At 35.1% G+C, this 117605-nt stretch overlaps 6 protein-coding genes, 2 long non-coding RNA genes and 1 pseudogene across 35 annotated transcripts; 5 read left to right on the plus strand and 4 right to left on the minus strand.

The window, feature by feature from the left end:
• Positions 1 to 5142: 5142 nt before the first annotated feature.
• Positions 5143 to 6706, plus strand: LOC129307472 (protein LIGHT-DEPENDENT SHORT HYPOCOTYLS 1-like). The gene has a single exon (XM_054948452.1). The coding sequence runs from the start codon at positions 5673 to 5675 to the stop codon at positions 6201 to 6203; it is 531 nt and encodes a 176-aa protein (XP_054804427.1). The 5' UTR covers positions 5143 to 5672; the 3' UTR covers positions 6204 to 6706.
• Positions 6707 to 17924: 11218 nt separating this feature from the next.
• Positions 17925 to 21262, plus strand: LOC129304935 (uncharacterized). Of its 3 annotated transcripts, none has more exons than XR_008591812.1 (3): positions 17925 to 18464; positions 19171 to 19302; positions 20336 to 21262. It is a non-coding gene; the product is annotated as an uncharacterized LOC129304935 (long non-coding RNA). The 3 variants fall into 3 exon arrangements; XR_008591813.1 differs by having other exon boundaries at positions 17927 to 18441; positions 20371 to 21262; XR_008591811.1 differs by having other exon boundaries at positions 17928 to 18441.
• A 1890-nt stretch (positions 21263 to 23152) lies between these two features.
• On the minus strand, positions 23153 to 26430 carry LOC129305669 (uncharacterized; annotated as a pseudogene).
• A 6821-nt stretch (positions 26431 to 33251) lies between these two features.
• Positions 33252 to 37870, minus strand: LOC129304993 (uncharacterized). Its single transcript, XR_008591837.1, has 3 exons — positions 37729 to 37870; positions 37328 to 37518; positions 33252 to 33997 (listed from the first exon to the last, which is right to left on the minus strand). It is a non-coding gene; the product is annotated as an uncharacterized LOC129304993 (long non-coding RNA).
• LOC129304992 (uncharacterized) lies at positions 37750 to 46534 on the plus strand. Its single transcript, XM_054944882.1, has 6 exons — positions 37750 to 38216; positions 38534 to 38711; positions 39750 to 39847; positions 45160 to 45256; positions 46100 to 46185; positions 46274 to 46534. Exons 1-6 carry the CDS (start codon positions 37986 to 37988, stop codon positions 46325 to 46327), a joined length of 744 nt encoding a protein of 247 aa, XP_054800857.1. The 5' UTR covers positions 37750 to 37985; the 3' UTR covers positions 46328 to 46534.
• A 646-nt stretch (positions 46535 to 47180) lies between these two features.
• LOC129304991 (uncharacterized) lies at positions 47181 to 75444 on the minus strand. 23 transcript variants are annotated; one of them, XM_054944869.1, is made up of 33 exons: positions 75202 to 75439; positions 75009 to 75122; positions 74291 to 74378; positions 73508 to 73616; positions 72925 to 73023; positions 72808 to 72850; positions 61455 to 61526; positions 60490 to 60585; positions 60077 to 60313; positions 59727 to 59910; positions 59201 to 59312; positions 58986 to 59072; positions 58758 to 58896; positions 58355 to 58451; positions 58182 to 58244; positions 57826 to 57935; positions 55501 to 55605; positions 55296 to 55369; positions 54661 to 54736; positions 54023 to 54244; positions 52869 to 52940; positions 51973 to 52044; positions 51834 to 51895; positions 51648 to 51750; positions 51435 to 51566; positions 51046 to 51189; positions 49860 to 49967; positions 49705 to 49755; positions 49561 to 49638; positions 49368 to 49481; positions 48857 to 49053; positions 47874 to 47943; positions 47181 to 47624 (listed from the first exon to the last, which is right to left on the minus strand). In XM_054944869.1, the coding sequence occupies exons 2-33, from the start codon at positions 75099 to 75101 to the stop codon at positions 47436 to 47438; spliced, it is 3498 nt and encodes a 1165-aa protein (XP_054800844.1). In that variant the 5' UTR covers positions 75102 to 75122; positions 75202 to 75439; the 3' UTR covers positions 47181 to 47435. The 23 variants fall into 23 exon arrangements, 13 of the variants coding, with proteins under 13 accessions (XP_054800844.1, XP_054800845.1, XP_054800843.1 ...); XM_054944870.1 differs by having other exon boundaries at positions 51051 to 51182; positions 75009 to 75441; XM_054944868.1 differs by having other exon boundaries at positions 75009 to 75439.
• A 5705-nt stretch (positions 75445 to 81149) lies between these two features.
• LOC129304639 (probable serine/threonine protein phosphatase 2A regulatory subunit B''delta) lies at positions 81150 to 92299 on the plus strand. 3 transcript variants are annotated; one of them, XM_054944363.1, is made up of 14 exons: positions 81150 to 81268; positions 81493 to 81708; positions 82289 to 82528; positions 82690 to 82795; positions 82964 to 83063; positions 84870 to 84975; positions 85356 to 85446; positions 86357 to 86498; positions 86645 to 86792; positions 86880 to 86989; positions 90832 to 90988; positions 91215 to 91340; positions 91417 to 91567; positions 91845 to 92299. In XM_054944363.1, exons 2-13 carry the CDS (start codon positions 81559 to 81561, stop codon positions 91555 to 91557), a joined length of 1617 nt encoding a protein of 538 aa, XP_054800338.1. In that variant the 5' UTR covers positions 81150 to 81268; positions 81493 to 81558; the 3' UTR covers positions 91558 to 91567; positions 91845 to 92299. The 3 variants fall into 3 exon arrangements, with proteins under 3 accessions (XP_054800338.1, XP_054800339.1, XP_054800337.1); XM_054944362.1 differs by having other exon boundaries at positions 81165 to 81708; XM_054944364.1 differs by lacking the exon at positions 91215 to 91340 and having other exon boundaries at positions 81163 to 81708.
• An 8175-nt stretch (positions 92300 to 100474) lies between these two features.
• On the plus strand, positions 100475 to 102025 carry LOC129306508 (phosphoenolpyruvate carboxylase kinase 1-like). Its single transcript, XM_054947141.1, has 2 exons — positions 100475 to 101399; positions 101592 to 102025. The coding sequence occupies exons 1-2, from the start codon at positions 100622 to 100624 to the stop codon at positions 101636 to 101638; spliced, it is 825 nt and encodes a 274-aa protein (XP_054803116.1). The 5' UTR covers positions 100475 to 100621; the 3' UTR covers positions 101639 to 102025.
• Positions 102026 to 108703: 6678 nt separating this feature from the next.
• LOC129306234 (serine/threonine-protein phosphatase PP1 isozyme 3-like) lies at positions 108704 to 113762 on the minus strand. 2 transcript variants are annotated; one of them, XM_054946707.1, is made up of 4 exons: positions 113446 to 113762; positions 110341 to 110900; positions 109825 to 110046; positions 108704 to 109703 (listed from the first exon to the last, which is right to left on the minus strand). In XM_054946707.1, the coding sequence occupies exons 1-4, from the start codon at positions 113504 to 113506 to the stop codon at positions 109683 to 109685; spliced, it is 864 nt and encodes a 287-aa protein (XP_054802682.1). In that variant the 5' UTR covers positions 113507 to 113762; the 3' UTR covers positions 108704 to 109682. The 2 variants fall into 2 exon arrangements, with proteins under 2 accessions (XP_054802682.1, XP_054802681.1); XM_054946706.1 differs by having other exon boundaries at positions 113332 to 113759.
• Between the last annotated feature and the right edge of the window lie 3843 nt (positions 113763 to 117605).

Consider the following 117605-nt stretch of genomic DNA (forward strand, 5'->3'; position numbering starts at 1 on the left):
ATTTTGTCCTGTACACTATTATTCCACCACCAAGACTCCTTATCTCTCGGACCAGAACCTTTCGATTCTCCCAAAACTACTTTTGCAACCTCCCGTATCTTTTTAGCCATATCCTCCCATATGATGTTAGCACTTCCCTGAGAATCTCAAATTCCTTTATCCAAAAGATTTCGCTTGAAAATATCTTGCTTCTCACCTTTTAATTGCCACCACCTAATCTTTGGTGTTACTACTTGTCGACGTTTTTGGATTTTACTCATAATACACACATCAAGGACTAGGACCCTATGTTGTGTCGTTACAGCATCTCCAGGGATCACCTTACAATTTTTACAAAGTTTTCTATCTGTGTTCCTAACCAAAAGAAAATCAATCTGCGACCTTGAGGCTCCACTTTTGTAAGTGATGAGATGCTCATCTCTCTTCTTGAAACAAGTGTTGGCAATCTTAAAATCATACGCCAATGAGAAATCAAGAAGAGTTTGCCCTTCATTGTTTAGCTCTCCAAAACCAAAACCACCATGCACCCTCGCATACTGACCAGCTTCCCTCCCGACATGTCCATTAAAGTCTCCTCCAATAAAAATCTTTTCACTCTGTGGTATGTGTCGAATCAACCCCTCCAGATCCTCCCAAAATAATTCCTTAAGACTGGCTTCTGTCCTGACTTGCGGCGCATAAGCGCTAACAATATTAACAGTCTCACGTCCAATTATCATTTTTAAAGAAATAATTCTGTCTCCAATTCTGCTAACTTCTACAACGTTCTTCTTCCACTCCTTATCTATAATGATGCCTACTCCATTGCGTGCACTTACTTTTCCTGTATACCAAAGTTTGAAACCTTGAATATCCTTAGCTCCTTCTCCACGCCATTTTGTTTCTTGCAAGCAAATGATATTGATTTTCCTTTGAATCATAACCCCTACAACCTCTACAGATTTACAATTTAATGTCCCAACATTCCAAGTACCAAATCTAATTTTGCTCTTATGAACTAACTTCTTTAGCCGCGTGCGTCCAGAATGACGCGGTAGCCCTTGCTCATTTAACACTACATCCGGGTGCCGATGCAGCGGCTCTAACTCACTTATCACTGTACTCGAGCCATGCAGCGCGTTACTTACGGGCAACGACCTAGCATTAACATTATAACGTCTATTGTCCATGTTCATGATAGATTCAACAAATTTTTACATTGGCTGTTGATGGCCTAACACAACCCTCCTCCTTTACCCGGGCTTGGGACCGGCTATAAACATAGGCGGAGTTCGGTGAACCCATTAAAAAGGAAAAAAAAAAATCATTCTCGTTATTATAAGCTCTCCTTGTAAATTATTGAAAATATTGATTAATAATTAAACGCTTTGTTTCACTGTTGTTGTGAATGTTTCAGCTAGCTGTAAAGGATGTACAGGATGAGTAATAAGTAACGGTAGCAACTTGGAGAACATTGACTAAGGCACTTGGAGACATCTTTGATGTTGTGATTTACGATTATCTCCTGTAAGGATACAAAAATCTTAATAGTTTCTAATACGACTTGACTAAGGCACTGGTTTTTTTTGCATGATTTATCTATGGTCTTGTATTTAAAAAAGAAAAAAAAAACTTGGAGAAGATTGAGAAAGTGGTGTCACGTTGCTATTAAATTCGCTTTTCTGCTGCTGGTGCCGCAAACACGCGCATATCCAGTAAACTGCTTACGAACCCTGCAAATGCAGAGGCAGAAGATGGGGAATTTGCTTTGTTTGTTTCTTGGGTGAATAAGCAAATCACACAAACGAGTTCAGGTTCTATAAAAATACTACTAGGCTTAAATTTCAGAGGATAATTTACTCGATTATTTTAATTTGATGAAAATGAGATTTTATTAAATATATTTTTATAATACTATCCTTCTATCTTTATCATATTTTTCTCTATTATAGGGTTATTGAATGACAGATATTGTTAAAAATTTATATTTATATTTTAAAAAAAAATTAAAATTATAAATTATATTTAATGAATTTATTTAATAGATGTGATTTTATTTAAAATTGTCTTACAAACTGGGATGGGAGGGTAACTTTAGTTATTAAGTACTTTCTTTGAAAAATGTTTAATCGCACCATCAAGCATTATGAATAGTAACTTGTTAGAAGAGCAAGAATGAATAAGGAAAGGCACGCCTTTATTTGACCAGCTTTTATGAGGCCATTGGGAAATTGGAAGCGGAAGATTTTGTGGCCAATCAATGCAGAGTCAATGGTCATCTTTTTCCCTCTTATTGGGGTTATATGAGCCATCCAACCACAGTTCAAGATTAAAGCAAACAAGGGATCTAGCTGGGGTCAATACTATTAATTAAAACGTGTTTAAAAGAATTATTTTAAATATACGTGATCGAAATTTTGTTAAATTAATATATTCGGAAATCCGATATTTAATAGTATTGTTTAGTTATATTCAAGCATTATCACATTGAATTGATGCAGTTTTTTCAGCTAGTTTTTTAATTAACAAAACTTGAATGCAAAACCTTTTAATGCCTTACTATTTAAGATGAAAACTTAATTACCGTTGGCTACCTTCTAATTTAGTAATCATATTCAATGACTAATATCCATAATTTCTAGGAAGTTTGCCCTTATTGTTTTGAAAATGGGAAGAAGTATTATTCGCATGTTTTACTTATTAATATGATATTGATTGTAACGTTATTATTAAGATTAAAATAAGGAAATTCGTGTGATTTTATATACTTTTAACCAAGTAATAAATTATTTTTATTGATACATGAGACTTTACTGAAAATATCTAATGGAGGGATGGATAGAGTACAGCCTTGGAAGGAATCAACAGCTCAGGAAAAAAAAAAAAATTGCACTTATGGATTTGGGGTTTCGTTGTTTTCTGATAAAATGCTGGCTGCTTAGGGTGTTGAGAATCAACGACTCTCTCTGTGACACGGCTTATTTTGATAACTACGCATATCGGTGCTATCATTTCAAGTTGAAATATTTTTGTCTTTGCCTAAGAAGGCGTGCATGCTTGCTCATATTATATGTAAGTGTGGGCGGATAACGCGTGAGGCCAAGAGGGTAACGAGTACCACCGCTTTTAACCAAATTTCAGGAATTAGGTTGAAGCCATTTCCCGGGAAAGCACTGATGTAACAACCTGCAAGACTCACGCTTGGCTTTCTGATATTCTTTCTGTGGTTATATATTTCTAAAGTGAGCCATGATTCCATCTTTGCTGCTTGGCTTACAAAGCATGAACAAATCGAATTATGAAGTCATTGTGTAATGCATGCACGCATCAACAAACATGCATGCGGCCAAAGAAGGAAGGCTTGGGCAGGGCAGGGCAGGGGGTGGGGGGGGGTGTTCCACCTAATTAGCGGCATTTGATAAATTCGGAGATGGACAAAGCGTGTGAACGAAAGCAGGGCAGTGGGAGGCATTCATTAATTTAAGATTAATAAATAAAAAAAAAAAGGGAATAATTAAGCATATGGGTCGGAATTTGGGAGTCCTCCTGGTCCGGTCCTCCCCGCACCCCCACGCGCTGCGTGCCCACGTATCCCACATTGCTTTCCTAAGCAAAGCATGTCTGGAAATGCGAACGGAACAGGGAGGGACCAGCGGAGTGGTCTTCGATTCATGATAGGGCTTCTCTCTTTCCATTTTTGGCAACCCCCGACCTTGCCTTCATTGGCTCCTAATACTCACAGTTTAATTAATTACGCACAGACACATGTATGCCATATTTGGGGAGGCAGGGCTGTCCCTATTCGTGGGGGGTTTAATTCACATTCCGAAGGCACTCTCTCTGCTTACTGCCATCTGCCATCTCATGTCCTCTCGGATTGCTCTTCCTTTCCTTCCCTCCCTTTTCAATCAATTTCCCTTGCCGCCGCCGCTCGCTCTCTATCGCTACAAACACCACAACACTTCCTGCCTGCCAACGTTATTCATGCAACTACCCTCATCAGTGTAAGTGAAACCCTGCCATTTTCACCTTGGCATATATGCTCCCATTGTTTGCTTCCCCTGCATGCCTTCTTCTCTCCCCTGTATTTCATTCCCACTTCTCCATCCCCCCCCCAAAAAAAAAAAAACACCTGTTTAGCTTCCCATCTCGTCTGTTCTACCAAATACGCGCGCCCCACAATATATATATATATATATATATATATTCTCTTGAATATGATCCATATTTTAACTCTTTGAAAATTATTACTATAATCGCGTGTCATGTTTTCTAAATCTAAAAAATATGTATATATATCAAACATTCCTGGAGGTAATAATTATTGTCTTGAAAATGCTGTATATTTATAAGCAACCAGACACGGGCAGTCTATTTTAAGTCACGCTTCATGTTTACCAGACGCGTTGGTTCACTACGGTTGAGTTGATCAAAGCATGCCTGACGCTTGTGTGACTAGTTTATAATCCTCTGGTTTAATCATATAATCATGAATAGTTTATGGCGCGAAAGTTATGCGCACACTACGCACGGTTTCAACTTTAATTAGTGTCAGTTCGAACCAGAAGGTAAAAGAATTTTCTATGTATTTCTGTCCGCCGCCATGGTGATTTTCCCTTTGTTTTAATTTCAATTAACTAAACTGAATAAATAACGCCAATAGAATACTAAAAAGGCTGCAGTGGTTCATTTGCAAAGAATCTTCTTCGACTTAGATTGAGGATATTCAATTGATTGATCATGAGCCCTCAAAAAAAAAAATAATAATAATAACTCGACGCAACATAACGTGCATGATTCATCATTCTTTTCTAATTCTAAAACCCAAACGACGTCGCTCTAGCATATTTTGAAGAAGAAAAAAAATAGAAAAAGGTTGAATTGGCGAAGGCATGCATGTCTCTGACACTTTGTCATCCCCAAGTGGCAAACAATATTCCTAAGTTTTTTCACAGCTAAAAAACTCCTCTCTCGTTATTTTGAAAAGTGATTTCTAATTTCTACTTCCAATGATTACTGGTGTGTGTTTCCATTCCTGAGAGCATGTAAATCACGCGCTGAAAAGCGGGGCGAGGAAGCCCCATATCAGCATTTGCCTTTGGTCACCATCATGAATGCAGACTGCCAAACTTTGTCCTGTTATAGCATAATGCTTCTCTTCGTTTAAACTATTTTCGTTCCTAGCGCAGTCCGCTCCTCAAGCTGTAAACAAAACCTGCCCTCCCTCTCTAACCAGAAAATGCGCTGTCTCTCTTCCTTCTCTCTCTTTCTTCTTCCCCCTCCTAACTCAGAGTTTCGCCTTCTTCTCTGCAATTGCTCTCTCTCTCAAACTTCACCTTAATTCAATCCCAACATAACCCATCACTTTCCTTCTCTTTCTTCTTCGGTCCCATTTACACTTTTGCCTACTTCTTCGTCTCTAGCTCCCCGATACCTAGAAATTAATTATCAGCAATACTATCTAGCCAGGGGAAATTTAACCATGCACCATTTCTGCTCTCATCTCTCCTGCTCTTCTTAGTATAGCGCCTTTCCTTCTCCAAGCCTTGCAGATTCACGTGTCCTTGTGGATCATTTTCAGCTTTTCGTTTGTTACATAGTTACGAGGGAAACCCTAGCTAGCATCACAAATCTCAGCCTCCGCGAGGTCTGAATCTAATCCCGAAAAGCTCAAGATCTGCTTCGTTTCCCGCATGGATTTGGTTTCGGAAACCACGGAGGCAGTGATCAGCAACCCCAACACTCCATCGTCGGCGTCAACAACTCCAAGCCGTTACGAGAACCAAAAGCGTCGCGACTGGAACACTTTCTGCCAGTACCTCAGAAATCACCGTCCTCCACTGTCCCTGTCCATGTGTAGCGGGGCTCATGTGCTGGAATTCCTTCGCTATCTGGATCAGTTTGGGAAGACCAAGGTTCATTACCCAAGCTGCCCCTTCTTCGGCATCCCCAATCCTCCGGCTCCTTGCCCTTGCCCTCTACGGCAGGCCTGGGGTAGCCTCGACGCCCTCATCGGCCGCCTCCGTGCCGCTTACGAGGAGCACGGTGGTGCTCCGGAGTCCAACCCCTTCGGTGCTCGTGCCGTCCGACTCTACTTGCGCGAAGTTCGTGACTTCCAGGCCAAGGCCAGGGGAGTTAGCTACGAGAAGAAGAGGAAGAGACCTAAGCCGAAGATGCTGCCTTCCCCAAGTAACATTGATTCCACTACGGCTACTCCGTTTTAGTGGAGATCGATGGAGAATCAGGAATAAATATCCTTGATTATATCCACAATATATATATATATGGTCCCCCCCCCCCCCCCAAAACACAAATTTCTTTCTTCGTGATCTTTCCAAGTCGCTGAAGTAACTAGCAAGAGCCCAAGTAATTAGGTACTTTTCGTTTTCCGAAGACGTGTCTTTGTTTTAGATCGTCGAGAATTCAGAGGCCCGTGTCCCTCGAAATTGTCATGAGTTGGCGAAATAGGAATAGAGGTCGAATTACCACAGGAGCTCTCTTCCGAATAATCAATTGTTGTGCAGAAGAGGCGACTACTGTTTGTGCTGAAATATCATGATACATAGTGTATCTGTGAGCCGTGTATACTTAATCTGTACTTTATCTAATATAAATTGCTGTTCTTATTGTAAATGATTATATTTCGCAATGGATGATATTTTACTTGCATCGGTACTCTACCGGTGTATTTGCATATATAGCTGCTGGTTGCTGGATGTGTTTTCGACATATGGCTTCCGTGTTCGAGTGGTGTACCGTAGCTCGGCCCTATTATAATTTCTTTGATCAATTAATTTTTGTCTAAATAAATTGACTCGCGGCTGTTTCACTTCATGATTGTTCACGCAGATGCAGAGAGATCTTCAGCAGGAAACATCTCTTGAGAACGTTATACTGAAGAGGTGCATTTAGATTGGCTTGAAATATACACGATGCTCGCAGGAAAAACTGCCGATGAAGAAGGGCGTTTGGCAGTGTTGTATCGACTGGAAGAACTCCCATCATTTGATTGAATATTCCTCCTGAAAATGCATGCTAAAATGTCCTGCGAGGTAATGGAGCGAGAAAAATCACCTCGATTCGGCTCGTTCTAGTCGGATTTTGATGACTTCCGAGGAAACTTGGTGAGAAATTGCTTCAGCATAGTGATGAGTAGCTAAAATCTATACAAGCTTGAACCCCTGAAGAATTAATCTAACCCTTGGGACAAAAGCGGGATTAGAAACCCTAAATCATAGAACAAATTTAATAATTAATTAGAAAAAAAGATCTGTGGCCAAAACAAATTTCTTTACAAAGATCAATATGATATTTAATATATTTCAAAGATAGGTCCACTCCCTTGTGGAACGGATCCACCTTCTGCAACTCCACGGCCATGTCATCTTTCACGGCAGCAACGAGAAGATCGCCCACAGCGTTGTTGATATCTTTCACCAAACTTGGGCTGGGGATTGCATCTTCCATTATTCAACAGAGATGGTGACGATCACAGAAGTTGGAGACGGTAACGGTGATGGATGACGGAGATGGTGACGACGATGCATGCCGGAAATGGTGACGGAGAAAGAGATGTAGAGGGCGACGGGTGAAAGACATTGCAGGTTGCATTGATGAAAAATCAAAGCTCTAAAGCTAGGTGCTCTAACAATGAATGAAAAATAACTTAAAATGCATCGTAAACCACAATCTTGCACTCTCTCTCTGTCAATGAAACCTGGCGATGCCAGCGCCAGTTATCGCAGCAAGGCAATGCTTGACGGAGCCGCTCGTGGCTTTGGACTTCCAGAAGCTTGATTGCCACTTGGGGTGACAGGTGAATAATTTTTAGAGGTTAAAAATTTTCCATCAGTCAACGTTAGTTGAAGAATGACATTGCTTTATTTTTTACGCTTTTAAGGCAATATTATCCTTCTAAAAAGTAAGGATATTGAGTACTTCTTGATTAATTCTCAGCAAACTTCCTCGGAAGTCATCAAAATCCAACTCAAATGAGCCAAATTGTGGCAATTCTTCTCATTCCAGTCCATCGCTGGACATTTTAGCATGCATTATTTTGGAGGAATAATCGATCAAACGGTGGAATTTCTTCCAGTCGATACAACACTGCCAAATGCACTTATTCATCAACAGTTTTTCCGGCGAGAATCATGTCTGGAATCGAGTGTCGGTAGTTCTTATGCAATTGTCCTCACTTCCATCTTCCTTTCCCGAGTGTCGGTATCTCTCTGTTAGTCAACCGTTAGTAAAATGTTGGTCAAAGATTAAAAAATAATGACATTATTGTACTGTTAACAGTTCCTAATAAATATTACTTATTTTAAAACGTAAAAGTGTGACATTTTTTTATCGGGAAAATAACATCAAATTTTTTTCCACTTATCTAAATGATATTTTAATCTTTTTATCTTTTAAAATAATATAATTTTTTTGAGGTCTTTAAAAATTTTTTTATCATTAAAGAATTAATGTAAAAAAACTGAATTATTTTTAAAATCTCAAGCTTCAAAGCAGATACTTGCAAATTTATAAATTGTTATTGAATTCTTGCATTTTTTTAAAAAAAGTTATGAGTATTAAAACAAAATTTATAAATAATAATTGATATTTACAACATTTAAAAAATATTAGAATTTTAAATGTAAATTTATGAATTACTATTGAATTCTTACAAATGTAAAAAGAAAAATTATAAATCTTAAAAAAAACTTATTAATAGCAAGTGATATTTGCAACACTTAAAAAATATTAAGATTTTAAATATAAACTTACGAATTACTATTGAATTCTTCTAAATTTAAAAAGAAAATTTACAAATTTTAGAATAAAATTTGTGAATAGCAATTGATATTTACAACATTTAAAGAATATCATAATTTTGAATGCAAACTTGCGAATTGTTATTAAATTTTTGTGATTTTTTAAAAAAATTATGAATATTAGAACAAAACTTGTGAATTACGAGTGCAAAGTATCTATTTTGAGGCTTGAGATTTTTATTTTAATCAAGGACAATTTAATCTTTTATATTAATTCTTTAATGATATAAAAGTTTCTAGAAGTTTCAGAAAAATTATGACATTTTGAGAGATTAAAAAGTCATTTACATAATTTAAAAAAATTTTATCATCATTTTTTTATTTTTATGATTAACCTAAGAATTAAAATAAGGGGCTAGGTATATACTCCCTCCATTTCTATTTGTAGGAAAAATTACTACTTTTTACTTATTTTTTATATAAGTAAATTCACATATTTCAATAAATATTTATTACACATTTTTTAAATTATCTCTCATAATTTATATTAATAAAAAATAATTAATGCATACTTATATTAATGAATATAAAGAATTTATTTTAATTTTTTATTTTTAAATATAATTATTATGATTAATTAATTTTCTTAAATTATGTGATATATATATATATATATGTATGTATGTATGTATGTGTGTATGTATAAATATACATATATATAAACGGAGGGAGCAGTAGTTGAAACTTGAAAGGAGATGCAGCGAAACCTGCGGTGTGGGACAGCAAGACGAAACATGGATAGATACTACCCAGGCGGATAACGAGTCAGCTTAAAAGACCGGACCTGTCTTTGAAGGATCCCCGATCAAAGGGCAAGGAAGCTATTTGCCCAACACCAAAAACATGATGAAAAGTGGCTCCTCATGGTATACAGCTGGGTTAGCTGACGATGGACTGTCTCCTCTCGTGGATTATCTGGGTCAGGTCATTTCAGTTAAAAGAGACTCTTTATGTTCAATTTCTCGAAAGCTTTTTCTAATTTATAATATCATATTCAATTCTCTCGAGAGCTGGGCTTTCCTGCCTGCCTTGTATATAGGAAAACTCGAATCTTGAAATTAAGCTTTACGTACTATGGAAAGGGACTGGCCAATCATTATGCTTATTCAAAGATTAAGGTTTTTAATTTCCTCAAGTGGCTCAGTATCATGATTTTCATGATCCTAAACAACCAAATTTACTTTTATACGGTTGACGCTGGCGTTTACTGGAAGTTGATGTTGTTCTGCATAGTAGATTAGTAGATGTGTTAATCAATGGAGAAATTAAGCTGATATTGAAGAAAAAGTGGAAGCGAAAGGACATGCAGTGACGCTAACACGTACGCGATTGAATAAACACCTACTTGTCCAGGAGATTTCTCAATAATTGCTTCGTTGTGACTAAATGTGCATGCTGTGTCTATTTGAAACAAAATAGGGTTTTCGAGATGCCAATTGATCGAATGAGGGAGAAAAAAGTGGTGCCATCGGCGCATGGGAAGGAAGCATTGATCGTTTCGGATACAGGATCCAATGCCCTGGCCCCGGGATGATACAAGGCTGCATTGGCCATCTCACTCTAAGCTAGCTAGCATGAATATTAATTTGATCTGGGAAAAAAAGGGTTTGGGGAGGGGGGGGGGAGCAAGCAATTACAGACAACTAATGGCAATCCTCGTGAAACTGACGCGAATATAAGATACACAGGGATAGGGCAGGGAATCCTTAAATTTATATATTGATGCACTAGCCGTTCCAGCAACTAGATTTGTAAATTCAGCCAATCTAGCTCGGAAATTCTTTATATCATTTGTACTATCTGTCATTCCTGTTTGCGATAGTACAATTATATGGAAATGCTATTCTTTAATGTATTGCCTTCTGTTGCTGCTCGTTTTAGTGGAAACCTGAAAGGATTATTGCCATCAATTTATTCAAATGCTATCTAAAAAAGATAATGAATTCATGAATGGCGTGGATTCAGAGAAATTTTCTCGTGGGACCAGCACACATACAATTGTAAAGCATTAACATATATTACTACATTGAGTACATTTTGCATAGTGCACTATCTTAATTGTCGTCTACGATTTTTCATACATTAGAAACATTGATTTTTTAATATTATCACAAATTTGCCTCTTTCCATATACAGCTCTAGCCAAAATATCATTCAAACATCCATCTCTTGTGTGATTTTGCATTTAATTATCAATAACGAGGAAAGCAATTTCAACTATGATTTTTTTTTCATTGACAATATCTGATGTCAAATTATATAGCGCCGGGGTTTTTTTGGGGGGGGGGGGGGTTGTAACGGCAAGTGAAAATTCAGACACGGGGGGCATTATTTATTGTTACAAATACTATAGATATATGCTACTGCTGATTGAGTTGAGGAAAAATCCGCCGCCCATGATGATGACGAGGATTTGATTGTAACTCTATCAATTCAGATATAACAAAAATGATTGCGTGAACTATTCTTGCCCAAAGCAGTACAACGTCTGTAATCATGTTAATGCGGATGCGAGAAGTTAACACAAATTCAAAATTTCAACAGTGTCATGTACAGATGTCAATGATGATTTGCGCGCTCTTTCAGAGCTCTCACACAAATTACGCAATGATATTTTGAATCCCATTTCAATATCAATAATTAGTCAAATATTGTTGCCAATTATACTTTGCTTTTTACAAGCTTGTCAGCATTTTCTACGATTGTATTCTTAACCCTTTTGTATCCCATACCTTGTGTTCTCTCCTTTTTCTCCCGGTTTCCAATAATCGATGTTTCTCTATCTATCATTAACAACTAGTTTGCACGGTCACTTCTGTTTTTAATTCCGTTTAAATTTCAGTTAGGTATAATAAATTATAAAAATAATTAATTAAATAGTAAATTTTAATTATAATTAATTATGTTATGACGCAATCTATTTAGATATTATATTTTTAAAATTAATTTTAACAGAATAAAAATGTTTGGATAATTTAATCAGAATTAATTTTAATTATATAAATTATTATATAATTTAATTTTTAAATATAAACAATTAATTTTTTGATGATATAAAATTTGAATTTTATTAAGGAAAAAAAAAAGAGAGAAGAGAAAAGAGTTTAATTTTATTTTTATTAAATTATGTGTTTTATTTATAATTTTCTTGTGGGCTTTCTTTTGTAATTTTTTTAATATTTTTTGATTAACTTTTGATAAAAGCTGATTTCATTAACTTATGAAAAAAACGCGCGTAACATGCGAGAATCGATTTGTATCATATTTTGACTGTTTGGACAATTTGTTGAAAAAATTAATTTTGGAGGGAAAAAATCGATTTTTCCCTTATTCGAAAGACACTGTTCGTTTTGTTTGGGCGTGGGGATAAACGTCCTTGCGCGACTTCATTTAATAGATAAGTAACGGCTTTGAAGTGAAACCGGAGGCAGGATAATCATTTCAACGAGCGGCCTCCTACAGTAGAAGAGGGAATTCCCGAGAGAGAGAGAGAGAGAGAAGCAGCATCCAAATATCACACAGTTAAAGGATGGGCTTGGAAGAAGGAATCCCTCTTTACTTGCCGACGCTGCTCCCTGCCGCACTCTCTGACTCTATCACACTGGTGCTCCACACCCACCTCTCCCCCAAACCCCCCCCCCCCCAAAAAAAAAAGATTTTACTACACAAACAAACCCTACTAAAATGCACTCCCTTTCCTTCAGTAGTTAAATAACTAATTTACAAAAATGAGAAACGTTAATTATTTATAAAAAAATGTGTGTTCATTTTTTAAAAAAATATTTCATTTTGATATGTATCGAATCAATAAAAATAAATTGGGAAAAATATAAATTTTAAAAAAAAGTAAATGGAAATCTTATATTTAAGATTAAAAATAAACCCATCAATTAACCCCATATTTAGAACTAAAGTAAACGTACGTTGGGATTTATGGTGCTATAGATGTGAAAAAAAAAAACTATTTTCAACAAATGAGGAGGTGGGGGATAAACAAAATCTATATATTATTTAAAGGGTGCAGAATGATATGGAGTTGCTAAGATCATCATCCAACATGTATCATGGTGCTAGAAGAGAGGATATGAAGCGATATAAACCGGAAGATATTCACGTGAGGAATTGGGATTGATATCGATGGCTCGTGCAGAGAAAGCATTTCTACATCTGGTGGCGTGGTGGGCAACAATGAAATTCATTGGCTTATTGGTTTCAATTCAAATGTGAAAAACTTTCCCCTACTCTTACCAAAACTGTTGCAATTATTCAGGGTCTGGAACTTTGCTCTGGAGTTCCAACGTATTAGTGTGTTTACCGGTTGTACAAAGGCAATCAATCTTCTCACACGCTCTATCGGATTTAGTAACACATCATTTTAGATACAATTGACTATGCTAGACTTCTTTTGTTCGGGACCAGTTGTGTTTCTTTTTCCTTTATATTTAGGGAGGTAGAGCTGTCAACTAGAGCCGGCTCTTGAAGGATCAGGGCCTAAACGAGTTGGCCCTAATAAGCCCGATTGCATGTCAGGGTTTCATTTTCTAAAGCCCGGCCCTAACCCTCAGGGCTAAAGGGCCGGCCCTCAGGGCCTCGGCCCTATTTTTTTAAAATTATTTTTTAATTAAAAATTATAAAATATATATTTATAATTATAAAAAAAGTTATTATTCATAAAATTAAGTTTAAGAAAGTAAATTTAAATCAATTTACACCACAACAATAAAAAAAACTAAAATATTTAGGTCTAATATCAAATAGCAACATCAAAGTGAATACTAATAAAAATTAAACTTAACTAATATTATCAGCTAAATCTTAATAAATAAATGAGGGATGAATGAATGCATTTAATATGTTTATTTCTTTAAATTATGTATTTAATCTTTTATTTTTTTTATATTATATTTTTTAAAAAAATTATAAACGGGCCTAAAAGGGCCGGCCCTTTTATTTTCGGACCTAAAAGGGCAGGTCCGATTTATTTTTTACAGGTAAAATAGAAGTCCGATCCTTAATTTTTTCAAGTCTAAAAGGGTCAGCCTTACGAGTTTGATTCTAATTGACGGCTCTATAGGGGCAACTGTTAATTTGTATCCATTTATTAGCCACCAATGATCCTGATTTACCAGGGTCTTTTACTTCCTCTGAACAACCTTCACTTTATTGTTGGAAGTGATGAATGATAATTAAAGGCGATGTACTCCTTTGTACTGTTCTAAACTTTGATAGATTATTGTTATCACTTTGATGTGTTTTTTTTTTTAATAAAAAAAGTAGACCTATCAATTAACTATGCCTGAGACAGGAAGGATTATCCTCTCCGTTGCAATCAACCTACTCGTTAAATTTTCTCCTGGATCAAATTTCTTTTGGTTGTGCATCTCAATTATAGTAATTAAATTTTATTAATGCTCTGCAAATTAGTAAGATGTATTTCTCTTCAAAAATTTAAAGCAACCATTACAAGTAGAACACTCTTTACATATATATTGCTCATATATATATAAAAATTGGGAGTGAGTATATATTTTTTAATTATTATATGACAATATCCTTGACAACTGTTTAATTAAATGTATAGTTGAGGCATTCATTGGATCACTGTATCCATATTTTCTCCTGTGAGTCACTCCTCGAGGCTTCGCCCATTGATCCTCGCTGTGCTCATTCATCCTCGCAAAGTTGTATTCAATTGAATATTCATTCCTGTGAATAACTGTCTCTATTGAAAACAAGTAATTAATTAATTAGCCATAAAAATGTGATTAAAAAAAAGCCTCGGGCAACTGGACTAGGATATATTGTAATGTAATCGTAAATTAGCAAATACTAGTATTGTACAATTTGTAAGGGCATGGCAAGGAACGACATGAATAATTTCCCCGGAAAAAAGAGAGCAAGAGGGAGGAATTCCGCTTAATTAGAATCATAAGCATTAGTAGTTGTGCTAATACTAATACTAATAATAAAATGATGAAAGTCGGGCGCCCTAGGAGAAGACCGTACAAAGATCCTGCAATCCACGGTCCACCTAGGCAGATGATTCTCAGTTGCAATTTCTGTGGTCCCCACCAACCGCGTGCTCCCACGTGTGCATCTGTACTGCCTGTCGGCCTTGCATCCATTTCCCCTCGATTCTCGAGCCCTATGCCACGTGTTCCAATTTCCGTCGTCGATCCCTCCCCCTAGATCCCAAAATACATTGAACTGGGCTTTGATTTGACATCCCTCCGCTCTTTCTTTTTTTTTTTTTGGGGGGGGCATTTAGGGGATCCGCACGTTACATTTGGTCTCCTTGTGGGGACCACTTTCTACTTCGTCATTTAAAATGACAGCTCCTTGTTTTGTTAGCGTTGGTGCCACAGGCTACTAAACGGCTGAACCCATTATTGCTCTGGTTTCGTTCACTTGGATATGTAATTTTTCTCCCGTAGATTTTAAACCAGTAGATCAGGTGTGTGTTTAAATTTCAGTTGAATATAATAAATTATAAAAATAATTAATTAAATAATAAATCTTGATTATAATTAATTGTACTATAACACAATTTATTTAAATATTATTTTTTAAAAATTAATTTTAATAAAATTAAAGACATTTAAATAATTTATTTAAAATTAATTTTAATTGTATAAATTATAATAAAAGTTATTAATTTTTAAAATTAAATTATTAATAAATTTATATCTAATATTATTAAATTTTTTTTTGAAATGAATTTTTTATTAAATTTTGTGTTTTTTTATAATTTTTTCTTGAGTCTTTATTTATAATTTCTCCAATATTTTTGATCAGCTTTTCCCTAGACGCTTAGACGCTTGCAAATACAGCTTTCAAAAAAAAATTAATTTTAATACTAATAATCGATTAATGATAAAAGATTGTGTTTGGATATATTTTTAGTTAAGCGATTTTTTTCAACTAAAAAATTGATTATTTGCCTAACCAAACAAGCACTAACTTTTCAAAATAAATCAATTATGGATATTCTATTTTGCATGAACGTATGATCTACTCACATTTAAAAAATTCTTGATTCATTTATGCTATTTTGAATATGTATAGATTTAAATTTAAATTTTAATTTGAGTCAAATCCATTGTTTGGATAACTGAAAATATATGAATTTAGATTTGATCCAAATTCAAGTTCTCCCTTAATTTCTTTATAATTTGAAATCCTTTCTAATTAAACTTCTATTATTTCAAATCCTAACTTAAGCTCTTTTGTATTTTGACCCAAATGTATGCAAGCTTGATTCAATTTGCCAACGATAGTTGTACTGAACCACTAAAGTTGATGGAAATAAGTTTCCACCATTGACCAAGATTGGACTGACAGGGACAAGATGGTTAAGTTCCACTGGAATCAAATCGACAGTGACAACAAGGATAGGATGGCTGACTTCCATCGGACCAGACCAACGCCAACGATGGGAACCAAACAATTAACTTCCAACGAGATTGGACCAATAGTGACTGCAGGGATCGAACGGCAGACTTCCACTAGGACTAGACCAACAAGGACTGAACGATAGCCTTCCATTAAGGACTAGACTGACGACAACAATGAGGACCAAATTGTCAACTTTTACTTGGGCCAAATCGACGACCATGACAGGGATCGGACGGTTGACTTCTACTGGGACCGAACCGATGACCATAACGGGGACCAAACGATCAACTTCCACTAGATTGATGGCAACAACGAGGGCATGATGGACGACTTTCACGGGCGCCGGACTAATGATGACGACAAGAACTAGACGACCAACTTCCATCGGTAAAGGATCGATGATAACAACGAGAATCGAACAACTGACTTCCACTGGCACCAAACTGATGATGATGACGGGAATTGGACGGTTGATTTCCACCAAAATCGAACCTATGGCGATGATGAAGACTGAAAGCTCAACTTCCACCGGGCAAGGACTAGACAGTTGCCTTCCATCACCGTCACCGTCAGTTCAGTCCCTATCGTTGGCATCGGTCTAATCTTGGTGGAAGTTGACCGTGCTATCCTTGTCATCGTTGTCGGTTCGACCTTGGTGGAAGTCAACCACCGGTCCTAGTGAAAGTCGGCTGTCTGGTCCTTGTTGTTGTGGTCTGTCTTCATTGGTGTCGGGCCAGTCTTGATAGATGTCAACTCGTTTGATGCCTGTCGTCATCTTCATTCTGGTCTTGACGGAAGTCTTCCATCTGGTTCTAGTTGTAGCCATTGGTTCGATCCCAATGAAAGTCAGCCATCCGGTGCTAGTTGTAACCGTCGGTCCAATCTTAATGAAAGTCAACCATTCGGTCTCCATTATCGTAGGTCTAGCCCTTGTGGAAGCTGGCTGTCCGGTCCTCGCTGTCACTGTCATTTCAGTCCCAGTGCAAGTCTATTGTCTAGTCCCCATTATCATTATCGGTCATGTCCCGATGGAAGTCGGCCTTTCAGTCCTTATTGTCCTCGTCAATCCGATCTCAGTGGAAGTTAGCTGTTTGGTCCCCATCGTCCCCTTTTATCTGGTCTTGATGGAAGTCGACTGTTCGATCCCTATCATCGCTGTCGGTCTGATCCTAGTGAAAGTTGGTCGTCCCTTCCCCCCATCGCCGTTGGCCCTATCTCGATGGAAATCAATCGTTCCATCCTTGCTGTCATGATGATTCAGTCTCAGTGGAAGTCGAAGGTCCCATCACGGTCATCATTGGTGCCACAATCTCAATCGGCTTTGTTTGTCTAATCCCGTTAAAAGTTGGCCATTCGAATCATTGAGTTTGACTATTTTTTTAATTTTTTTAAATTTAAATATAAAATATAAAATTTAAAATTATACTTTAAATCCAAATAAAAGATTTTAATATTTTAATTTAAAATTTTTTATATTATCCAAATAAAAAATTTAAAATTTATAAATTTTAAATAAAAAAATTTATATCTAAATTTTTAACTTAAATTTATCCATCCAAACATAACCTTCAGTTTTTTTAGAAGTTAAAAATCTTGTTTATCAATTTTCTATCTAAACTTTAGAAAACCATTTACAGTACTGATCATCCTTTAGTTCCCATGTGGTGTTTACACTGTCATTTGATTCCTTCGTGCCTTGTAGTGGGGTTTCGTGCAAGGAAATTGTTTGCACTTTGTAGTGACCCCAGTGTTGCCTCGCCTTGTAAATGCAAGTGTGGCATCTTGTGCTCTAAGTTTTCTCATATCAATTTTTGGGCTCCAAGTTTCTCTTTGCAATTTCCACCGTTTTTCCCATAACCTACGCCACTGTGAAGTTTTCCTCTTGCGTTTTCCATTTATGCTGAATATCATCCTCAACCCTCATTTACTTCCCCTACTCATTGGAACACTAAATTTGCTGCCATCACTAAAGACCAAAGATGACCAAACCCTATTGGCTATCGCGAAGACGTAAACCCCAAACAGTCTCTTTCCCTCAAACTCGCAGTGCAGATAGCGGTTTGTAGACAGAAGTACCTCTAATCCTCCCTTTGCATTAAGCCATTGACTTACTTCTTCCTTTATTTGTCTTCAACTTCAAAACTCGACACGAAAGCACCTCCATCGTTAGAGCCAGAAAGGAGATGATTCCTTTACAGTTACTTATTTTGTGAACTTTTAGGGCTTGTCCATCAAAGATGCTACTAAGGTATCAAAAAAGGTTAAATTCAAGTGAGTATATATATTTTGAGTATATATATTTTGTGGTCTTGGTGTTTGGTAAATGTGTGCTTATCGTTAGAAAACTATTAAGGGACATTTGTGTATGTTTATAGAATTAAGGCATAATTTTGAGAGAAGTCACGTTCGTGTTTTCATTTAATTCATGAGTAGGTATTGATTAAAAAAAATTCACAAGTGGAGTATTGGAACCTGCTTCTTCCTACATTTTTCTTAGTTCTTAGCCAAAAGTCTAATGTTGTATCATGTGTCAGCTATTTCTTCTTCCTTATTGCATTGTCTAGATTTCATTAGAATACAACAAATTGCCCTCTTTTTTTGTTAAATTCTATTTTATCTGAATCATGTTTCATCTCTTCCTTGCATTATTGTCAAGCAAACTAAAGGACGCCTAAGGAAGACTTTATTTTGAGATCATAGTCAAAAGTCTCTGGTTTGAATCCGTTCGTTGAAAGCAATTGGAAATTTCGCCCTTCTCCCCCTTTCATGGTTTTAACTTTTAATGTAGTTATTGTTGAGATTAGTTATTAGAAGTTTGTCCAAGCACTATGAGTAAATATTTGATTAATGTTTTATTTATTCCTTGATTAACATACGTATATGTAGAAATCAATTGGTAAAAAGCATGTGCACAAGAGCCTCAAGGTAGTTAACTGGGCTAATGGATGTACTTATTTAACTGTTGTTCTACGTGCAGTAAACCATTGTGTGCATTCTTTTTTGTCCGCACACGCTACAAGATAATGGCCAATGATCTTCAAATCAAAGGAGATCAAAGCATTACCCCTGTTTAGATGCTAGAGATGGGATGATGATGATAGGGTAAATGGTGAGTAGTATATTCAATCATCTATCACCCTTCCTTTTGTATAGAATTAGCATCTTATCTCAGCATGAAGGAAATAACCTTAACTGAGTTTTTTGGAAGACTTTGTTGCATTCATGTGCTAAAGAATGCACTATTGTTTCATTAGATAATCATATCTGAATGGTGATTGGTCATAATTAAATAGTGACTTGTAAATGGATTTTTATAATCAATTATGTATATTATCTTATTTTTAGTTTTTTTTCAGCTCATCTTTGATATTGAAGTTAGTAATTGACAACACTAAGATAAGTTCGATGTTTGTCTTAAGTTGCTTTGAAGTTTGATTCCACAATTAATCTGTCTTGGAGTTCAAATATGTTCACAGCAATTTATTGGATAAGAAATAGACATTTATGATGAACATGCTTCGGTCCTTTCTACTGCTAATTATATGCCATCTTTTGACATGATTGAGATTGTTAAATCAGGTTTTTGTCTCACGTTCAAATGGTGAAAAATATTCAAGTTTATTGTATCCAGGAAAGCCAAATAATTTGAATTAAGCCTTTGCCATCTCCCTTTTGATCTTGCAATTTATATTTCTTAATAACCGTGTTGATTTAATGAGTTGGATCTTTTATGAATGTCTTGAAATGAATTTAAAAAGAGACACAACCAACGGGACAAATTGACTAAATTTTATGTGCCTAAGTAGAGAAAATCCAGTTTTAGGAACTGGATTGTGGGATTAGAATCTGAATAGACAGGATTCTATATATCATGCGTTGTATCCAAGAGCTTGGACAATATATGAGGGTAACCTAGAAAACATAGCACACTTCTAAGTCAATCATGTTATTTTCATGAAAGATAATGAGTCTGACACTAATCATTCATGCTTTCAAACATACAACAAGACCCATCACTAAAAATAGTTTGTCATCATATTTAATCTATCACGCCCCATATTTATAAGGAGAGTAGCTATTCTTTATCAGTTTTTACTTTCATGGTTAGCTATTATCTCCTTAAAATTTTCTTTTGCATTCAGATTTAATTATAAGCAGTTGATTGTGTTCCGTTCAGCTGAATAAATTGGGCAAAACATCAGCAGATGTCACCTTACTTTTCACATGGGTTGTAAGTGATGTTTTTTGTTTGCTGTTATGGTTATTAGAATTTTTGTTAAAGGTAAACCATGTAATGATGAAAGAAAGTGAAGCAAGTAGATATTTTCAATAGCTTATAAATGCTATTAATTATTGCCACAGCAGGGATGTCTACTATCGAGACCTAAAGGTAAGACTTATTCTCCTGTCTTATCAGCAAAATTTCACTTTGATATCAAAAGAAACAAACTCTTATATGGTTTTCATTTTTTATTTAATAAAAATTTTACAGCTAGAAAAGTTGCTATTAGATGCTTCTGAAATTTCTAAAGTTTCTGATTTTAGGTTAAGTGCTCTGTCCCAACAAGTCAAGGTAGTTGTGTTTCATTGCCTTCTAAGATTTACTTTTCTTTGTTATTTATCTTTATTCAATATATTGATAATCCTATTGTCAAGTTTGCTGCTAATCATCCTTTGAGAAAAAGAAAATGAAAGAAAGCAAAACAATTGTTTTTTTAATTTATTTTAACATATCTGTAAATTGGCTAAATGCTTGCTTTTAACACACCTTACATGTGCTTATTTATATGCATGAATCTTGTATTGGCTTTTCAGGATGGGTAATATAGGATTTGAAAAAAGAGAGGGGATATACTAGCTCGCATCACAAGCCTTGTGATTGTTAAACTAGCGCCTACAGTTGAGAATAGAATAAGTAAATGGTGGTATTAAATTGATTAATATTTTTAATAGTATACTTTTAAAGGTCCCATTTTGTTGCTTTGTTCTTTGATTTTTTTTTTAATTGAAAGGCATTAACTATCAATGACTCCATATGATGTTGCAATTAGTATTTTTGGAGAAGATAGCATAATGTCACGGGGCTAGTCTTTCGACCCGTGCGGCACTTAGACAACCTTCACTGGAAGTTGCTAAGTAAGCCTAACTCGTATGAAAGGAGGATGCTTGGCTAAGAAGAGGAAAGGGAAAGCTTGAAGGCAAAGGAGAGTAGAGAGAGTTTGGAGAATGTGAGAGTTCTATAGCTTTGGGAACTCAAGGATGATTTACAAATGAGGAGGGGTGAGGTATTTATAGACCTCCCCTTGGATCTAGAATGTTCCCACCTCCTTAATGGACGGTGGAGATTAAATCTATCCTACGGTTACAATTGATTCTCTAGAATTCTCTTAACAAATATCTAGATATTTTAATGGAAGAATCTAGAGACAATATTAAAATATTGAGGTTAGAGTTGTGTAGGCTTCTCTAGAATGTTCTTGCACTATCTAGCACTCTTAAGGTTAGCTGGGAGGCTTCTGGAGGGTTCTGGAGCATTCCGGACCTCTTTAACCTTGTGAAAAATGACGAAACGTGACATTCTCCCCCACTTGATTTCGCGACACCCTCGTCGCGCCTTCCTCCTTGTAGCGTTGGATTTGGTCAGTGAACTGCCACAGGAGGTCTTCACGTTCCCAACTAGCTTCAAAGTCTGGTTGACCCTTCCACTTGATTAAGTACTCAGTATAGTTGGGAACTCTTCTCTTTCTGATCACCCTGTCGGCAAGGATTTCTTCTATCTCTTTGTTGTACTCAGTGATGACCGCTGTCGGTGCTCTCTTAGAGATACCTCGAGATGGATCTTCTTCATCTCCATAGTATTTCTTCAAGAGACTAACATGGACGACAGGATGAATCTTAAGCCTGGGAGGGAGTTGTACCTGGTACGCAACCTTTCCCACACGTTTAATGATAGGGAAAGGGCCTTCATATCTCCTGACCAAGCCTTTGTGGACTTTGCGTAGTGACTTGAATTGATTCGGTAATAACTTAACCATGACCAAGTCACCTACTTGAAATTCAATGGGGCGCCGCTTCTTGTCTGCCCACTTCTTCATTTTTCGAGAAGCTTTATCCAGGCATGCACGAGTAATGTCGGCTTCTTCTTGCCATTCCTTGGTAAACTTATAGGCAGCTGGATTGTCTCCCTTGTATGGAGTGGCAAGTGCGTTGGGGGTTAGAGGTTGTTGTCCGGTAACTATCTCAAAAGGGCTCTTACCTGTCGACTCACTTCGCTGCAAGTTGTAAGAGAATTGGGCCACATCGAGCAACTTAGCCCAATCTCGTTGATGAGCGCTCACATAGTGGCGAAGGTAGAGCTCTAACAAAGCGTTGATTCGCTCCGTTTGTCCATCGCTCTGAGGGTGAAAGCTTGTTGAGAAGTTCAAGTCTGTCCCCAAGAGCTTGAAAAGTTCTCTCCAGAATTTCCCGGTGAATCGGGGATCTCGATCACTGACGATGTTGCGAGGGATCCCCCATAGCTTCACGACATGCTTGAAAAACAAGCGTGCTGCTTCATCAACCTTGCAATCTACTGGGGCTGGTATAAAGGTGGCATATTTGCTGAATCTATCAACCACCACTATGATACTCCCACATCCTTCAGACTTAGGGAGAGCAACTATGAAGTCCATGGAGACACTCTCCCATGGTCTCTCAGCCACCGGTAAAGGTTCGAGTAGACCAGCAGGATGTTGTTGTTCAACCTTATCTTGCTGGCATACTAAGCAAGTTCTCACATATGCTTCGACATCGTCTTGCATATGTGGCCAATAGAAATGATTTTGCACGAGAGCAAGTGTTCTGGTCATACCTGGATGTCCGGCCCACATGGAATCATGGCACTCTTTTAAGACATCCCTTCGAAGGTTGCCCTATTTGGCACATAGACTCGGTTCCCAATGGTGTAAAGTATTCCATCATTCACCTAAAATCTTCGAGTCTTGCCTTCAGTAGCAAGCTTTACTAAGTTGCTTGCAGATGAGTCCTGAGACATACCTTCCTTGATTCGTTCAAGGAAGTCATTCTGGGGCATGCTTGCTGAGAGAGTGGCTAACTCGGCTTTCCTGCTTAAGGCATCCGCCACCACATTTGCTTTGCCTGGTTTGTACTCCAATCGATAATCAAACTCAGCAAGAAAATCTTGCCAGCGAGCTTGTTTCGGGCTGAGCTTCTTTTGTGTTTGGAAGTAGCTCGTAGCAACATTATCTGTCATAATAGTGAACTTACTCCCAAGTAAGTAATGACGCCAGGTTCGTAGACAATGCATAATGGCAGACATCTCTTTTTCTTGTACCGTGTAGCGCCTCTCTGTGTCATTGAGTTTGCGGCTCTCGTACGCAATAGGGTGCCTTTCTTGTATTAACACGCCCCCTATTGCAAAGTCTGAGGCATCAGTGTGTACCTCAAACGGCTTGGAGTAGTCGGGCAAGGACATAACAGGCTCTTGCGCGACCATCTGCTTGAGCTTTTCAAAAGCATCTTGGCAATCTTGTGACCATTGCCAAGACTTATTCTTCTTGAGCAAATCTGTTAATGGAGCAGTGATAGTTGAATACCCCTTGATGAATCGCCGATAGTAGTTCACCAGACCAAGGAATGATCTTAACTCTGGGACCTTGGTAGGAGGCTGCCATTCTTGGATGGCTCGAACCTTAGTTGGGTCCATTATGAGCTTTCCATCCTTGATCTTGTGCCCCAAGAAGTCCACCTCTTATTTACCAAAAGAACATTTTTCCAGCTTAATGTAAAGTTCATGATCAGAGAGTACCTGGAAGACTTTCTTTAAGTGTTGAGCATGCTCTTCAAGAGTGTTGCTATATACTACGATGTCATCCAAGTATACCACCACGAACTAGTCCAAGTAAGGGTGGAACAACTTGTTCATGAGTGTGCAGAACGTTGCCGGGGCATTTGTCAGTCTAAAGGGCATGACAAGAAACTCGAATGCTCCATATCTCGTCACGCAGGTTGTCTTCGGCTCATCACCTGCGGCGATACGTACTTGGTAGTACCCAGATCGAAGATCAAGCTTAGAGAAGTACCTGGCTTTTCCAAGTTGATCGAACAAGTCGGCGATCAAAGGTATCGGGTACTTATTCTTGATAGTAATCTTGTTCAAGGCCCTGTAGTCGATGCACATTCGCAACGATCCATCCTTCTTCTTCTGAAAGAGGACTGGAGCACCATATGGGGCCTTAGATGGTTGAATATATCCTGAATCAAGGAGATCTTGCAGTTGTCTCCTTAACTCTTCAAGTTCTGGAGGTGACATGCGGTAAGGTGCCAAGGCAGGTGGTTTGGCACCAGGCTCTAACTCGATCTGATGGTCTACCTCTTTTCTAGGGGGTAGTTTCTTAGGCAACTCATCGGGCATAACGTGCTTGTACTCCTGTAGCACCTCTTGGATGCAAGGTGGCAAGGTTTCCCGAGGCTTGGTTGGGCCATCCTCTTCCTCGGCCAATGAACGTACAGTGGCAATATACCCTTCTGAATTCTTGAGACCCCTCTTGAATTGCAAGGCAGAGATCATAGGGTTGGATTTCTCCAAGCGTTTCAAGGGGATTACCCAGATCATATTAGAGTCAATAACCACCATAGACTTAGCTTCGGGAATAGGGAAGGCATGTGCTTTGCAAAAGAAAGCAAGTCCCAATACAACTTTGAAATCATCCATAGGGACAACAGTAAAGTCCAGCGTACCTTGCCAGTCCCCGATCTTCACCTTCACATCCTTGGCAATCCCAAGGACTTGTTTGGCTGGGGAGTTCACTGCCTTGATGGTGCCTTCTCCCTTGTTGAGTTGGATACCCAACCTCTTAGCTTCTTCAGCCTCCATGAAGTTGTGGGATGCTCTTGTGTCGAGCATGGCAGAGGCGGACTTGCCTTGAATGGCAAGATCAGCATAAAGTAGACCCTTCTCTTCCTTCTTAGATGGGGAAAAGAGTCCAGTCAAGGAATTCAAGTGTTGGAGGGAACCAAGGTCGATCTGTTGCTCCTTGTCCCGGCTTTCTTTCATCTCAGCAACCAAGGCATTCATAGCCTTGCGGTTGGGGCAGTCACGAGTCCAGTGTGGACCATCGCACATAAAGCATGGCCTCGGTGGCTTTGAGGCATCACGCCTGATTGAGGGTGGTTTATCCTGTCTAGAACTCCCACCAAAGATTCTACCACCATCCTTACGATCGAAATTCTTCTTTTGTCCTCCTTTGTCTCCTCCACTGCTACCAGGATTAGGCTTTTTGGACTTGGTGGAGTAGTTGATTATAGACTCGGCAGCAGCAATTGCCTCATCTAGAGTTTGCACTTTGCGTCTATCCAGTTCTACTCTCGCCCAGTCTTTAAGTCCGTCCATGAAGTAGAAAAGAGCCTCCTTGTCGGACAGGTCCTCGATCTCGAGCATGATGGTAGTAAACTCTTTGATGTAGTCAGGAATACTACTAGTTTGTCTTAATCTACGAAGCTTACCTTGAGCCTCAGTCTCTGCATTGTGGGGAACAAAGTGCTTGCGGAGTTCTGACTTGAACAGCTCCCATGTGTTGAGAGTGCAGATGCCCTTCTCTCGCTTGGCATGCTTTCTGCGCCACCATAGTTGGGCTGCATCCCGAAGAAAAGTTGAAGCATTGTTGATTCTGATCGAATCATTAGAGACTCCTATGGCCTCAAAGTACTGTTCTAGGCCAAAGAGAAAGTTCTCCACAATTGTAGCACTACGAGCCCCATTGTACATGGCCGGCTTGGGCACTTTCAGACCCTGAGAAGTGGCGTTTGAAGTACTACCACTAATAGGGCTACTCACACAGTGATGAGAATCCCATTCATGACGAATCTCATCCATTTGAGAGCGTAAACCTCGTACCTCATCCCTCACATATTTGCGGAGATCGGCGAGATCACGTCTGAGGGAACGAATGTCTTCCCCTAAATCATCGTTAAGGTCTGCAATCATCAACTTGGCAGCCCGCGTTATCTCAGCATTCTCTTGGAGGAGATTGTTGAGTTGATTGTTGAGTTCCCCTATAGTAGTTCTCACTTCCTCCATGTTAGATTCCAAGCTACCAACACGAGGTTCAAGAGACTCACCTGCGGGTGCCCTGCTCCGGCCTCGCTCTCGCTTGGACCTGGGGTGAGCTTGCTCCTGTTGTGCATGAGCTTGCTCCTGTGCTTCCGTGCCAACGACGTTTCCTTTCTCAGTTGCCATCGTACAATACCTTCCTTTAAGCACAACGGTAGAACCGAGCTCTGATACCAACTGTCACGGGGCTAGTCTTTCGACCCGTGCGGCACTTAGACAACCTTCACTGGAAGTTGCTAAGTAAGCCTAACTCGTATGAAAGGAGGATGCTTGGCTAAGAAGAGGAAAGGGAAAGCTTGAAGGCAAAGGAGAGTAGAGAGAGTTTGGAGAATGTGAGAGTTCTATAGCTTTGGGAACTCAAGGATGATTTACAAATGAGGAGGGGTGAGGTATTTATAGACCTCCCCTTAGATCTAGAATGTTCCCACCTCCTTAATGGACGGTGGAGATTAAATCTATCCTACGGTTACAATTGATTCTCTAGAATTCTCTTAACAAATATCTAGATATTTTAATGGAAGAATCTAGAGACAATATTAAAATATTGAGGCTAGAGTTGTGTAGGCTTCTCTAGAATGTTCTTGCACTATCTAGCACTCTTAAGGTTAGCTGGGAGGCTTTTGGAGGGTTCTGAAGCATTCCGGACCTCTTTAACCTTGTGAAAAATGACGAAACGTGACAATAATCTTTTAAACCAGAGTATGACCTATATCCTTCCACTAAAATGAGTTGGAATGCTAGTATGCCTAATCTTTAAGCAAGAAATTATGGGTCTCTAGTTGTCAATTAAGTGCAAATGGTAGTACAAACTCAACTCACTTGGGATTACCCACTTAATTTAACGCAGCTGTTATGTGCTCATTATTTTTATAATCTTTCATGTTAGAAGTATAATTGCTTGATAACATTACATTATTGAGCTCTTCATTTCATGGCCTCAGTTAATGACTATGGAGTTAGAGACTCTAATATGGAAAGATTTTAGCTTTCTAAGCACTTATGCTTTTTGTGGCCTGCAGTTGATTTATTATAAGTTAATTAAAGCAAATGAAATCATTGCTTAAACTGGCCTCAATTTCTATCTTTCTATCTATGTAGAATTGACTAAACTTTTGTAGTCTTTATCCCTTTGTATTCTACAACTTATATGATAAAGAGAGGATGAAAAGAGGCATAATAGTACCATGATGTTTTGTTGGAAGCATTGCTTAACCATGGAGAGATAGCTTATTTGATTTTCACAATGCTTTGGCTTTCTTCCTTTTTCTTTACGATTTACTAAAATTGCTGGTCTCACATGTTATAGTTATCATTGCAGACAGTGGTCTCTCTGGAGTTAACGAGCAATTGAAAAGATTTGGAATCTCCTTATTGTCATTAGCATGACAGAGGTGGTGTTTTTGGTTTTTGGTAGAAATAGTGTGTCCTGAACTCTAAAGCACTGGAAAAATAAAGTTACAATGACTTGCCTCATAATTTGCATTTGCACAGAAAATTCCTCCGGTTTAAGAACAAAATAGAAGGAATAGGTTTTCACTTTTTACTACTATTGACAAGTCTCTTCTTAAGTCTTTTACTTTAGCATATTACGTAAGCTATTTATCTATTAGCTATCTATTAGATGTTTTATCTGAGTATTACATGCTTCTCACTTACATATTAGTTAGACTATCAAGTTCCTTTGCGCCTTGAACTTCATGTTATTGAGAAAATGAGAATCTCTAATTTGAGGTTTTTTCCCTTTTGTGAAAGATTAACCCCAAAATTGTGTTTGATGCCCTATATTGATCAATAAATTATTATGTCCAATAAAAAATTTAACCAAATTACAAAGATTACTTAGGGTATATTATACAAAAAAAAAATTTCAATATTCCAAAACAACTAATTAACACTGTTGATTTCAATTATGTTTATTATCCATACTATATTTATTACTATACCAAAGTTCAAAAAAAGTCAAATATTTTTGTACTTTAGTGAGACTAGCTTAAGTTGTTAGGCTGTGATGATATATAATAAAGTATCAAATATGTAAACCTTTTTTATGTTAAAAAACAATAGAACAATCCCAAATGTATTGACAATTGTGATTTTTTTATTGTTTACAAGCATCTTTCTATTGAAAGCAATTTTAATCTATTTGGATAATTATGGATGAGTTAGTGAAGTTTAATAATAAAAGAAAGTCCTATAAACATTTTTTTAATCACTTGTTAGTGATAACTCATAATTGTTTTATAATAATAAACAGTTACAGTTTTATAGAACATGATTAAATATTAACTAAAAAATTATAATATGAATTATGTAATTAAGAGAAATTAATGAATGCTTTCAATTTACAAAATTTTGGTCTTGAAACTGATTTTTTTTAAAAAAAGTACAATTGTTTTTGTCTACTAAACATGATTTTTTTTTTTGTATGGGTTGGGGAGGAAGTTTTTTTTTTTTTTCAGAAAAGTGAATTACAAATTAACATCAATTTTTTTATTTGTTTTTATACTCTTCTAATATTTCACTAAATAATAAAGTCCAAAGACATTGAATAACTCTTACTACTTTACTGGAGAATAAGACATTGACTATTATAAGTTTTTATGCACGTATAATTGATTTGGTTAGAGGCAAATATATTTGCATGCAAAAGGCTTAAAAATACTTATCTACAACAAAAATAATGAGGTGTCTTAAAAAATGACTCACGTTACATTTCAACAGATATTCAAGAACATTGAAATGAATTATCGTTTTTTTTTATGTTATACCTTACACTAATTGTTTCTATACACTTGTGCACATGGTTTGTATTTCTCCATCAAATTTAATTATGAACATGTCATTCACATTTATCATTTGTTCAATTGGTTGCAAATTAATGCAATCTAGCTAAAGACCACACTCATTAAAAAAACTAAATAAACATGTTAACATTGTTGATTTCAAATACATAGCATGCAACAACAATGATGCTCTACAGTATAATTTATCTTACAAGAAAGTAATTTTGAAGGCATACATAAATTAATATAATTAGATGATATTTTGTCTGTGCATTGCACTAGGTGAAACATTAGTTATAAAGAAAGTTAGAAAGACAGCATAAGAGATTGTTTAATTTGTTGATGTGTTTATTATCTAACTTTTCTTTTCCATTGTTTCATTGTATATATTTGACTTTTTATCTAAAAAAAAAAGAGAGATAAAAGCAAAAGAAAACCAAAGAGAGGGAAAAAGACATGTACTCCTTCCAATTTTATTTATAAGTTACATTCTAAAAAGTTTATTTAGTCTCATTTATAAGTCACGGTTTGACTTTTTAAGTAATATTTAAAATGTATTTTCAAAATTATTCTTTATAAAAGAGAAAAAAAATAACATGTCATCACTTTTTAAATTTGTTATATAAGAGCGTATTTGAAATTTTACATACTTTTGTTGATTATATTTTTTTTATATTGATATTGACGAGATTGGTAGAAATAACTTACAAAAAAAACTGAAGGAGGAGTATAACAGGGCTATGTGTGCCCTTAGACTATAAGGTTGCCCTTAATAAACCCCATTTAACTCCAAAAAGATGGTAATTAAGGGATTAACTCTCAAAGGATTACCAAAATTGTAAGCTTATATAAAAGAGAAGAATTCTCAAATCATTTATAATGGGATCTCAAAACTTAATTTTCAATCTTTAACATACACATAAAATGTTCAAATCAGAGTTTGAAAATAATGCGCAGGTTAAAAAAATCACATGGAATCCAAAACATGAGTTTCAAAACTCAAAACTATAATTTGCCCATGTGGCATGGTTTATGACATATACGTTGCGGTTTACTCTCCTTTGTGCTATGCACTGCGGTGCATTGCATGAATTTAACAACAATGGGAGGAAATTTTTGATGCATCCTAAATCTCCGTCCCATGTTTGATTGAGATAGTTTCAGTGTCTACACAAAACTTTCTTCTAACTCTATCTAATGGCATAGATTTTACGCTCAAATACATTTTTTACAAAAAGTTGGATATTGAAATCTATTTTATCACTTTTTCACCAAAATCTCAGATCAATAGTGTCCTAACTTAATCATAAGTGCCAAAAACCTGCACCAATTGTCCAACCACACTCAATAAATTTTAACGAACTCGTGCAATGCATCATACACAACCAAAAATACATATTTTTTAAAATCACTACTCAACTCTAAATTTTCACAAAACATCAAGGAGAGGAAATTCATACACAACCCCATATTTTTTATTTACATTTAAAATTTTTAAATATGTAATCGTATTTATTTAGTACTTTTTTGAAAAATTAAATGTATAAATGGGTTAAAATAATATTCAAACATACCGTTAAAAAATTAATGAAAGATACACTTAATTATTTAAATTGAGTGATAGTAAACAATTATATATCATAAGAACAGATTAATAATTTTTAAATTTTTAAATCAATTACAAATAAAAATATATTTTAAATTTTTTAATAAAATATTTCTAACAACGTTAAAATATTGAATTAAAGTTTATGTTTTAAAAAAGATTTATGTAATTTTAATAAAACAAAAGATGTATTTTCACTCAATAAGTTATACACACACTGTGCACTGTTGTTTTTAAACCAAATCAAACCGGTCCGTTGCGTTTGATCTGGCTTTGTATTTTAAGGTGGACATAACTTAGACTTAGAATTAACTCAAATCAACTTGTCTAGTCCCATGGGTTAAACAGGTTGATATTTTAAAAAATTCTAGCTGAAATAATGAAGAAGAAGAACCCAAATGAAAAGAAGAATGAAAAGATGCATGAAGAACTGGCAAGATGAAGAACTAAAATGAGAAGGAAAAAAAAAAAAAAAAAGACCAGGCTTTATTGTTGAAATTAAACTCCACACCTCTATTGTGAAGTGAAGCTTAACAATGTAATTTTGCCTTCCATAGTTAAACGCTGGAGCCAGATTCCTCGCTTGACACAGATTTTAAAAATGAAATTGTATATTTGTATATATATTCATTACTCTTTTGACCCTTTTTATTAGTTATTTTTACCGATTTTATTAATATCAATGCAAAAAAAATATAAAAAATAAAAGTGTATAAAATTTTAAATATGTCCTTATATAATAAATTCAAAAAGTAATATTATGTTACTTTTTCTCTCTCTATGATAATTTTAAAAATACTTTTTAAATATTATCTAAAAAGCTGTATTGTAACTTATAAATGAGATTAAATAGATCTTTTAAAATATGTCTTATAAATGAGATTAAATGGAGCATTATACAATACACACCAGTTATTATTTTTTTATCTGCAAATTTTTGTCACTTTAATCTTAGTATCTTATTATTAGGTAAATTTATTGTTTTAAAAATAATTTTATTTGAATTAATCTATGTATACTTTAAAATAAATTAGTTTACGTGAGCTTGATTTCACTTTCGATTCAATATTAATTGAACCCTTAATCTTGATGTTGGCCAGTTCAATGAGCAATTCAATTTCTTGGTGTGCAACTGAAATTATATGGGTTGTAGGTGCAGTAGTTGGGGATGGAACATCTCCATGAAGCAATTTTGTGTATATGAGATGTCCGTTAACTTTGAGAAGGGCACGAGATCTTAATGCTTGATAGCCACACAGAATCAACTTCAGTATGAGCCATTCAGATAATTTCATTTGGACAAGAAATTATAAAAAAATTATTTATAATAAAGAGTTTGGATCTAATTTGAACTATTTAAATTTAATATTAAAATTTTTTATAATTTAATAAATTTACTATCCAGATTTACTCTGGACACTTTAAGTTTAAAATTTTAACTTATAATTTTTTTAAAATTATTTCTTTCAAAAGTACCCATTTGAGTATTATCCTTGTTTTTATTAAAAAAATTAATATTAAATATAGTTTGTTCAAAGTAAATGATTAATTTATAAAAATTATAAAAATTTTAATATCAAATCAAACTATTTAGATTAATGATAAATTATTAGGAAGATTAATCATCGGGTACCTGTAATTCTGACTTAATTACAACTCAATTCTTAAACTGTGATTCGTTGTAACTAAGTTTATATAATTTTAGCTTGATTGAAATTCAGTCCTTGAATTTTAATTTTTTAATTGAGTCCTCATAGTTTTAATTATTTAAATATTGATTTCTATACTTAAAAAAATAAAATTATAAAGATTAAACCTATTTTAAAATTCAGGACTCCTAGAGTAAAACTATTTTAAAATTTAGGTCCTAAATTTTAAATAATTTTATTTTTTAAAATATAGAGAGCAATATTTTAATTGGTTAAAACTATTGAGATTGAGTTATAAGAGTTAAAATTTAGGGATTGAGTTATAAGTTAAAATTATAAAAACTGAATTACAATGAGTTAAAATTTAAAAATTGAATTATAATTTTAAGAATTAAATAATCAGCTTTTTCTAAATTATTTATTAAATAAGTTATCGCTATTAAAAACTTTAAATTTGAATGATTTTAAATTAAAATCTGAATTGCTTAGATCGAAGGAGCATGAAGACGAACCCGTAGGCTATGTTTGGTTTGAGGGGAAGGGAGGGTTTTTAAGATACCTTATTTGGTTTGATTAGAGGGGAGAGGAGGGGAGGGGTTTTTATTGATCTTTTGTTTGGTTTAGGAGGGGAGATAATAATTAAATTATCATTATACCCTTGTACAATAATATTTTTATTTTTTAACCTTTTATCACATAAATCTATTTTACATATCAACTCAAATTGTATAATTTTTTTTAAATTACCCTAAGCTTATCAATTTTTTTTTACTTCTTCATCCTAAATAAGTAAATTAAAAAATACTATTAAATAATCTTATTAGTAAATTAATCTAGATATTAAACAATACTTTGTGAAAAAATTAATGAAACTAATGATTTTATACCCTCAATAATTGCACAAGACAATGCTCGTTCTTAATAACAATGTAGCAATAATTATAATCATTAATAACAAAATATATTGGGCAAGAGCATCTAACATATTAATCATGCTTAAGAACCACATTTTGAGCATCTAGCTAACAAAATATACAAAAATTACTAATAAAAGTCATCATCTAATTAGAACTATAAAACATCCTCATCATCACTTCCTTTCGTATTGGTGCTGGACATTGAGTTGCTGCTTTAAGCCTATCACTATTAGCCATAAGAAACCAATATATGTCAGGTAATTTTGCAGCATCAATCCCACACTTTTTAAGCATTTTCCAAATTTTTTCACCTGATAATTATGGCACCTTCTTGAAACTGTCCTATCATCACATTTCCTTGTTGAATTGCCTCAGCCACAGCTAACACTGCTCCCGTCAACTCATTTAGACTAGCCTCATTCTCCTTAGACACCCTCTCTGTCTTCTTGCTACATGCACTAGTAATAGTGGGTGAGTGCTCTTGGTCAGGTGAGTTTTCTTGTCTTGGTAAGTTTTTTTGTCCATCAAGCTCAACATTAATTGTGGCTCTATTTTGTGAGACAATATTGTTAATGTCATTAATGATTTCAATGACTTCTTCCTAAGAACGACGTCTTTTTTTCACTCACGTGCTGTCTCACCCTCATCTCCATTAGCTCTATCTACTTTATATAATATCATCATTTTTTCATAGTTTAGAAAAGGAGTAGTTCTCTATAATGCTGCTTTAGGTTTAACCTGAAACAAGTGAAATTACAAAAGCAATTCAATTGCAAATGCATACTTTTCCATTTTCAAAGATCATTAAACAAGTATAGCTATGAATATGTAGGAAATTACAAAAGAATAATATAATCAATGCATATATAAAAAATTTACCTCAATTAATGCATCCTAAACTTCAGGCTCAACATCCCTATATTTGAGTTATTGGATTCTAAGCGAACCCACTCAAACTTTTGAAAATGTCATAAACATCTGAAAAGTTTCTCTTTAAAGTTTTCCATCAATTTTTCACCTTTTTCTTGTCAATTTGTTTACCGAATAAAGCACTCAAATATTTATATATGTTATCATAAGCTGTAGTGGTAAAAGTACCATTAACTTTGTGACCCTCATTATATTCATTCATGAAAGCATCAACGAGAGTATCATCTATGAATCTTGTCTAGTTTACAATCTCCTTATTATTGTTTGGTGCCATCCTATTACATAACAACATAATCACATAATACTAATCCCAATATGAAAAGCTAATCAAATTTCAATGTCAAACTAAACAAATAATATAAAGCAAATAAAAGTCAATAAAATAACAAATTTCAATATCTGATCAAACCTTAATTAAACTCAATATAAGTCAATGTAATAATACAACATATTTAAATGTCTATAATAATACAATAGGTTCTAACTTATTAAGAAAATAAAAATTCAATCATCAAATTCATCCTCAAGAGCAGCCAAATGTTCTTGATAATCTGCCTACATCTGATTGGTTATATTTTTTCTAATAAGTTCACCTCGAGCAGCCTCATTATTGTCTCCTATTTGAGCACGGTTATTATTATTTGAATGGTTTTCTCTTACAAGAACAGCATCAACTTCCTCTAAAAGATCTTCAATAGGGTCTATACTCACAAGGAAGTTATGAAGAATGCAACATACATATATTATCATTTTTTGTGCTTTGATCCCATATGTAGGTTCAGTTGTATTGGATAGAATAAAAAATCTTTTTTTCAAAATACTAAAAGCACGTTCAATGGCATTGCATAACTTTGCATGTCAAAGGTTAACTAACTCTCTATAATTTAGGGAGAGATTCTGTTTTGAATATTCTTTCAAATGATAATGGACTCCTCAATAAGGTGTTATAAGTCCTCTTGTTAACATGAATCCAGCATCAACAAGGTAATATTTACCTATCATAAAGAAAAATAATTACTATAATAATTTTACAATCACAAATATAAACTTTATCAAAATTGGTAAAATATTTACCTTTAGGAATTATAAGCCTATCTTCTCGTGTTAATGCATTTTTAATAATTTTTGAGTTAGATGCAATACCTTCCCATCCAGGGAGCACATAAGTAAACTTTAGATCAAATGTACATGCTGTTAACATGTTCTGTGTCGGAAATTCCTTCCTACCACGATATCTAGGAGCATCTAAAGAAGGCACCTTGACTCGTATATGTGTTCCATCAATAGCACCAACACAATCCTTAAAATATGAGAAGAATTTCTTATCTTTTTTAATTTCAGGACGGATGGTTGAGCCATTAGGTTGAACAAGAAATTTTTCTTCTAAGTCAATGATAGTTGTCAAAACTGGATGAAAATGGCGACTAATTGTCTCACCAAAACACCTAAACCAAAAATTCACTTCACGATTTTTTGCATTGTGTGTCAATATATATAGAGTTTTTGCAACTATTTCTTCCACATTTGACCATTGCGTGGGTTGCAGGCCAGCCTCTCTTTTTAACATACCACATAATTCTAAAAAAGTTCTAGGAGTCATTCTAATGATATTTCAACTAGAGGGACTATCACTTATTCGGCTCATTATTTCATCACGTACCATTTCTTTCTTGCCACTCAAACTATAACTTATTTTTTTTTTTTGAATACATCTTACTTGCACATACTTTTATAAGGACACAAGGAAGAAGAGCTAGTGCTCTTCGACGCAATTCAAACCAATGTTGTACCAGTAAAAGATATTTAGATTCCTTGCTCATCTAACAAAGCAACCAAGAAGAATAATAAAAATCAATAAACAAGCCACAATTATCATAAATGAGAGCAAAAGATTTAGTTTCATCAGTAGAAAACAATGATCATATATAGTACGAGTGGAAAACAAGATTTCTGTGACTCTACAAAGCACCACAAATTGAAGAAAATGGTGGGCCTTTCTAACTAGTCCAATTAATCTCATTCACAGACCATGAAAGAGTCTTAGGAACGATGGCAACGTGCAGCATGACGGCAACTCTTTTTCTATATAAAATCAAAACCTAAAACTGATTGCTTTCTTGCATCCAAATAACAATTTTAGAACAAACAAACAGGGAATGAATAACTATATAAACGATACCGAATTATGAGGTAAATGAATAGAGAACATAGATTTTAGAGGTTATCTTATATTATAGATTGAAAGGCGTGTCTTATATGCGCAAATTGCATATTAGTTATTCAAAATGAACCAAAAGCAAGCATTACAATTATCACCATTATGATCTTCCATGAACCAAAAGCAGCTCATTTAATCCAGTGAAGTTTATATCACCATTAAAATTGAAAGTAGAATATCCCATCAATACAATTTTCTTCTTTACCCTACCCTAGAGGGTTTTGGTTTGTGAGACCACATTACTATAAAGAAATCAGTTCAATAATTTCCATGCAAGAGAATCAATTGAATGAGAGGCTTTGTACTATAAACAGAGAACAAAAGTATTTAATCACAAAAACCTATATTTGCAAATCAACAGCAATATAAAATTGAACATTTTTTATGTAGAACAGAAAATTACATTTCCCATGAATCTCTGGATGTTCTTCAAATTGTTGGCAAAGTCATACACAAGAACGATGGGAACAGTCACATAGATCCCAAACTTAGCAATCTTAAGGATTCCTTTCGATGTGTCAAGAGAAGACATCTCAGTGGATGTTTTAATTTTGCAGGACATATAGAAACACCAGCATTTTAGCGCATAATATTAAATATGATATGTTTATCGATGATAGTTAAGTCAAGTGAAATGGATCAAAATGAAGAAAACGGTGGGCCTTTCTACAGAGCACCGTTCTTATAGCAATTGTCATATAAGCTTCTAATTGTTAACTTAAATGCTTCATCCGTATAGAAAGAATGAAGAAGAAAACCAGAACAGGGTCTGAACAACCTAAATCTCAGAACAAGGTCCGAACAAAAAGAAAAGAACGAAGAACGAAGAAGAAAACCAGGACAAAGCTCAAATCAAACACAAATCAAGCGAATTGATTCAAAGAAAAGATAGATAGAGCATTTGTGAGGAAGAATCTGACCTAACAATGCACAGTGAGAGCTTTGAAGAGGAGGACTTGATGAGATAATGCACGTCGGGAGCTTCGACCACTCTAGACAAGACGCATGGCGGGGCTTCGAACACGCCAGATTAGACGCACAATAAGAGCTCTGACAAACCGAGAGCTCTGAGAAAGCTAAAAGAAGACCCACAACGAGATAGACCGAGCTTCTGCAAGAAAAGAAAGCCAGATTGTGTTTATTGTGTTTCAAGGGCAATATCATAATTTCATAAAAATAATGAGGATAAATTAGTCAATAAATTTAACTCTTCTTCAAAAAAAATCCCAACTTAAAGGGAGCCAAAAATAAGAGGCCTCTCCCCTCTAAAAATTTTGAACCAAATGAGAGAAATGAAATCCTTCCCTTCCCCTCCATTTACCTCCAACCAAACAAAGCCATGAACACACACTCGGGCGCGGTTATCGGATTGTTGTGTGCACCGGAAGGCGCGAGAACCTTTTTGTGGCCCCGCCACCGTGGGGGTGGGGGAAGAAATTTCTGGAGACATCGAAGCTTTTATCTGGCAATTCGAGTCGGGGGAACCAAGCCCTAGCGATCAAAACGATCTCACTCCTGATCTGCTCCTATCTTGAAGAGCTGAATTATAGGCAAATTACTCCTTTTCATCTGCGGTTCATGGCGACTTCATCAACCTCTGTCGCTACATCTGTGTCTTCGCAATTCACCAACTTCAACGGTTCCTATTTCCCCGTGCCTTTTCACCTACAGCAATCCCTAGCAATGCAGTATGCGACACCATATGCGGCGGTTTCTGCGGCATCGCCAGCCGTGCAAATTTCTCCTGCTTCCCTTTATCCCTCTCCGGCACCGGTCGCTGGTTTGTATTCTCTGCCACAGTATCAGCAGGTCGGTGGATGCTCTTGCGCGCAATACATGCGTGCGCGATGATTTCTCTGCTAAGTTTTTATTTATTAATTTATTTTGCGTAAAATGAGATAATTGCCTTTGATTCCTTTTCATTTTCTGACGCAAGAATAGTAGGAGGCCATCGTTTTTAACTGCTGTTTAACTTTTAATATTCCTCCCGTAGCGGGTTCGTTACAGAGCTCTTAGAGAATAGCAATATAAGAACCAAAAGACTCGATTGAACGTTCAACTGTGTATTTTTTTCTAAAATCATTATTATTATTATTATTATCGTTTTTTTTCTTTTTAAATAATAGGCGCAACAACTATTTCAAAGGGATGCACAGGCAATTACACCTGAAGCTCTTGAGAGTGTCAAGGCGGCCATTGCAAATAGTGAGATTGAGCATAAAGCGGAGCCCAAAAAGAAAGCAGTTCCTCGCAAAGCTGCTGGCCAAACATGGGAGGATCCCACTCTTGCAGACTGGCCAGAAAGTATGCTGTTTCTTTTATATAATTACTATTTTTTAATTCGTCACGGTAGTGCAAGGATAATCAACTTGCTTCGGCACGACTGTCCTCATAGTCCGTAATTCAACTCTGTCGAGAGTCTTTCAGGATTTTGAACTGTGATCATGTGTTCTCTCTCTTCCTCTTTCCTTCTTTCTTTTTAAAAAAGGAAAAATCGAGACTCCATGTGGGGGTTGCATCTTCATGAAAATGGTTTAAGGTAGTGTGATACGCGCACACGGACCCTTGGGCTTTGGTGGAATACGGCTCAAGCATGGATAACCCCATGGAAAGGGAAATATATCAAGCAAGTTTGAATGAAAGACTAGATTCCCCATCTCATTGAGATAACTAGGTTCTTCTCCCTTTTTTGGATGATTAATTTGAATAATTTAGCCATTTAGGTGGACAACTTTTGACCCAGTAGTTTTTTTAATAAAAAAATGTAACTTCTGAATAGTTGCGTCAGATATGTAGAATGTGGAACGGTGACAGTTGTATTTTCATGTAGTAGTTAAAAAGAAAACATGTTGTTATCAACATGCAATTCATGTGGATTTTGAAAGAAATACCTTGGTAATCGAAGTCACTGCTGTAATGCAGAAAGTCAGCATCAAAATTGACAATAGTAGTAAGTCATTTGGAGCGTAATTTATTTCCTTTGAAGTTACGACTATTATATGGAAATAAAGTTGTTCTGGGCATTCTGGGGCTTCAAGGATTGTTTATTGGTCTTGCATGTGGTGTATAAGCAGTATGTATTTTGGTTGACATCCCCCCTCTTTAAGGCCCAGATGCTATTTTTCCTGTATTACCTATACCTACATTTAAAATGGGCCCAGGCTACTCAATTAGTGGTTTGAGAATGTAACACATGCCTTCATCCTGCCAAATTCTGTCATATAATATCACGCTCTCTTTTTCACAGCTGGTGCAAATTAATTTGTCATTTTGATATCAAATACTGCCCTCTCTCAAAAGCTAAAATCATAAATTAGTCTCTTATCAAATTGGATGTGGCAGATGATTATCGGCTCTTTTGCGGTGATCTTGGTAATGAGGTGAATGATGATGTTCTTTCAAAAACATTTTCTCGATTTCCTTCCTTTAACATGGCACGGGTAAGTGGATCTTTCATCTAACTACGTCTTTCACTTTTGGTGACAATCATGTCAGTGTGAACAATTTTTATTTCCTCTTCAGATTTTTATTTGAAGGAACAGAGCGTGAATCTTAAGGTAGGCCCCGTATCATAACTTATATTTAGATAGACATGTTGTTATGATTAGAATTGATGCATTATTTTGGGAAAAATGTAACTTTAAATTCCTGCATTTTGTTTGAGTTTTGCTATAAGTGCCTGCATTTTTTTTTCTTTTGGTGTTATAGGTTTTTACACTTTTATTTTTTGGTGTTCTAGTAAGTGTATGGATTTAAAATTATATTTTCCTATTATTTTGTCATCGGAGGTGTTCCCTAGCTGCTGCCCATTAACAAGCTAAAAGAAAATTGAGATGGTGTCATTGAGATGCTGTTTAGGATGCTTGGATTTTCAGAATCTTATAATTTGAAATTAATCCATTCTTAGGAGGTTTATTTTGGTGTCTTATTTATGACTGGAGATCCGAAAAGTTAGTTGCAGTTCATTCCAGTCAGGTTGACTTTTGAATTTTGGTTGTGGACATTTAGAGTCAACATATGGTCATTAAGTCTGTTAGATTCCAAATGACTCTTGGTCTGTGCTTTTTTAGCAGGCCTGTTGAATCTTTCAGTAGGTCTATCTGTTTCCCCCAGTCTGTCTTGATTTATTTCCTTGTTTGAGGTGGCTTTCCAACTATCTTGAACCCCTATGGAAAGATACTTTGGTTGACTGGATTTAATTTCTTATGCCCGTAGTCTCCCACTTTGGCTCCAGCAAACTAAGCCTCGTCTGGCAAACTTAGCAAACTAAGTCCACACACACACACACATTTTTTTTTCAAAAGAGTAAAGAATAGATATGTTTGGTGGCTATTGTGACCTTCTGTGAACTTAGTTTTTTGGGTTCTAAACTGACACAGTAAAAGAGGGGGTAGTGGAGGAAGAAGTGAACAGTTATTCACAATTGGAAAGAATAATTGGTGCATAGTTGTGAGTATAGTCAAACTAATATTAAATGTATTTATCTTAAGAGAGATTTACTCCTTAGATATTGGGATATGATTAGATGAGATTATGGGAGTTAATATTTTTATTTTTTTTATTCTATTTCCTTTATAGGATTCTCTGTAACTTGTATATATATTTACAGTCTCTTGTGAATAAGATTATTGAGGAATTCTTGATCTAGAATGTCACATGGTATCAAAGCCTTGCACACCTGACTTGGAAATTCTTTCGATGGTCCAACACTAGTGTCAAACTCAAACAACTCCTGTTCTGCATCTCTAGTCAGCACCTCACCCACGTTGAACTCGCACGATAGCAGCACAGTGTCAAGGTCGTTTGTTCCAGAGCTGCACAACCACATCCAGAGTCGTGCATAGGCAACATGTCTTGCTGTCCAGAGTCGCGCGTAGGCGACGCTTCCTGTTGTCTTGGGTTGCATGAAACCAAGTCGCTTGTTCATGACCATTGCCCAGAGTCGTACGAAGGCAATAGTTGTGGCTGTCCAGAGTCGCATTCACACCTACCTCCAAAGCCGTTCTTGAGCCTACTCAAGCCTTAGACGATTGATTCTGGTTTTGGCGTAGGGAATAACTTGCTCCTATACTCACATGGCGCACTCCCCAAGGGTTGAGTTTTGCTGAAGTGTCCTCTTTTCTCCTCGTCACAGAAAAGTTTAATGGTTGCAACTATCGTGAATGGGCTTAGGCAAACTGACTTGCTATTAGAGGACAAGGCAAGCTAGGTCTTATTATTGGCCACTCAAAGGATCTAGACGCATTAGACTCGAAGGCTATGGTGAAGCTGGAAATCAAAAACTCCATGGTAGCTTCGTGGCCAATCAATGCTGTGACACCACAAATTCGGCATTCCTTCATGTTTCTTCCGATAGCTCAAGATATATGGGAAGTAGTCAAGGAGTCATATTCAGATGGTGAAGATGGTGCCCGGCTCTATGATCTTAAGACACAAATTTGGCAGGTTAAACAAGGAGACCGGTAGTTAATTGAATTTTCGTTGGACTTGGTTGCCATTTGGCAGGAAATTGACCTCAACACAGGAGAGGAGTGGTCATGTGCCATTGATGCAGTAAGGTATGAGCGATGAATTGAAGATGAGCAGGTCTTTCAGTTTTTGGCCTGTATTTATCAATCTTTGGATGATGTTCGTAGCCGCATATAGGCTCGCTCCCCCTTACCTTCTCCTTGTGATACGCTTGCTGAAGTTCGTCAAGAGGCCTCTCGTCGCAAGGTGATGTTATGTGCCCCTATTCCTACTCTTCCTCAATCTGAATCTTTTGCTTTAGTGAGTAGGCATTTTGACCAGGTCCACAAAGATGCAAAGGGGAAGAGTGTGTGACCATTGTAAAAAGACGGGCCACTTGAAAGACAAGTGTTGGGATCTTCATGGGTCTAACACATCTTAATTGGAAACCTCGTAAGGGTAAATCCCATGGCTATCAAGTTATCTTTGATCCTCCTAACAAAGTGGGTTCACTACCTTCTATTGATAAGGACCAATTGAATAAACTTATGGACATGATTAAGTCCTTACAATCTAGGCAGCCACCTTCCCTGTCATAATGCTTCAGTAGTTAAACAAGGTAATTCTCATTATGCTTTCAAATACTTGTTCCATTAAGTCTAAATGGATTGTTGATTTTGGAGCCTTGGATCATATAACTGTGGATTCTACATTATTTATATCATATTTCCCATGTAGTGGGCATGAGAAAATTGATACAGCCAATGGTACCTCTTCCTCTATTGCTGGAAAGGGCAATATTACTATTTCTGAAGTTATGCATTTGGATTCTGTTCTTCATGTTCCTTATTTGGCTTGTAACTTGTGCATAAGCTAGTTTACTAAAGCTCATTGTAGTGCTCACTTCTTTTTCACCTATTACATTTTTTAGGATCTCTCATTGGCGAAGATGATTGGTAGTGCTGAGGAGTGTGGTGGGCTCTATTACTGGAATCAATCGTGAATAATCCCTGGTCTTGTTTCTGCTGCAACCTTGCATCTACTTCCAAAAATGTTGTTCTTTTGTTACGATATAAAAGAATGGGTCATCCCAATGTTTAGTATTTGAGTCATTTGTTTCTCAAATTATCATTTAATAAAACTTCTAGTTATTTTTTGTTGTGATATTTGCGAATTGGCCAAACACCATCGTTTTTCTTTTCCATGCTCTGAGTACAAGCCCTCTCAACCTTTTTCTATTGTTCATGGTGATGTGTGGGGTCCTTTACTTGTTCCTAATTGTACTCATGCTAAGTGGTTTGTTACTTTCATTGATGACTATACTCATGTGTGCTGGTTCTGTTTAATAAAAGACAAGTTTGATGTGACATCTATTTTTATCGAATTCTGCACCATGATATTAAATCAATTTCACAAGTCTATCAAAATCCTTCAAACTGATAAGGGCATTGAATATGTTAACAAATCTTTGGGTGAGTTTCTTAAGTCCAAGGGAATTGTTCATAAAACTTCTATACTGACAGTCCTCAACAAAATAGGGAAATAGGGTGATTGAACGAAAGAATCGACCCTTACTTGAAGTTGTTCGTGCTCTTCTCTTCACCACAAATGTCCCCCTAAATACTTCTAGGGGGATGCCATTCTCATTGCTACTTACCTCATTAATCGCATGCCCAGTAAAATATCATCCTACTCTATTCTACTTGTGTGCCTTCGTCAAACACACTCTCATCCATCTTGAGACAACTCTTCCTTTAAAAAATCTTTGGGTGTTCTGCCTTTGTTCACCTTTCCTCATCCTCCAAACTTGAGCCTTAAGATATCAAATGTGTGTTTCTTGGTTATTCTTCTTCCCAAAAGGGCTATAAGTGCTTTGATCCTTCTTCTAAGCGCTTATTTGTTAGTCATGATGTTACCTTCTCTGAACATGAATCCTTTTATCCTTCTCCTTCAATTCAGAGGGAGAATTGGAGTGAATTTCAATCAATCCATCATCGTGACTGTGAGTATTCTCCTATTTATTCTCTTGACCAAGAACACCCTAATACTACTTCTCTTGAACTCATGTCTCTTTTATGCCAGAAGCAATAGAAAATGCAAGTTTAGGGGGAGACAAGAACAAAGGTGCTAAAGGTAAAGAGATTAAAGTTTACACACGAAAGATGAAGCATGGTAAAAAAGCCCACAAACCTGAGGTAGTACTAGAATTTGAACCGGTGGAAGATGTTAGGGAAGAAAGTCTTGGAGAGGAAGGTGAAATTATTAATGAAAATTCAGAAATAGGGACGAGTTTAGAAGATGACTTGGGACTGCCAATTGCCCTTAGAGAGAAACCTCGGTGATGTGCACAACATCCTATTCAGAAATACCTATCGTATGAAGCTTTGTCTCCTAGTTATCGAGCCTTTATCGCTAATGTTGATGATGTTAGTATTCCTAAAAACATCTATGAGGCTCTTAAAACACCAGGATGGAAAGAGGCTGTGCTAGAGGAAATGAAAGCATTAGAAGAAAATGGGATGTGGGAGATTGTGTAGAAGCCAAGGAGCAAGAAATTAGTAAGCTGGAGATGGGTATTTACCACTAAAGCTGTATTGTGATAATAAGGCTGCCATAAACATGGCTTTGAATCCCATCCATCTAAGCATGTGGAAATAGATAGGCACTTTATAAGAGAAAAAGTGGAAGATGGACTCATATGCTTAACCTCTCTACCAACAAATTTTCAAGCAGCAGATGTGTTGACTAAAGGGTTACATAAACCTGCCTTTGAAAGTTGTTTGAGCAAGTTGAACATGATTAGTATCTATGATTCAACTCAAAGAGGATTGTGAGAATAGTCAAACTAATATTAAATGTATTTGTCTTAAAGAGATTTACTCCCTAGATATTGGGATATGATTAGATGAGATTATGGGAGTTAATATTTTTATTTTATTTGATTCTATTTACTTTATAGGAATCTCTGTAAGTTGTATATATATTTACAGTCTCCTGTGAACAAAATTATTGAGGAATTCTTGATCCAGAATGTCACAATAATTAATTCAACAGGTGAAATATATCAGATGTAGAAGATATATAGTAAATGAGGATACAATTGTCTTTATTTGAGGCGTTGTAGTTTTTTTATTGATTTTTTAATCTTAAATTACTATTCTGAGAACTTTAGGCTCTTGATAGGCTGTAGTTTCTAATTTTCTGATTGTCATTCTTCCAAATCAACTCAACTTGTGTTTGCGGTGCTTGCAAATTTACTTAGAAATTTGTTTCTATGACTATAATTCATTTGATTATTTTGTAGGTTGTCAGAGACAAGCGGACTGGAAAAACGAAGGGTTATGGATTTGTAAGCTTTGCCAATCCTGCTGACCTTGCTGCTGCTCTCAAAGAAATGAATGGTCAGTTACTTGCAAACTAGTGCTTCTCTCTTCTTCTTCCTGTCTTTTATTATGCTTCTATCTCTTTTTTTTTTTTTTTTGCTTTCCAATGGAAAATCTGCAAAGCCACATCTATTTTAAGTCTGAGGGGTTTAGGCTTATTGAAATTTGAAGTCAGTAAACGGGTTTTTAATGCGAACCTTGTGACATTTTCTACAAATGCGTGCACAGATGCCTACAGGAGTACAAGCAAATGCTGTTTAGCCCTGACTTTGTTATTGATATGATGCATGAATTGATTTAAGCAACACTTAAAAAGAATAACGGGGGGAAATTACATATCCTTAAGTGATGAAGTAATTGCAATTTTTTATATCCAAAGTTAAAACATGACACTATCCATCGAAATATCCCAGAAAGTGAATATGTCCATGACAGTTCAAATCAACACTTAAAAACCACATGATTTGTTATGTGAACCTTACATCTCCATCGTATTCCCAGGTGTTTTGTGTTTTCAGTCTCTGATACGTTTCTACTGAAATCTTTTTATGTTCTAATTTTAACTAGAATCTGTAATTTTCATTTTTAATTTTCTTTTTAAAGTTTAGGGTAATGTTTTGAAATTCATATTTGAGATCATAATTAGACTATAGGTCAAACATGTACCTTGAGCATGTTTTGAAACTGATAAACATGTTGCATCATCCAATGAATTGTTGCTGCTGAGAGAGTCGCGTGTTTTTTACTTTTTGGTTGAGTTGCTTTACTCTCTCCTGTTTTTGTGGTCCTTAAGATGTTAGCTGAGAATGACGTTTAAAATTTATTGCTAAATCTATGCCATCTTTCATGTCTTGATTTTAGGTAAATATGTTGGAAATCGGCCAATTAAGCTTCGCAAGAGTAAGTGGCAGGAGAGGACAGATTACGAGGCCCTGGAAAAACAGAAGGTAGCTTTACTGTTTTGGATTTAGAATAGCATGTATCTTGCTTGCACTTATAAACTGTGCTTAGTATTTCTTTTATATTGTTTGGCAGAACCAAACTCAGAAGAAATCGAAATTGCCCAGGAAGAGTATCCTGCACAAATAAGTTGGCCGGATTATGTAATTCAGGCTTCCGAAAGAATAAAAAAGCACGGTTCACAAAGTACTGTTTTGTCTTTTCATATTTGCTAAATATTTTTATCTACCTTCTGTCCATGTTTATATCCCTGGAATTTGTGCTGGTCATGTTCAAACACTGAAAAACGAGGGGAAGAAATCGTCAGTAATAATTTACCGCACGTATCGTTTTAAATGTCTGACCTCTTGAAGTGGAATGGACCTGAAGCGTACTGTTGGATTGCATGTGGCTGTTAGGCAGATATGCTAAGAGTTGATATTGTTATTGCAAAGCGAATGCTAAGTACTATTCATAGGTATCGTAGGTTATAAGTTAGAATCCCCCCCCCCCCCTTCTTTTAGTTATCAAAAAAAAAAAAACAAAGAAATCTCCCCTTTTTGTGCTGAACAACATTAACAAGATACCATCAAAGTGTTTTGCAGCGTCGATATATGGTAAATGCATGTTGGGTTTGTTCCCTATGAAGGGGGACATAGCTAATTAAATGTGGACTTCTTTTTCATATATTTTTAGTTTGCAGGTCTAAAAAATATAAACATACAAAGTTAACAGATATCAGTTACAGATTTAATATATCTGTAGCATATTAATATATAATATATCTATATATACACACATCTTTCTACCCATTTAAAAAAACACGGTTTGCGTCAAACAAAAAAAAAGGCCAAGATTATTGGTTTCTCTTGATTCCAGTGTCCAGACTCGACCAGGATCCTTGTTTTTGTCTTCTGCGTTGGAGCATTTGATTTGATTTTTTTTCTTTTTAAGATTCGGCAACTGTTGTAAAAAGATTGGATTGCAATATGGCAAATACATAAATCGTAAAAGAATGGATCGATCAAAAATATTTTGCCAAAACAAAATTTAGAATGCATGATGCTAACAATGAACAAGAATAGATTTGACCCAACTAGTATACCCAAACAAATCTTGTCACCGGATAATGTTCCTGTAACCAAAAAAACTCAACCGTCCTCGCCATTACCTTCAAAAAATTTCTCCTCCTGCTGCTATTTCAACTATTTTAGTGATGTATCTCTTTTGTACAACAGTATGCAAAATGTTGATCACCTCACATTGTTCGCAGAAAGCCACGAACTTCAATTAAGAAGCTATTTAGATTTTTCCTAAATCTTTGGTAATTAATTCGATCAAGGGAGGAAGAAAGCTGGTTCGCACTTGTAAGTGTGTGTAATGCATTTGCCAATCTTGATCTGAGTCTTGGATCAGATTGTCGTTCGATCAAATCATTTCCCAATCTCTGTAAACAAATGCAATCCAGAAAGGAGTATATAAAATCAAGCAGGGGGAAAAAGCGATAGCTTTATAAAGAGAATTGTTGGTTCAATAGGGGCGCATGAGAAAATAGCTGGTCTAGAAAACGAAGTCCATGTATGTAAATTGACTCGCATATTCTCCATCGAAGGGGGAAGAAATCATTGGAGAAGATTTATGCAAGCATGCCCATACTTTACAACTCAGGATTCCAGAGCAAGTTTCAGATACATACCTGATAGAGGCCTTGCTCACAAAGGATTAGTGGAAGGAGAGCATCCGCTGCAGCGCTGACCAAATCACAACTGCAAAAAGAAAATCAATGCAGTTAGAAAGCAGTTCAGTTCACTAAATTGCAACATATATATGGCCTGTGTTAAGGGCAAACCAATAGAATGACAGGACTCTTCTTTGTATTACTCAAGCCAATTACGGGGAAAATAACTCTTACAAATATGAGGATGGATAGAATTGAGGATATGAATAAGCAACTATAAGAATATTACTACAGCGCACAGTACATAAAAAAACTGCAAAAAGAAAACTAGTTTTTATTTTTTTGACCAAAAGAAAACAAGATAGTTGACTAGCTTTCAAGATGCTAGATTCCCTCTCATATGTCATTCAGAAAATGCTTCACGTCTCCTTGCAAAACACTGAGCTCCCTAATTTTCCTTCCAGCAACTCTCTCTTCCAGCACACTAAATAAAGAACAAAGCTTCGAATTTGCCAGAAAACATGAACAACAATATCCCCACATCAACTTCAGATTTGCATGCATCTGCATTGGACCTTAAATCACACATTTACCATGTCGCATGCAAATGACAGTATGTCAGGTTTCAAAATGTTCTGAACTTCTGAGGGATTTTGATTTGAAAAAACATACAAATGAAAGGAAATTTTTTTTAGCAAAGATGCTATTCTTTCAAGTTATTACTACAATTCATCCAAAACAAGAACAAAATGCATCACCAGATAATTTAGAGATAGCATTTAACAAAATTGTATCAACCAAGAGGTAGAATATCTGTTATCTTGACCTAATTTGCATTTAAACTTTCTTCTTCCCTTTTACCTCCCTTCAATTTCAACTTGTGATCATTTTTCTTAAGGAAACAAATGAAGGGAAAATATTCAACTTGCAACCACTCAATTATATAGCCATGTCGTTCATTCGCATATTCACATACAAATAACCGTAGCATACTTATTCACCTGTAATCTTCAAAAAGAAGTAACTGCAGCAATGAACGAAGGAACAAGCTCAGCAGGCCTTCCTGCAAGTTCCCATTTGAATCCTTGAGACCTGTGCCGTGTGCACCCAAACCTATTCTACCAGCAATAGTCTCCTTGTAGTGGTATGACGCAAGACCTTGGAGAGCTCTAAGGCACTTGTTAACCACATCTCCATCCTGAAAAATTGGCAAGGTTACCAAATTAACCACTTGGTAAAAGGGAAAGTCGAATTTACAATGCTGGAATAAATTAATTTGAATGAAAAAGCAACATGGCACAATTCTGGTGAAATTATTCATTTCTTTTTCCTTTTTTAAAATTTAAGAAATTTATTAAGGAAAAATTCTTAAATTAGTAAAAAGCTCTGTGAGCTGAGTTTTTTTTTTTGGTTGGGTTTGATCAAAGCTTAAAGTTTCTCAATTGAATTCTATAGCTTGTGGTTTTTTCTTGTTTGTTCCATTTAATGTCATTGGCACGAGACAAATGTTACCTGATGATGGAGACCGAAATCAAGGGTTCTAAGTACATGAGCAAAGGCTTCGCTATTTAGTTGTGCAAATGTCTCAGGATAGACTTCCAATAGATGTGACAGTAGAGAGAAATACTGAAAGTGAAGCATACTATATATTAGGATCTTGGCACTAATTCCGGTACTTTTTCTACAATATGGACAAATATCTTACACTGTGACAAAGTTTAGGGTATTTGAGGAGGTCCATAGAAACCAACGGTGTGACTATGTGGAGGCCAAAGTAAACCACCTGCGAGACCAGCCATCAGTGATCCATTATCCTTGTATGATACATGTAGAAGTAATGTAATAATACCTGAGATATGTTAGTGCCTTGGGTCTCAATTGAATCTGATGAGAAATCGATCTGTCATATTCAATAATTTTCAGTTACGTTGGTCAATTGCATGAGAAAAAAAGTAGAGAACTTTACAATTGTAAAAATAAACAACTTCAACATGAAAATTTTACCATGTCCTTAGAACAGAGACTTGTGAGGAGTTGAAGAAGGGCACGCAAATCTTTATACTTCTCTGTTTTAGCCTCACTGAGTAAGCTGCTTGAATGACTTATCAATATCTGAAAAACATGCAAAGATAGACGTGAGGGAGAACAAAAGTAGAAAATAACAAGAAGCAGTGAATTATCAAAGACTCTGGAAAATCTATAGTGAAAGTAATTGTTCATTGACTTTGCATGGTACAACAGGGTGATAATATTAGATCAGTGGAATTAAAACAAAAACAAAAAAAAACAAAAAAGTAGAGCGGGACCCAAATGTGAACAAAATGTTCTTGTATCCCATATTCCCCATGCCAAATTGCTCCTGTAGTATTTTATTGACTTTTAATCCTATACCTACCCAGAAGATGCTAAATGTTATAAATTCAGTATGGAAGCTAAATTGAACTATGAATCTGAGTACCACTAAGTTCTCAAATGAAACTTGAAAATTACTGAGAGAAGGACAGGTTGTAAAAGAAGGAAGCATGAATTTGTGCCTTGTACCACATTAACAGTTGTCCTTCCTAACTTTTCACTCTCAAGACTTGCAGATGGATTGAAATGGATTAACATTTTTGTAATCCCCAGACTGATGAAGAACTTGAGGTGGCACAAATCCTTTGGCAAATATTTATAAAAAATTCTTGTACATGAGTCTTAGGAATGGGCTAACACTACTAATAACTAAGAGTGCAACTTATTAAACATGTGAAATATCTTATGGAACAGAACTTTTAAGAGCTGAATGCACACTGACTGATTTGTGGTGGGGAGCCACAAAAGAAAACTCTTCAGCCCTTTAACTATCAAAAAGAACACACCGAGTCCAATGCCAGATTCTAAATTTCAAAATTTTCCTTCTAACCAAGTGTATGCTCATTTAAGAACCAACGTAAATTATTAAAGAAACTGACGCAGGACAAGGAAGAAAAGCAAGAAGGGAGAAATAGATTGTGATAACTCTAAATATTAAACACCAACCTAGGGCAATTTATAAGAAACCCAAAATAAAATAACTTAAATTAAAAGAAAGCATAACGAATGAAAACAACTGAGGATGAAACAAAGCTTAATGTAGGAAACAAAATAAAGTCACAAACTAAACTACTGAAACATAAAATAAATCATTCCACATTCCCCATCAGAAACTTACCCTACCAATATTGTGAGATGAGTAGAGCTGAAGCAAGCGCATGCAGAAATTAACAACAGCAACAGTTTCTTGGGCCTCCAAGTAAGTAATTTGTCCACCAACCCAATCAACAACAAACTTAAGTAGCAGGTAGACAACTGCAGACTAGGAAAGAATCGGATATCAGTATAGAACAATAGTGTGAGGAAGTCCGAAGTTTTGAATTATGTGAGTAAGACTGGAATTGCAAAACAAAAGTGTACTTTAATGCATCAAGAAATAGGAATATTTACATGATTAAACTGAAAATGCTCATAAAGCTACAAAGAAGCAAAGGAAATTACAATCATGAGACCAGCACTAAGAAATAAAAATCTGTAACTCAAGATGCCAGAGAATGTTAATGCTACCTCATGTCTATAGACTTCAAGAAGTACTAGTACAGAATTCAGTATAGAGAATCCTAGCTCATAGAGTGCCTTCTGTGTTCGAGGTTCAGAAGCACTTGCAGCTCCACGTAACCGTTCTAGCATGCAGCTGACCTACATATTTATCTAAAATGTTATTGATGAACTTTTTTCCCCCCACAAACATGAGGTTAAACTAAATTCTTGTGCCCTCACCGACAAGATGACATCTGGTTGTTGAGCAATACTTTTGAAATCACTTTTTCTGGACAGTTCCACTATATATGTTGCTATGTGACCCATAAGATTTCTTACATATCTTGGTATAAAAAATAGAGAAACATCACTACACAGCATCAGAAAACTCCAGAAATTATAAGAAATTTCAGAGCAAACACCCACTGGTTTGACGCTTCTGAACTCATGCCTGAAGCTGAACGAACAAGCGTTTGAGCAAGTGATCGCTGAGACAAAAAATGATCGCACTTAGACAGGTCACAGCAACAAAGTTGTCCAGGGTTTAAGTCAGCGGATTCCTTACTTGATGAGCAGTGTCCAATAAGAATAAGGTCTTTTCAACAGAAAATACAGTTGCCAGTTCATTCCATGAATTCTGCAAAAGATATCATTTTTTTTGGAACACACGATATTAAAAAGAAAAGAGAATAACCACTACAGCTCTAGAATTAGAGTAAAGAAATCCTCTCACTTAAAAGCAAATTATCTAGGAAAAAGAAAAGGCCAAAAAAGCAGCAAAGCAATCCAATCATTGTGTCAGAGGCAAAGATTACCTTGAAATATGAGACAATCATATCCAAAAAACAAAGTGAGATCATAAAAAAAAATGGTAAACAGAGCCTAACCATCCCAAATTTTACAAGGCAAACTAGATATCATGCATCATTGATCACTTAAGTCTAGCAAAGGGGAGCACAGCACTCAAAAATTTCGTGCTCAAGGATAGAGCACAGTGGGCAAATCCTGATAAAACATCAATACAAGATCAGCAAGTTGACTGACCAAATAGGGGGATACTGGGGCTAATCAGTTCGGGACATATAGATTGACCTGCTATTTAACCTATTCAATATCTTCTCAATGTAAAAGGATAAGCGGATTAAACATGCTAAAATTGAAGAAAGGATGTAAAGAAACATGCTCCAGTCATTTTAAATTATCCTAACAATTTACAGTTACTATTTGAATATTTCATGGCAGTCCAATGCCGCCCCTCAATCAGAGATAGGCTCCCTTGTTCCTCTGGACTACGCAATGTATTAGTACATGCAACTATTGGACCAATTATACGGGGAAGAAAAAGAGAGGAATAAATTAGATTCTGGAAAACATACATATTCTTAACTTTGTACCATGAAATAATGCCAGAATTTGGCGTGCCGTCTATATAAAGTACATTTGGCTTAATTATCCACTCACCAGAGTAACAAGATGGATGCATACATGCTTTTGCTGAACCAGTGAATGAAATAACTGGTAACAAGTGAGGCCCTGGGAAAAATTACACCAATCACAGATCAAGCTAGTTTAAATTCCCAATGTCTTTTTTATAAACTCCTCTTTCAGGTTTTGAAACATTTTAAGATCTAAAAATTAATGAAAAAGCAAAGACTAAATACCTGATCAATTAAAGCAAAAGTTTTCAAGTGCCCAGACCATTCAATTTTTTTTTTTTTAATAACACAGAACCATTCAATTTTATAACCAAAAGTCATAGTTATGTTATCAGCAGACAGGTGACAATAAATGTACATATGTTTCCTATTACCAGAGAACATGCGGCAAATATTGAGTTTTTCCTTAAAATGAATGCCTTAATCAACCACCAATTTTAGTAGTTTCAATAATCTCTATTTGTATAAATAAATATTTAACCGGATACATACTTACATTTTAGGACTAGCTCTTGAAAAATGCTCATGAAAGTCAATTAGTAGTTTCCCAACCATATGGTGTTTGACATAGAGTACATGAATTTTAATTCAATGCTTAAATCTAATTTCTCGAAAATAAAAAATGAATGCTAAACTTATTTTTATACTCAAAGGAAAACAATATCTCATTATGTTCTTGACACATAAGTCAACCAAAAACAGACAAATGTCAATGTAAAATAGAGCTCATGGGAAGTCCCAAATTGAAGGGTCCTAAGTAACCATCATACGAAAACACAGGTCCCACATTAATACCTTTTGCAGTTATTCATGAATGAAATAGTTCAATACTGTATTTTCAACCAATAAATATCATTTTTACAGCCAGTATATAACGGAATTACGAGGCATAGCCTCATTGATACAAATTACCTAGTTTCATGGGTAACTCAAGAAAGAACAAGGAAGTCAAAAAAAAGACCGTGTCTATTGTACAGAACCAGATTGGCCATCATTTATGAGATCTGTTCACACAATATGTTTGCATGCTGAGCTAATTAAAATTAATATGCATGAAGAGATTATAGTTAATAATGCACATAATTAATACAAAGGCAACCTAGTGAAATAAGCATGTGCAAACAAGTGGTTGAAAAGAGACCTAAAATTGTTGCAATCAAGGGGGTTTCAAGCTCAGACCTGCAGAAAATTTTCCCCTGGATATGATGTAAGCGTTATCAAGGATATGCGAACAATAATATCAAGGACAATTTTGCCTTGGTTATGCTCTCCAAAGAAACTAATCAAAGCCTCTTTTGAACTATGTTGATGGTGATGACCAGAATTCAAGATGTTGACCCCAACCCCATCTGAAGACATTAGGTAAGTACGAGACCATCTTGCAAGGAACCATACAATTGACTGCACAGAACAAAAAGGGGATCAGAAAATATATAGTTCCTGATAAGAAATTAACTAACGAACTTCAAAATGCAGTATCATACTTCAATAATGACTATAATTTTAATACTAATTCACCAACCTTGCATTGCAATTCCAAATACCACCACCAATTTATAACACTTCACTTCACTATTAAAAAATGGCTTATATAAATGACGATAACTAAATTATCCCAAGAGAAATATACCACCTTAGTTTAAGTAAAATCACAGTTGCTTAAACTGAAGGTTAATAGTATGGGAGCAAAATAATTCAACCGACCATTTGCAAACAAATTTCAAAATGCAAAAAATTTTAACAACAGTCCCAGGACACTCTGTCACTTGCTACTACAATAAAACCAGAATTTAAGCAAGAAACTAATAATGTGCTACCTCCATAAGTCGAGGACTGAAAATTGATGCCCTCATTTCTGGATTTAGGCACTGCTCAGCAAATCTTATAATTGAGCTGCATCATTAGTTAGGAAAATGATTTCATGGTTACAATCAAATCAGACATCATATCAAATACAAACCTCAAACATATAAAATAATATCAAAATTATCTAGCACTTAGTGCAGGAAAAGTGAAATGACTTGAGCATAGGTCAAGACAAAATATTTAAGTTCGATCAAGTATGACATAGTAACCTGACAAAGGGTATTTCAACAGAATTTTGATTTTCTACTTCCCCTGTTCACGACAACTGATAAGGAGTCCTTTGATTCTTTAAGTTCATGACTTTCAGTCTTTTATTCATCAAGCCCACAAAAGAAAGATGGCAAATTTTTTACAATCAGCCTGCACCAAGTGCAAACCAGATGCAGTTCCCATTTATAGGAATGTTGTGCTTTCTACTTCCAGTTTTTTTTCTCTCCATAAAAGCAAATAATTTGTTTGGTTAAATTTTTCATAGCTTACTCTAGTGCTTCTTAAAAGCTTCAGCTGCTATTAGGAAGCATGTTGAAGATGTTTACAAAAAGTAGCTGAGCAGAGACCCTAAATCATAAGAGAGAAGGCAGGTTACCTGGAAAGCAATATGACAGGATGCTTATCTGCTTCAACAACATCAACAAATTGGGTTTGTATGGCATTAGGAACCTAAATATCACAAGAACACGCCCTTCCATGATTATTCGCATCACTCTACTGTCCCCAGACACAGATAAAAAATTAAAAAAGAAAAGCAAGAAGAAAGAAAAGCAAGTAAGGAGAAAGTGCAATCCACATGCCAAAGGTATTTCTCCCTCTCCTTCATCTGCAATTACATGGCCAATAATCAGCAACAATGAATAAAGTTCTTCCAATGTTTCAGTCAAGTCAACAACGCCCCTGCCCTACAAGTAAAGTAAACAACTTCAGCCATGGAAAACCACTTGCAAATTTTCCGGTATGTATATATATATATATATATATCAAAGATGATAAAATGGTGTAAAGAAAGGACCAAAAGATAAAAAAGACAATAATGTAAAACTTAAAACACCAAACGTCACAGAACTTGATCACCAGAAATTGAAATTTTACAAACGCAGCATCTGAGATTAAAACAATGCATGCTTTGTGCATAAGAAGGTATAGAAGTGATCCATCTACAACTCAAATAGCAAGCACCGGTAGGCTTTATATTGGAGAGCTAATTCATAAGGGGAGGTTTTGGAACGTGAAATTCAATATATGGCATTAAGACATATATAAAAAGGCTTGTTGGATTATAAATCAGCATAGTTCTTTCAATGCAAAAAAGTTGCATCTTAAATGGATTATAAATCAGCCTGTTTTCCTAGGAAGTCCATTTGAAAGGCAAGGCATCCAATGAAGAGTTGAAAATCCATTTCATTTCAAAAGCTTAAGTTGTGAGGAGAGGGTTGATTGATGGATTTTTTTTTTTAAAAAAAATCAAATCAATAAATCACAACCTCAAAGGAAAGCCCTTTGTGCTTAAAGCAAGAGCAAAGCATAGGTCTACCAGGTGCTCACATATTTATTTTATTAGAGGATTAGATAATAGAACCAGCAAGGATCCAACTCTCAACCACTAGGTCAGAGAGACCCGGATACCAAGGATCGCTTCATGCCTATTACTAAAGCTGTCAATTGTCAATAGAAAGTTTTTAAATGGTTTAAACATGGGACACAACAATAACTTAAGGGCAAGGAATAGGGTGATTTTTAGGTGGTTTCTAATATGACAATAGAGATTGATAGAGACTTGCAATTTTGGGGAAAAATTTTAAAGGAATTCGTTTGATTAAATGGACTAAAATTAGCCTATGCTTCAGCTTACCACCAACAAACGAATGACAGATGACCAAACTAATGGTGTTAACAAATGTTTAAAGTGTTATCGAGACACATGATAGAGATTTTCCTAAACAGTGGGTGCAGAGGCTGTCCCTAGGAGAATTTTTGGTACAACACAACTTATAATTCTCCTTACCAAGGGGCACATCAAGCACCACTTCCAACTCATCTGCCTTATCTAGTTAGCAATTCCTCCAATGAATAGGTGGACAGGAGTTGTACTCACACATCCAGATACTCAAGCAAAACCCCCAAAGGCCTAACACAGAATGACAACATTGACAATTGATCATTGATGAATAATCCAGCAAGATACTAATCTCATCTGGGTTCCCTTTGTTTATAATAATCAAACAATACATGAGAGGTCATTCATATCCCTCAATAATAGGGATTTTATTATCAAAAAGAAAAATTGAATTAGCCTCATAATCTGAACAGATTCAAAGAGATCTATCAACATTTAATTGAGGATGACCAACAGACATAGCAGGATACTAACAAAAAGAACAGATAGGGACTACTAAGTCGATGATTTTGTTTGCCTAAAATTGCACCTTATTCAAAGAAATCTGATCAATAACTTCTCCCTTCATAAACATGCAGCAAGATATTTTGGGCGACAAAGATAGTTAAGAGGGTGGATAAGGTGGCCCATCAACAGGAACTACGCCCAAATCCAGATTACATCCTGTATTTTAAGTCCTAACTCAAGAAGCATGTTGATTAACTATAGCTGAACAGGGAAAGCTGACATTCGAACTAGCACCTTGGACAGGGAAGTACTCAGAAGAGGGAGTTTGCCAAAGGCCCATACCCAAGAGTGATGACGAATTACCAGCATCATAGATGCAACCTGGGTAGACTTACCAGCACTGCAACAGCAGTTTGCAGAATTTTCACTGATGCACCCAGGAGCAACGAATCCTTGAGGTCAAGGATCCTCTCAGGGGGTGACATTGATATATGGGATAGGCTGTAATTAGAGTCGGTTGGTTAGTTGAATAGTTTGTTAGAATTATTTAGATGAACTAATTCCGTAGGGTTCCCTATGAGATATGGTTAGAGAATATATTCCAATAAGTGAGAATAAAATGCAATAGTTACTCTTCCAGTTACTCAGATATCTGATATCATTGTCAAATTAGTAATTTTTTAGCGACATATTTCTAGCATTTTAGAAATATATCAGACTGGTAGCTCAAATTCTTCATCCAAGAAAGCTATCATTCATGACCAAATAGACAATCTACCTGATTAAGGCGTCGAACCCGCTCAGAAAATAGTCTTGTGAGCATAGGAATTGTAGCATCAACTGCAGCTCTTGCAATAAGAGCATAAGAACTTAGCCTTTCATCCATGGCTGCAAACACAAAAAACAAATCAAAATTCATTGAAGCCCTAGACGATGAGGTTAGTCTAACACTCCAGCTCAATATTTTGCAAAGTGAATAACGGATTCCATTGCTGGAGTTCAATTGGATAGGTTCGAAGTTTGCTTCCTTTAGTTAGACCAAATAGTAAAGTTCAGCAACAACAAAGAATGTAACAATTTAATAATGACAACTAAAATTTAGCATGCGCAGCTCAGTAAATATTTATTCCATACCAGATATGGAAGCATGAAGATAGTTTGTCTCTGCTTCATCATTAAATGCCGATGCAGCAGCCACTAAATAAAACAAGAATTATTGTTATGATAAATAGCATGTGGGAAGAAAAGAATGGAAATAAACAAATAACAATGACCAACAATAACGGAAAGCTGCTTTTAGGAATTACTTTTTAGCTCGCATTCAACAATAAAGCCAAAGAGATTGGCTGCAGCTTTTATCCCTTCTGATGGAAGCAGAGCATCCCCGGTGACAGCATTCATTGGCTGAATTCAAATTATATAGTTTAGTTTGATAACCATAACTAAAAAAGCATATAAACTTCGACTTTCAATTGGAAAAATGCTTATGCCATATTAATCAACTTCCATTTTGACTAACAGTGACGAAATTGCAGCATTCATTTAGCTTTGCAAAATGTAAAACTTTCATGCATTAATTATAAGAAATAATAACAGGCTTTACTAAATTACTAGGCATTACATTTCACCACCACCCCAAAGACGGCATAACATAGAAACACGTCCAAACAAAATTAATTAATGCAAATCAAATTGCATCTGAATAGATACCATAAGAAGGGCAGTCCACGTATCCAATAAGACATCACGTGCTTCCCAGCTCCAAGTTTCCTCTTCTGTGTTGCTAGTCATGAGGACTTTAATTACTTCAGACATCAGCATTGACAGAAAGGTCAGAGTGCCAAAGGACCTAAAGTATCAAAGGGAGAAAGCTTACCCATGTCAATCAATTATGAGATAAATACCGACTACGAAAACTACAATTATGAGGATGCTAACCTTATGGATTTTAGGAGATTGTCAAAAATGTATGGAGTTGTTATACTCGCAATGGCCAATAAGGCACGGCAACCATCAATCATCTCACTGAAATCAAAACAATGAGAAGGTCAGATTTTAATAGTAAATAACAATAAAATTATACTACTACTATGGTGAGGTGGTTGTGTGCGCAGGTCCAACTGGCATTTTAAGGAGATAGGGAACTAAAAGACCTTTCACTCTTCCCATCTTCAATTGCCTTTGAAACAACATCAGGAGGATCTACCCACTCTATTATCCCAGATAACAGTTGCAGAAGATGATGCTCATGCATTTTCACATCATCTAGATCATGGAACAAAGGCACCCAAATTTAGATTTAGAATTGGAATTATTGGAAAAGGGAGTAATGCAGAAAAGCAAGTCAGAGTGCCTAATCAAGGATCCCTGCTTAGCAATCTATGTAATTAAGCAGAACCTAGAGTTATGGTAGCAGTTGAATTGTTCAACTTCAAAGCTATAAACATAAAAATCAATTTTAAGCTGTGAAATTATAGTCCTGAACAATATTCAACTCTAGAAGCATATAATCTAGAAATAAAACCTTATCCTCTATGGCTGTATTTATATTCATCAGATGATAATTCTTAAACAACATCGAGTTCGTAGAAGAAAGATTTAAAATACTCATCAACTAAAATATTGTTTTGATGAAATAAACAAACAACTAATGAAATGTGGAAAAGGAAACCATTATACCAGAAGCAAATAAAGTTCCTGTCAAGGAGCAAAATTGTACAATTAGTTTTCTTGCAGAGGCAGAAATAGGGCTGTCAGGCCGGCGGCCTTCACATGAAAATTTCTGCCTCAATGCTGCATATAAGTTCAAAAGCCATCCAACATGACCACTTAACAATAAAACATCACGCCAAGCTGGACCTGGCTGCAAATAGCATCAGAGAAGGGTGAAGTATCATCAGTAGGGATCTATGGATAAAATTTCTAATAATGAAAGCAGGAATTTTCATGCCTAATGACCAGCAGTAAACCATCTGTCACTATTTGTTACTTTATCAACTGAATTTTCATAAACAAAACAAATCTATTACCTGCACTAGGCTACATTCAGACCTTCTCAAAGAATCCCCATCTTGCCTAACTCCATCGGAGAAGACATTCAGACCGGCTTTTGCCTCACCAGTATTGTAATGAAAATCCCAGTTCAGGATTTGAAGCATGAGATGCAATGAAGCAGTGCAAACCTTAACCTCAGGCACAGCAGAGTTAGATTCAACAATCCTATTTGTGACCTTGGAAGCAGCTTCTTGTGCCCAACAGTAGAACATCTATTATTAAGGCAATGTAAAATAAATAAATAATTGTGGACAAAAAGAATGGTCACATTAATACAAAACCAAAGAAAGACGTCCAAGAATAAAGACCATTCTGAAAGGAAAACTTCAATTAACTGAGAAAATCTGACAGCATAATGCGGGAAGAAGAAAACAGAAACTGGAAGGACCTTTAGGTAGTCTAGCTCAAGAGACCTCCTGCACTGCTCATGAAATTCCCTTGGAAGACCCATGACACTTGAGGTAGATGGAGAAAATTCTGATACCTATAAACAAAATATTCATAGCAAAATCAAGGGGGGAAAAAATTAAATAGCTGAAGCAGTAAATGGTACTGAAGACCTGGCCAGGAAAAAAGAAAAAGAAAAAGGTTGAAAACTGTATACTCTGCATTTTGAAACAGGAAATGATTATAGGTATTTATAGCTACACAGAATCAAAGGAGATTAATCTTCCTTATAAAACAGAGCCTCAAACAAAAATAAAAAATAAAAAAGGGCAAGATAACAGCTATAATACAATTAATACAAACGAGTTCACAATAAACATTTGGCTATCTAATAAAGGAAATATCCTTCTAAACTCAGGACTGATTACAAGGGAATCTGTTGTCACTTATTTATTTGGCGACAAATAAGCTAAGGCTGATAATTAGAGCCTCTTCTATGAGGAATGGAAGAGGAAAAAAGGGAAATATGACTAATTTCCTAGGCCATTGTAGCTGGAAATAACAGGAAGTGACAAGAAAATGGAAACAGAAACTCTTTGCTTGACTTTTCAAAGGTCGAGCACTCTTCCATAACTCCCCTGCCAAAACATAATTCTTCCTTGCCATCCCAGTCTCACTGCACCAAACCCTAGGAAATATGATAACCAGCAGCTGCACAGAAATTGGTCCATTTGCATAATGGGCTTGATATTTTGCCAGCCGCCTCATTTGCTCCTCTCGATTTCTTCAATACGTCTCAAACAGAGCAGCAAAAAAAAAAAAAAAGCAAGATAACAGCTATAATGCATATCAATGAACACCAAATGAACAGTTGGCCATCTGATAAAAAAAAATCCTTTTAATTAATCTCAAGATTGATGATGGAATCTCAGGATTTTAAATATGCTACAACAAAGTTTTATGTACCAATGATTCCAGGAAGTTGATTCCAGCAAACTGCACATCTAACCCATGAATCCCTATGATCGCCTGGTTCACCTGCAATTTATGAAATTCTAAGCATACATGAAAAAGGGAAGTTGGAGTTCAAAATAGAAACTTTGACTGAAAATGTAACAAAAAATTGAGGGGCAGGAAAAAGAAAAATATGCAAACCAAATATAATGAAGAAAACAGATTAACAGAGCAGCCCTAATGCAGACAAGAAAACCACTTAGGGTTTTGGAATTAAAGACAGTTGGCAAATGGGAACAAATTGGGATCCAATGAGGTGCAGATAAGATACTATGGGAATATTTGGTATTTATTATAAATATTGTATAATCTTTATTAGGTTTCATTAGACATTATTAGTAATTATTTCCCCTTGTGTATATATAGTCAGCTATTCTAATCAAAGAGAAATATCATTTTCTCTTAAATTCTACATGGTATCAGAGCAAATGATCCAGTTCGTCATTAGGGTTTTCTAGGTTATGGTTTGTGCAAGGAATTGTGTAAGTGTGTGTTTCGTTTTCAGTTTACATCTAGCAAAAGCACATTTGGAGAGCCAACTAATTGTTGGATTTGGCAAAAACACATCCAGATGTAATTTGAATGTGCTTTTGAAGGTTACCCAAACAAGCCTTGAGGTGTTCTGTATAGCACCCTAAGGCTGTGATGCAGGTACTATTCAAGACCATTATGGCTCTCACCACCCCCCTAGGTGTGTTCGGGCCGCAACTCCCCTTTCCAACAACGCAAACCCTTTTCCAGCAAGATCCAGACCTCATCCATGTTTGGGCACTCTTTCCTCGACATTTGTTTATCCTTACAGTGTGTTTAAGGGTTTGTTTGAAGGAGTCTGGAGTGCTCTTGGGATGTGGCTACTGATTCTTCTCTATTATATGGGTTTCATCTCATGGGAAGCCTTAAGAGTAGTTATTTGAACTCTCCTAAATATTCTGAAAAAGGTGACCAGATATGGGACCATAGTATCAGCGGCTAAATATAGGCCTAAAGCAACAATTGCCAAAAGAGGAACGTTTGCAATGCTATAGTCTGGATTGTTGATTCAGGGGCCTCCGAACACATGACTTGTTGTCATGAGTTGTTTACTACTTACACTCCATGTGCTGGAAATGTTAAAGTCAAAAGGGAGTATTCAAATTTCTGATTCTATAGTGTTGGCATCTATTCAAATTTCTGATTTTATAGTGTTGGCATCTATCCTTCATGTGCCTAAAATTGATTATAACTAACTTTCAATTAGTTAATTGACCATCCAATCAAATTGTTATGCTAAATTCCTCCCATCTCATTGTGTGTCTTAGAATCTATCTGTTAGAAAAGGGCCTAAGGCACTATAGGCCCATATCAAGATTAGACCAATTTTCCCTTATTTAAATATGATCTGCTATCTGTTATTAATATCTAATTTTCTCTCTTATCAGCATCTGATGTGATTTGCCAAGATTATAAGAGAGATATTAGTGATTTGTGTAGATTCTCTTCCTCTCATCTCTTCTATATATATATGTAAATGCTTCTTTTGAATAAAATATCAGTGCTGTTCTACCCTAATCATAACATGGTATCAGAGCCTTAGTCTGTGATTAATGGCATATAGGGCAACTCTAACAAACTAGCCGCGAGTCTTCACCACTGGCGACGGCACAATATCGTTGGCCAACAAAGACTTACAAGGTACCGGTTTGAACAAGCATAGCATGAACTCTCCCTTTGGGATGTTGAGTTCAGGGAACGATTCAATCTTGCAAGCTATGATCATTCATCATCTCAATGGCACAACTACCTCTAATGGTCACGACATATTCTGATGTTTGTTCAAGGAAAGAATCATGAGAAATACCTCATAGAGAATCCTCTAGCAATTACAAATGCAACGTTTGAGTCCTGGTAGGCAAAAAACAATATGGTTATGGCCTAGCTCATGAATTCTATGACTATCGAGATTGGCAAAAATTACCTATTGGCAACTACAACCAAAGAAATATAGGAATCTGTGAAGCGCACCTACTTAGTCAAGGAGAACACAGCTGCCATTTTTCAAGTGAAGCGATTACTTTGAAATCTCTTGCAAGGAGAGCACTTTGTCACTCAATATTACAGTGCTCTCATGAGGCTATGGCAACAAATAGATATTTACGAGGTCTATAAATGGACTTGTCAGAAAGATAGGGAATACTACAGAAAGATTGTTGATCAAGAAAGGTGCTATAAGTTTCTACTTGGCCTCAATGACTCCTTTAAGGATGTTCAAGGATGTATAATGGGCATGAGGCCTCTTCCATCACTAGAAGATGCCTTTAACATGCTCAAATGTGAAGGAAGTCGAGAGATTTTGACTCAAGGACATTCTAAGCCTTCGTCTACTTCACTCGAAGGTTCTGCACTTGCTGTCAAATGAAATTAAGGAGATATGAAGGGGAAGAATTCTGGTAGGTATGATCACTGCAATAAAAACGGACACATGGCAAGCCTCAGAATTTCAAATAGAAAGGCAAGGGACTGTCAGTAACCACAACAAATGCTGAAACTGGGGGATTAAGTACTAAAGAGCTACTAGTCTTAAGGAAAGTTCTGGAGAAACATTCTGCATCTGCAAAAATACGTGAGAATAATACTCCTTTTGTGACTATGGCACAAGCAGGTACAGCTTTTACTCAAACTCTTAATAGCATAAAAAAATCCAACAATATTTTGATCATTGATTCTAGGGCATTTGATCATGTAATAGGTTTTAGGAATCTGTTTTCTGAATTTAGTGAATTTTCTAAGCATGAGACTGTTGAAGTTGCAAATGGACAGTATGCTGAAGTATTAGGATCTAGTACTATGAAAACCTCTGAAAATATTGTGTTGAAGGATGTGTTATATGTACCTGAGATTAAGTGCAGCTTACTGTCTGTAAAATGTGTGGCATCTTAATTAAACTGTCGTGCTATTTTTGACAAAAATGGGTGTGATTTTCAGGACTTGGGCCTTGGGGAGGATGATTGGCAATGCTAAGGAGAGGAAGGGGCTCTACTATATCCATGAATCTCCATCAAATAAAAGTTATGGTTTTTTTCCTGTTATGTCTCACGAAGACTTGATGTTATGGCACTCTAGGTTAGGCCACCCTAGTCCACATTATTTGCAACTTTTATTTCCAAATATCAATAAAAAGTCAGTTTCTAAATTTCATTGAGACTTGCCATTTTGCTAAACAAGTTCGAAATTCTAATCCATCCCACAAATATACACCAAGTCACCCTTTTGCTCTCATCCACAGTGATGTTTAGGGTCCATCCAAATTTGAAACAAATTCTAAAACAAGATGGTTTGTAACATTTATTGATGATCGTTCTCGCTTGACTTAGGTATTTCTAATGAAAGAACAATCAAAAATTTTCAATATCTTCAAAAACTTCTACGCCTTTGTTCAAAATCAGTTTCAGACTTCCATAAAAATTCTTCGAAGTGACACTGGGAGGGAATATGTGAATCTGAATTTTCAAAATTTTTTGAAAGAAAAAGGCATACATCATCAAAAATCTTGTGTTTACTCACCTCAACAAAATGGTGTGTCTGAAAGAAAAAACAGACATTTACTTAAAGTAGCTAAAGCTATTATGTTTGAAAGTAATGTTCCAAACAAATTTTGACGGGATGCTATTCTTACATCTACTTATCTCATAAATCGCTTACCCTCCAAAACTTTAAATTTTGCCACACCCTTTCAAAAGTTTTCTGAATATTTTCCTAACTCTCCTCTTACTACCAACATCCCTCAAAAGATTTTTGGGTGCACAGCTTTTGTTTATAATGAAGGAGTAGGAAAATTGGATACTTCAGCCATAAAACGGGTATAAATGTTTTTTTTCTATCACCAATAAAGTATATGTGACCATGAATGTTCACTTCCTTGAAAAAAAAAAAACCTTATTACTCCAAATCACCCATTCAGGGGGAGAATACTGAGAATAAATGGCTGATTTGTAATGATCATCATAAATATTCCAAATTTGGACAGAAACAGGATGTTCCCCATATATCACTAGATGACACCTTTGAACATACTGACTTCTTTGATTCTACAGCCTTACCTTAATATACTAATGTTTCACCAAGAATCAGTTCATATCCTCACTAAACAGACTCTAAAAATTCTGGAAATTCCCAAAACAGATCAGATTTTCAGGATATTAATCCTTTTGAACCTCTTAGCCTGTTCCTTGATGACCTCGAAACTAGGGTGGAGGAACCTAATCATGCCAGCGAACAGAACCATAACAGAGAAAGAGCTGAACTCATTTCTATTCCGATGCAAAGCCATGACTTCACACTTGAGGTAAGTTTTGAAGACCTATAATGGCCTATTGCTCTTAGAAAAGGGAAGAGGAGTTGTACCCAACATCTCATTGCAAGGCATGTTTCCTATAAGAAACTTTCTCCCCATATGAAAACATCTGTGGTGAATGTTGAACAAGTGAAAATTCCTAATAGTTTTTAAGAAGCTATCACTGATCATAAATGGAAGTAGGCTATAGATGAAGAACTAAGGGCACTTTACAGGAATGAAACTTGGAAGATCACCAACTTGCCAAAGGGAAAATCTATTGTTAGCAGTAAGTGGGTTTTCACTGTGAAATATAATGCTAATAGAAGTATAAACAAACATAAAGCCAGATTAGTTGGAAGGGGTTTCACTCAGACCTATGGTATAGACTAGGGGTGCACATGGGCAGGGCTGGGCTGGGCTGGGCAAGACCTTGCCCGATGCCCAGCCCGAAGAATGAATGGGCTGCAAAATGCAGCCCGATGCCCAGCCCTGCCCGCAAAAATGCCCTATTAGTTTTGGCAGGGCAGGGCTAGTTAGGCCGCTTTGAGCCGCCCAACCCATCAAATAATTGCCCTGCTCATAAAATAACAACTCTTCTCACCATTTCAAAATAAAACTATCATAAATTAATAATAATAACCCTATATATCAACTCAAAATAGCATCCATAAAATCATAAACCATAAATCCACGATAACAGCCACAATATTCAATTATCCATAATTCAACATCTAACTTAAAATCTAAAACTACCACAAGTCTTGGCACAATATCAAATTATCCATAATTCAATCCAAAATAATTGCTATAATCCAAAATAACAAAAGCTTGAAGCATCATATGAGAAACAACAATTTCAAAAAGTAGGCTCCAATTCACAAAAAACCTCTTCCCAATTCCCAACTTGCATGAATGAAAGAGGAAAAATATGTCATAACTAAATAGAAAAATTGCAAGAACATACATGAAAATTTAAAGCAAAATAGGAACCAAAATATGAGAGAATTAACAACAATAATATATAAAAAAAATTAGTAAGAAATCATAGAAAAGTTAGCAAGAAATTAATAAAAAAATTAACAAAAATTAACAAAAAAATCACAAAAATCGGGCTGGCTAAACGAGCAGGGCTGCATGACTTGCCTGCTGCCCGGCCCTGCCCGCACATTGCCCAGCCCAAAAATGTACAGAACATTTCAGGCTTTTTTTTTGGGCCGAGCTGGGCAAAAAATAACCAAGTTCGGGTAGGCATACCAGGTAATCGGGCATCATGAACACCCCCAGTATAGACAACCAAGAGACCTTCTCCCCTGTGGCCAAACTCAACTCAGTTGAGATCTTATTATCACTTACTACTAATCTAGATTGGCCACTTCACCAATTGGATGTTAAAAATGCATTTTTAAATAGTGCTCTAGATAAGGAAGTATACATGTAGATTCCTCTTGGTTTGAGAAATTCTAAAAACTCTCATAAAGTTTGCAAGTTGTACAAGTCGCCATATGGATTAAAGCAGTCTCCAAGAGCTTAGTTTGACCAATTCTCTCAAGCTATCAAGTCTTGGGGATACAAACAATGCCAAGCAAATGACACATTGTTTGTCAAGCATTATGGAGAAAAATTAACAATCCTTATTATTTATGCGGATGACATCGTGTTGACAAGGAATGATGTGGAAGAAATCACTAAACTAAAGGGAAATTTGGTAGCAAAATTTGAGATTAAAGATCTTGGTCCCTTAAGATACTTCCTGGGAATGGAAGCGGCAAGAACACAAAAGGGGATTAGTGTATCACAACGGAAATACACTCTAGATTTATTAAAGGAAATAGGGATGTTGGGAGCAAGGCCTGCACATACCCCAATGTAACTAAATCAGAAGTTGACAATTAAACCAGATGGCACAGCAATAATCAAAAAAAGATACCAGAGGTTAGTGGGAAAACTGATTTATTTGTCTCACACAAGACCTGACATATGCTTTCCAGTTAGTGTTGTGAGTCAATTCTCTAGTGCTCCTCAAAAGGAACATATGATAGCAGCTTACAGGATTCTTAGATACTTGAAGCAGACTCCTAGACAAGGACTATTTTTTGCAAATAATATCATCAGAAATGTTGAATTATTCACTGATACAGATTGGAGAGCCTCAAAGAGTGATAGAAGATCAACTAGTAGGTATTGTTCCTATATGTAGGGAAATTTAGTGAGCTGGAGGAGTAAGAAGCAACTAGTAGTGTAAAAAAGTTCAGCAGAATTAGAGTACTGAGCCTTATCATTAGGAATGTGAAGGGATGTGGATCATTCGTCTCTTAAAGGAATTAAAGACTGATCCGAATGGTTCGATGAAGGTATGGTGTGATAATATGCCAGCCATAAAGATCGCTAACAACCTTGTTCAACATGATTGCATGAAGCATATGGAAATTGATAAACACTTCATCAAAGAAAAAATTGAATCTAAAGGGATAGATCTATCTTATATTATGACCAAATCCTCGACCCAAAACAAATTTGAAGGACTCAGAAGCAAGCTAGGAATGATTAATATCTATTCACCAGCTTGAGGGGGAGTGTTGGATAAAGGCCTAAGGTGCCATGGGCCAATATCAAAATTAGACCTATTTTTCCTAATTTAAATAAGATCTGCTATCTGTTATCAATATCTGATTTTATCTCTTATCAGCATATAATTTGATTTGCCAAAATTATAAGAGTGTAGATTCTCTTCCTCTCATCTCTTCTATATATATGTAAACACTTCTTATGAATAAAATATCAATACTGTTCTACCCTAATTATAACACTATCGTCAGGAGCGACAATTGGAAGTGTTAAGGAGTATGAGGGGCTCTACTATATTGAAGCCACCATTCAAGGGGGTAACTCCCCAATTGTTGGTAACTCTACATTTATCTCTAAAGTTAATGATTTTCTATTATGATATAACAGGATGGGTCATCCTAATCTTCATTACTGTCAACAATTGTTATGTCCAAACTTGAATATTAATGACTTTCATTGTGAGGTGTGTGAACTGGCCAAACACCATAAAACGTCCTTTCCTAGAGCCAAATACATTCCCACCAAACCTTGCACAACCATTCATGGTGACTTGTGAGGACCATCACGAACACCTAATCATACTAAAGCCACATGGTTCATTTCCTTTATTGATGACCACACTCATATCAGTTAGGTTTATCTTTTACAAAACAAGTATGAGGCTGCATCCACATTCATGAGTTTCTTCAACATGATTAAAACTTAATTTAATAATACCATTCAAAGTCTTACACACCAACAATGGCACCGAATACTTTAGCCAATCTTTGAGTACTTTTCTCCACATACACATTATTGTTCATACCAGTTCTTGTACCCATACACCCTAATCAAATGGGGTTGTAGAAAGAAAAAATCTTCATATACTTGATGTTGCCAGAGCACTCATATTTACCTATAATGTGCCTAACTTTTATTAGGGGGATGCCATTTTGACCGCAACCTACCTCATCAATCATATGCCCAGTCAAATCTTATCCTTTAGAACTCCTCTCTGCAAATTGTGAAGCATTTTCTCCACATCCTATATTGAAACCAACCTTCCACTTCGTGTGTTTGGTTGCACAATTTTTGTCCATAACCACCAAAGCACCAAGCTTGGATCTTGAGCCATAAAATGCATATTCCTTGTCTATTCTCCAACTCAAAAACAATACAAATGCTTTGACCTTGTCACAAAACACACATTTGTCAACCTTAATGTCACCTTTTATGAAGCTACTCTCTTTTATCCCAATTCTTCAATTCAAGGGGAGAGCACGAGTGAATTTCAGACTTGGAAACAAGAATCTAACAGAGAACTAGTGCTTCTTGAGCTATGGTTTGCACCTATTGAACCTAAGCCATCACCTTCATCTACCCTTCCAACACCATCTCCTCTTATGTCACAATCTGAGGAACACGAGCAAACAAGAGGAGGTGTAAAAGACCAAAAAAGGGAGAATTTTCAGTCTACACTCGAAAAAAGAAATCAAAAGATGGTAAGAAGCTTGTACCTAAAGCACTAAGAGAGTCAGTATTAGAGGTAGCTCCTGAAGTAGAAACACATAGTGACTTAGAATTTGGGGTAACTTCTGAAACCTCAAAGCTCGATAGTACAAAACAAGTAAGTGAATATGCTAATCTTGATCTACTTATTGCTTTGAGGAAGCAACCTCGCTCATGTACTTTCCATCCGATAGAAAGGTTTGCTTCACACAACGCACTCTCTTCTTAATATCAGGCTTTTGTTATCAATCTTGACAAAGTGAAGGTACCTGAGAATATACAAGAAGCTCTAAGCATCCCTGAATTGTGAAATGCTGTCATGAAGGAAATGAGAGCTTTAGAAAAGAATGAGACATGTGAACTTGTTCAGCTACCAAAAGGAAAGAGAACAGTGAGTTGTAAGTGGGCGCTCACCCCAAAATACAAGGCAGATGAAGCCTTTGACAAGTTAACAGGGCTTGGTTGCAAGGAGGTTTACCCAAACATATGGTTTTGATTATAAAGAAACATTTGCTCCGATGGCAAAATTGAACATTATTAGAGTCTTATAGTCTGTAACAGCTAATCTTAAGTGGCATCTTCACCAACTTGACATTAAAAATGCTCTTTTGAATGGAGAGTTGAAGGAAGAAGTCTACATGACTCTACCTCCTAGATTTAATAAAGGTAAGGAAAATTAAGTTTGTAAATTAAAAAAGTCTATATATGATTTGAAATAGTCACCAAAAGCTTGGTGTGATAGGTTCTCAAGAGTTAAAATTTGAAGGTTATAAGTAAGCCTTGTCAGATCATACAATGTTTGTTAAGGTCGAGGAAAGCAAGAAATGTCTCATTAATGTCTATGTCGATGACATAGTACTCACCAGAGATCACCTTAAAGAGATAGAAAAGAGTAAAGGCTGCCCTCGACAAGGAATTTGAAGTTAAAGAGCTCGGGAAGCTAAAATACTTTCTTGGGATGAAAGTTCCCAAGTTAAGGCGAGGAATCTATGTTTCTCAGAGAAAATATATATTTGATCTTCTTACTGAGATAGGTATGTTGGATTGTAAACCTATTAAAACTCCTATTGAGGTCAAGAAACTGACGAAGAAACCTAAGGACAAGAAGGGAAAAGAGGAAGACTCTAAGGAGAAAGATAACTCAGATGAGGAATATGAAGAGGAAAAGGAAGAAGCTACTAACAAAGGGAGATATCAAAAACTTGTTGGAAAACTAATATATCTTTCCCATGTAAGGCCAGATACAACATTCGCGGTCAATATAACCAATCAATATATGAGTTGCCCAATGAAGAGTCATGTAGAAGCAATCTACAAGAATTTGAGATATATGAAAGGTACTCCTGGTAAAAGGCTGTTCTTTAAAAAACATGAGCAAAGATCTACAAAAGTTTACATTGATGAAAGTTGGGGTAGAATTTATAGAGACCAAAGGTCAACCTCTACCTATTGTTCATTTGTATAAGGTAATCTAGTCACATGGAGAAGCCAGAAGCAAAGAATTGTTTCAAGAAGTAGTGCTGAATCTGAGTTGAGAGTTTTAACTCAAGGAATAACAGAGGAGTTGCGGTATGAGTCTTGAATGAAATACAAGTTGAAGCAAATTCACCATTAAAGCTCTACTATAATAATAAAGCTTCCATAAGCATGGCTTTAAATCCAATATAACATGACAGGTCGAAACATTTGGAGATAAATTGACACTTCATCAGAGAAAAAGTGGAAGAAGGAATTATATGTTTGACATATTTACCTACAAAGTTGCAAGCAACTAATGTTTTGACTAAAGGGTTGCTTAGCCCTGCATTTGAGAATTGTATAAGTAAGTTAAAAATGATTAGCATGTATAATCTAACTTGAGGGAGAGTATGAGAATATTTGGTATTCATTGTAAATATTGTACAGTCTATATTAGGTTTTATTAAACATTATTAGTAATTATTTCCCCTTGTGTATATATAGTATGCTTGTACTCAATATTCTAATCAATGAGAAATATCACTCTCAAATTCCACAGATACTTAGTCTCGAATCGCTTTTTATCATAAGTTACCAAATAGTTTGTTTCAGATCAAGCATAATAGAATTTCAAAATGTTCCCATCCCAAACCATAAACCCACAAAATAAATTCTTTAAAGACAGACAAATCTAGCCATCAAACAAGTTACTACTCTAGTCCTATTTATAAATCACTTCCAACATGTTTCATCAAGATAAAAGAAAACCTTAAAACTCATTAACTCTGTCTTAAAATTTGATAAGTTCTTAACTTTGTCCCTATTAAATATATACACTTCAATAACATATTTTCTCTCTCAACATTAAATGAAGGGTAAAAAAAAAAATTTTATAACAAAAATTTAATGATGTAACTTATAAATAGGATCAAAAAAAAAAATCTCTCTCTGCCTTATAAATAAAACCAGAGGAAGTACTCCCTCTGAACTACAATTTAGAGCATTAGTAACTACTTCATGGTTCTCAAAAGAAGCTAGGTCAAACCTTAATCTCTTGAGAACTTTTACATCTTTCCAATTATACCTTGATTAAATATTTTATATAAGTGTTTTAGCAATAAAAATTGAAATTGCAATACATCATTTTTTTTAATTAAAAAAAAAAGTAATAAATGAAATAGGGGTTTAGTTTAAAAAATAATTATGAAAATTACCTAATGCCCTATATTTTGGACCAAGCAAGGGCTCTAAAAGATGTCCTATATTGTGATCAGGAGGGAATATGGTGGTTCAATGCAGATGTGTGATCAATTCTATATGAGTTGAGATACCTTTGTACATATGTTTAGGGTTATAGAAAAATACTACATTTTGAGATCGAAATTACAAGATAAGGAAGATAAGGAAAACTTAACATGTCAAGAGAGTCATATTGACAGCAAAACTGAAGGGAGATATGGGAAAAATCAAAGATACTGGCACCTGATAAAAGAATGTCTCTTTCTCTGCAGTCGTAAAATCAAGCCTGCACAAAGAAATCAGAAATCACTTGCCAAGATAACTATGTGTAACAAGAGAGAGAAAAATTGTGCCACTTACCAACCCCTTTTCATCAGTTGAGCAGCCACAGAAGAAACCTTTGACTGGACAAAGCCATCAGGAGAGCTGGCATGCTGCATGACATAGCATATACAAAAACTGCAACCAACATTTATTCAAAAAAGAATAAGCAATAGCAGGACAAAACATAGCATGATTGAATCGCGACAGAAATGTTCTAATGAAAATCAAAGTGATACAATATAGACTCCTAGCTCTTAAGACCAAGGGTTGCCACTAAGATAATGCACTTGTGAACACATATGTGTATGAGGATCACCAGTGGGTGGATTAATTAGCAACCCTTGAGAAAATATGACACAACTTCTTCCCTGGCTTTAGAAGATGGGACAGAGTTAAATCGAATAAGTCCCATGAATAGTCAAGCTCACACAAAGCCCCCCCCAACCCACCACCACTTCTTTTCCAAGACAAAAAGAAAGGGAAAAACCATACAATAGAGAAGCAGTCATTAGGTAGAAAGAAAAGATATATAGCTGGTAATATAAGTAGTGTGTCAGGGACCCCACAACAAATTTTGTACAAGACAACAATGTTAATGTATTAAAAGGTTTAAGAAAACCTAATCAAGCCTCTCTTATCATCAGAAGTAAGAAAACCCCATTCTCTAATAGCTGCCTCACGGATAGCTGCAGCTGCTTGGAACCTTGCATTTGCTACGAGGGAATTTTCTGCAACAATAAAAATGAGCAAGTATTGGCATGCACTAAACCCGAACACAAAACGCCATACATGCTTAACATTTTTTTTTTTACAATTAAAACTTAAATTCAAAACTTAAAGCAGCCTAGTACAGAGTAGTGGACCGTGTTGGTGGGATTAATTGTCCAAAAAGAAATATAAAAGTTGCTCCCCTCCTTTCAGTTTTGAGTGAAGAGGAGGCTGGGTGAGACACTCATACAGAGGAATAGTGGCCAGTAGAGACACCCGGAAACCATTAGAAGCCACAACTGACATATCTCCAGGTTTGGACATAATGCGGACTTTAGCTCACAATACATCTTTGTGGATGTCAGCAATTCTATGGTTAGCTATGAATCATCTTCTAGGATAACTACAATGATTATTTTATCCAGCAGATGTACAAGCCCGTGAAATTTGTTCCTACTGTCACTTACTGGACACAAAAGTTGTATTTGCAAGATTTTATAAAATTTAACGGAAAAATCAATATTTCCAAATTCTGCACTATCGTCAACAATATCTCTAGCATCATACATAATCCAAGTAAATGTGACAAGATTTTCCTGTTAATGATAGGGATTTTTTTTTTTTTAGCAAAACAGTTCTGCAATTGAATAACGCTGAAATACAGAGGCATTCAATTTTTTCACAGTACACCAACCGAGAATGAATTGGCAAGTTTTATATGGCTGAGGTGACTGGAGTAGCGACAATATAGTAGCCTCAGCTGTTGCTGGATTGATATGCATCTGCAAAAAGATATGTAACAAGAATGATTTCATGGATTAGATGGAAATCCTCGCAAAAAGTCAGAAAATCTCAGTTCATTCACAATGATCTCGTGGATTCAATGCAGGAAGTATTAATGCCACCTGAGTTTGGCCCCAACCATTTACTTTTGAATTTTGATCAGCAAGAGGTAGATAGGAGGAGAGTGAGGAAAATGCAAGTTAAAATATGCTGTTATAAAATCGTAAATAAATTTATCATCGAATTTTAACCGGTTGTTCTAATCATGAAATAGCAAGTAGGAACAGAGTACAGTGCTGGATTTCCAATCCAGCAGTATTTCATTCTGTGACACGGAGCTTGACAGGAAGAAAGAAGGTCGGATGGACAAAGAATTTATGGACATCTCGACACTGGTAAAATATGCTAGCTAGAGTTGGCTCTACAGTAAGTAAATAAATCTACGTTTGTGGGATTTCATGGTTGCGAATTCCGTTCTCTTAAGCCGATTTCACCTCCATGTCAAGAGTTTCTTCTAATTTACCTGAGTTATGTTTTGCTTATGTTCCTTTCTCTCTTAAAATTGAAGAGAAGACGTCAGAAAACCCTGGGGAACAGAAATAACGTTTAGCAGAAAAATTCATGGGAACCTGAATGGAAGAGCAAGCTATTTCGATAGCTTGCATGGTAGACTGAAGCTGGGCCAAATCAGTCGGTCCACCTGCTGCAGCAAACCCTTGCATCTTCGCACCAAAAGTGAAAGACTATGAAACGAATGGTTCGAATTATCAATCCGGCTTTAGTTAGTTCCAGTGTTTTGTAATAACATTGATCAACACATACCACCAGGGGAAAACCCTACGGTGTAATTGTAAACTTGGGATTTGAACGGTGAATGTAGGGTATTGGCCCAGGGAGAGTGAGATGATCGAGTCTAGCAGAGCAACGAAGTTGCACTCCAGGGTACGGAGCAACGGCAGAAGGTAATGGTCTTTTGCTCTTGTGCTGATCCAGCCGTAGCAGCCTGCACCGCCCAGGGACAGGGAGATGAGAGTCACTGCCCGAGACATAGCGGGTATACGAATACTCTGCGTTCGATGTAAATTAATTGAGAAAATAGTTACTTTTTATCAAAATAATGAAATATTAATATCATTCATAAAATAAAAATGTAAAAAATTCACAAAATACGTGTTTTTTTTTTTCGTTTTTTTGTAACGACGAAGTACGTATATCTAATCTAGCATATATAAATATTACTGTTTTGTTTAGTTGGAAAGAAAATGTGAAAAGACAACAGATTTTTCCCCGTTTCGATGGGAAAAAAATGAAAAAAAAGAAAAGGTAAAAAGAAAATAGGGTGTGAAATTTATTTTTTTTTTAAACTTTTTTTTTAAGTGAATAAATTTTGAAAATAAAATTTTTTTTACCATCTACCCTCTTTCTTATTTATTTTACGCTCTGACTCTCAAAAAACTAATTAATTATATTAATTTAATTTTAATGAAATAATTTAGTTTATAATTTGTAACTTTTGTGGTTATATATTATATTAATTTAACTATTTAATTAAATAATTTGGCCATTAGATCAAGTGTATAGAATTACATTAATTTAATTTTAATTATTTGATTTTAAAAAATAATATAAAAATATATTTTTAATAAATGATTTATTTTAAATTAATTTAATTATGTTAATTTTAATATAATTTTTGCTTTCAATTTATTTTTACAAATATAATTACATGAAATATGATATATTTTAATACAAGGGTATTATAACTATTATGATATCTATTATTTTTTTACTTTTTATTATTTTTTTCTATCCATTTAAATAGGAGGAGTGGTGATATTTTCTTTTTAATTTTTTTTCTTTATTTTTTTTAACTTTTTTTTTCCATCTAAACGGAGCGTACAAGTTATTCATTCCTTTATATTTGGATTAATTTAACAGCAGAGTGCATTATATTGATCATTGTACGTTGTTGACTTGAGACACAACTAAAATCATAATTTTGAATTTGCAATTAATTTTGATAGGGTCTAGATATTATAAAAAAAAAACTATAGCTCAGAATGTATAATCTATAATCTATATCCATAATTTTTATTGTTTATCTTTAATATAAAATATTTATAATCAGATGTACTGTAGATTTACCAATCCATCGCGCTTTTCTTTTTCTTTTTTTTAATTTTTATATGATAATTTAAAAAATGATATAATAAATAAAATTAACTGATAATAAAAAATAAATTATAAATATAAAAATTAAAATAAAAAAGTGTGGAACATGCAATAAAATTACAAATGTGAAAAAAAAAGGATAGTTATGCAATTCAATGGAAAAAAATTTATTTTTAGATTTGCAGTTTATATAGAATAATAAGTTCTAAAAATAATAAATTGTTGCTTGTGTTTTTAACATGTAAAAGGTTATGAATTATAGAATAAAATAAATTGCTGTTTATACTTTTACGAGCTATTTGATTTCCGGAAAGTATGGTAATGAAATTAATTAAATAAATAAAAACAAAAATAAAATCTCCATTTTATTTAGTATGATAAGTTAATTGCACGTTTTTCTCGGGTTTTAGTCTTTCCATGAAAAACCAATACCATAAATGTGAGAATAACCATAATATTCATGAGTCTAAAGCATCATGACTCCATTCTAATTATTTTTATATTATTTTTAATTCATTTACTTAGTTTTTCCTTTTACATTTTATCTATATTAAAAAATTTCAATCCCAATTTTTCTATTTTCTTTTCACAAATTTAGCTCATTAAAATTTTCTTCCCTCTCCATTCTATTCTATCTAGACCAAGATTTAATATCCCATGCACAGGTATAAAATATAGTTCCTAATTAATTTGATGTGTATTGAGATGTTTGAATATTTTTTGTAAAAAAATCATGTTTTAATTTTGAAATACAATGTAAATGTTTTAATATAATTCCACAAAATCATTATTTTGGGCTTTAACATTCCATGGAATCATTTGATATCAAGGTCAAGTTATAAAGATTGATTTTTCTAATTTAATTATTAGTGTAAAATTAATAAGATTTTTGTCAAAATTATCTTTAATTATAAGTGCAGTTGATAAGGTTTTTTAATTGATACACCCTATTAAATATGGGTAAGTATGTAAAAAGTGTGTGATTTTAGAGATAGTTAAATAATTTATCGAGAGTGTAATTCAATTAAAAGTGTATTATAATATAAAATAGATGGAGTATAAATCTTATGATTATTTTATATTATGTTGGTGGTTTGACTAAGTTTAGCATTCACCAAAACATATATGTTTTTCTTTCTAACTTTTGCAATGTCTCATGATAAAAAATTAACATTGATAAATCCAAATTTTTTTGTTCTAAAGATGTCAACATCAAGCTTTACAAATTAATAATGAGTTAGAAATTTCTCTTATAGGAAATCTTAAAAATACTTTAGAATGCCACTAATCCATGAAAAAGTTTTCAAACTTATCTTTACTTCTTTCCTTTATAAGATGAATTCGAGCTTTGCAAATTGGAGAAGTCGTTATCTAAATATTGTGGGAAAATGTGTGCTTATTGAATATGTTCTTTCTTCTTTTTCTAACTATACCATGCAAATTATACCCTTACTTGACAACGTTTTTGTTAAATTGGAAAAAAATCTCATGAAATTTTTTTGGGGTTCGCCAAATAGGAACAAAAAACCTCAAGTTCTCTTTTAGGACTACGTTGCTTCATATAAAAAGGATGGGAGAATTAGCATCAAAAAGGCCAAGAATTAAAATATTACCTCATCACAAAACTATGCTGGAGTCTCATCACTCAACTAAACTGCCTTTAGGTATGTGTCTTATGTGATGGATGCAAGTGTAATAAACCTACAATTCATATAGTTGTTAAATCAAGCTTTTCTCTCATCTACATAGAGTAGCACATGCAAAGTCTAAAATAAGTTTATGCCTCATGTTAGCTAGAAAGCTAGTGGAGGAGACTAGACCTTGTTTTGGTATGTTAAATGGTCTCCCTTCCTTGATCCTCTTGTTAGACATGCTTTTAGTAATGCTGACTCTATTCATCACACAAGAGTTTATAATTTCTACAATATCATAGGTGTTGGGATTTTGATTTTTTAAAATACCACGTCCACTCTAATGTGATTGGACAAATTGTACTCATGCAAGCTCTCAATCGACAAGGTGGTGATGATGTTCTTTTCTAAAGGTTCTCCTCTAGTGGTGACTTATTTTATTAAACATGCTTACAAAGCTTTAGAGATCCATACGAACCAAAACCATTATGATATCTAGTCCAACATTTGAAAGTGGCTTACTTATGAAAAAATTAAATGTTTTTTTGAAAAGTTTCTTGGGATCATTTCTAAACCAACTACACGTATACTAATGGAAATACTCCTTAATAACATATTTGTCCCCTGGGTTGTAACTTCATTAACTCTTCTATTCATATTTTGCTTGATTGTAAGAAAGCTCAAGAGGTTCGAAAAAGGTTAATGAATCCTACATAACTTAATACCTTTTTCTCTATTTGTGTGTAAGATTAAATAACTTGGAATGCTAATAGTGAAGCAAGTGGTTTGAGAACGAGAAGAATGCCTTGGCAAAGACTTTTTCCAAGCAAGCTGGAACATATGGAAAGCCAGATGTAAGAATATCTACTTTCAAGATGATATCCTAAAAGGTGACACTACCTTCTCTTGCACTCAATAGATCATCAATAACCTAAAACTTTAATTCAAGACCAGCCATGTAAGCAAAAGAGACAATGGGTATGAAGCTAAATGGAGCCCTCTTAAACCTGGATGCAGTCTTGATATTGATGGCTTAGTTAGTACTAACAGTGTTGTTGTTTGTAGAGGCATCATCAGAAATGATAAGAATGATTGGATTAAGTGATTTTTTTAAATATCTTAGCTATCATCCTAACACAGCACTTGAGCTCTTAGGAATATTGGAAGGCCTTAATCTTTGCTGGCATGAGAAATTATCCAAAATTAACATATACTCTAATTATGTAGAAGCTTTGTCACTTATTGACTGCAGTTACTGTAACATCTCAAGTTTTAAATTCAAAATCTAATTAAAAGGAAACTTAGTAAATTGGTGGATTAAATAAGTTAATCATGTTTATAGGTTCTTAACTGAAATTTTAGATTATTAGACATCTTCAACATCAGGCTAGACTAGGGTAAAAGTTAGATTAGATCAAGTTTAATTATGGAAGTTAAAGTGAGTTTTGGCTCATTGCACCACATGTCATAGCATGACACTACATGTCATGGTGCATGATGTGGAAATTTGACAAATAAGACATGGTTTGGTGTGAAAATCAAAGGGAAAATATAAGAAAATACAATGGAGCTTGGGAGTTGGCATTTTCCTCTAACAAGGTGTCAAGTTTTGAGTGCTTGGGAGCTACTTTTGGGCTACCAATCAACTGGGTAAGCTTTTTATTCCTTTCTTCTACTTCTCTAGCTTGTTTTCTTGAATTTTGGAGAATAGGTAGATGAGTTCTGGCTTGGAGAAAGATTAAATTCAAACCTTAGAGCTTGTATATACCTTTATAAGCTTAATTTGAAGTTCTTTATCTAGAATAAATGATTTTGTATAGTTAGGTTGTTGGGTTAGATAAACCCTAGCTTGGAATTTAGGATTTTAAAGTTGTGAGAGCTAATTAAGCAAATAATTTAGATTTTTAAACATTGAATAAAAATAATATGAGTTGGTTGTAACTTCAATTAGCTCAATGATATAAGTTAAGGGCCTCAGATAGCTAAATTTAATAAATTTAGTTAATGAGCATCATGTTAAGTCAGAAAAATAACGTAAAATGCTTAATATTATAAATTTTAGTAACTTGGAACCTCTTTGAGATTGAAGAGACTATTGAAGCATCACTTTTACCACAAGTAATCCTTTTGTATCAAAAAAGTTGAGATAACCAAATAATTTATACTGTTTGTTAGCTTGTAAAATTGTTCACGAGTTATTTATGAATACATGTGCGTATGATTATGTATGTATGCTTGATTTTAAAAATTATAGAGTGAGAAATGAGTTTTTGAGAAAATGTGAATTATGTTCTTATTTGAGTTATAACCATAAGTTAAATGTGACTGATATGTATGATTAGAGTATCATTGTACATAATAATTAGAGAATGAGAGTTCATCCTAAGTGAAGTAGAGTTTGTAAATATCCAATTTAAAAATTATATTCATATATTGTTTTCAAACCAACAATAACTATACATAACAGTTGACCGTATTGCATTGGCATTAATGATTCAGAACAAGTATTGCCTATGTATAATTTGATTTTGATAATACTAAGGAAATATGATTCAGATGAAATTTGTTCCACTAATTCAGTTTAACGACGTAAACTTTTCAGGGACTGGTTTAAAAAATTTTAAACTACAAGGTCTAGCTTCAATAATCATCAATATCAGCAATATTAAGAATATAAGAACAAGTGTACATAGAAAAGTATTGTTTAGGGGAGGATAACCCTCCACTGTTTAAATTTATTGAGAAATTAATCTACTTTCTATGATAACAATATGGGTTAAAAAAATACAAGAACCAAATATTTTTGCTTATTTTAAATGCTGACGGGGCTGGAAACGTTGCTGTTTGCCAAAGATCTTGCACCCATTCCATTCTCCTTGGCAGCACGCAGGAGCACGTGTTAGCTCTTTGGTTCCGCCACAAATTATACTTTCTTTTCTTTTTTATTTCCCCCATGGATCTATTTATTATTTTTAAAAATACCTTTTTCATGTATCTGCAAAACGATTTCTCCTTTCTCCCTCCAAATTTGCGTTGATCTCTGGACAATTTTCCTCCCCTCTTTGTCATCTCACCCCCATTCAATTGTAATTCTTCTCTCCCGGATCACTCGCACCGTTTCCTCTCTTCAGCATAACCTGCTAATAAATTTCATCCCTGAAAGATCTAGGGTTCCTGATTAATCTGCACCTCCCTATCTGACTATCTCAAGCGCACTCTTCCCTTTTCATTTTAGAATCTAATTGAAATCTGGCTTCTCGATTCAAAGGCATTGAAAGTTAACTTGCTCAACTCTTGCAAATTAATCCAGGATTCGATTCGATCTATATGCTGCTCATTGGTTTTGCACGTGAATGAGAGATAGCGATTGGTTTGGATGATCATGGAAGTCATTAGTGACGTGGCGGCGTTGGACGTCGAATTACTGCAGCTCCCGGAGTTTTCTGCTTTGGCCCTCAAGTCGAACCAAAACTTTGTTGAGAAGCTCTTCGAGCAGTGGCTATCGCTTCCCGAGAGTAATCGAGTGGTAGGTTTCATTCGATAATTTCCGAATTGGCATCTGGTTAGGTTGTGTACTTCAAAAGCCTCATTAGTTTGCCTTTTGTCCGTGTTGGAATTTGCCATGTACTCTTATATGGCCACGAATCCTGTAGGCTGTATCCATGAGCGAGGAACGAGCTATCGTGGAACCAACTACGATATCAAAAGGGGAATAGCAGGACTTCTGGTCGTCACATCTCGATAGTCTAGAAAAAAAAAAATTAGTGGGATCCGGTCAATTAGAGACAAGATACATCATTCTAACATGAAGTTTGAATACCAAATTGCCAAAGGAGAGCAGTTCGACCAATTAAGTTCAATATGTTTCTATTGCATTCCATTTTTGGTGCCTATCTGCTCCTGTTCACATCTAAAAGTGGGAGTTAATTCCATTTTTAATTTCGTTCCCCAAAAATAGGAATGTGCATAGTAATGAAAGTGCGGAATGCCGTTAACAAGGGGATACATTTTTGGCCTTTTGTTTCATGTGCTGAAGTTCTTTTTCCCCTCTGAATAATTTACAAAACATGATTTCCATCTCGTGTCTCACTTCTTGATATCTGTAGGTATCATCTCTGCTTAATGAAGCCAAGTCTGGCGTTCCCTTGAATGTCCCGGGTGCGTGCTCCAGTCCCAATGCAGCAAGCAATTCTCTGCCTTCCATGTTTCCTGCAGGGACTGCACCTCCTCTTTCACCAAGAAGTACGTCTGGTTCCCCTCGTATAGTGAAACAAAGGGTTGGCCTTTCTAATTTAAGTTCTCCTTTGAAAGTTGTCAGTGAGCCAGTCAAAGAATTGATACCTCAGGTTAGTCAAGTCTGACGTGTTTTCTTGTTGTCTTTCCTGGTTGACACTCCTCTTTGGTGCCTAATCTTACAATTGAAAATGTATTGGGACATGCCCCCCCTAATTTTAATTTTAGGTTTCGTGCTATTCTTTTTGTGATAAATGCTCCTACATTCTTGCAGTTTTACTTTCAACAAGGGCGTCCACCTCCAAGTGAACTGAAAGAACAATGCTTGTTTAGGGTTGATCAGTTATTCTATGGTCAGTTAGATGGACTGCAGATGCATGGTGAGATATCACAAATATATCTATGTTGCCTAATGGACCAGTTTGATGCAGCTGGGAAAACAAGTGATTTTTAATTAAGATTCAAATTTAAGCTCTGTAAATAATCACTCCCTGATCCCAACAACCACCTCTGAGAATTATGTCCTACTTGTTTCTTTGGTATGCCAGAATTCAAATCAGTTACCAAGGAAGTCTGCAAGCTGCCATCTTTCTTTTCAACATCTATTTTCAGAAAGATTGACTCCAAAGGAACCGGCTTTGTGACAAGGTGTGCACTTCAATTTTCCTTGACACAACTTTTGTTCCACCATCCCCTTTTAATTTGTTTTTGGCGGTCCTTGCATTTAGCTTTCTGGATAAGATTGTCTCCTAGGTGCTGGGGCAAATTAAAATTTTCTCTGTTCAAAATTGTTTGGCTGAATGCATCTGCTCCCCCCAGTATTCCTTCTTTTAAAATGAAATTTCACTCTTGATAACCAGATTTGTTTTTTGAAGGAGTTGCCAACCATCAATGCTTGTCCTGCTAGATTGCTTAGCCCCTATAAAATTTGTGTCAGATAGGATAAACTAATACACTCTATGTTTATATGCCCTTAAATGTAAAGGATTATTAGGCCAGTTTATTTTATATGGTTGTAAGCATGTAACTTTATCCCCGCCAAAGGAGAGGAATATGCAATGATAAGAAATCTTGGGTAACTTTCTTAAAGAAAATAACTATATTTGTCTTGATTTGCTGATATATTGTCATATCATTATCATTACAAGCATTGTCGCTTCCACATCCCTTGTCTTCATTTACTAAAAGAACTATAGTGTTGCTAAAATTCTGTGGCCATCGCTATTCTTGTCTCCATCTCACCAGTATGTGTAATCATTATTGGTGTTGCCATCTCTTACTTTCATCATCGCTAACATTAAACATTACTGTCACCCTCACTACCTCAACAATTGATGTCGTCATTGTTCCTGCCACTGTGACCTCATCTTATTACTGCAAGCATTTTGCCCATCACAGCATCCCATTACTCCCGTCCTTACTACCATTACCACCATCATTGGTTGTTCACTTTTGTCATCTTGCACGACAGCTACCATTGCCTTGTAACTGACCTCCTCCAAATTGACTTCCTTTGCCTAGCAGTTGCTACCATCACTGTTATCATATGGCTGCCACACTGCCTTAATGTTCCTACGCTCACCATCACTACTATCACTATTTTCATGTTAAAATGAGTATAATATTATTTACATCTGTAAGGTAATATTTTCTGTTTCCTTTTGAATACATATGGCAAGTGTAAGGTAATATTTTCATACTATCAACAAACACGTTATACATATATATGCTGGTGCAGCTAACGTGTGATTTTATTAAAGGCTTAAACAGTGGATGTTTATACATTACTACCCAATGCTACTGATACTATCTGTCTTTTATCCTTTAGGGTGTGCTAAATAGGGCCTTAGGATTTAAAGGCTACCAATTAAGGCTGGGAGGAGGAGGAAACTAGGCTTGCAAAGAAGGGGTTTGCATATTATTTGGCTGGGTGGGTGTCTGTAGTGCTTATAACCAAACAAGAAGTTATCCTAGCAAATTGCCTTTTTAATGTGGCAGTATGCTCCTACGCATGCTGTTGTAATCAATAGCTTGATTGCTTCTATGTCTAAAACTTGGCGGCGCCTAGGGCTGGAATTTATATCACATAAGCGGGATGATTGAGAACTTACAGTTGCACTTTATCTCATTTTATCTTCTTTAAAGTGAGAGCTATTGCCAGTCTCATTGTGAAATCAATCATTGACTAAATCAGAGTTGTGGCCATCACTACTTAATGATGTTTCTTGTGATTACTTTTCCCCTTTCTAGACACTGCTTACATCTTTTAACACCAGATATTATGCTGATTCATCTAATGTGTGGAAGACATTACGGGTTGTCATTAAAGTAAACTTGGTTTTATGCAGTTTTCTCCTTTCCAAAGTGTAGGGTTAATAGTTGAATCGTGTTGCATCCTGTAATAAATTATTTGTTAACATTCATGCATAAATCTGTGGTTTGATTTTACTATAGGAACGCATTCATTGATTATTGGATTAATGGCAACGTGTTGACGATGGACATGGCAACTCAAATATACACAATTTTAAAGCAACCAGATCTCAAGTACCTTACGCAGGTTTTTTTGTTCTTTTTTTTTTCTCCTACTTTTCTGTTTGTTTAACTTTCTTCTCTTCTGTGTGCATAATGGCTGTTTGTTTGAAATGTATTGGAATAGAGAATATAATGATAAAAGTGATTTTATAGATGAAAAATATCTCTTTTGCCCCTTAATAAACAAGGAGTAATGAAAAGAAACAAATATTGTTGAGTAATTATAACTGGGGGATATATATACCTTGATTTTGCAAGGAAAATGGAATCCCTTTCCCTTGCACCAATCAAGCAAGGTGTGGGAGAGTTCTTGTAGGCAAGTATCCGTTTTTTTGTTTTTTTTTTTGGGCTTATGAACTATGTTTGTATTCATCTAATTGATAATGACATTTTACTTAATCTCAGGATGATTTTAAACCTGTACTAAGAGAGCTATTGGCAACCCATCCAGGGCTGGAATTCCTCCAGAGTACACCTGAGTTTCAAGAGAGATATGGTCTGTCTTCAGGCTTGGCTTTAAAGTTGTATATACATGTTCATTTAACTATAGATACTGGCAAACCGATATTATGTTCCTTAAAAGTTTAATGAATCCTCAGAAATCTGCATGCTGATTTCTGATCATAGATCTGTCAAGCTCCAATAATGCCGATTGGAATCAGTCTCACCATAAAATAATCACTTTGGCTTCTTATCTTCCATTATTTGTGTGGTAACACAATTCTATGTGGCTGCAACTGGTAGGCAATTGGCAATGCATGCCTTGCAACAATGATGCATCAGCCCAAATTTTTCATTTTCTTTCAATTGTTCTTGGGGTCAAATTGTTAATGAATTACTAGTGAACAAATAATTATGTAACAAGTATCCCATTTATGGCTTTCATTTTGCTTATTCTTTTTTTTTTAATTATTCTTTTACTGCTAATATATTTCTTCTAGTCCCTATTATAAGGCACCTTAAGCTACCTTACCAGAACCAAGAAGAGGTGGGTAGGTCATTAACTTTGTCTAAAATTAAAGTAAACTTCCAATTTTATTTCTATTTAAATGAAAAATTTTCAAATTTGCATTATATTCTCTCTCATAGTTAATGAATTTAAATTGGGATAATATTAGAAAAATGTAATTAATATCCCTGTCAGTGCCTTATATTAAGGATCAAAGAATTTTTTTATAAGGCCCCTTATAATAAGGATCAGAGGGAGTACGTTCCAGTATGTGATTTGAAAAAAAGTAGTGCTTTATCTGTGTTGAGTAGCAGGTTGGAGAACTAGTTGGAAAGTTTTCTTCAAAGTTGTTTTTTGGTGTCTAGGCATATACTGGTTTGTGTTGTCATGATTATTGGGGCAATGATATTTTCCTCCTGGGTGCAATATTTTTTAACATGTCCTTCCAATGGCCCAGCTGAAACTGTAATATACAGAATATATTACTACGTAAATAGATCTGGGAATGGTCGTCTTACCCTGAGGGAGCTGAAGCGTGGAAACATAATTGATGCAATGCAACATGCTGACGAAGAAGAAGACATTAACAAGGTTTTGAGGTAGACGAGTTGTGTGAATACAACATTAAATTAACTTTATCCAAAAAAATCTATTTTTTATTTTTTAAAAAAACCAGTTCTATTTCTTCCCGATCAAATATAGTATATTGCCTTAATTTTTGCCCTTTTTTAATACCCCTATGCAGGTACTTCTCTTATGAGCATTTCTATGTTATATACTGCAAGTTTTGGGAGCTGGATACAGATCACGATTTCTTGATAGACAAAGAGAATCTTATTAGATATGGCAACCATGCGCTTACCTATCGAATTGTTGATAGAATATTTTCTCAGGTTTTTGTGGATTAGATATTGTGTTTATCTTGAGAATATATTTCTACTGCTGTCATATGACTTTGACTTGCTTCAATATAATCACAGGTTCCCAGAAAGTTTATGAGCAAGGTTGAGGGAAAGATGGGATATGAAGATTTTGTTTACTTTATACTGTCAGAAGAGGATAAATCATCTGAGCCTAGTCTTGAGTATTGGTATTCCCCCCTTATTATGTCTTGGGTCATTTATTATTTTCTTTTATCTATAAAATGTCAATAGATATGGTAGTTGCAGACTCAGTGTGTACCTGAGTGGGTGTGTTTCAAACAAGAGGTTGATTGATAAAATTGTCTATTACTAGAACTTGATCCCAAAGTTGTAAGAATTAGACCAAATCGACTAGTCTGCTCAGTCATGTTGAACTTACTAGATGGGGTTCCTTCTATTGCACAAGCTTGAAGAACTAGCTGTACTTTCTCTGGTTTTAAATATAAGTCACCATTGCTTTACTGATATTAAAAAAATATTAAAGTAGTTTAACTAATTAAATTAGTTCCAAAATAATTATATTCCAAATTTTTCCCTATTGAAATGGTTGACCTCTCTCCATAGTAAATTGAATTATTCTTGATGTCTTGTCTAATTTTTCTCTCGTAGCTTTTGATTCCCAAATTTTAATAAGGGGTACTTAAGGAAAATGTCATTTAATGATCTCAACAACCTAGAAAAGTTACATTTTGGATCAAGAAAACTTTCCAACAAGTGTGATAGGTAGGAATAATTTGGAATGATAGAGAATTGAGAGAGCGCGGAAAAGGATGAGAGAAGAACAGGAAGGTAGAGAGAGTAGAGAAGAATGAGAGATTAAAGAGAAGAAGTTGACAGAAACTGAGAAGTAGCGGTGTGACTGAATAATTCGTCCTCTTTCATAAAACATCAAAATACAACTATCAGCCTATATATAGACGTCCCTTCCTAACGCCCTTCCCAACGGCTATATTAACTAACTAACTAACCAATTATGTCCTAATTATAAATTTATAACAATACCCCCCTCTCAATTGAGGAAATTGCTGCTGGAACTGATGCAAAGTTGCCCAAGATGCTTCTTCCTCTGGTAATTGCTTCGACTTGACCAAAATTTCAGTAATTATCCTCCTCTTTTTCCGGCCAACTCTTTTCTGCAAAATGCATTTAGGTTCTAAAACTGGAGGTACTTTAGGCTAGTCAAGAGGTGGATGCCTCTACTTGACTTTAGGATAAGGACATAGCTTCAATAGGGATACATGAAAGGTTGCATGTAGTCTGGAATCAGGTGGTAGTTCTAACTTGTACGCCACTGCTCCAATTCTTTGAATCACTTTGTAAGGAGCTAGTTTTTGATTACTCCTAGAAACTGCAGAAAGTTGTCTATAGGTTTGTAACTTTAAGAAAACCCATTGTCCCACTGCAAATTCCCTATCAGATCTGTGTGAATCTACCGTTTGCTTCATCATATTCGCAGCGCGATGGAGATGATGTTTGAGAACAGCTATCATCTCTTCTCTTGCTGTAAATGACCTGTCCACAGCATCTAGCACACTATTATGAGGTAAATAAGGAGAATGGAGAGGAGGTTTCTGACCATATAGAAGTTCATAGGGAGTAGCCTTAGTTGCTGTGTGAAAAGTGGTATTATATCACCACTCTGCATGAGACAATCACTTACTCCACTGCTTGGGCTGTTCCCAACACATGCACCGAAGGTAGGTTTCCAAACAACGATTAAGCAACGCTAGGGAGCCACTGCCCATTAGTGTTTTTTTATAGGGAGCCCATGCATTTGACTGGAAAGGTTTTATGGCTGGTGCTGAGGGTTGGGTGGCTGAAATTAAGGGTGCCACGTATCCTCCCCCTTTATTTTGGCTTTTCTTCTCTGGCTGTCTCTGAAATATGATTTCTTGCATTCTCGCGAGCTTCTGAGCCTCTCTCAGGGTCCGAGGTTTGAAAAGGCATACCGGACCCTCATATTCCTCTTAAAGACCTGAGAGATACATGTCCACCAAATACTCTTCCGGTAGTCGTAGCTTACACGCGATCATATCAAACTCATCGTGATACTCGGCCAAAGCTCCTCATTGCTTCAGACGAGCTAAATTGCTTATCGGGGTCTCATGAATAAGTTCGAAATGGTCTTTAATTTCTTCTATATGTTCTTCCCAGGTTGGCCGAACTCCTTCCCATGATTTCTCATAAGCTTAATGCCATTGGAAGGCTCTTGGGTCAAGATGCATGCTTGCTATCTTAATCTTGGTTTCTTCTGGCGTCTCATCAAGCTCGAAATATCGCTCGCATTTCATAATCCAGCCAAGAATGTCTTCCCTAGTAAACTTTGGGAATTCCATCTTCGTAAACTGAGTGGCCCTCCTATATTCTCTTCATTTATACCGATTTCTGCGTTTATGATCCTTGTGCTCGTGACAACGTTCAGCAATCTGTCTGTTTTGGTGGTTGCCTTCTCTTCAGCCTCTCAATCCCTTACTAATGATTGAAGTTGTTAAGAGAGCCCATCAACCAATTCTGTCAAAGCATCAATCTTTCCGTTGTTTTCTTTGATCTTGACAATGAAATCTTCCATTTTTTGTTGGCTTTATTGGTTTCAGCTGCGTGTCTTGACCATGAACCGTGATTGGGGATAAAGAAGAGGAGCCGAAGAGCGTCTGCTCTGATACCACTGATAGGTAGGAATAATTTGGAATGATAGAAAATTGAGAGAGCGCGAAAAAGGATGAGAGAAGAACAAGAAGGTAGAGAGAGTAGAGAAGAATGAGAGATTAAAGAGAAGTTGAGAGAAATTGAGAAGTAGCGGTGTCACTGAATAATACGTCCTCTTTTATAAAACATCAAAATACAACTATCAGCCCATATATAGACATCCCTTCCTAACGCCCTTCCCAACGGCTATATTAACTAACTAACCAATTATGTGCTAATTACAATAACAAAGTGACTCATGTTGGAGACTAAAGGGAGTATATTATTTTAATATATAAATAATTTTTTATTAAACATCCATTTAAGTGATGAAGATATGGATGTTGCGGGCTTTCCAATTATGGACTTGCTTGATGATTTTGGAGTTGAGCTTAGTGATGGTTGTGATTCTCCTGATATAGAGATGCTAATGAAGTGAAATCAAATGGATTTAATCTCCATGAATATGATGATTGATTAGTGATTGCCAGTGGTTTAAGTTCAACTTAGGGTTACGGATGAAGATTGATTTATTTAAATTTGATTATCAAGTTATGAAATTTATTAGTATGGACTTCTCTTTTTAGATTTTTATGCAACATTTTAATTTGATACATAAAATAAGAATTATATTAATTTAATCACTACTAGTTTGACCAGGGCTATCTATTATCAAACTAATAATCCTTGAAGTAATGCATCTATTGGTTCAATAGTCTGAGTTTAAGAACATTGCTTGATCTGGATCCTGGTAATTTTTAAAGCTTAATGCAAAATAGAACAAATCATGAGTGGAAAAAATTTGCTATTGATGACAGTCTCTTTGATGGACAAATGTCCTAGAGAACACGAATCTGTTACTGTAATCGTTTGCATTGTGTAATATGGTTCCATATTGTGCAACAGTTGGCAGTTGGGTGAACTATCAGACCAGCGTGTAAAACTGGGGAGTTACTCGCCGGGCTCAGAGCTGCTTAGCAAAATTAACAATGTGACAAATTAAATTGACTTTGAAAGTTTGGGATGTAAATTGCTTAAAACTTGCTTGGCTTAGGAAAAATGAAGGATAAATGAAATAGAATACTTCTTTTTGTTCATTTTCCACCATCTCTGCTGAGTACCAAGGAATGAAAACTAGATTCTTTTACATTTTCACTCCCCTCTCTTGTCTACCTCCCTTATGAACATGACCGTTCGTCAAATTTGGGTCATTGATCCTGTTTCTTTACTAAAACGGGAAAAAGAAAACTTAGGCGGACTTAACTATTGACCTGTACCTGTTTTTGACTTGCTGTTTGAGCTGACTTTGAATTGTCATAACTAGGTTCAAGTGCATTGATTTGGATGCAAATGGAGTTCTGACACGGAATGAGCTGCAATTTTTCTATGAGGAGCAATTGCACCGGATGGAGTGTATGGCTCAAGAGCCTGTGCTTTTTGAGGATATCTTGTGCCAGATAATTGACATGATTGGACCTGAGGTTTGCCCTTACCTCTTCTACTGGTTGATTTTCCCTTCTTTTGTTGGGTGAAATTCCCAAGTTTCGCTCTTGAGGAAGATGGCATATCATTACTAGTTTCATGTAGTCATGCGCCATGTTTTATCCCTTCCTCTTTAGTCTTTATCTTTGATCGTTGTAACTTTTTACATGTCCTGCATACCGCATCTAACATTTTTTACACCAAAATAAACTGTTAATTTTGCAGAATGAGAGCTATATAACTCTGCGTGACCTGAAAGGCAGTAAACTCTCCGCAAGTGTTTTTAATATCCTGTTCAATCTAAACAAGTTCATGACCTTCGAAACTCATGACCCATTTTTGATTCGTCAGGTGCATGAAATATCATGTGTTGGTAAGTTTGGCCATGGTTGGTATTTTCCTTAACGTATCTATCTTGTGTGAATAGGAACGTGAAAATCCAACATGGACAGAGTGGGATCGGTTTGCTCATAGAGAATATATCAGGCTTTCAATGGAAGAAGACGTAGAAGATGCCTCTAATGGGAGTGCAGAAGTCTGGGACGAATCACTGGAGGCTCCCTTTTAAGATTTATTATGTAAGTGCTTTTATTGATGTAATGACGGTAGCATGGCGCTGTGGCTATCAGCTGACAATGCACTGTGTCTTAATGTGGTTAACTGGTTTTGCCTTATATGGCGTGCAAACTCGAGTGCAGTTTGTATGACTTTGCACTTCCTAGATGACTTCTGGAATGTTGAAGTCGTGAATTTTGTGCTCTGAAGAAACTTGGGAGTTGTGGATTTTGTGCTTTGTGCTTTCGGGCAAAATGTTATGGCGTCATTTTTTTTATTTTTTTTTTAAATCTATTACAGGGATGTAGAAAGATGAACGCCCTCGATCTGATGGACTTGCCATTGTTCAAACGCTCTAGATTGGGGATCAGCTTTTAAGTGGATGGTGCCAACTCAACCCTGAGATAGAGAAATTCCGAGCTTCACCTCAAATGTGTCTTTGATGGGCATTGGGCAAGCAGCGACGATATTCAGAGCTTTCGCTGGCTGTGACAGATGCTGTGGCCATCATCAGGGAAGTTTTGTTGCGTTGTTGCAATGACCATGCACAGTGAGGGCCGTCGTGGAGAGGTGCTAGGGTTGAATTAATTGATCTCAATGAATACGTTTGTTATTTTGGGGCTCCTAAATTAATGAACACAGATAAGTTAATTTTAAAAGATCGGTTAGTGTTTTGCTTCATAGTATTGAGACACTTATCTCTCTTGATTCGTCGAGAGTTAATTTGTTTTTCCATTTGGGCTTCTGGTTGTTTACTGCTAGGCGTAATTTTTGTTTTTTTTTAAGTCGGGCTTTAGAATTTGGAGAGCTAAATTTATCGCATCACTTCCGTGTTACGAATATATTTCGCGGTTGAGGTTCAACATGATAAAAATTGAGTTTTCAGGTCAATTTGAATGCATAATATGGCAAGCTGGGGAAAATTGTATCGATCTGGCCGATTAGAGCAAAAAATTGATAAATTGGTCATGAAGTTTACCGACAATTAGATCGACATTGAATAGGATATTCTGTATATTTTATTTCTAACTTAAGAATGCGAGCTTAAAAGGGAGATGATTACAACAACAACAACAAGCCTTTATCTCACTAGGTGGGGTTGATTATATGAATTGTAAGATGTTATTGTGCTCTATCATTTATCAAGCAAAAGGGAGACGAATATGAAGAAAATAAATACAAAAGAGAAGCCACAGCATGGCTGTCCGTGCATAAGAAGGACTGAAGCAAAAAAGATTCGGTGCCCTTATGAAATGACTGAATTCTGAGGTTATAATCAGACACCTGTACCCCTCGCTGCCGCGACACGATTAGGGAAAGCAAAGGATCAAGATCTGGTCGATAACCTTTAAACAAGGCACTCGTCCCCACCACAACTGCCCTGTATCTTGATGGCTTATATGCATGACAAAGGAGCATCTAAACTCTCTAAGGCCTGTATGGTACAAAAGAACGAGGGAGTAAGATTAGTATTGATATTGATCAATTCTAAATTTTTATGTTTTGTACATGGGAATAAAAATTTCAAATCCAAATCCATCTAGGTGGGAAATAATCAGTACCACCATCCTTCAAATGGTATTGCAAAATCAATACTAAGAGTGAATTTCTTAAGACCAAATTACCCTTATTCTTCCTTCAAAATTTCGTCCTCATCTTCTTCTGATTATTCCAGGTCAGACAATCCATTTCCTTCATCTTCTTCTTTCAATTATTCCTTTCCATTCGATCTTCCAATTTTATGGGTTTGATTATTCCTGCTTCAACAATTCATTTCCTTCGTCTTCATTTTCGAACCTAGGTTAGCGACATCGATGGTAGTTCAGAAGTCGTCTTCTTCAATTTAGAGGCAATGACATCTTCAAACCTAGATCTACTACTTGGGTCAATGTGTTTGCTCTCTAGAAAGGCATATCTGAATTTTTTTTTCCAGTTTGGCTCTCTACGTTCAGTTCGACTTTGTTGCCTTTGCTTTAATGAAATGTGGATCCATGATTTTCCCTCTCTGGAAAGGCATATTTGCTTTGATAGTGAAAGTTGTGATGGGGGGAGAGGATGATGAAGAAGAAGAAGAGCTTCGACAGTGAAGCTTGTGGCAAGAGAGTGGATGATGATGAAGAAGAGCTTCAATAGTGATAAAGAAGATGAAGGCAATATCATTTTTTAGACTCTTTTTTTTTTGGAAATGACAGGAAAATTTATTTAAATTATCTCAATGGCATAATTTTTTTAGAGTTTCATGAAATTTTCTGTCATTAAGGAATTAAAAGAAATGATAAAATTGTTCTCAAATAAAACAAAAATCTCAAACCTTAACGCAGAGTAATTGGCGCACATTCTTACCTCTATTTCATCGTCTTCTTGATCTCCTCTTCTTCGTAGTTTTCTTTTGGTTCTTCTTCTACTTCTCCTTCCCTTTCTCCTTCCTTCTTCTCCTTCTGTTTGTCTTTTTTTTTTTTTGAGCTGCCGTACATCATCATCTTTTTTTTTTGTCGAGCTACTGTATATGGGTATATTTAAGTAATTATTCTTCCTCTATTAGCTCTGCTATACATGAATAAATTTCTTCTCCTCTTGAAAATTTCTCCTCCTATATGTAATAGTTAAAGTTAATGTGAGTTAATGTGCGTAAATAATTGAGGTCTTCATTTTCTCTTCAAGATTGAAGTCTTCATTTTTCCTACTGTATTTGGGTATGAATGCTTGCTCATAGATAAATGATAAATGATATATCATTTATAGTTGTTTTATAGATGGATAAACTAAAGTGTGAATAATTAATACAAAATTGTGACTATAAGAAGAATAGTTGTTGGATAAAATATAACAAATATGTGATCATGATGTTTGGGAAATATACGTGTTAATGAATGGCTATTTCATTATTTTATGTTGGTATAAGAAATGGCTCTTTCTACTTTTAGTTTTGGAAAGGAACTATTTTGTTATTTTTGCATAAGAGGACATTTTGTAAAAAATATTGAAGATAGAATACAATATGATTATGGGAGTGTGAGGGTAAGAATGATAAGAGAAGGGATGATATTTGAAGAATTTAAAATAATGGTATCTTCTTGTTTTGGCATTAACACTAATTTGAGTGACATGAAATCCACTATAAGATTTGATGAAGTGACCCTTATAGACCTTGTTAATGATGGTGAAATTGCTACCTTATTTAAGCACAATGTTAGAAACAATCATGTATATATAGGTTGTAAAGGAAATGGCAATGAAGAAACAATAATTGAGGAAGCACCAACATAAGTTACTATGTTAATTCTTCTAAATAAAGTTATCATTTGCTATAGGATAGTTATTATTTTAAGTAATTAAAGTTGTGATTGTCAACGTAAATGTAAATGACACATAAAGTTGGATGGACTATGAATGAAGAATGGAGCAATTCTTGTTACTTTCATATCCAAACTCTCCTTCGATTATTGAAGATCATGATTTTAAACATATAGCATTTGAAAGTAGTAGAGAATGTCTAACCTACCATACTTCTAGAAAATATCTAACATTACCATGTGGAGTGCAAAGTGCACCTATACCAATGCCAGATCTTAATTCTTCTTAGTGGAGGAATTTATTATCAATATAGGGCAGACCTTTCCCCATATTGAATCCTTTAGAAAAGCATTGTACAAATATAGCAATGGTTATAAGTTTCCATACAAATATAAGAACAATAAGATTTATCACTATTCACTATACCATTAACCAAGTCATACAAGCAAGACTTGTAGGAATCCTAATTCAAGCTAGGATATGATGTGGATATGACATCATTTTTGTGCATATTTTGTGAATTTAGCTGGTTTCTGTCTTGTACAGTGTGCAAAGATGGTTATAATTTTTTTGGATTGTGAATATGACGTGGCTAAAACATCTCATGTATAGAAAATTTAATCCTTTATATATTTTTGTTAAAAGAGTTGTAGGATATTTTCATGCAAGTTATAAATCATGTAACTGATAACAAAACTTTAGATAGTTATCACTTTTTAAGATTTTTTTACCATTTAAATTAATAAAAGTTGTTATTTGTTGGATTAGAGTGGTAATTCATTTTTGATGATTTAGTCAATTTACAGGGGGTACTAATAAATTACAATTTCTTGTTGTATTATTGCAAATTTAAGGATAAAAATTGTTAATATAGAAACAAAAGTTGTGAATGAAAAGTTGTGAATTTTCAACGCTTAAGCATATCAGACTTGCAAATGACTATTAAATTGTTATGAATTTAAAAATAAAAGTTTTTAATATTGGAACAAAAGTTGTGAATTTTTAATATTTGATGTATATCAAGACCTACAAATGTAGAGCTGTGAATGGTTATTAAATTATTGCGAATTTAGAAACAAAAGTTGTGAATTTATAAACAAAAGTTGTTAATATAGAAACAAAAGTTGTGAATTTTCAACATCTGATACATATTAGGACCTACAAATACAGAGTTACAAATGTCTATTAAATTATTGTGAATTTAGAAACAGAAATTGTTAATATAGGAACAAAAGTTGTAAATGATCAACAACTGATACATATCAAAACTTACAAATGCAAAATTACAAATGACTATTAAATTGTTGCAAATTTAAAAATAAAAGTTGTTAATATTGAAACAAAAGGTTATGAATAAAAAGTTGCAATTTTTTTAATTTGAATAAAGGGCAAAAGTGTGATTTTTTAATTTCCTAATGACAGAAATATCGCTTGGGACTCCAGGAGAATTATGTTATCTCATGAGACTAATATGTCATTTAGATAATTTAAAGGGATTATATTTTCATTTTTATTTTTTTTAAACTTGAGTCTTATTTTTTTGGTTACATGGTATACTAAATATGATTTTAAAACTTATTCTCACTCTCATTTTCACTACCAATCTCAATCTCAGTCCTTTAAAATTCAATACTTTGTATTAAATAGGGCCTAAATTTCTTCCTTCATAAAATTAAAGTACCATGCAACCAGTTGGAAAGTAATTAAATTCTCAAAATAGATGGAAGGAAGAATTTCAAATAAAGAGTAGGAATGTGATATAATTATTGGTGGGTCTAAAATTTTTTTGAATTAGTTCAATTCAGGGGGATAAAAGTAAAAATAATTTTAATAGTGAAAAGAGCAAAATATCCTTCACTTATTATATAAAATTACTAGTTATTAATTTTCTAATTTTATTTGTTAATTTACTAATATGAATTGTAAATTACGTGAGTTGATATGTCAATAATTATGTAAGATTTGACATCAATTGTTCAATCATAAGCAATAATATCAGTTGTTAAATTACTAACTTTACTTGTTAATTTACTAACATCAATTGTAAATTACCAATAGGTCCTGTAATTTACTAATATCAGTTATAAATTATTGACAAATCTTATAATTTATAATTAATATTAGTAAATCAACAAGTAAAATTAGCAATTTAACAATGATGTTATTGCCTGTAGACAAACAAATGTAATTTTGTAAGTGATATTGGTAAATTAACAACCATTGATTCTGCATAACAAGTGAATGATATTTTACTCTTTTCACAATTGAAATTATTTTTGTTTTTATCCCCCTAGACTGAACTAAAATTTTAAAATTTTTTGAGACCTACGAATAATTATGTCACATTCTTGGTCCTTATTTAAAATTTTCCCTAGATGGAAGGCTATTTTTTATTCATGATTTTGAATACATTTTTTTCAAATAAAAAATCTAGGGATAATGAAAATTTTAGTCTATCAAGTTTGTCTTAATTATTAATTTAATTTCTTAATTTTAATTTTTATTAATTTGGTTCCTTATGTTTTCTTAAATTATTATGTGAGTTCTTTAAGTCTTAAAACACAAATAGATTCTCAGAATAGTTTAATGTGTAAAATGTATTGGTGACTTGACATGTATATGAGGTTAAATGAGTAAAAGTTAACCTTCAAATTAATTTAATTTTTATCAATATAATTCATTATATTGGGTACCTCTTTTTTAAACAATAAAGATCAAATTAACAATCAAAGTAAAGTTAAAAGATTAAATTCATAAAAATCAGAGTTGCATTATCCAAATATATATATATAGTGATATTTTATTATTATTTTCAATATATTAATATTTTTAATAATATATTTTATTTATGCTATTATAAAATATAAAATTGGAGAGATAAAATAAAAATGATTATTTTATTATTTCACACCAAAAATAATTATTTTATTATTTGCTATGGTTGTGGCACAGTTTTTTTTTTATATTGAAAAAAAAGAAAAGGCAGAACAAAGAAGCACAAAACCAAAACCAAAAACCAGCAGCTTAACTAACAGCATCATTATTTGGCCCAAAAAAAAAAAAAAAACCTAATGGCCCCATGCTGAATCAGCTCCTCGATAAGAGAAACATGGACCAAACAGAGACCTATAGGTAAAGCCAGAGCTCTTTTTGTACCAAACGTATATATTATCATATAATCATTCCTTTGGGCATGGTATTATAATTTTGGTAACGCGGTGGGTCGTAATCTTAATGTATTACTTCTCCCGTGTCAAATTATAAAATATTCCTCCCATCATTTTTACTAACTTCATTAATATTAATATAAAAAAATAAAAAATAAAAGTATATTTAATTTTAAATATATCTCTATATAACAAATCAAAAAGTGATATAAATATTATTTTTTCTTATAAATGGTAATTTTAAAAATATATTTTAAATATTACTTAAAAAGTCATATCATAACTTATTAATGAGACTAAATGAACCTTTAAAATATGCTTTATAAATGAGATTGAAGGGAGTATTTTTAAAAGAATTCAGCATTTTAAAATATAAATATGTTTATGAAAATAATATTTTATTAATAAGACTCTTTTAATATTACCTTTTCTATTATGTTATCTTTCTTTAGTATTCTTTTATAAATGGAGCGTTGAATAAAATATATTCTTTAAAGTTTATATTTTTATTTTTTAAAAAAATTATAAAATATATTTAATGAAGTTTATTGATATATATAATTTTATTTAAAAATATCTTATAATTTAAGATAAAAAATGATAGCTATTAATTAGGTAAGAAAAACTCAATGCCTCTAGAGTCTATTTGATTAGAAGGTTGAGAGGAAAGATTTTAATAAATTTTATTTTTAAAATTTTTTTCCCTTTTAATTTTATTTTTTATTTTTTATGGCCGTGCTTTATTTAAAAAAAAATTAAATTCATCAGAAACCAACTCTGCCCCATTCCCTCAACCAGACATGTGGTATAGTTTTTTTTTATTTTTAACCTTGGGGTATAGGTTTCAAACTAAAGAAAAAAATATGTTAGAAAAATTATTTGAGTTTGATAATGCTTGAATTTAAATTAGTTGTGATTTGCCGATACTACTGAGTACTAAATATCTGATATTCGTTAAGACAAAATTTAAAGGAGAAAAAAAAGTGGGTAACAACTTGCATGCCCGGGACCGGATCACCGGACTCATCTTGTAATAAAATTAGTTTGGCAAGCAATTTAATGATGGTGAAAACATGACCAATGAACCATTATATGAATACTTTTTGTTTGGAAATCAGCCACTGTTATGATGCCACGCCATTACTCGTACGTGAAGGGCTGTTAGACAAGCACTTACTAGAGAGACGGGATTTGTGAATTGATTATTGGTATTTTTCTTTTAAAAAAAATGAAAAATAATTGTATGTTTAGATTTGCACGAGACTTTTAGCCTTATCCCGATCATGTCTGGTGTGAGGTTTATCAGTGAGGCCTTTTTAATTAATGGTCATGTCTGGATGGGATATAGCCTCCAATTAAATTTTACATATGATCAGGCTCGACTATGATGAACTAAATTATGGAATTTTATTGTCCAGAGAAAAAGGGGCAAGGATCTTGCTTCAGGTGAGAACATAATAAAAGAATAAAAACTAAAATTAATGTTGATTTTCAATGGTAGTGAATGGGGTGTGTGATGCATAATGGCATGTGTTGCGTTGGCCATTGATGATATGATATTCTCTTCGAGTAAGAGTGACGCAAGCCATGACGATACAAGTACAGTAGCTCTCCCCACGCCACCAAAGGCGGGAGGCCTGTTTGATTATGTTGATGAGATAAACTAGCTGCTTGTTTTTGGGAATTAATTAAGCAATGGCTGCCATGATTGAAGGTTTAATGATAGCGAGCCTGATTCCAGTCCAGGCGGTTTGTTGGTTTCTGCAGTCCATCAAAAAAACAAGACAAGCACAGATTAAATTAAAATCAATGACGATGTCCATGTCATCCGAGTGTGAAATGGTAGTGGTGCAGAAAAGGAAGGGCAGGCATTCAAACACGAGCCTTCCATTAATCCCCAATTTATTTATAAATTTTTTATCAACTTTTCAATATTAATATAATTATATAAAATTTTATATTAAACATAACCTTTAAAAAATAAATAAATTATATAATATTTTTTATTTTTCTTTTATATTTTTTTAAATGTAGTTTAAATATTTTATTTAAAATAAAATATTAGTATCAATTTAATGACGCATAGAATGAATTACTTTACTCTTCGGAGGGAGCATTACAGATTTCCATCGAGCTCTAGCATATCGATTCTATAGCAAGCGTAGTGCAGGGGGAGATGCACGCATCATTAACCGTGTCGTGATTTAATCAACATGAACAGTATGTGTAATTTGTGGGCTGACTGATTCAGCACAGCATGCCACGTCGTCAAAGTTCGGAGCTGAATTGTCTGATAATGGCAGTATCGTATTTGAGAATGCTAGCGAGAGAGGAAAGAGAAGGCAACTGAATGGGGTCAAGTCAAGAGAAGAGAGGAGCAAGTATTTGACTGTTTGTCGTGTTGATGAAAAGTTGGGCCATCAGTGATCAAATATTCAAGGTCCCTGCCACTGGTCACGTGTTTCGGGTCGACTCACTTCTCAGAGAATCAAAACGTGGAAAGGCCGAACACCGAATATTCCTCGGCATCTCTCTCCCCAACTTCGATAAATAGGGGCGTCCCCACCCCCAGCCCTCGCCGTCCCTATCCCTCAGCGCGCTCCCCATCGGCGGATAATGTGTGAGCAACTCAAAGGACAGTACCAGTTGTGCCAAGAGATCGGTCGCGGTCGGTTCGGCACCGTCTTCCGCTGCTTCCACCCCGCCTCTCGCGAATTTTTCGCCTGCAAGGTCATCGACAAGGGCCTTCTCACCGATCCCATCGATCGCCAGTGCCTCCAGAATGAACCCAAGTACATGGCTCTCCTCTGCCCTCACCCTAATATTCTTCAGATTTTCGACGTCTTCGAGGACGACGATTTCCTCTCCGTCGTCCTCCAGCTCTGTGAGCCCCTCACTCTCCTCGACCGCATCATTGATCGTCCTTTGGTGGAGACCGAGGCCGCTTCCGTATTGAAGCAGCTTCTCGAAGCGATCGCGCATTGCCACCGGCTCGGCATAGCCCACCGTGACATCAAACCCGACAATATTTTGTTCGATTCCCAGAACAATCTCAAGGTCGCGGACTTTGGGTCGGCGGAGTGGTTCGGCGACGGGGGGACCATGAGCGGGGTGGTGGGGACGCCGCATTATGTGGCGCCTGAGGTGCTGCTGGGAGGGCAGTACAACGAGAAAGTGGATGTATGGAGCAGCGGTGTGATACTGTACATAATGTTGTCCGGGATTCCGCCCTTTTACGGGGAATCGGCCGAAGAGATCTTTGAGGCTGTGTTGAGGGGTAATCTGAGGTTTCCGTCCAGGGTTTTCAGGTCCGTGTCTTCCGCCGCCAAGGATCTGATGAGGAAGATGATGTGCAGGGATGCATCCAGGCGATTATCTGCGGAGCAAGCCCTGAGTAAGTTTTATTTATCTCTCTTTCGTTTTGGTTTTAATTAACGGGGTGATTCTGGTTCAATCTTTTTGCCTTCCGTTTTCGTGTTTTGAGATCTGGATAATTAATAAGTAATTAATGGGCGATTAATGAAAGTGTATGCATTGGATGAGGGGTTCTTTTGATTTTAATGCTGATGAGAGGGTGGGTTTGCAGGGCACCCGTGGATCCTGAGAGGAGGAGAGGCCGCCGATCTGGCTTGAGAATTGGGGAACAGTTAAACAAATTTTGCCTCGGTATAGTCGTTCTCCGTCGCTCCCTCCGGCCATGAAAATTCCAACAAGATCCGCAGCGCAGAATCTCCGAAAACGACGGGCAGAGCCTTCAGCCTTGTAGATTCCGAAGCAGCTAGTTTCTCTTTTTTCTTTTGTTTTTGTTTTTATTTTAAATGTGAAGTTTCTGGAGATGTAGAGAAAAGGGGGGTTCCAGAGCATCTGGGCCTGAGCTGTAGATACACGTGGGTTGAGCATCCTGCTTTCCGGGTGTAAAATAGTGAGGAGGGTTTTGTAAAATAGGGAGCAGGGGCATATCCTATCCCACTCTGAAAGTAATGGGAGCCGTCTGGAATGTGAATGCTTTTGATCCTGTAATTCTCAATCTCTTCCTCCCTCCAAAGCCGCCTGCCCATGCCCATTTTTCTCCGCTGTGAACACAAATTAATTATACATATGTGATAAGATATGCACAAGAAGACGATGTGCTTATCAGGCGTTCCAACGGTTCCCCATCTTCGCTTCAAATATAAAAATTAAATTAAAACCCAATTTTTAGAATCGACACGGACGTCAAGTAATTCCCCAGTATTGGTGCAACGAATTGTTGGGTCAATTTCCGGTGTTACCATTCTACAAGTGTGTGCGGGGCCATTAATTTAATTTCCATATTTTGACCTCTTGTCGTGCCCTCTTTCTCATCTGTTGTCTGCTAGTGTTTTTTTTTTACTAGTATTTTATTATTTACGTTAAAATGTACTTGGAAATCCAAGGGGAGCTTCCTCCTTAACCTTGAAATCTACTTGCTCCGGGGGCTGTCCGCCAACATTAAATTCTACTCTCACCTCCCATTGCCAATAGATTCCGTATAAATTAAACTAAACATTTCATAATTAAATAAACATTTAAATCTTTATGTTACTTTTTTTTTTCTTCATGTGAAATACTATACTCCCTCCGTCCATATATAGATAAAAGTTATTTTTAATTAAATTACGTAAATCAATAAAATTTAATTATTCAATTAAAAGTACAATAATATTTTAAATTTACCCTTAATTATTGTAAATAAAAAAATAATTTTTTTAAAAATAAATTAATGAGAGTATATATGTTTTTTTTCTTTTTATTTAATAAAAATATAATGGTCCATTCATTAAAAAAATCCTAACAATACCTTATATTTAGGAATAAAAAGAAATTTTAAAATATTTTTATATGTAAAGGATAGGGAGTATGTTTTAAAATTGAGTGAAGATGGAATACTCCCCTTTAAAATATATATATATATATATATATATATAAGGGTTTGTTTTTAATATAAACAGGAATGCTCATTCAAAAGAATGTAAAGCCAGCGTACAAAAAAGACCCTGACAAAAAAGAACAAAAGGAGAGTTTGAGTTCCACTAATTTTAATCTTCTATTATATAATTAATAATATTTTTTTAAAAAAAATCAACAGGCTGTGACTGGTTGCACATGATGTCTCACGTTCAAGACCGCACGGTTGTATAAAACACCTTTGGAATAATTACCGTAACATCTTAAAAATTTTAAATAAAAATTCATCAAGGGTTGCATTAGAGAGGCTTATTAATTGTAGCCCAATTTGTTTAATTCAAAATTATACTTAAATTTAGAATTTCAAGCTTTTCAAGTGATTAATGAATTATGAAATTAAACCCCTCCTATCCACCTTCACCAATTATCTTTCAATAAAACTGTCACCAATTTTGGTGACTAATCATCAAGGTAGAGTCAACGGCGGTGGGCAGTGGCTGCCATTGATAATAATAAGGTGACTTTTTATTATTTTAAATTTTTAAAAAAATTCAAGCATTTCATGTGAAAAATTAATTTTAACTAAAAATAAATAAATTTAAAATCTAATTAATATAAAAGTGCTGAAGTAGTGCGGTGGTCTTTGGAGTCATATTCCCTCAGGAAAATAAAACAAAAAAAAGAAAGAAAGAAAGGAGGATATGTCACAATAACCAAGATAGCTGCTGTCGCACCATTCAGTGGTGGGCCAGTTGTGTACGAAATCCAGGGAGGCTGGGTAAATGCATAGAGAAAATGCACAGAAGGGGCCAAAGAATGCGGGGCGCGGAAGCTCAAGTTTTGACAATTTGTTAGGCAGCCTTGACTTGAGCTGTTGAGGGGTCACATGCATGGGGAGAGGAGGCCCCCCATCGTTGGACATGGAACTGAATTCAACGCAACCCCCGATAAGTTGCTGGAGTTATTTTCCGATATTCTCTCTCTGGAGGAATATCCGCGGCCATATATGGAGAGGCGGAGGGCCCCGCCTAACAGCAAAATGAAAAATGAGAGGCAGTATATTACCGGTACAATACTTATCTTTGTCACATATGACCGTGTCATTATCAAGTGGTGGTCCGCTGTCGCTATTTATTCGCCGGGTTGAAATTTCATGATTCAAAAATCGGCATGCGTGCATTGCAAGTTTCTATGAGGAGGATTTCTTCTAGAATGCGCTGGACACGTGTCGCAGACGCAGAGGGAGTGGTGCCCGTGTACGGAATTGCGATAACTTATCTCCCCCAACGTTCTTAATGCAATCAAGAGAAAATGGGCAGAGCAAAGCAAAATTCCTTCGTGTATTCGCCGCATCTTATCTCAATTGCCATGCTGCCCATGGCCAGAGATGGAAAAGAGGCAGGCTCAGCCTTGAAGGCTCAAACTCTTAAACTTGTTTATTAAAAAATATTAATTTTTAAAATTTAACTCTTATTTAAAAAGTTTAGAGTCACCTCCATAAGCCAATTTTATTTTTTTAAATAAATTTAATAAAATAGATAAATAGAAATACAAATATAAAATCTTAATTAAGTTTTAAAATGAAAATAAAAATTTTCAATTCAAATCAACCTTATAAAAACTTATGTATTAATGAAAACCAATAAATAGATTGTATAAAGTAATCATGTTTGAGTAATTAATAACAAATTTGTAAATATCATGTTAAAATAAATGGTAAAAAAAGCCAATACTAATTATTTTAATAACACAACACAAAGAAAACTCATTGATCTTTTCGCTGGCTAGCGTCTCATGGGAGCCTATTGACAAAGGTGGCTCGAGAGAATCATGGGATGACATTAGATACGTCTTGTTTCATCTGCAAATATGACACTGAAGATTCTTCACATGTGCTTGGGGATTGCCCAAATACTTTTCAACTTTGGCACTCATTGGTTCCCCTTAATAAACAACGTCCATTCTTCACATTACCTTTATGTGATTGGTTTAGTTGGAATATTTCTTAGAAGTAGTGGCTTATGGATGATAATGAATTGAGTCATGTTTTTTCGATGGTTTGTTGGAAGATTTGGCATAGACGAAATGAATACATCTTTGAACAGCATAAAATGCCCAATGCTTTTGTTGTGTCAAGCTCAAAAGCTATTTTACGTAGTATGAAGACTTCTCTTAAGAACCTTATTAGTGATCATCACGAGGTCAAGGCATCGTGGATCCCTCTTGAGCATGGGTGGGTGAAGGTTAACGTAGATGAGGCATTCTCCTAGATCACTAATAGTAATGCTTGTGGCGGGTTGATCAGAAATCCTAAAGGGGTCTTTTTACAAGGCTTTTATTGTTGACTTAATGATGGAGATGCTCTTTTGGTTGAAATATGGGCGTGTCTTCATGGCTTGAAACTTGCATGGGATATAGGATTTAGAAAGATTGATCAGGAATCTGATTCAGTTGACGCTATTGAGTGTTTACGTCATGAATGCAATCCCTTACATGCAGATGCTGGGATCAGTAGTGAAGCACAGTCGTTAATTCACCAAAATTGGGAGGTTAAACTCTGCCACGTTTGATGTTAGACTAATTGTGTTGCTGACTCACTTGCACAGTATGGTATGCATGCAATGCCTGGGTTTTACCATATGAATTAGGTGCCTGAGGATGCTGCTCGTTTTTTAGCTTCGGACTTCTCCCCAACTACTATTAGTAGGCGTTAAGCTGGTTTGGGTTTTGTTTTGTATAAAAAAAACCCATTGATCTTTTCAAAAATAGAGTTTGAAGGGTAGTAGGAGCCTCAATCATTTTTTTAGGACCTATTAGGGTTAGGTTTAGAAGTTCCATTTCTCAAAAAATCACTAATTTTTTAAGTCTGAACCTTTATCTAAATAAGATTTTTAAACCCAGCCTTTCAAATCCGGCCTATATTCTCAACTCTACCTGTGGAGGCATCTTAACAACAGCATATCCTTAACTAATCCTCCTCTCTCTATCTTCCCCCTTCTTTCATTCCCCTCCCCTTTTTATATACATCCTTCATTAAAAAATGTAAGGTATTTTTTAAGAAGTTAAATGTTTAAAAATGTAAGGCATTGTTTTTAATTTTTTGAAGTGTAATTATTACCTTTTTTTTTAAGTGTGCATATTGATAATAATTTTATATTTATTGTAGGGTGTTTAATGGGGACAAATATGAAAAGATAAAATTAGTTATAAAATAGATAATTACTTTATTAAAGAATAAAATTTAATTAAAAATATTTTATATTTTTAAATGGGGAGAGTATCTATGAACGCCTCCTTCCTCGACATTTCCATACTTTACAACCACCAGGATTCTGATTCCTCCAAACTCAATTCCCTCGCAACAGTTTCAATGTGAAAATCTCGGAACATGTCGATTTTAAAATTAAAAAAATGGCATCTGTCTTATAATTAAGACGTACGATAAGCTCTCTGTGCGCAGCGCGCGTATCACATGACCCCTTTTTCTCTGCATGTGAATGCGCGTGTTACGGCTGCCCCCTGATTCCACTTTTAATTAAATAAATAAACCCAAACTGGTCGAAACAATTCGGGCTTTCTTCCACTGCGCTACAGCTTATTCCGCATTTCTCATTGGAAAAATATCAATTAGAGAAATTTATATTAATTAAAAGTTATTTATTATTAAAATCTGATTAAATATTTATTAATTTAAATTAATCTTTTATCAGCAATTATTCATTTAAATTTTAACAATAACACATTTTACATTAATAACAGCTCATTCATATTTGTCTTTCATTTTAGTTTTGATAACAACCTGTCTTTAATTGATATAATTTTTTTTTCTAGCAGTTCTTAATTGTTATTTTTTATTCCTTATTTTTATTTATTTTTTTATTTTTTTTATTAAAGAAAAAAAGGAAACCAAGCTCCCGAGCTTCAAATTCGCCTTCTTTTCTAAAGTCAAAGTACAGCTGTTGAAAATGTCAGATACATCAGTAACTTAACACTGCAGTGGCTTAAAACTAACATGTTCTCACATCATCATGGATGGGCAGCCAAAAGTTTGGGGATAATTTTATTCATTAAGAACATGGGAATGGGTGATCTCAGTGGGCAACTGGTATCACGGGGTCAACGAGTTGGTTTCTGGCGAGATTCTCAAGTCTCAGGTCGCACGTTATCAGATGGAAGGAATCACCGACATCATGTAGCAAGCATATATATATATATATATATATATAGAGAGAGAGAGAGAGAGAGAGAGTAAATTAATGTAGTCGCGCAGCTTGGATAACCAGAACAAACAACAATGTTAGCCGAGTGATGTTGAAACAAACGGTGGGTGTGAGGTCAGGTAAGGGCAGTCGTCATCGGGATAATGCGGGAGCAATAATTGTGGTAGGAAAGACCCGAATCCTGAACCCACCACATGTCTTTGCTGCAAAGCCTGGTCCCCACCATGTGATTATCTTCCCTTAATACAGCCCAAGTGGATAGGATTATCGGATTTGGTATCATTAAAAGCAACTGTTTGTTAGTTGATCCTTAATCATGTCGACAACACAGGTCTCTTTCTGCCTTTTATGTCTTGTTTCCTTGACAACACTCGATGGCCATCGGACGTGGCCTCTTTTGGATGCTCCTTCCCCCTTTAATATCCCCAAAGTACAATACAATACCCACAAGGCCAGGCCATCCTGAGCTTTTGTTTTTAAATAATAGAGCTTTGATTTTCCTGTTATTTTACTTATTAAGAAAGAAACGGGGCAAGACATTTACGAAGTAAAAAGAATCACGTCGACCTCGCAGAATTTTCAATATATTGCTTCTCATTCTTGACGTTATCGGGCCCTGCTGTGAGAACAACGTCCACTCGAGGATCCAGGGACCCATTTCAATCTCAGAATCGGCGTGGCTGTTGATGGGCAAAAGGTAAATATCACACCATACCGTGTCGTCTTAGTCTTGATTAAATACCAACAGGTACGAGATAAAGCACGCACGAACCGCCATAATCAGGTTGAAAGCTAGAGGTATCAATTCAAATCAACCCAATTTTCAAAAATCAGTACTTGAATAAGGTGGCTCTTTCAAATGTGATTATACCTTAAGGTTTTATTTTTAGCAATCCTGACCCTCAAGCTGAAGGGCTAGTTCTCAAGACTTTAGCCTCATTTATTTTTTTAATTTTTCAATTTAAAAATTTAAAAAAATATATTTAAAATCCTAACAAAATTATTATATATCACATTAAATCTAGAAAAATAAAATAAAGTCAATTCACGTAACAAAAATTTTAAATCTAATAAAAATATAATATCCCAAAATCAACTCCAACATCAATTACATGTTGGTAGCATCATCAGCTAAATCTTGGTGATTTCATCATCATCAACAATTCAACATCAATATAATTTGATCATTCTCCTGTAAATTCCCATCAATGGCAAATATGTTAAGCTTTTCATATCTTCCTTTTTCATCCTCATTATTTACAATAAATAATAAACCAAAATCATAACTTCAAAGTATTTAAAGAATGCAAAAATATTCAAAATAAACAAATAGTAATGTACATATCTACTGCCTGAACTAAAGAGTGAGTGTTGAGCTTGAGTGATTTGGTGTTTTTTTTTATATATATATTTTTATGTTGTTTTTTTTAAATGTATTAAAGCTTAAAAGGATCAATTCTAACCCTAAAGGGCCAACTTTTTTATTTTCAACCTTAAAAGAGTTCCCTGACCTAAAAGGTTGACTTTTTTATTTTCGGTCTCACTGAAGTAGTAGCTCAGCCTTCAATTTTTTCAGCTTAAAAAGGTCAAGCCTGTAATTGATGGCTCTATCGAAAGTAGATACACGGTCTAGAAAATGTAAACCAAACGAGTTAAAATAGCCGTGGAATGAAAACAAGCATACTCGGCCAAGTTAATGGAATCCAGTGGAAGGCACTACAATTCCGCAGACGACAACGGAATCATGGTCGACTAGGTCATGCTTTCTTCAGTAAATTGCCAAAACTGAACAGGCACAGCTTCTAATTCTCCAAGTCTCTATCCTGTTCGAAGAAATTAAGAAGCATCTCTGGGTTGACTGCAGGGCTGGGACAGTATACCCTCAGGTCTCTTGTCCTGGGCGTCTAACTCACGCTCCTTAGAAGAACAGAAGCCCCACTTCCGCTGAGGAAACATCTTCACAGATGTGATGGCAGAGACATCGCAAAATTGCCAGAAACCAAAACCTTTTTGTCTCGGATGAAGTAAACTCCAAATTTCCAATGCCTCGAAATCAATTTCCAGAGGTTCCAAAGTAAGTAAAAATCCTGGCTTTCCACAAAAACAAAGAGGCAACCCGGAAAGAGAACAGAGCCCCCCAAAAGAAAAACAAAAGAAAAAATTCAACCAAATTGTTTCGCCAGCTTGAAGTGCCATCAATAAGGCCAGTTGCATGAGCATTTTTAAATGGTTCTCACCAACAAATGCTGCTGAATTCACCTTCCGTGGAGAACTGAGAAGCTTACAATTTTCAGAACATATACCTGCTACTAGCGCACAAGGAAGAGATTATGACCCCATCTTGTAATCCATCTTTGTACCAGCGACAACAATGGTTTACATTAGTTCATGATGGTGTTACCCTTCATTTTTTACAATTCCAACATATCATAGTAGACCAAATCGAACTCAAGTTTCCTTTTCTTGCAGCAATTACATGTTAAAGACCAAGCTGACCTGTTGAACCAGCCAATCTTCCACCAAAATTGATTTCAAACTTTACCCAGGAAGGACTGCAAGGCATAGTGAAGGCAAGGGCGAAGAAAGGACACATCCCAAGTCATCAAGTGTGAACAACCTCAAAAAGGGAAAACAAAATCATACAAATCAACAAATATGAACACATCTTCATACCTTGACACCTGCTGGAGAATTTCCAGGCTTAGCAGTGGTTGTACTTCCAAAATTGAGCTTTGGTTTTTTATCAGCAGGCTTTAGTATTTGGAAAGAGCACATTAATGTCTCATCAACACTCATCATAGCACCAGCATTGTCAAACTCCCCACAATAATTAGGAGCTGAAAATATTGTTACAAGCTGTCTGTTAGCAAAGAACTCATATCCATCCTCCACAACCTGCCAAAAACATAGAGGAAACAAAACCACTTTAAATTGAAAGCATAGTTAGCTGGAAACTTAACATCCTCTCATTTGAACATGAAATTGTAAAGAGTCATAGCATCAGGTAATTTGTATGTAATTTGAAAAACGAAAGTCTAAGATCACAAAAAATAAAGCATCTGTGATAGTCCTGACTCAGATTAGGAGTGCTTGCAATACATTAGGTAGTCCTCCTTTTGCCATACGAAAAGGATCCAAATTCAATCCTGAAAACTTCACAACACTGAACAACAAAAGAAGGAGTTCAACCTGATGAGCACGGCATATAAGATCCAAATCATGCTTCTGAAGAAACTCTGACACCTTATCAGCACCAAATGTATACGAAACTCCCCTGTCATTCATTCCCCAGCCTTGAACATCTTTGCTTGGGTCTGACCAAAGGAGATCACAAAGCAAACCTGTATCTGGCACGTCTGCGGGTCTCTGTAGATTTCTTATTTGATCCAAACTATGCAAGTCAGGTGAAAGTCCCCCATGCATACACAGAATCTTTTCATCAATAAGGGCCGCCACTGGCAGGCAGTTGAAGCAATCTGTAAATGTCTTCCATAACCTTACATTGAATCTTCCCTTACACTCATCATAAAATCCATATATTCGATTTATAGAAGCACATTCATGGTTCCCTCTCAAAAGGAAAAAGTTCTCAGGATATTTTATTTTATAAGCCAGGAGAAGACATATTGTTTCTAAACTCTGTTTCCCTCTATCCACATAATCCCCCAAAAACAAATAGTTGGCATGAGGAGGTAAACCACCATACTCAAAAAGCCTCAAAAGATCAGAATATTGACCATGCACGTCGCCTGAAAGAACAAGATCATGAAATTAAACAATCATTTAAAGAGAAGAAATTTTTCCTTTTTGTAAACAATATCCAAGCCATAAAATTAACAATACATGCAATAGATGGATTTCATCAGATGTAATAAAACAGAACAGTTCAAATCACATAGTGCAAATCATTAGATTAGTCAACTCTTTTTTACGAATGCCACATTTCGTAGTTTGGACTTTGGCCTACACTTTTTGGCAGCAAGAAAAAGAAACAATAAATAAATTTAGAATATTTATTCAATAACTTCAACTAAAAGTCCATCGTGGTAGACTCAAACTATATCTTGGAGGATTTTAAGCTCCAACAGTTGCATTTAAAATCTACATCAACAAGAAAAAGTACTAACTGAATGAAATAGAGATCAGCTTCCCCACCTATGGCCTGCTGAATTGAGGCTAAATTATTTATGTAGGATTCTCTATAGCATCCTCTTAGACTATTACAAATATGTCAATTTGAGGCTAAATTATTTATAATTTGCTTCAGGTTTCAATCAGTGTTTTCAAGAAGCATAAGGTGGCTTAAGGTTGGAACCCCCAATAAGATGAGTTAGGATGGGACCCTCAACCATGCAAGGTGATCAGAATGAATAATGAATGTTGATACAAATTCATCCCAAAAAAAAAAAATATTTTAATGCAAATAATTCAATACAAAGTATCAAGAACATAAAAATCTAAAATCAAAGCTGTGAGTAAATAAGCTGAATGAGAAGCTTGACATAAGTACAAGGTGAGTAGTTAACCTAACCAAAAAGGAGAAGGGTAGCAGCAGCAGTATCAGGGTTTCAGAAAAAATGTGGCACAGCTAACATAGCTGCATCCAGTTGAGGTACCTAAAGGTGCAATGTCTGCCTTGGGCCACCCGAAGAATGGCAGGGTTGATGGCATCCCCCATCCTCTATTTTTTTTTTTTTCTTTCAGGTAAAAGTCGCATCCACTTTTAACACTAATTTTTGGTAAACTGAGTTCATTACTTCATTTATTGCTAATAACCTATATACTCTAAAAGATGGAATGCAGTCTCTCCATTAGTTACTTGTTGTATCTCTAGGAGAAATATGATTCATTGTACATCTAACCATATTACTAGGGGCAATCTAACAGCTAAATTTGGCAATCCAGCCAATCACATGATCTATAGTTTTCTAAAAATCCTTCTTCCCGCAGCCCAAATATTTCGATCAGATAACCTGACAGGGATTATGGTATAGTATATATGCCTAAGTCTCATAAGCACTTAATGGAGTACTAAAGTAAAGTGGTAATTTATCTCAACAGCTAGCTTTTGGTGGCAGAATCCCTCACCTGCTTGAGTACCTATAATTTGGCATCATAGCTGGTAGTTGGCAGTTAGTATGGACTAGTCAATGAGGCATTTCCCATGGGGGGGGGTCCCCCCACTTAAGATGCAATTGAGGAAATACTAGATTTCTTAACTTTTCATTCGGAAAAACCAATAACATTCAATGAATAGGCCACCATTGCAACTTGAGTAATGTGAAACTTAAGTTAGCAAAGAAATAGTATTGCAGCTTACAGCTTATTATTATGAAAGAAACAAGGACCAGAAATATGATAAAATTTGTGAGTTTATACATACAACTTTCAAATCCTAACCACGAAAATAAGAGAGTGATGCGCATCCAATGACAGAGAGGTTAAATTATGAGCGGAAAACAACTACTGAATTACATATGAAACAATTTAAAACCTGTCAGCATATAAGCAGGGTTTGGTAAAATTAGGAATGCAGAATGCTGTCGGATAATATGTCAAAACACTAAAACTTATTCTAGAATTTGTAGACACTCAAGCTGCATTCACATATATGACCGCAGTTAGTAATGACCAAGACCTCACAACTCGTGTGGAGCAATATTATCTGCTCCACTTTGCAGCAGGCAAAACATTTCACACCAATGAGCAGATTATCATGGGCATGGGAAGACTAGATAAATAGCTATCAAATATATAATCCCATCTCATAAATAGATAGGCTCCGGGGCATAGAGCTACATTTAATTTGAAACCATGAGCAGACTAGTAGTTAAACCACCACCTTTTGGGGAGGGGGGTTTTGGGAGTTCACAAGGTCTTGGTCGACTTCTAATCACCTGGTTCACATCCAAATCTCAAATTTGAAACAATTCCCCTTCTGGACAAGGAGATGACATATTCTACTACAGATCCTCGTATGTTGAAACGCGGAATTGCCCAACAACATAGAAGAATGGTGGGTATCGGGTAAAAAGCATGTTAGATTATTCCTCGAATTAAAATCCTCAGTTGAAAATGTTGAATAATACTCCTCTTCCAAAAGATGAACTGATGAAGGGCAGAATCCTCATCAGCAAGAGAAGACAGAATAATACGAAGAAAAAAGAATGATTAAGATACCGCAAATCTTAATGGGTGCTTCAAGCTCCAATAAATTAGGCTGCTGCAAGAAAATTTCTTTAGAAGCTACACATAGCTGGCGGATCTCTGACTCCGATAACTGAACCTGCTTACCCGGACGACCACGAACTTCAAGCAGACGATTGATGATGTCATCAAGAACTGATTGATCCATTTCTCCTCCTCTGGAGACCGAAAGTCAACGTCTTTATCGGATAGGATGCAAAGGTCTAAAAGCCGCAGACGAGGAAGTAGACGAAGAAGGGGAGAGGGAGTATACAAAAGCATGCCTTGGTGAGTCTGAGAGGAGTGACGGACTCGCGTCGTTTTGAAGCCAAGAGGTGTCGTTTGAGGATCAGATGGAGCTTTTAGACATTCCTTTTCCTTGTAGAGAGAATTGGGGATTGAAGGTAATTCCACTTTTGATCACGGAGCGCATTAATGGGATTCAAGAGAGGGACATGGATAATGGCTATGGGTATGTCTAGAGTGCCCGTCCTCCCGTCCGAAAATAATTGGAAGTCCTATTTTACCTTATTTTGAAAGTCATTTTATCTCGATAGCAGTTGGGACAGAACTAAAGCATCTCAAGAACCATCCTTATTTGCTTTAATCAACCTTATTTAATGATAAAGCTGTAGTTTTAGTTTTAAGATCTTTTTCTATTGCTTCAACATTTTTTTAAAATATGAGTGCGGTGATCATTTTTCTTCACAATGTGAATTAAATTTCAGTGAAATACACATGAGAAATGTAATAGAAAGAAATGCATCAAATCCATTCTCATAATAAACACTCCCTCCATTCCCTATTTTAGGGTCCCTTAGCTTTTAGAAGCATTTTGTTGTCTTTAATATAAAACATACTATAGGGTATTTACATTTTTTAATATTATTCTTATTTAAACTCATTAACAATAAAGATAATATAATACAAATTTAAAAAAAAAATTATTTAAATAGGGGTAACATTGAAAGTTTGTTCTTTTTTTGAGAAAAAATTAGTAACTTAACCACTTATCTTTAATTCTAACAAGATAGTTTTAGACGTTTCATAATAAAAATTGAATGGAGTACAATAGAATGGAATCAACTTATCTCACCCCCTTCCATTTAACTCCTCACCCATGTTTATGGAAATATATACTTTTATTTTTTGTGGGTTTAGTCAATTTGTAATTTGATACTTATAATTTAAAATTGTAGAAGTAAATATTATAATCTATGAAAATTTTGATTTAGTTTTATAATGAAACTTTTGAAAATATTGTGTTGAGATTTATTTATCTCTTTAATATATATTTTATATGTACGAAAAAGATAGAATATAATTGATAGATTAATTTTAGTCACATATTCAAGAAAATATAACAGAAATTATAGTATGTAACAACAAACTTTAAAGAAGTAAAATTAATTAAAATAATAATTGATAATTAAAAAATTAATATGAATACTTGAAAATAAAGGAAAGATAGATAATTTTAAAAGAAGAGGAGGAAAGAATGAATATTTTGGATTCAGTAATTGTATTTAGTACATGCATTAAATGCTTATATCATTTGAGCTATTGAAATCCAAATTAATAATTTAAATAAACTTACTCATTCATTAATATCAAGTAAAATGTAAATTCATATCAATTGATTTGAATTTTAACAATTCAAATAATACAGATACTCAGTGCTTGTACTAAGTATAGTTACAAAATTTAAATCCAAAATAGATGGGGAGAAATGTAATTACCGGGGAGAGGATGAGGGTGATGATCAGACAAGATTCAAAGGGCATTAAAAAAAACAAAAGTTAGTTAGTCTTGAATGTGAGAAAGGGCAATTTATTGTTCAAATCTTAAAAAAATAAATAAAAAATACTCAGACAAAAAATATAAACAAATAAATAATAAAAATAAGATAATAATTAACATATATCCCAAACCAGGATATCCTAAAGGCAATCTCAAATCTCATCTCATCCCAACTTTTTTTTTTTATCATGTCTCACAAACAACGCGTCTTAATTTTTTTAGAGTTAGGACAAACCCATCATAACATAATTGGAATAATTATAGAATGATGAAGGCAGGTACATTTTTGAACACTCTTAGGTATGACCTTAATGGGCAAATTTTGATGGTAAAAAAAAAAAGGCAAATTCTATTACTCCTAAACAAATTACTGATATATATATATATATATATATTCCTCTTTTCTGGCCAAATATACATGCGTATCCTGATGTATTTAGTTTCTTTAAAAATAATTTCTGACGCTTTAAGATATGTGCAAATCATTTCTCTACTCACATTATTTAAAAAATATAAAATATTTTTAATCAAGTCTCACATTTAATAAAGTAATTATTTGTAAGTTAATGTAACATCCTGATTTTTATATAATAAAGAAATTGTGGAATTTAGGTTTTGAGGAAAAAAATGATAATAATAGGAATTTATATTATTTGAGGTTATTTAGAAATAATATTATGATTAGGTATTTAATTATGAATTTAAAAATTTAAATTTAAAACCACATAAGCAATATTTAGTTAAGATATAATACATAAATAATTTTTTTTATGTGTGTGTTAAAAAAAAAAAGAGAAGGTAGAAGGAACAAAAAAAAGGGGGGGTGGAAGGTTGTTGTTTCTAAGTCCCACATTGGTTAGATGAGGGAAGAGAAGAGGTGCCTTCATGTATAAAAAGGAGGGGGTGTGTGCATTAGGAAGCATGAGAGGCTAAGATGCAATTTAGAGAAAATTGCAACTTTGGGCCCAAAGGTTTGAATAATTAAATTCAAACCTATAGTTTTTTTTAATATAATTTTGGGACTCACAATCCCATTTTTATATTATTTTTCTCTCTTCCTCTCACGTTGCTCGGCGTTTTCTCGCAAGGGGGGATTATTTTCTTTTTTCTTCAGGTATGTTCTAACTTTCCTGTTTAGATTAGCATTTAAAAATTTATTTAATTACAAAATTAATTTTATAGTTATTTTTTAAATAATATTAGCTTTCTAGTGATATGATTATTTTGTAGGATAGAGTAAATATTTTGATTAGGATTTTTCTATAGGATAGTTAATCTGATGATATGATGGATTAAAAATATAGGTTAAAACTCTTAGGGATATAATAAATATTATAGAATATTTTCTTGAGGTTGAAACTCATGTTTAAGAATTTTTGAGTTAAAATCTAGATCTATATGGTTGAATTTATGTGGAATCTGAGATGTAGGGATAAACCTATGATTATTAAATATTTATTTAAGTATGAATAGGTATTTTTGAGGTTATAGAAAGTGATTTGAGGCTTCAGGATAATTTTAAAATTTAATTTATTTTTGGACAATTTTTAGAATATAGAAGGATGAAATTGTGATACTAGAAGTGATTTGAGGATAAAAAAAAAGTTTATTAGGGTACGAGAATTTTAGAAAAGAATTTGGGAAGTTAAATGAGGCATAAATCTTAAATTAGTGTTAATATGGATTATAGATCTAAGACTTTCTAACTATTTAAATTAGAGTTATTTATTTTAATGTAAAATTAATATATAGTATTGTGAAATAATTATGTAGATTATATTGACAAAGATAGTGGTGAAAAAGGAGTTGTGAAGGGAACTTGTTATTCAAGACACAAGGTAACCATTATTAATGTGTTGTGATGAGTGTGTTTGTGAATGGTTATGTGTTGTTTTGTTGTTTGGAAAAATTATGAATTATTGAAAATAAATACTGTATATACTTGTTTGAAATTATTGCCAAGTGGGTTAAAAATTTATTTTTGTTTATCATGATGAGATATTATTGTTCGGATATATTTCTGTTTGGATATTTGAATGATGCATGACTTGTCAGGGTATTTTAATGTATGGTGTTAATGGGAATTTCTGTTCGGTTAATTATTACCACGTGGTAAGCCCTCATTGGACCCAATGAGTGGCGTGTCGCTTGGTCCAACTCACCTTTGGCCGGGTGATTTGGCGTCCGAGCATGGTGAAAGGAGGATATAAGGTGCAGTCATGCAATTAAATACTTGTTCGGTTTGTTTGAAAATATTGTTCGGTTAAATGTTTTGTGTGCCCACTTAGCAATCGCATGATTAGTTACATCCGCATGCATCATTACATATTAATTTTTGGTTACTGGGACTTTTAAGTCTCATTCCCCGTGGTTAATATTTTTACAGGAGCGAGTCCGGCCGAGAAAGCACCAGAGGTGTAACTATGGTGTATGAAACACCATCTTTTACGTTGCCTCTTATTTTGGAT

The sequence above is a fragment of the Prosopis cineraria genome, unplaced genomic scaffold, assembly GCF_029017545.1.
Source record: "Prosopis cineraria cultivar Desert tree isolate PC_DT_omini unplaced genomic scaffold, ASM2901754v1 PC3, whole genome shotgun sequence".
In the NCBI taxonomy this organism is placed as follows: domain Eukaryota; kingdom Viridiplantae; phylum Streptophyta; class Magnoliopsida; order Fabales; family Fabaceae; genus Prosopis; species Prosopis cineraria.

What these genes read in the sequence shown, in the direction of transcription:
- LOC129304991 (XM_054944869.1), bottom strand. Translation starts at nt 75,101, where the DNA reads ATGCAAGGGTTTGCTGCAGCAGGTGGACCGACTGATTTGGCCCAGCTT. An exon ending in CAGGGGAAAATTTTCTGCAG is followed by an intron (nt 52,941 to 54,022) that starts GTCTGAGCTTGA and finishes AATTTTTCCCAG; the next exon opens with GGCCTCACTTGTTACCAGTT. An exon ending in TATTGGACACTGCTCATCAA is followed by an intron (nt 51,896 to 51,972) that starts GTAAGGAATCCG and finishes TTTTTGTCTCAG; the next exon opens with CGATCACTTGCTCAAACGCT.
- LOC129307472 (XM_054948452.1), top strand. Translation starts at nt 5,673, where the DNA reads ATGGATTTGGTTTCGGAAACCACGGAGGCAGTGATCAGCAACCCCAAC.
- LOC129304992 (XM_054944882.1), top strand. Translation starts at nt 37,986, where the DNA reads ATGGCGACTTCATCAACCTCTGTCGCTACATCTGTGTCTTCGCAATTC. An exon ending in TCTTGCAGACTGGCCAGAAA is followed by an intron (nt 38,712 to 39,749) that starts GTATGCTGTTTC and finishes TGGATGTGGCAG; the next exon opens with ATGATTATCGGCTCTTTTGC. An exon ending in CTTCCTTTAACATGGCACGG is followed by an intron (nt 39,848 to 45,159) that starts GTAAGTGGATCT and finishes ATTATTTTGTAG; the next exon opens with GTTGTCAGAGACAAGCGGAC.
- LOC129304639 (XM_054944363.1), top strand. Translation starts at nt 81,559, where the DNA reads ATGATCATGGAAGTCATTAGTGACGTGGCGGCGTTGGACGTCGAATTA. An exon ending in TTCCCGAGAGTAATCGAGTG is followed by an intron (nt 81,709 to 82,288) that starts GTAGGTTTCATT and finishes TGATATCTGTAG; the next exon opens with GTATCATCTCTGCTTAATGA. An exon ending in TGAGTTTCAAGAGAGATATG is followed by an intron (nt 85,447 to 86,356) that starts GTCTGTCTTCAG and finishes CCAATGGCCCAG; the next exon opens with CTGAAACTGTAATATACAGA.
- LOC129306234 (XM_054946706.1), bottom strand. Translation starts at nt 113,506, where the DNA reads ATGGATCAATCAGTTCTTGATGACATCATCAATCGTCTGCTTGAAGTT. An exon ending in AGCACCCATTAAGATTTGCG is followed by an intron (nt 110,901 to 113,331) that starts GTATCTTAATCA and finishes TTGTTCTTTCAG; the next exon opens with GCGACGTGCATGGTCAATAT. An exon ending in TTATATGCCGTGCTCATCAG is followed by an intron (nt 110,047 to 110,340) that starts GTTGAACTCCTT and finishes TGTTTTTGGCAG; the next exon opens with GTTGTGGAGGATGGATATGA.
- LOC129306508 (XM_054947141.1), top strand. Translation starts at nt 100,622, where the DNA reads ATGTGTGAGCAACTCAAAGGACAGTACCAGTTGTGCCAAGAGATCGGT. An exon ending in ATCTGCGGAGCAAGCCCTGA is followed by an intron (nt 101,400 to 101,591) that starts GTAAGTTTTATT and finishes GTGGGTTTGCAG; the next exon opens with GGCACCCGTGGATCCTGAGA.